Source organism: Pongo abelii, chromosome Y (genome assembly GCF_028885655.2).
Source record: "Pongo abelii isolate AG06213 chromosome Y, NHGRI_mPonAbe1-v2.0_pri, whole genome shotgun sequence".
In the NCBI taxonomy this organism is placed as follows: Eukaryota; Metazoa; Chordata; class Mammalia; order Primates; family Hominidae; genus Pongo; species Pongo abelii.
The window spans coordinates 11,816,593-11,960,771 of record NC_072009.2 but is presented as its reverse complement, the minus strand read 5'-3'; the positions used below and the strand labels follow the sequence as shown (position 1 = coordinate 11,960,771).

General features: G+C 41.4%; 1 long non-coding RNA gene, 1 other non-coding gene and 1 pseudogene across 6 annotated transcripts; 1 reads left to right on the top strand and 2 right to left on the bottom strand.

The window, feature by feature from the left end:
* Window positions 1-29,499: 29,499 nt before the first annotated feature.
* LOC134760967 (uncharacterized) lies at window positions 29,500-134,198 on the bottom strand. 5 transcript variants are annotated; one of them, XR_010139092.1, is made up of 4 exons: window positions 133,825-134,198; window positions 48,812-48,973; window positions 34,652-34,887; window positions 29,500-34,139 (listed from the first exon to the last, which is right to left on the bottom strand). It is a non-coding gene; the product is annotated as an uncharacterized LOC134760967 (long non-coding RNA). The 5 variants fall into 5 exon arrangements; XR_010139093.1 differs by lacking the exon at window positions 133,825-134,198 and adding an exon at window positions 71,475-71,535; XR_010139091.1 differs by lacking the exon at window positions 133,825-134,198 and adding an exon at window positions 71,184-71,420.
* On the top strand, window positions 77,333-78,385 carry LOC134760933 (cell division cycle protein 27 homolog; annotated as a pseudogene).
* On the bottom strand, window positions 95,348-100,262 carry LOC129053556 (28S ribosomal RNA). The gene has a single exon (XR_008518345.1). It is a non-coding gene; the product is annotated as a 28S ribosomal RNA (ribosomal RNA).
* Window positions 134,199-144,179: the final 9,981 nt, after the last annotated feature.

Below are 144,179 nucleotides of genomic sequence, written 5' to 3'. Positions count from 1 at the left end.
ACTACAAAAAAACACCAAAAATATCAAAACACCTAGCCCCATTATTTAATTATAGAATGGGTTCATTTATGTCTAATTTTCAGCATTTTTATGTCATCATTGCTGATTTCAAAAGCCATATCCAACGGATATGGCAAAATGACCTATGAATTGGGATATTTGTTTATTTCTCAGTTTGTGAAAATCTCGTTAAATTGTTGACATTGCAAACAAATTTAAACTCTATTATGCAAAAAACAGAAGACAATTTTCTTTGCGATTACTTTTACAGTTACGTTGCATACAAGGTATGTACTATCCATGAAAAAATACAAACTCAACTACAGGTCTTACACACTGAAAAGAGTTACCAGTTGATTATAATTTATTTTGTTATATCAATCTATTGTATTTATATACAATCCGTTGTATTTATATAGAATCTAGAAAGTTCACATCAATCAGCAGTTCTGCAGTTTCAGGTGAAATGGGAATTTAGGAATCTCTGTGGAACTGTAGGTGTAATGAAAATGTGTAGGTAACATATTTGCATGCTTTTGGAAGCATTTGTGAAGGGATGTCTCTCAAATTGACCTCAACAGTGTCTTTCTCATGAAAATGATCTGGGCCACTCCACAAGGGTTTCAGTGTTGCTGATGCTTGTACATGTTCTTCTTTTTACAAGAAATTCAGGACTCAGAAGATATCCATATGACATCATGGCATTAGAGCTTTCACAACCACTGCAGGTTTTCTCTTCTTCATCCACTATGGTTTTAAGTAATTTTGTTCTGATTTTCTGGGAGCTTGAAAAGTTTCTATTTAGCCCTACAGCCACTGCAGGCAGGTCCTAATGTAGCAGCACAGCCTCCACTCCAAGGATTTCCCCCACCCCTAGTTGCCTGACTCCATGTGTTCCAGGGCAGTTGGAGAAATTCTGGTCTGTTATTTTTTTAGAAATAAAATTGTCTGAATTTCATTTTCATATGGTTAATTTCTAGTGTATAGGGAAAGATTTTTTGTGTTGATATTTTGTTTTGTTACCTTTCTTAATTTGTTCACTAGATTTTATAATTTCCAGTTGGTTCATCCTGGTTTTCTGTGTATGAGTTCTGTGAGTAGTTTTACTTCTTTTTTAAACATACGAGTGGCTTTGTATATATTTTTCTTTTCAAATTGTTCTAGTGGAACTTCTAGTACAGTGTTGAATACAATGATGAAAGTGAGCATCAGTGTTGTTCCTCATCTTAAAGTTTTGGTTTCCAATAATTCAGATGATGACTGCTATAGGTTTTGCATAAAGATGTTTCATTATGTGAAAAAATTTGAAACACTGTTTATCGGATTTTGTTATCACTAAAATATTTTGATTATCTTTATATACTTTCTGTAACAGTTGACACAAATGTGATGTTTTTCCATCAGTTACTTTACATAGTATATCAAAAAGGGTTGGGTTTAGATTGGTGAGAAACCCTTGATTTGCTGAAAAAAGAACTTAATAATTGTGGTGTATAATGTTTTCACTATGTACCAAATTCCATGTGCTGTTATTTGGTTAAACATTATGATGTCTATAATTATCAAATTTATTGACATTTAGTTTTTTATCCTAGTGATACCATATATTTAATTCAATACACAATTGGGGTTAGAAAAAGATATGATTTGGTGTAATATGAGTATTAGTCATCAGAGGTTTGAGCTGTAGAGGATGTATTTAATATTTTTTGAGGCACGATGGGGAAATATTAAGGATAGGATAGAATTTCGGGATTAAGTTGGGCTTGGTGTCTCATGCCTGTAATCCCATCACCCTGGAAGGTCAAGGTGGGGTGTTCACGAGGTCAAGAGATCAAAACAATTTTGGCAAACATGGTGAAACCCCATCTCTACTCAAAATACAGGAAAAAGATTAGCTGGGATTGGTGACACGTGCCTGTATTCCCAGCTTCTCAGGAGGCTGAGACAGAAGAATCACTTGAACCCATGAGGCGGAGGTTGCAATAAGCTGAGGTCATGCCACAGCACTCCAGCTTGGCAACAGAGGGAGACTCTGTCTCAAAAAAAAAAAAAAAAAGAGAGAAGAAAGAAGAGGAGGAGGAGGAAGAAGAAGACGTGGGAGGAAGAGAAGAAGAAGAAAATTTCAAGAATTAGGGATAGGGGTTTACAATTGCAGAAGAAAGTTTAGAATTAGATTGTGTGGTAGGGCTGGGGTTTGGATAGGGGTTAGTACTGTGGTAGGATTTGATTTAGAGTTGGAGTTAGGATCAGGGTTAGGGGTTAGGGTTAGGTTTTAGAATAAGTGTTAGAGGTTAGTTTGGGATTGGGATTATGCTTAGGGTTAAGGTAAAAAGGTAGGCATACAGAAGGGGGTTAGGCATTAGAATCATGGCCTGGATTAGGGTTAGTGTTAAGCTTTATGTTGAGGGTAAGTGTTAGAGGGGTTGCGTTAGGATTAGTGTTTGGTTAAGCTTTAGGGTTAGAATTTACCATTAGGATTACTGTTTAGGGTTACATTTAGGTTTAGTTTTGGGGTTGAGGTTTGGGGCTTGAGGTTAGTGCTGGGGTTAGCATTTAGCATTTATGGTTATGGTTATGGTTAGGTGTAAGATTTACTGTTAGGAATATGGTTAGGGTTTTGGATTTAGGGCTGGCATGACTCTTAGGGCTGGGTTAGGGTTAAGGTTAGTTGTCATGGTTAGTTTTACAGTTAGGGTTGGGTTTAGAGTTTAGGAGTACGGTTAGGGATTTGTGGTTTAGGGTTAGTTTGGATTAGGGTGTTGGTCTAGGTTTTGGGGTAGGGGTTGGCTTAGGGGTTAGGGTAAAGATTACAGTTTGGGTTTAGTGTTCTGTGTAAGAGTTATGGTTTGGTTTTATTGCTAGGGTTAAGATTACGTTAGGATTATGTTAATATGAGTGTTAAGATTAGGGGTTTTGGGTCAGTATTAGTGTTAGGGTTATGGGAGGCGGTTAAAGTTATTTTTAGTGTTTTTGGGATTTTATATTTTACAGTTAGAATTAGAGTTAGGTTTAGGCATTAGAATTACATTTCGGATTAACGTTTTTTAATCTTACGTTTAGGATTCAGAATAATTATTATCGTTAGGATAAGCCTTAGGTTCAGTTTTAGGGTTGTGGTTAAGTGTTTGGTTTAGTATTAGGGTTTAGGATTAGGGTCAGGGGTTAGGATTAGAGTTGGGGTTTAGTATTATTGTTCAGGTTGGTTTTGGGTTTTTTTGTTGTTGTTCAGCTATTGTTAGGGTTGTGGTTATGGGTTAAGATTTGGGTTAGTGTTGGGGCTGGGGTAAGGCTTGTGTTTAATTTTTAATATTAGGGTTAAGGGTTAGGGTTTGTTTTATGATTAGGGTATTGCTTAGCATTAGTGTTATTATTAAGGTTAGGATATAGGCTTAAGTTCCTGTGTTTAAGGGAGGGTATGGTTTAGGTTTATGATTGGGGTTGGTGTTGGTGTATGGGTAGGGCTAAAATTAGAGTATCAGGGTTAGGATTGGGGTAAGGGTTATGTTTGGTGTTAGGGTTGGTGTTAGGCTTCCTGTCAGGGTTAAAGTTGAGGGTTAGTGTTAGGGTTGGGTTAAGGTTATGGGTTACAGTTAGTGTTGGGTTAAGGTGTAGGGTTAGGGTTAGGATTTAAGGTTGAAATTTAGGTTACAGATCAGAGTTATGTTTCATGATGAGCATTGGAGTTTAGGATTAGTGTGAGGGATTAGCATTTGTGATACAGTTAGTGTTAGGGGCTAGGGTTAGATTTAGTGTTTAGGATGAGGATTAAGAATTACAGTTAGCCATTATGGTTTAGGGTTAGGGTTATGGTTAGCTTTCAGACTTTAGGGTTTGGGTCATGCCTTAGGTTTAATTTTAGGGTTAGTTTTAGAGTTAGTTTAGTTTTAGTGTTAGGGTTCAATTTTTTTGGTTTTGCAGTTAGGGTTAGGGTTATTGTTTGGCATATGTGTTGGGGTCAGGGTAATGTTTAGTGTTTTAGGGTTTTATAGTTAGAGTTTCATTTAAGGATTATGGTTTTGTTTTGGGTTAGGGTTTCAAGGTTAGGATTAGGGTTAGGCATTAGGGTTAGTGTTTAGTGTAAGGGTTAGGATTAGGTTATTGGATATGGTAAGTTGTAGGTTTAGGGCTATTGTTAGGGTTAGACGGTTTCAGTTAACATTTAAGATTAGGGTTACTTCTAGGATTTAGGATTAGTCTCAGGGTTTAGTGTTAGGGTTAGGGCTTATTGTTAGTGTTTGGGTTTTTATTGAGTTTGGGGTTCTGGGTCTTAGTTTTATGGTGAGAGCCTGGGGTTGCGATTAGGGTTAAGTTTAGAATTACTGTATAAGATTATTGTTAGAGTTAGGGTGGTGGTGGGGTTAGGCTGTATGGTTTTGGTTATGGTTAGTGTTTAGGTTTAGGTTAAAGGGTTAAGGTTATGTTCAATAGTATGATTACAGTTAGGGTTAGGATTATTGGTTAGGGTTAGTTTTAGGTTTATGGTTAGTGTAGATATTTGGGTAACACATTAGTGTTAAAGTTATTGTTAGTTGTTAGGCTCAGGGCTAGGGGTTAGTTTTAGGTTTAGGTTTAAGGTTGGTATAAGGATTAGTGCTAGGATTATGGATTGGGTTTAGGTAACAGTGTTAAGTTTGGCTTTGGGGTTGTGGTTGGTGTAGGTGTAGGTTTAGGGTAATGGTTAGGGCTAGAATTAGAGTGTTAGGGTTAGCGTTAGAGGTTAGCATTAGTCTTAGGTTAGGGTTAGTGTCAGGTTCAGGATTCAGGTTTAGTAGCTAGGGTTAGAATTCGGTGTCAGGGTTTATGGTTAGTGTTAGGGGTAGGATTTAATACTAGTATTAGGTTTTAAGGGAGAATTGGTAGGGATGCTTTAGTTATTGTTTTATGGTCAGGGTTAGAGTTTTGGGGTTAGGGTTTGGGTTTTATGGTTGGGGTTTGGGTTCAGTTCATGGTATGTTTGGGTTGCTGTTGGGTTATGGTTATTATCAGGGTCAGGGTCAGGTTCAAGCATTAGCGTTAGGATTTAGGGTTGGGGTTGGGTTTTGGTTTTTGGTTTATGAGAGTGGTTAGGCATTAAGGTTAGACACAGTGTTGATGTTGGGGTTGAGGTTGGAATTTAGGCTTGCTCTTAGATTTAGGGTTTTCAGGTTAGGTTTAGGGGTAGGGGTTGGGTTAAGGTTAATGTTACAGTTAGGTTTAGGGTTAGGAGAGGTCCTGAGAAACTGCGTACTGCCTCTGGAATCCTGGAAAAGCTTTTGATATGGATGGTTGTGACAGTTCCTTTTCTCACAGAGGGAGGTTGAGACCCATGAATTGTTCACCTGGTTCATGTGGCCTGGGACCACTGGGCTGAATGCTGTGTCCACTTCTGTACTTTACAGTCTTGCTTTTAGCACATATGAGCTGTCCTTCTCCCTCCAGGCCAGTGTTTATTATGGGCCACCACAACCAGGTTCCCAGGGTATGGGTGTCTCCGTTGTGTACAAGCTGAGACCAGGTTGGCTCAAGTCAGGCTCCCAATAAGGACAGAATTATAGGAGACATATGATTTGAGGGGGAGCAGTCCATCAAATAGAAGAAGTAATGGTTTTCTCCATGGGAGTATTCCATCCACTGCAAGGCCACAACTTGATGAGGCTCATGAAAACATACTGTCCTCTGACCCATACTGATCTCTCCCTGGCCACCATTGGACCACAGATCTGCTTCAGTTACTAAAAATTAGCTGAATTTTATAGAGTTTCATGTAGATATGGTAAGTCTTTTGGTCTTTGTGTTTTATTCTGATCTGGCTCCTTTTATTCAGCACTGCTGCTTTGAGAGTCACCCTGTGGTGAGTGTATAAGCAATCTATTCCTTTGCATGCTGAGCCACATTCCAGGGTGTAGTTATGCCACAGCTTGTTCACCCTTCTCCTGTGGATGAGCATTTGGGGGCTCTTGGTTGGGACTAGTATACTTGGGGCTGCAATGAACATTTTTTATGTATATAGCCTGTGAACTTGTCTTCATTTCTCATGGTTCATTTTATGAGTACAGTGGCCACATCATGTCCTGGTAGGTATGAACTGACCTTAATAAGGAACCACTAATTATTTTCCTAAGTGTTTGATCTATTCCCTGCTTCCCCTCCTGCTTCTCCTACTTTAGCTGTAATAACCCCTTGTCTCCTTCACACTTCGGTGCAGTAATTTTTTAGCATACTGCCCTTTCTTTACATTTGGAATCACCAGCTTTTTCTCCATGTGCTGGCTCTGATGCCCTCTCTAAAGTTGCATTCTCTGACCTGTGTGTAACACAATCCCCTCCAAAAACCCTACATATGAGAGGGTTTTGGGAAAAGAGTCTGTTACTTAATGAGTATCAAATACCTACATTGGCTCTGGATGGGAGAAAGAAGACTTGGTGGGTCTTGTCATCCATTGTCCCAGAAGATAGAGCTCATCTTTGTTGATAAAAAGAAGTCTGGGTGTGTCCTGGACACATGTCCATGTGACTCACAAACTTTTTCTAGGTGACACCTGGAGACCTGGCTGTGGGCTGGAAACTGAGTATGAGGCCACTTAGAAGCTGTGTGATTGCATGTAAGTCACTCAGTCACCTGATCCTGGCTGTCCCTTTGAACATGGGACTACCCATTTCTTGCAGAGTTGCTGTTAGTTCACCTGAGCAAGACACCTGCATGTGGTGGTGCTCAGAAAAAGCTAATTTACCTTTGTTGAAGTGGGACAAACCATGGATATTATGTGCTGAGGTCTGGATTGCAGCAGAGCAAGATTCAGAAGACCTTTTAAACTCTGAGGCGGTATCATTGATCACTGGGTGTCTGTGAAGGCAGCAAAGGGAAAGTGACCTGGAGCTGGAAATGGCCAGTTAGTTGGTCTGTTACAGGTAGTTACACATGAATGAGTGGGCAGGAGAGGTTTCTCCCCTCCCACCCACCCACCAGGAATGTCAGGTCATTGGGTGATGGTTGGACAGTTTTCATATTGCTTCTCTAAAAATGATAATTTAGCAGCTGGAGCCAGAGAGATACAAGCTTCTGCTGATCCACAGCTGTTAACATTAAAGTGTTAATGAAATGCAGGCACCAGGGAGAAGTAAAAAGGGCTTCCAATAAAATCTCAGTTATTGGGCAAGTGAGCTCAGGCATGCACATTAAGAGACAAAGCCTCAGCATATGACCTTCAGAGATCACTTTTTAATAAATGTCCACTTCTGCTGTGAGACTTCCCTCAGTATCTTTGGCTACTTTATACCCCTCAGTCAAGTTCTTTCTTCTGAGAAGGCAAGAATTGCAGTTACTGCAGACCTGTATGGATTTGCCACCAGTAACTCAGATACCTTCCACTGTTAACAGGTCTAGGAGCTAGTGGACAGTGCGGCTGGAGGATGTGCCCAGAATGGGGTTGGCCAGGCTCCAGTCCATTATGGACTGTGGATGGACTTGAACCCCAGGGTGATGGCACCCCATGGAGAGAGCTCACCCTGGTTAGAGAATGCTGGGAATGGAATTTTGTCATTTTATTGAGGTAAAATTTCCATAAAATAATATTAACTTTCTAAATGAATAATTCAGCGACCTTTAGTACATGCACATTTCTGGGCAACTACCACCTCTTAGTTCCAATTTTTATTATCCCAAAAGGAAATCCCCTCCCTACTAAGGAGGTACTTCCCAATCTGTCCTTTTTTTCTGACCCCTAGGAACCAGTAATCCACTTTTTGCCTCTATCTACTTACTTATTCTGGATATTTACATAAATGAAATCATAGAGTATGTGAACTTTTGGGTTCAGCTTATTTAACCAAAATGGTTATGAAGTTCCTCCACATTGTAATATTAGAGTTGCAATACCTTTTACAGCTATTATGCCATTGTATGGGAATACTAAATTTTGTTTTCTTATTACTTGTTGGTAGACATTTAGTTTGTTTCCACTTTTAGTTATTGGGAGTAATGCTGCTATGAACATATGTGTACACGTGTTTATTTGAATACCCATTTTACGTTCTTTTGTGTATATATCTGGGAGTGGATTTGCTGGGTTCTATGGTAATTCTGTGTTTAGCTTTTTGCAGAACCACCAAACTATTTTCCACAGCAACTGCACAATTTTACGTTCACATTTCTCCATTTTCATGTCAACCCTTATTATCTTTTCTTTAATAATAGCAATTATAATGGATATGAAGTGATGTTTTCCTGTGGCTTTGACTTGTGTTTCCCTGAGGTGAGTGATGTTGAACATATTTTCATGTGCTGTTTGTGTATCTTTGGAGAAAAGTCCTTGCAAGTCCTCTCTCTTTCTCTTTTTTTTTTTTTTTTTTTGGTGGAGTCTTGTCCTGTCACACAGGCTGGAGTGTAATGGTGCAATCTCAGCTCACTGCAACCTCTGCCTTTTGGGTTCAAATGATACTCCTGCCAAAGCCTCCTGAAGAACTGGGACTACAGATGTGCACCACCACACCCAGCTAATTTTTGCATTTTTAGTAGAGAAAGGGTTTTATCATCTTGGTCAGGATTGTCTCCATCTCCTGGTCTTGTGACCCACCTGCGTATCTATTTTTTCTTTTTCTTCTGTTCATACAATCATTGTTTCTGCAAAACCAGAATCAATAAGCACATTAAAAGATACTCAATATCACTAGCCATAAGCTAAATTAATAAATAAACCACAATGAGATTACCACATTTTACCCACTGGAATGTCTATTCTTTTAAGGAAGAGTTGGAGAGTATGTGGAAAAAATAGAACTCTTGTGCATTGCTGGTGAGTAAGTGAAATGGTGGTGATGGTTGTAAAACTTGAGAAGTTAATTTCACTGAAATACTCACTCAAAATACTTGAAATGGTAAACTTTGTTATGCATGTTTTATCTCATGCAACAAAATCTTTCTCAGAACTGTCCCTAAGAGAGTTCTATGTGTTAACAAAGAAGACGCTCCACTCCTAGGATAAGTAGGAGCCTTTTTATTCATGCTAGTAGTACATACTCTTGGCTCTTCCACATTCCCAGCATGATTGCACCAGCCAGAGGAGTTGACTCCCACCTGGCCCATTTGTTCCTCTTTCCATCAGCCTGTTCTTCTATTCAGCTCACTACCTGCCACCTACAAACCACTGTAAATTACAGGTCAGTTTATCATCTCTGTACACATTTCTTCTCTATAATGCCATGGAAATGGGATCATACAATATGTGGTCTCTTCAGACTGGCTTTTTCTGCTTTGCTTTATATATGTATGATGCATTCATGGCTTTGCATGACCTCATGAATCATCCCCTTGTCTTGATGAATAGTATTCCATTTCATGGATTTACCTGGCTTGGTTATTATTTAAGGGTATCCTGATTCCTTAAAGTATTTGGCCATTATCAAGAGAACAGGTATACAAAATTGCATGTGGTTTTTGGTTAAATGCGAGTTTCCAAAGTTGTCTAAATACCTAAGTGTGCAAATGTTAGCCTATATAGAAAGACTATGTTTAGCTTTGGGAAAAAAAAAACTGCCAAAATTGTGGCAGAAGAAAAAAATATCTTTAAACTTCACTGTAAAATTATGCCTTCCACCAGCAAAGAATAAGAGTTACTTTCACCATTTTCATTGCATTTAAAAATTTTTTAGACATATTATAGACATTCAGTGTTCTCATTGTTAACTTGCTTTCCCCTGACAGCAAGTGATTTTTAGCATTATTTGGTTGCTATTGTTTGTTCATTATTCTATGATTGCTGACAAAAAGCATGCATGTGCTGTGTATTTAAAAAATACACACTCTAAGCTCTACCTAGTAAAAACTTAAAAAACAAAAAATCCTAGTACACATTGTCATTTATCCTGTTATTTGTTCTAATTTTATGGTTACAACAAGGAGATAGTGAACTCTAGCTAATGAGACAATGTGGTGAATTAGTGTGATGCATCATAATGTAGAGAACCCTTTCAGTCAAGTGATTATTTTACTGGTGTTAAGGGAGCAACAGGAATTTCTTTAGTACCAGTTGTTTGTGTGGGATTTTTATTCCCTCTCACCCAGGCTGGAATACAATGGTGCAATCTTGGCTCACTGCAACCTCTGCCTCCCGGGTTCAGGCAATTTTCTTATCTCAGCATCCTGAGTAGTTGAGATTACACAAGACTACCACCACACTCAGCTATTTTTTTAATTTTATTTTTAGTAGAGACACTATTTCCCCATATTGTCCAGTGTTGTCTCAAACAATTGATGGGTGATCCACCCTCCTCAGCTTTTCAAAGTGCTGGGATTACAGGCATGAGCCACTGTGCCCAGGTGAGCCAATTATTTTATCCCTTTATGGAGACAAGGGTGGGTTGAAAACCAACCTTCTAACACTTGTATGTGCCTCAAGGCTGTTAGGATAAAAATAAAACTTCCAACCTAAGGATAGCTGGCAGCCTCCAGAAATTTAAGAAAAGCTGAGAAATAAAACATCCAGCTTCCAGCTCATTTCAGGAGAGCATCACCTGTGCCTGGAGGACCCTTGGGCCCTGGAGAAAGGGCAGAGCTGGGGTATGTGGGGTTAGCCTTTGAAGCCATTGCTGCTCTGGCAGCCACTGCTGCTCTTTACGGGACAGCATGGAGCCTCAGCCTTCAGCAGAAACAGCAGGAGATCAGTGAGCAATGTTTTGTATGCCAGTTTTCCATCTCCATTATCTTCCTTAAGTGAGGTATCTATTCACGTCTTTTACTTTTAACTGTGTTATATTCTTCAGTTTTAGAGTTTCTTTGTATATTTTGCATGCAAGTCACTTTTCAGCCTGTGGCTTTTTGGTTATCTTTGGATCCTATTTCATTTCTTTATTTTTATTTTTTATTTTTTAGACAGACTCTTGCCCTGTCACCTTGGCTTGAGTGCAATGATGTGATCTCAGCCCACTGCAACCTCTGGCTCTCGGGTTCAAGGGATTCCCCCGCTTCAACCTCAAGAGTACGTGGAATGTCATGTGACTGCCACCATGTCCAGCTAATTTTATTGTATTTTAGGAGTGAAAATGTTTCACCATGTTGGCCATGCTGATCTGGAACTCCTGACTTCAGGTGATCTACCCACCTCAGCCTCCCAAAATGCTGGGGTTACAAATGTGAGCCACCATGCCTTACCTTAAAAATGTGTTTTACAGAGTAGATATTTCAAATTTTAATAAAGGCTACATTATCAATTTTGTTTCTTTCATAGACTGGAGAATAACTCATTACCAAATCCAAGGATATACAGATTTTCTTCTCTTACAAATTTGCCTTAGAACATTTCAATGTGTGAATATTTTTGAGTAATTTTTTTCAGGAAAACTATGAAGTTTGTGTCTATGTTTATTTTTTTCATGTAGTTTCCAATTGTTCTGTTGCCATCTGAGGAACAGATTTATCTTTTCCATTGAATACTCTTTGTGCCCTTGACAAAATCAGTTGAGTTGGGTCTGTTTGGGGGTTGCCAATTCTGTTCCACCTATCTACTTGTCTATTAAATCATCAATGTCACACTCTATTGCTCTAGCTTAGTGTAAGTATTCTGACCCAGACGTGTAAGTTTTTTAACTTTGTCCTTCTTCAGTCTTATTTCATTCAGCCTAATTTTAGGAACAGTTTGTTGATATCTTTGCCTGGATTTTGATTGGGTTTTGGCAGAAACAATAATTAGTGTACTGCTTCTATACAAGCATCTTCTTTCCATTTATTGAGACAGAGTCTCACTTTGTCACCCAAGTTGGAATGCAGTGGCAAGATCTCAGCTCACAGATTATCTGACCTAAGCACCCCAAGTTGCTGGGACCACAGGTGTGCACAACCACATTTGGCTTATTTTTTTTATTTTTGGTAGAGATGAGATTTTGTTGTGGAATGAGGAGGCCCAGAGAGGTCTTGGGGTACAGGAGGATTTTTACTGAGTGCACTCACACTCAGTGGACTCAACATCCAAAAAGCTGGGCCCAGAACAAAGACAGCAGTTGACTTATACACACTTCAAAAGGGGGTAGGCTAGCTTGAAGCAGGCTTACAGTTACAGTAGTAAAAAAGTAAGGTTACAGAGGTAGAACATTTTATCAAATTAAGACAGGTTCATAATTCAGGATTACACATGACCATTGCCAAGTAACCCAGATATCTATTATCTAGGTTTTGCTCTAAAGAGCTTTGCATTGGTTTATCTTATAACCTTCTCTATGATGCCTAGACAGCTGTAGTTTGGGTCTGCTCAGGCTTCTTGTGACCTTTACTGTACTTCTTTGATAAAACAGAATACTTGAAGTTACTAGCTACAGAGAACAAGAATCTACAAACTCACACACTAAAACTAAGCAAAATTTGTTTTTCTACTCCCTGTGTTGAGGGTGTGCTGGGAGAGTCTTCTCCAGAGCACATTGCTTTGTGTACAAGCATCTCAGATAGTGTTTACCAAGAATTTTCCTGAGTCTGAGCTGTGACTGTTGCTGCCTGTGGGACAGGTCAGCCTAATACAGGAATGTTTACTTCTTTTTCTTTTTAATTTTATTTTTCTTTATATCTTTAATTTCCCACCTCAGTTTCACCATGTATCCCAGTCAGGTCTCCAACTCATGGACTCAAGTGATCTGGCTGCAAAAGCCTCCCGAAGTATTGTAATTACAGTCGTGTGCCACCATGCTTGGCCTGTCTGCATTTATTTATATTTCTTGTGGTTTATCTCAATGGTGACTCATGGTTTTCTAAATGAATTTTGCATATTTTGTTACATTAATACTTAAAGAATGTGGTAGCAGTCCTCACCAGGTGCTGGGGTCTGACGTGCAGCCCATGACCCAGCAATGGATGAATCAAGTACCCTGACAGAAAACTATGCTGTTTTGTCAGTCAAGCTGAGTGTATGTGGCACTTACAGACTCCCTGGAGAGTACTGTAAACACTTGTGACTTCAGCCTCAATCAGTCAGTGAGACTTGCATTTGTTTGTTAAAGATTAATTGACAAAGGTAGGGAGTAAACACCACTAGAGGATAGCTGACACTTTGGACTTCCTGAGTAGAAAGCAATTAAGCACCCATGGTACATTAAAGGTTTGTTTTATCTGGGTAAACAACCTAGCCAGATAAACTACTCTGCCTTTCTTTGTACCCACTTTAAGCTGTTTACTCAAGGTAAGGATTAGATTGCCTTCAGCTGTAACCTTATCCAGAGACTTTTGTAAAAACTTTCAGACCTTCCAAGAAGGTTTGCATTTACTTATATAACTATGTTTAAAATATTTCCCACCAGACTGATTAAATTCCTACATCTCCCCCTTTTTCATTTTTTGCATCGTGTCCTTTTGATTGGAGAGTGTAGATGTGTGCAGGAACAGTTTTTTTCAGGTGAGGCAGCCATTGCTCTTATTCTGGCTTTGCATCCTGGAATTGGAAAATAACATAAAACAATCATGACTACAATTAGCAACATTCTTTTCCAGTCAAAGTGTGACCTGGTACTTCAGTTTAATGAGAGCTGTTACTAAGGAACCCCACTGGGAGTTTGTTAACTCCTTCCAGCCAAGCAGTTACGTAGTTAGAAGCTGGAAATGGAGTGTCTCCCCAGATGTCAGGGCTGTAAAGTGTCAGATTTAGAAGATGGGCTTGCTAGAGGGAAGCAGGTACAGGTAGTAGGCACAGTGAGAGAATAAAAAGAAATAAGCTAGCTGAAGTGAATGGTGTCTGTGTCCAGAGCAGGATTTGCTTAATCTTCTGTTTCTTCAGCATAATGACTGGGACCTGTGTCCTCTGCAGAAGCCACATCATCTGGGGCTGTGGGTCTTGCCTGGTTAATGCCTTCATTTCTGGTACCAGATTGAGTCCTAGCCTTGCCATGGAATGGTTTGATGCTTTGTATTGGAATTCAAAGAGAACCTGAGGGGGTGTGGACACAAGCATACCTTCTTCTCCATGTTAATAATTCACTTGGACCACATCATTCATTACTGTTTACATCCTTCTATAAAACTGCATCTTTTATGCCTTGAGAGGTTTTTGCAAAGTGCTTTTCTACAGCTGATGGTTAAATAAGGCTTTGCCAACAATGTTACAGGGTCTTTACAACTTCTGCCTTTTTTTTTGTTGTTTTTTGAGTACATTTTTAAAGGTGAAGTTGGCATGTTCTACTATTGCCTGTCCTTGGGGGTTATATGGGGTACCTGTGGAATGTTGGATATCCCATGTGTGACAAAATTGTAGAAATTGTGAGTTGGCATAAGCTGTACCATTATCAGTCTTAATTTTTGTGGGTCACTCTGTAAATGCAAAAGTTAAAGTAAGATGTTTAACAACATATCAAGTTGACTCTCCAGGCAGAGTATGTGGACTAATTAAATGAGTGTTGGTGTCAACTGATACATGTGTATATCTTATTTTTCCTAAATCAGGGATGTGTGTGCATCTGTTTGCAATAAGTTATTAGGCTGTAGTCCTGTAGGGTTAACACCTGTTGAAGGAGGGAACGTGTCTGTAACCTGGCAATCTGGGCATTGTAGGATAATGTGTTTAGCCAGTCTCTGGGTAAGTTTAAATTGTTTAGATAAGTTTCTCAAGTTTTGGCGGAAATACCGATGTGATTAGGTGACTTGGTCAAGCAGTGATGTCATAACTTGAAGGTCTGCTTGATTATTGCCATAAGACAATGGGCCAGGCAGAGAGCTGTATACTTAAATATGTGTGATAAAATAGGATGTGTACTTTGGTCTCACCATTGCTGAGTACAGAAAAAATAAGCACATAGGGCAGAGTGTAGAGTGGACTTACTTAGGGCTGTAAAAGCTTTTTAGAGCCAATATTAAGGTTTTAACTTTTGCTCTCTGATTGCTAGTAAACTCAGACTGAGTGAGTGAATTATGTGGTGTCTACTAGACTGCTGCCTTTCCATGTTGATCAGCACCAAGTGTAAACAGTGTTAAAGCATTAGGTTTGGGGGAGTGAACTATTTTGTCAGTAAAGCATTTACTAGACTTTTGGGAATCATGAAATTGGCTGAATATTAAGGGCTGTTAGAAGAATATTACAGATAAGATGAATAACTTTGCAATCAGGAAACTCTTTTCTACTGGGGAGGAATGTTCACTTGTAATTACTCCTTAACTAACCCATGGTCCTATTGTAATGTCTCTCCCTTTAGAGGTTACTTTTTTATTTAAATTGGATTTGGAGAGAATCATGTTAGGTGTAAAGACAGGTAAGAGTGGCCACAATTAGAAAGAGGTTTTTCAAATTCTTAAATTTTACTTAAATCTTAGTAGAGCATTATAATCTGGGATGTCACTTGTAATCAAGAAACAAGATATTTTGCTGTGGGTGTGTCACCTGTAGAGCTAGAGAGCTGACTAGGAGGGTCCCAGAGGGGTGGCTTCTTTGTACTTGTAAAGGTGCTGCTTTTTTCCTTTGCTGGCTTTTTGCTTTTGCCACTTCCTTCCTTCACCACTGGCCAGCTTTTGCCCACTACTGAGGGAAGAGGAAGTGATAAGGCAGGTGACATTCTCTCCTGCTTCCCCTTTTTAGACTCGTCTGTGTATAATGGAAACAAGGCTGCTCTAATTAAAGCCCATAATATTAAAGCTGTTACTGGGAACTGTTGCCTTTGCTTCTGATGTTGTTTATGATTTTTCCCCACTTGTTCCCAGAGTTCTATGTCTAGCGTTCCTTCTAGGAACCATGGGCTTTGGGTTACAACAGTTTGCATTATTTGGTCCCTTAATTGAGCCTGCAAAAGTGATGCTCTGCTAGCCTTAAGCAGTTGTTTCAACACTTTCATTTACTGTTTCTGTTCAGTTGATGACTGCTGTCTCATGATGAAACCTCAGCTTGAACATTCATCTCTGAACTTGGAAATCCCAAGTGGGCACCAATGACTTACTGATTACTCACTGACTTGACTGTGCAGTCCCTCTTCACCTTCATTTTTGGGGGATCCACCGCATTCCCTTCACAGTGTTCCTCACACAAGGGCACCAACTGTCATAGCGCTCGTCACACAGGAGCACCAGGTGCAGGGGTCTGACCTGCAGACCCTGACCTAGTGATGAATGAATGAAGTACATTGACGAACAGATATTCTGCTATGCCAGTCCAGCTGAGTGTCTGAACTGCTTACAAACTCCCTGGAGTGTACTGTAAACCCTTGCAACTTTGACTTTCATCAGTCAGTGAGACTCGCATTTATTATGTAAAGATGAATTGATAAAGATCCTTAGTAAACACTACTAGATGGTAATTGATACTGGGGACTTCCTGAGTAGAGTGCAATTAAGGACCCATGGTACATCAAACGTTAGTTTTAAGACCACATGAGTAAACAAGCTAGCTAGATAACCTACTCTACTTTTCTTTGTACTCACTTTAAGCTCTTTATCCAATGAAAGGATTAGGTTGCCTTCATCCATAACCTTATCCTGAGACTTTGGTAAAAACCTTCAGGCCTTCCAAGAAGGTTTGTGTATGCATCTATAACAATCGTTAAAATTTTTCCACCAGCTTGGTTGAATCCCTACAAATTGATTCAGTTTGGGAGGTACTATTGTAAATGATGTGTTCATGTTTCAAATTCCAATTATTCCTATCCATTATTGCTGACATAGAGAAAATCAATGGGGTTTGGTCTATTTGCCATCTTCTTTGCTTCTTTTTATCTTCATTCCTATCAAGGCACAGGAAGGTAGTCTCTATTTCACTTCCACTTCCTATGATTACTGGCTGGATTCATCCTCCTAGTATTTCAGAGATTCTTTATGGCCTCCACTGGGGGTTCATGGAGAAGATGCAAGGAGCCCATGCAACACACTGCAGGGCAGTGTCCTGGGGGCATCAAACAGGCCTTCCTTCTCCTCAGACACCACCCACGACATGACTTCAGTGCACTTGGGATACCTGGGTCTGCATCCATGATGAGGATGGCATCCCCTCTCCCTTGGAAAGGCCACAACATTGGGAAGTCTGGTTGCCAGGTGAGGAAAGCTGAGGAAAAGGTGTTCTGTCTGTGGCCCCCAGTACTGAGGAGGGATCACTGCCCTGGGCCTCACTTCCACACCCCTGGCCTCCAACTCTGACTTTACAAGATTATTTCTTGAGTGAGGCTGTGACTTTGCATTGTCACAGCCACCAACATGTGCTTCACCAATGATCAGGGCTTGTTTCTGGGGAGAAATCCTGGTAAAGAGAAAGGAGGGGTACTAAGCAGCTCCACTGTGACAGGTCAAGGCCAGGGACATGTCGCAACCTTTATCACCACTTTTACACATGCTTTCATGGTTCATTTTTCTTACAGTGCTAAAGTAGTTGAAACAAGATAGATTTTTTTATGAGACAGAGTCTTATTCTGTCCCCCAGGCTGGCAAGCAGTGGTATGATCTCCACTCATTGCAAGATCCACCTCCTGGGTTCATGCCATTCCCCTGCCTCAGCATCCTAAGTAGCTGGGACTGCAGGCACCCACCACCATGCCAGCTAATTTTGGGGTTTTTTATATATTTTTAGTACAGACATGGTTTTACCGAGTTAGCCAGGATGGTCTGGATCTCCTGACCTCGTGATCCACTCACCTTGGTCTCCAAAAGTTCTGGGATTACAGGTGTGAGCCACCGCGCCCAGCCAGAAAAAAATTTAAGTAGGTTTATTATAACTTAAATCATTATTTAAGTTTAAATATATGGTGTATACCTTGTTAGCAACCATTTCTCTTTTGTTCAGAGAGTCACAGTTTAATTGAGAATGCATTTGTTATGGTACTGAAAATGCGGTTTTATAAAGATTGACATCCTACTTTAGCTGACATACACTAACTCTATCAAACTTTGATATTATAGCATACTAATTAAATAAATTTGCTCTTCTGTTTTCTCAATCTTCACAATTTTAAATAAAATCAGAACCTATTAAAGGTCAGTTAGTACTCAACCATGAGCCTATATTGTTCAAATGTGACTTCCAGTGGAAGCCTCCGTAATATGAACAAATTTCTCAATTATGTCCTGGTAAAAGGTGAATAGATGTTTACTGAACTTTTACAAATAACTATGTTGTCATGAAAATAAGAACATTTTATGAGAGTTTCAGAATTCTGGAGGAATGGGCAGGGAGATGAAAGAGAAATGTGCTGATGACAACACTCAAATTCTGTAAAATATTTAAAAAGATTTATTCTCAGTCAAAAAAGAGTGACCAGTCACCCATGACACAACCCTTCTCAGAAGATTAAGAAAAACATGTGCCCAAGCTGTTATGGGAACAACCTAGTTTTATACATTTTAGGGAGACGTGAGACATCAATCAAATACATGTAAGATATATATTGGTTTGGTTCCCAAAAGTGCAACAACTTAAAATGGGTGGTAGTGCATTCTGATTAGCAGTTGGTTTAAAGAGTTAAGTTATCCAGAGACATGGAATCAATAGAAAGAACTATCTAGGTTACAATAAAAAACAAAGGGTGTGGAAACCAAAGTTTTAACATGAAGAGGAAGCTAGAGAAAAGATTATAAATATTTCTTATCAGACTTAAGGTCTGTGTTGATCTTAATGATGGTTAACTTTTTCTGAATTGCAAAAGGTAGGAGTGTATAATGAAGTGTGTCTGACCCTCCTTCCTCTTAGGGCCTGAACCAACTTTGGAATACCCTTAGCCAAAAAGAGGGATCCATTCAGATGGCTGGGACAGGTTGGGCTTAAAATTTCATTTTTGGTTTACAAATGTTGCAATTCTGTTTACAAAAGTATAATCTACTAAATTGTTATGAGTTATAGTTAATTTAACAAAAAAATTCTTAAATCCAGAGACAGAATATTAAAGAACCAGCAATCTTCCAAATCAAAAAAAGATGTAAAATTTCACACATTCTTCATCAGTTCATTCAGTGCAATGTAATCAATTCCCATATTGTTTAATCTTGGGTTAGCAGTGCCATGAACCCATCAGTTTGTCAACTAGAGTTCTAGATATTATTTCTCAGTCCTGTGTTATAATCTTAAAGTTAGTTAAACATTGACATCAGATTTTTATATACAGAGGACCAATCATGGTTGTTTCCATTGGTCTCAAGGAAGTTCTTTGTTGAAGACAAACATTCTGACCTATAGCCAATGAAGATGCAGAGCCTTTTGGGAAAACATGAGATTGAAATAATACCTACCTGTACATTACAAAAGGTGTACAATGGCCATGGTTGATACTGTAATGAAAGCTCATTATATCACAGTTAACCAGGAACTTGTCTGTTCTGTGGCATACAAAATTTAAAATAGCAACTAGAATTATGACTCATGATGTTATATTAGGACATATAATAGATAGGGAGTACATTTACAAATTTCCAGGAATTCCATACAGTTTCTGAAAAGATAACATTTTACCAATACAAATATAACAAAGAAAGTTTAAAAACCTTTTCTTGTTTATATATTTTGTATTCTGCTCATTTCATACTGTTTGTCAAATGCTAGCATTCCATAGTAGATTGACAATTTATAAATATGCCATCTCATAATTTCTAGAGACATATGTTTCCTTTATAATAACGAGGCAATGTCTCATTATTGCAGGAAATACTGTTTTTAAATAGATCAAAATATCTTCAGTCTCTGTAAAAAAAGAAGCTACAAGTATATATGGTTCAATTTATGTTTAATAATGAAAGGTTTAGCGTTTTATCTCATTTGTAAACATTCTAGAAATTTAATAAATATCTTTTACTTACCATAACTTTAAGGTAGCAAATCACTAGAAAGATTTTATACATTCTTATTAGATATACTGTAAAACATAATTATTATTACAATAATGTTGGTCATAAAAATGACAACTTATGCTGTGCAGAAGCTCTTTAGTTTAATTAGATCCCATTTGTCAATTTTGGTTTTCATTGCCATTGCTTTTGGTGTTTTAGACATGAAGTCCTTGCCCTTGCCTATGTCCTGAATGGTAATGTCTAGGATTTCTTCTAGGGTTTTTATGGTTTTAGGTATAACGTTTAAGTCTTTAATCCATCTTGAATTAATTTTTGTATAAGGTGTAAGGAAGGGATCCAGTTTCAGCTTTCTACATATGGCTAGCCAGTTTTTCCAGCACCATTTATTAAATAGGGAATCCTTTCCCCATTGCTTGTTTTTGTCAGGTTTGTCAAGGACCAGATAATTGTAGATATGTGACATTATTTCTGAGGGCTCTGTTCTGCTCCTTTGATCTATATCTCTGTTTTGGTACCAGTACCATGCTGTTTTGGTTACTGTAGCCTTGTAGTATAGTTTGAAGTCAGGTAGCATGATGCTTCCAGCTTTGTTCTTTTGGCTTAGGATTGACTTGGTGATCCGGACTCTTTTTTGGTTCCATATGAACTTTAAAGTAGTTTTTTTCCAATTCTATGAAGAAAGTCATTTGTAGCTTGATGGGGATGGCATTGAATCTATAAATTACCTTGGGCAGTATGGCCATTTTCATGATATTGATTCTTCCTACCCATGAGCATGGAATATTCTTCCATTTCTTTGTATAATCTTTGAGCTTCTGCACAGCAAAAGAAACTATCATCAGAGTGAACAGGCAACCTACAAAAAGGGAGAAAATTTTTGCAACATACTCAACTGACAAAGGGCTAACACCCAGAATCTACAATGAACTCAAACAAATTTACAAGAAAAAAACAAACAACCCCATCAAAAAGTGGGTGAAGGACATGAACAGACACTTCTCAAAAGAAGACATTTATGCAGCCAAAAAACACAAGAAAAAAGGCTCACCATCACTGGCCATCAGAGAAATGCAAATCAAAACCACAGTGAGATACCATCTCACACCAGTTAGAATGGCATTCATTAAAATGTCAGGAAACAACAGGTGCTGGAGAGGATGTGGAGAAATATAAACACTTTTACACTGTTGGTGGGACTGTAAACTAGTTCAACCCTTGTGGAAGCCAGTGTGGCAATTCCTCAGGGATCTAGAACTAGAAATACCATCTGACCCAGCCATCCCATTACTGGGTATATACCCAAAGGACTATAAATCATGCTGCTATAAAGACACATGCACACGTATGTTTATTGCAGCACTATTCACAATAGCAAAGACTTGGAACCAACCCAAATGTCCAACAATGATAGACTGGATTATGAAAATGTGGCACATATACACCATGGAATACTATGAAGTAATAAAAAATGATGAGTTCATGTCCTTTGTAGGGACGTGGATGAAATTGGAAATCATCATTCTCAGTAAATTATCACAAGAACAAAAAACCAAACACCACATATTCTCACTCATAGGTGGGAATTGAACAGTGAGAACATATGGACACAGGAAGGGGAACATCACACTCTGGGGACTGTCATGGGGTGGGGGGAGTGGGAAGGCATAGCTTTGGGAGATATACTTAATGCTAAATGATGAGTTAATGGTTGCAGCACACCAGCATGGTACATGTATGCATATGTAACTAACCTGCACATTGTGTACATGTACCTGAAAACTTAAAGTATAATAATAATAAAATTTAAAAAAAGACACCTTAATTAAAATCAAATACAACTTTAAAGATTTTAAATATCTACTGAACAAAATATTAGTTTGGTAACAAAACAGAGTAAAAATGTCTGTTTTATTATTTAATAGTGGAAATTCTGAAGACACACTAGTTTTAGTAAGTCAAAATTATTAAAATAGTGCAACTTACCTAAGGTTTATCAAAATAATCTGCATTTGAAAAACATTTGGATCAGCTTCTATACGTTCTGAGTGTTTTGTTAATATTTTACTTATATTTTTTTACTTTTTTGAAGCCAATTTAGAACAGACCACTTTCAAATGATTTTAGAAATTGTTTGCAATGCCATCCAGAGATTTGAAAATATCACCTATAGAAAACATTTGCAAATACACATACAGATAGAGCTAAACAGATATCTTATAGCTTTAGTTCTAAAATTTTTGCCACAAATCAGGCATAAAAATTGTGATTGTAAATTTTAGGTGTTCACTTTACAAGATTAAGTGATACACACATAGCTAGTTAAGTACCATTTCTGGGTATATTTGTGAGGGTGCTTCTGGAAGTGTTTAAGAAGATCCTCTGTTGATTTAGTCATCAGCAGTTCTAACAAATATAGGTGGGCCACACCATCTCATTGTTGTAATTTTTAGTCCCGTAATGATATATGAAATTGTACATGTTTCTGTTTGCTTGCCATCTGTGTATATTCATCAGTGATGTATCTGCTCAGCTCTTTACCATGTTAATCGAGTAGTGTATTTTATTGTTGAGCATCAAGATTTATTTGTATATTTTGTGTGAAAGTTACTACTTAGATCTGTATTTCTCAGATATTTCATCTTGGCTGTGGCTTGTCTATTTCCTGAACTAGATTTTTCACAGAGTACAAACTTTTGATATGACAAAGTCTATATTGCTAATTATTTTTTCTGTTATGAATCGACTTTGATGTCATATGTTAAAACTCATGACCAAACCCAAGGTCACATACCTTTCTTTGTGTGCTTTCTTTTAGAATTTGTATATTTTTACATTTTAAATCACAGGATCATCTTAAGGAAAACGTTATACAAGTTGGAAAGTTTGCAACTGTGTTCATTTTATTTCCTGTGGTTTCCAGTTAATTATTCTTTCATAATTAAAACACACACACACACACAAACGATAATAGGCCCCATTTCCATTTGAATTTCCAAAATGATGACACTGAACAATCTGAACTCTGCCTGTATTTGGTGCCACAGGTAAGCCAGGAGGGGGCGCATGTTTCCCGCACCATGACAACCACAGGAGGCAGGTGATGCCACCTTTTCTGCCCATGGAAGCTCCCACGTGTTCAACATCGGCTGCCTTAGAGGAGAAGACCTGTGTTCTACTCAACACACACTGAGCACCACCACTTCGCTGGGGGACAGCTGGAAGCAGAGGTAATTAAAAACCTTCTTCTGACTTATGAGCATCAGGGATCCAGTAGAAAGTCCTTGTGGGGAAAATGAGAAATAAAATATTCCATGGTTCTTAAGACAGTTTTCTTGTAGTAGAAAGCATACTATGAGAACAGTCTACAAAGCCCTAATTCTCTTTTTCTAACTTCTGCCTGCAAAAAAAATTTGAAATCAGTTTTTACTTAATGTTCAAACCTTATAGCACAACCTATATGGGATTTATTTCTCCATATATGTTCGTTCTATTAGCTGTTTGTACAAACCCGCTAGTCTCCTAAAACCTCTCTCTTCTTTGTTCCTTTTTTCAAAGTAAGGTCCCATCCCTCACTTACACACAGAAAAACTTCTTTTTCAATAACCAGGGGAAAAAAAAAAACCCGAGTGAAAAATTCAGGCCTAACTGTTGTCCCCATCAGAGGAAAGATAGTCATTTTATTTTTATGTTGTTAAGATAGTTTTTCTAAAATGAGTTACATTAGCATTTTAACAACAAAAGAAGAAATACATGGATAGTAGTCAATTGGTCTCATTATTTGGAAATCCATAGTTTTACTAGAGCCATAGCTACAGAAGGCAGAACTGGGTGTTAGAAACATTCTCTCCCGGGATTCTTGAACCGGGAAGGCAGATGGTGCAGTGAGGCGAGGCTGTGCCATTGCTCCCCTGCCTGGGCAACAAGGAAAAAACCCCATCATAAAAGAAGCAAGCAAACAAACAAACAAACAAGCAAAAACTCACCAGGATTTGCTATCAAGTTAACAAAAGTTAAAAGGTACTATTACAGTGTGTAATTGAGACTACTGAATAAAAATTAAATGCCAGGTGGGCTAGAAGAGTAAAATGTGTTTTTAGTAAAACAGTTATAGAAAAGAATGGAAAAAACATGTTTGCCTAGAGTTAAATAATTATTTTTCATTAAATAAAATGAAGCTACATGTTTACACAAGTTATAAAAAAACTGTAAAAATTAATCTTGCAAAAGAAAACTCTGAACATAGTAACAAAATTCATAAGGGTATTATTTTTTTCAATTAAGCATTGAAATGAAAGCACAACAGAAATTTTTTGAAATACTAATCTGCTCTTTAGTAAATTTTCAAAGGTTATTAAAAAGTTGCAGTAGGTTTATGAAAATTTCACTTCATTGTCAAACTTGCTGAGTTAAATAGAATTTTATAAAAAGTTTCATTAAACATAGGGTTAACATTAATAGTAGAATAATGCAAGGTAAAATTTGGCTTTCTTTCTGAAAGGTATTATTGTGTAATATTGAAGGCTAATAAAATGTTTCTGCCTTTTCAAATATTTTTACCTATTACATTTTGTCAAAACAAATGACTTAATGGAAATCTGGAATTCAATTTTGTAACATTAAGTGTCTTAAACCTCTAAAATATGTGGCAGGCTTCCCATACTAAAATTTCAATTTCAATAATGTATTTTCTGAATCCTCGATTTTACATGATCAGAGTGCTTGTGGGGCATAAAAGAAAAAAGTAAAATGGATTATTCTGAATTCTCCATTTTACATGATCAGAGTGCTTGTGGGGCATAAAAGAAAAAAGTAAAATGGATTACATAACATATATAAATACATGTGATTGTGAAGATAATATTTTATTCATTCAGAGCACATTTTAGTGAGTATTATTAACATAGACCTCTAAAGCACATGGGGTTTTCAGTGTTCTAATATGTGAACATTTGCTATCAATAAAAATTAAAATTATTATGCTAAGCTATTTGTAAACCAGAGAAATAACCAAATTTCTTTGTCAATTATGTTTCTTACTGTAATCACCCTAGACATTTTGTTATTTACAGACAATTGTTTTGTTTTATTTCTCCCAAAAAAAAGTTTGTAGTTAGCTGTAGAACTTTAACAGGTGCTCCCTTCTGCAGGTTTTTAATACCATAAAAATCTACAGAACTTCAGAATAGCTAAAATATGTCTAAATATAAAGCATGAAAAATGGCAAAATAGACTAAGCTAATGTAAGAATAAATCAAATCTCTTTTGTTTAAAATATTCCTGAATCTTGTTTTGTTTTTTAGAGTCAAGAACTCTTTCTTTCAAACTAGCTGCAGCTTCTAACAATATAGTTTCGTATACTCCTGCTAAAAAAATATTTTTTAATAAGCCTGCCATTTGGGCTGTGTAGGAAAAGCTTGTGCTAGTTATTATTTTTTCTTAGAATGAGCCCTAATTTTCTATTTCACTTTATGGTTAGTGATTTTGTTAATGCTGAAAAAGGGCATTTGTATATGAAAATGCTGTAATTTTAAAATCAGATTTTTTTACTCTATGATTGGCTAGGGTTTTTTTATTTATAATGCAGGCTCTTTCTGTCCTGGAAGTCAGTCCTGTTGAACTTCTTGTGTCTTTTTTGAACCTGCACCATCTGAGGAAGATATGGTTAACATCCTTATTTATCATAAGTTTTTATTTATGTATGTTTACTTTTGAATTGTTTTGTACATAAATGTCAGACCTCTTAAAAGGAAAAAAAGTAAAATGAGGAAAAATATTCTAGCTCTCTAAATATTCTGAAAGTTGCTTGAGTAGGAGGAGGAAAAGGCTGCAAAAGGTTTCAGAAATGAAAAAATGGCTATTCACCTATCTCGGGACCTCTATAATGAGATGCAGCATAGGTGCACAAGTCCTCTTGAGATTCAAATAGCAGGGTCCTGTCTGTTTATCATGCCTCTTGCAAGCTGCTAAGGCAGCATACCACAGCAGTGGTTAATAAAGAATAAATAGTTGCTGTTTTTCTATGCTATAAAATTGATAAAATTTAATTATTGTTTACTCTAAAAATCTTCTTTTGGAAGCTGTAAACCTTCAGTAGACTACAGAATGCCAAAATAATTGCATCATACTGATTCTGACCCTGAACCTATTGTATAGTTGAAGAGACAGATATATAGTGCTCTGTAGTCACTTGTCATGCTTTTCCCAGAACCTTGTATCATCTTACTTTTGGCCTCCATGTCTTTACACGTAAAGAAAGACTTTCAGATAAATCATATACATGAATTTTTATCTAAGGATGCATTTGTGCCAGTCTTTGGCTTTTTATGCAGGAACTCATATTTAAAGTTATTACAAGTAAAACATTACTTACTCTGAGATTTACTTATTTGTTTTCAAAATTTTTTATTTTATTTTATCCTTAATTCTCATTTGCTTATTTTTCAATGTGGTTTAGAAAAAAATTTGTATTTTTTATATTATAGTTAGTTATATTTGGGACTTCAATCACTATTGTAAATTTAAAATAGCCTACTTTTAATAACACTAACTTCTTTCAATAACCTAAAGTTTAATTTAAACAATATAAAAATGTGCTGCTTTTGTGCTTTTCCGCTTTTCCATTCTTTTTAATTTATATTATTATCTCTGATTACATGTGTAAACACTCAGTGTTCAGTAATAGAAAATTTTCCAGAGTTGTAATAGCAATAGCATTTTCTCTTTTAGAGAAGGATAGTCACAAATTCTTTTAGCTTTCCTTTATCTGGGCATTTTTGCTGTGTATCATTTTACCAGTTATAGATTTCAGGTTTGATAGCACTTTTTCTGTTAAAACTTTGATCTCCTACTACCTTATGACTTCCATGGTTTCTGCTGAACAATCATCTGTCAATTTTAATCAAGACTCCCATGAACATAACAAGTTGCTTATCACTTTCTGGTTTTACAATTTTCTTTGCCTTAGAACTTGACTGACTGTAATGTTTCTTGATGTGGCTATCATTAACTATATTCTGGTTGAAGATTTTGCCCTTCTTTAACTTTTAGATTCTGATTTTTAATTAAGTTTGAGAAATATTCAGTCATCTTTGCTTTCAGATTTTTTTTTTTACCTCTTCTTTTTCTGTATTTATGAGATTCCCATATTGTATGTATTGGTATAACTCATAGTGTTCTATTAACTTCTTAGTTTTTTTTCACTTAATTGTTTTATTTTAATTTCTCAGATTGGGTTATTTCAGTTTTCATTAATTAAAATTGACTGAATATTTTCCAGCTCCAGTCTGCTGTGAAACTCCTTTATTGTTGATTTTCTTTTGGTCATTGTATTGTTTATTTCAAATTTTTCATTTTTTTAAATGTTTTGCCTCACCAATGCTCTCATAGTTTTCTTTCATTGGTTCTGTCATTTTTCTTTTACCCAACTTAAAACTGTTATTTTAAATTCTTTGTCAATAAAATTTGGAATATTTTCAGTTTCTCTATTTACTTTACATTAGTCATATGTTTCTGTTGGTTTTTATGTTTTTGTTTTGCAGAAAACTACATTCAAAATGTCAAAATGTGCTAACTCTGAATTCTAGGTTTTCTTCATTCCTCCAACGTGTTTTCTTAGTTATTAAAACCTTAGCTTGCATTTCATTTGTGTTTTGAATAAGAGCAGTATTAAAACTATCACTTTAAAAAACTAGATCTGCATTAACATTAGCATTCTTCTTTAACTCTCAGGGGGATTGCTTATAAGTCTGTCTTAGCCTTCATTTTCTTCTCACATTGAAGCTATAGGTAAATTTGAGAATTAACACCTATTGTTTTACCTACTTTCTGAGAATGTTTTCTGTCATGAGCATGGGCATGATTTTCTAAATCTTTCAATACATTAAATTCTTTTTGAATATTCAGATTTTTGCAAATAAAGGTCTCTTCAAGTTTTGCTCCTTTTTACAGTTTGTCTATTGTATAAAAACTCTATTCTTTGTTCTCAGCAACTTAAAAGTTTAGACCAATTTCTCGCATTTTCAACCAAGAGTGAATTCTGAGTTAGGCAAAACAGAAATAAATGGGTTTCATTAATTCTCCACGTATCCCCTAGATAGACTAGAAAAAAACACAATAATTTTGCCTTTTTTAATTGTGTAAAAAATAGCCAGGTCCCTGTGGCTGGAGCAGTCTGTGGAAGGGAAACAATTATAGATGATGAGCTCATAGAAGTAACAGACAGTCCCTGTGATTGTCTAGAGATTTTACAGGTCAGTAGACTACACGTTAGATTTCATTCCAAGCCTGGCTTATGACTGGAAGTGGAATTGGTAAGCTTGTTACTAGCATCTAGTACTGAGAGTTTAGAAATGCTGCTAAATATCCTAAAACCTAGAGTCTCAGGTACCTTTGAAAAATTAACAGTGTTGAACAATCTCTCAAGAAAATTATTTTAAAAACACACATTTGAATTAGTTGATATCACATTTGAAGATTTCTTAACTCAATTATTGGTTTCTTATATCAGAAGTATTTTCAAAAGCTTATGTAATGTTTAGTTCATTCAAGTTATGGTAAGCATTAGTAAAGTGAAGTCAGTTTAGTTAATCAATAACTACAAACTAAATAATATATTTTCTTATTTTCCGCTTTTTTTCCCATTGCTTTTTCAACATTTCTGTAAACCACTAATATAGAAAATTAAAACTCTAGGCAGTCTCTATTTTGGGGGAACCAAGGAGGAAAATGCAATCAATGGCCATTGGGATAGAGCTAATTTTGACTAGAGCTTGAAGTTATACATAAAACACAGGCACACCAGTGCCTTGGCACACTATATTATGCATTCACATTGTGCATACACATTGTCTAAGATAATAAAAGATAAATACATTTACAAAAATGCATATTAGACAATAAGATAAAGATAAATGAATGAGGAAATTAATGTAAGAAGAAAAATATGTGAAAATATTAAGATAAATCAAAAAAGGAGGTGAATTCATACAACGTAAAATCTTTTAAGTTTGAATCATAAATTTGTTTCAGAACATTAGCAAGTAGCAATATGGTAGCAATCCACATTTACAATGCTCAAGTTGTTCTCATTTAGCACCTGACCTGTTGGCTATGTAACTGATGCTAGAGATTTCTCCACTAGGCAGAACCCCTACTCGTATAGAGCTTGCTTTTCCTCCAAAATTAATAAATTGCTATTCAATGTCTAAAAATAAAAAGACAAAATTTATCTTTTTGCCTAATATACTAATGGAGAGCTATGAAATTTAGACACATTCTTGGAAAAATGCCGACATTGAGAAATCAAGGCATTGGCCGATATTAAATAGTGTACACAAGCTGACATTATTTTTGGAAAAGAAGTTATTCAGGCTAACCTCATAGTGAAAGAGGTATATTTATTGAAGTCTGTGCTTTACTTACTAATTTTTCAAAGTGCTGGTACTGCTTTATTATTATTATTATTATTATTTGTAAAAGCTATTTCACTGAGGCAGTTAGGTTTATAGATTGCTTACTTTTATAACTGATTTAAACGGCTACATTTTACCATGATTACACAACCAGTATTTCCTAAATTTGTGTGAAAGTTTAAATTGTCATTTTCTAAGAAGACATATTATACATGTATTCTTAAAGAAATAAATAGTATGTACTAATTCCTAACTATTTATTAAGCAACTCCTCTGATGTAGATTCTAGAGCCTTGACAGTAACTAAATAGAAAAGTGAGTACCTTTGGAGTGTTTGTTTATAGAGATCATTATGGACCATTTAAACACAGACACACACAAGTATATATGTGAGTTTTTTGGTGTAGAATTAGTTTATTTTATGACACTCAAATCAGCTGACTTATTAAAACAAGATTTACAGTTTTAGTGTTTATTCAAAGAATGCTTTTTGAGAATACATACAAAAAACTGTATACATATATATATGATACACACACACACATACACACAAAGGGTGTAATATGTACATATATGGGAGGTTATGAAGTATTAACTTACATGATCACAATAGGCTGTTTGCTAGCTGAGGAACAAGGAGAAAAACTCCAAGTACCAAAACTGAAGTAGTTGGAGTCTGGCATCCGAGGGCAAGGAGCATCCAGCACAGGAGAAACATAGAGGCTTTGGAGGCTAAGCCCATCTCACCTTTTCTCATGTTTCTGTTGGCTTTCCATTCACTAGAAGCTGATTTGATTGTGTCCACCAGATTAAGGTGGATTTGTCTTCCCCAGCCCACTGACTCAAATGTTAATATATTTTTGGGAAATAATCAAGAGACACGCCCCAGATTAATACTTTGTATCCCTCAATCCAGTGAAATTGATACACAGTATTAACCATCACATGTTCACCCCTTGTCAACTTGAATCTACAGACATCTCCTGAGACAATACTCTTCAAATAAAGATAAAAATGAGGTTATAATTACACCTAACATAATACAAAAATGAGATATTTACACTTAACATAATAGAACTATCTTTCATACAAGCAGGAACACACAAATCCCCAACCTGAACACTATTATGTAAAGTTACCTATACTCAAATGACGATATGATATCAACATATCTTATGTCACATAATAAAAGGAAAGAAAAAATGAAGATATTTTCTTACTACATGTGTATATATGCACAAACTTTTTTTAGCAAAAGAAGGAGGAAATACTTAAGACAATTAAAATCCTCATATCTGCAGCTGGTCATGTGTTTTCAGGTGGTATGGATGACTGGCTTCTACTCCCCATTCTGTGTTTTCTTTGCCTTCAGTAAGCAATTCAGCAGGTCATTTTTTTTTCCTGGTTTGTGACCCAAACCTTAATTCCTGAAGGAGCTGAACCATTTGTAGTCCCATCAGGACTGGGCTCTTGTAGTTTCCTATTGACCTTAATCACAGGTCATGGTAATACTAACACACATCCTAATGTATCTTCTGTATTCCATGCATACTCTTTCTTACCTAAATTGTGGAGCAGTAGACTGATTTCCGCTTGATAGTTTGGGTCAATCACCTCAGTCAACACTGTACCTTCCTTCTTAGACTGTTGACTCAAAGGTAGGAGAGGGCCAAAGTGTTTAGGTGTCAATCTTAACTTCCAGTTTAATGGAATCATTGCTATGTCTTCTGGTGGCAGCATTCCTCCCTCTGGAACTAAGACCTCTAGGCCAGCAGAACATAATGTCTTGGAAACAGAAAGCAAAAAGGTTGCTAGTGGATCTCTTGGGGTGATGGTGAGTGGTGACATTTCTACTTACATCCCTTGATTTTTGGACCCACGAATTCTTGCTATGAGAGAAACAGTACCATATATTGGGTACTGATTCACAACATACATGGTGTTCTGGAGAACTTTGTCGCAGTCCCTTCAAAGTATTCTCTCATATTTGGCATTGTAATTGTAACTTCAAACGTCCATTTCACCATTCTATTTATCCAGCTGCTTCAAGATGATAAAAAGCATGGTAAGACCAGAGAATTTAATGAGGAGAAGCCCACTGCCACACTTCTTTAGCTTTAAAGTGAGTGCCTTGGTCAGAGGAAATTCTGTGTGGAATAACATGATGATGAACAGAGCATTTTGTGAATCCACTGATGGTAGTCTTGGCAGAAGCATTGCGTGCAGAATAGGCAAACCCATGAGAAATGTAAGTGTTTATTCCAGTGAGGACAAGCCTCTGCCCTTTCCATGATGGAAGAGGTCCAATATATTCAACCTGTCACCATGTAGCTGGTTGATCACCCTGAGAAACTGTCCCATAACAAGGTCTCAGTGTTGGTCTCTGCTGCTGGCAAACTAGGAACTCAGCAGAGGCCATAGCCAGGTCAGCCTTAGTGAGTAGAAGTCCATGTTGCTGAGTCCATGTGTAACCTCCATTCCTGCCAACATGGCCTTATTGTTCTTGGGCCCACTGGGCAATGCCAGGCTGGGGAAAGGGGCAGAACTGTGTCCACACAATGGGTAATTCTATCTGCTTGATTACTAAAGAGTTTCTCTGCTGAGGTCACTCATTGGTGAGCACTCACATAAAATACAAGTATCTTCATAGTTTTTCACCACTCAGAATGGCCCATCCACTTATCTTTTCCCCAAATTTCTTTGTCACCAATATTCTAATCATGCTTTTTCCAAATCAGACCTCCAGACAAACCATTGACTAAGGCCCATTAATCAGTATATAAACACATATTTGGCCATTTCTCCTTCAATGCAAAGTGCATAACCAGGTTCACCACTTGAAGTTTTCTCCCCTGGGAAGGTGTATTTTCACCACTGTCCTTCAGGGATGTCCTAGAAAGGAGCTGTAGTGCTTCAGCTGTCCACTTTCGGGTGGTGGCTGCATATTGTGCAGAACCACCTGTGAAACAGGACCAGTGTTATGTTCCTCTGTCAACGGATCATAAATAATTTCCCATGAGGCCATCAGTGCAGCCTGGAGGAGAGAAGGTGCCATGGCTGGAGTTGAGACCATGGGCATTTAAGCCACTTTCTCATGTAACTTTATTGTGCCTTACGATCTGCTCAAGCCTGGTCACGTGTATACCACTTCCATTTGAAAATGAAATGCTTCTGTCCACAACCCACTTTAAGGCTAGATGGGTTAGACAGCACACAGTTTATGATACGCAGTTCAGCTCACACAGTGACTTGATAACCCATAGTCAAACATTCAGTTTTCACCTAAGCCCAGTAATGGGCCAAGAGCTGTCTCTCTAAAGCAGAATATTTATCTACAGAAGATGGCAGGGCATTGTTGCAAAATCCTAGAGGCCTGAGCTGTGATTCACCTGTAGGAGCCTAGCAAGGGTTCCAATCAGCATTCCCATCTGCCACTGACACATCAAGCACCATTGGATATATGGGTCATATGGCCCAAGTGGTAGAAGAGCTTGCCCAGCAGCCTGTACCTGTTGCAGAGACTTCTCTAGTTCTGGATTCCACTGGAAGCTGGAAGCCTTTTGGGTCACTTGATAAGTGGACCAAAGTAACATATCCAAATGAAAAATATGTTGCATCCAAAATTCAAAAAGTCCTACTAAGCACTGTGCCTCTTTCTTGGTTGTAGGAGGTGCCTAATGAAGCAACTTATTATTTACCTTAGAAGGAATATTTTGATAGGCTCCACAGGACTGGACCCCTAGGAATATTACTGAGGTAGAAGGTCTCTGAATTTTAGTCAGATTCATTTCCCATCCTCTGGTACAAAAATGTCTCATCAATAAGTCCAGTGTTCTTTCTACTTCTTGCTCACTGGATCAAATAAGCATAATGTTATCAATGATATGGACCAGTGTGATATCTTACAGAAATGAAAAGCAATCAAGTTCTCTCTGAATAAGATTCTGACATGAAGACACAGAGCTGATATATGTCTGAGGTAGGACAGTAAATGTATATTGCTGGCCTTGTCAGCTGAAGGCAAATTTCTTCTGTTGGGACTTATAGATATGAATAAAGAAAAAGGCATTTTCCACATCAGTGGCTGCATAGCAGTTACGAGGAAATGTATTAATTTGCTCAAACAATAAAACTACATCTGGTAAAGCAGCTGGAATTTCAGTCATAACTTGGTTAAGTTTTGATAATCCACTGTCATTCTCCAAGATCCATCTGTCTTCTACACACTCCAAATGAAAGAGTTGAATTAAAAGGTGCTGGTAATTACCCTGCTGCATCTTTGAAGTCCTTGATGTTGGCACTAATCTTTGCTGTCCCCTCAGGAATGTGATTTTGTTTTTGATTTACCATTTTTTTATGTAGAGGCAGCTCTATTGGCTTCCACTTGAACTTTTCCAGTGTAGTAGCCCTCACCCTTCACATCAGGAAGCAAATGTGGGGTTCTGCCAGCTGCTAAGTATGTCTATGCCAATTATGCATTCTAGCACTGGGAAAATGACTCCAAGATGAGTTCTGGGACCCATAGGACACTCTGTATGTCCAACCTAAGCTAAAACTCCATTCATTACCTGACCTCCATAAGCTCCTACTTTAATTGTAGGACCATGACTATATTGTCAGTAATGTAGTGGGGTCCTTCCCCAAGGGAAACTGGCCTCTCCTTCTTTCAAGGGGTTCTTGGTCTTTAAACTGGCTCTAGTTTGGAAACTGATTGGGGAGGGGGCTGTAATTCTCTGCTTTTATAATTCAAAGTAATCTCTTTTTATTTGACCTAAAAGTTATCTCTTTGTTTAATTTAAGTATGAATGCAGTAGACTTTCTCTCAATTTCACTTCCAGGAACACCGTGATTAATTACTTAATGCTAGAGGTCCATAGGAGTCTCATTATTGTAATTGCCACTTTCCCTTGGTTACATCCACCTTGCCTTTTTGATGGTTGAGTACTGCTACTTGGCCCTTGCCACCTGGGGATCCAATTTTTCTCATCGTATTTAAATTTTGTGGTTGATTGATTGTGTTTCCCACAATTAAATCTGAAATACATAGAAGAGAAATTACAGGGCTATTCACAGATGCAAGTTCTTCCCTCACAAATCTATTTCACAAAGCATTGGTAAAGGGTATCTCTTCTGGATCCTCCAAAGTGGAAAGAGTAAAGTCTAAGGAGATGAGTCTATTCCACCATCCTAATTTCCCTCAGCCTCCAGATCTCTCTCTCTCTACATTAAACCAGTGGAGACCAGGCATTTCCAGCTCACTCACAGTGGGACATCTTTTAATCCATATTTCAGCTAACCAAGCAAATCAACTATTCGAATTTTTTAAACTACCCTAGTAGCAACATTAAAGGCAAAGTCCCTACTTAGTGGGCTCTACTCAATAAATTCAGTCTGATACAATTCCATATTCCCACTTCCCCCATTATCCCATACACGTAATATTTCCCAAGCCTGTCCTCCAGACTGCTGTTCAAATAAATGAGATAACTTTAACAGTTCTTTTTGAGTGTAGCACACCACTTCATGGGTCACACTGTCCAACTCACCTCTAGGAGCCCACCAGAACTTTAATCTAGTTATAGGTCTAGAAACAAACAGAGGTGTTGGGGATGGCTTCTGAAGAGAATCAATATTATCTTTTCTGGAAACTGCCTCAGGGGTGGAAACACTGTTGCCTCAGCCATTGCAGGGTTTCTGTCTTCAGACAGAGTTGGAAAGGCTGATGGAAGTATGGATCAGAAAGCGGATGTTGCCACTTCTCAAGATGAGGAAGCCATTCCTTCTGGCAAAAAAAAAAAAGTTCATCAGAGTTAACCACTCACTGTCTCCAGATTCATCAGGGTTCTGCTGCACATCTCTACTGTGATTTTCAGGGTCCCTTTCTTTTCCAATCAATGCTCTCACTATAACAGTAGACACCTGATGAGGCTGTGCATGCATCTTTTATTGCAGGTCAGCGACTCACATAATAAGAGCCTGTGTCTGTTTTTCCACAGTTTTAGCTCTTGCTCTACAAATGATAAGACTCTCACTCAGGGCAAAATTAGCAGATTTGAGGCTCAGTATCTGCTTCTGAAGTTGGGAGAGAGTATCCCTGAGTTCATCATTTTCTCTCATCATATTGTTCACTGAACTTAGGAGCTACCAAGAAGCTTCACTGTGTTCCTTTGTTCTCCACATATGGTCAAGGTGTTATGTATAGAATCACTAAACTCCTTGACTCTCACAATCAATGAATCAGGAGTGCCAAATTCATTTATTTCGCATAAATCTCTAAATGGTTTCCACCATGGACTATAGTGTTCTCCATATTATTAAAAGTAGAGTCCATAGAATTTTTGCATCAAATTGTATTAAACAGCCAAATTCAAAAATTCCAAAACCAATGAAAAAACATTATTTTTAATGTTCTGTTCCTCTAGAACCATTTCTGATACCAAAATCTCTATTAGTCAGGATTCTGTCACAGGGACAAAACTAGTATCTATAGAAGGGTTTATTGAGTATGAACTTACATGATCACAATGTTCCACAATAGACTGTCAGCAAGCTGAGAATCAACAAGAGCCAATCTATGTAAAGAGGTTGTACAACTTGGAGTCAGCCATGTGAGGGCAGACAGCATCCAGCACAGGAGAAAGATGTAGGCAAGAGGTTAGTCCATCTCACCTTTTCATGTTTTTTGCCTGTTTTATGTTTACTGGAAGCTGAATAGATTGTGCCCACCAGATTAAGGTTGAATCTGCTTTCTCCAGCCCACTGACTCAAATGTTAATCTCTTTTGGGCAACACTCACACAGACACACCCAGGATTAATACTCTGTATATCTCAGTCCAGTTAAGTTGACACTCAGTATTAACCATCACAGGCTCCTGGGCATAAATTTTCTGTGCTCCACTGAAGCTCCACCTTCAAGCCAGTGACATCCTGAACTCTGGGGTATAGGCTGATGGACAAGAATGGGAAATGATTTTACTTTTATTAAGTGCACCCATTGCTGCCCAATAATCCAATCAGAAAGCACTTTATTTTCTTTGAACGACATACAATTCCTGGACTCAGCCAGACTCAAACACTTGACAGACTACAAGCTGTGGAGCAGAGCAACCCACTGAAGGGCCTTCTCTCTGCTGAGAGCTAAGGAGGCATCAGAACTCTCAGCAGTACACTGGAGCTACCCACCACAGGCTTTGCTGAGAGATAGGGAGATAATGGAACAGCCAGATAGGGGATAAGCTACCTACTCCAAGGTCTGTTCTATGCTGAAGGCTTAGATGTTGGGACCACCAGATATGAAGAGGATTTCCCCACTCCAGGGCCTTCTCTCTGCACAGAGCTTAAAACTGGGCAAGATGACCAGCTGGATGGAGAAGCTACCCACTCCAGGGTCTTCTCTTTGCTGAGAGCTGGACGGTAATCACGGACACCCTGCCTTTAAAGAGGAGCTACCCACTCTATCTGCTGATAGCTGGACACTCATCAGGACATCTGGCCTGTGTGGAAGAGCTACCCAATTAGGGGCTTTTCTGTGTTCTCTGATTCAGTACAGCTTCTCTTTACATTGCACACTCTCTAATTGTCCATCTACATCTTTATTCCTGAATGCAGAACAATTATTTGAGATAAGCTGAATGGTGAAGCTGAAAGAGCTGTAACACGAACTCAGAAAAAAAAGATATCCCTTGCTCATCACATTGTGGAAGACAAAAATAAGAGGGGAGCTATGACCCTTCAGGGTGCACAGATGTAAGTGCTATCAAAGCCAGAGCTGTGCATCTTCTTTAGGGCTTTGAAATTTCTGGCATCTTCAAATTTCTGGGCACCACTCCATTTCTTGGTATAAGCTGTGGAAGCTGCTTGCAGCATGCATGATCCAGCTGCAGCTTCTCAGTGAGATGATGCTTCTGTTGGCACCTAAAAATTACTGCCCTGCCACAGCTGGCATGCCTGGCTGTGTGTAGTGGCTGATGCCCACACTTGCTTATACACCCCTTGCCACGCTATGCTACATTTGCCCTTGGCAAGTGTTAAATCCATGCCTATAATGCAAGGTGAAGGCAGCATCTCAGGCAGAGTGGGTTTAACAAGCTTAGCAGGCCTTAGCAAATCTGAGGTAAAGTCACCATTGGCCACAGGGGTTCCATCTGGCAAGGTGACTCCACCAAAATTCCATGACAAAAGAAGCATAGCTACTTGTGTTTAAGTGCCTTACATCTACTGGATCTTGAAATATTGATAATTGAGTGTCCTACAATTTGAGATATAGATACATAGATAGATAGATCAATAGGTAGGTAGATAGACAGATAGATAAATTGTGCGTGTATGTCTGTGTGTATGTGTGTGTGTGTCAGAGTCTCACTGTGTCACCCAGGCTGGTGTGCAGTGGTATGACCTCGGCTCACTGCAACTTCTGCCCCCGGGGTTCAAGTGATTCTCCTGCCTCAGCCTCCTAAGTAGCTGGGATTACAGGCATCTGCCACAGCACTTGGCTAATTTTTGTATTTTTAGTTGAGGTGGGATTTCATCATCTTGGTCAGACTGGTCTTAAACTCCTGACATCGTGATCCACCCACCTCAGCCTCTCAAAGTGCTGGGATTACAAACATAAACTACCTCATCTGGCCACAGTTTGATATCATTAAACCTTATTTGGAAATTATTGTATTTCAAATTTTTTAAGAAATTAAATTTGAAAGATTGGCATTTGCATTGTGTCACCTGATCTCTCTTACTTACACTCTCTTACTCTTTTTATTATATGAGAAATATATTTCTAAAATATATGGCATTGGGGTTCAGAATGGCATTTTTCTGGTAGATTATAAAGTTTACTGATGGACCAGTATTTCTTATTCCTGGTTTTGACATTTTGTACTCATGTAATTTCTTTTTGTGAGGAATTTTTGCTGCACCCTGTAGGATTATGAGTAGCATTTCTGGCCTCTTCCACTAAGTGAAATAGTAACCTTTTTTTCCATGGTAGAAAATACAGAAATATGTTTGTATCTTGTGGAAAAAAAACTGTTGAAATTTACTATTCTAGAGCTTTTTAAAGAAGAAATAAGAACTTGCTTTTAAAAATTTTGCACAAATTTTACGTGAGATCTCACTTTGTTCTAACTCTTTTCCATTCTAACATCCTGTAACTTTCTATCATTATCATGTAAGTTAAGCCTATAATACTTTTCCTTTTGCAGGATAGTGTTAAAAACACAGGTTAAATGGATGTTGAAGAGCTGATATAAGAGGCCACATTTGGGTAAGAAAAGAGTTATTGGTCTCTATCTCAAAAAGCTCACCATCATTAATTACTAGGGAAATGCACATCTAAACTGCAATGAGATACCATCTGAGGCCAGTCAAAATGGATTACTAAAAAGCCAAGAAACAACAGATGATAGTGAGGCAGTGCAAAGATAGGAATACTTTTATATTGTTGTTCAGAATGCAAATCCGTACACACTGTGAAAAAGTGTGTGATGATTCATCAATTATCAAGAACCAGAAATACCACTTTGCTCAGCAATTACATTACTGGATATATACCCTTCCAAAAACAAGCTATTCTATTAAAAGGATACATGCATGTGTATGTTTATTTACAGAACTATTCACAGTAACAAAAACATGGAATTAACCTAAATGCCTATCAATGACAGCCTGCATAAAGAAAGTGTGGTACATACACACAATGAAATTATATGCAGCCATAAAAAGGAATGAAATTATGTCCTGTGAAGGGGTACGGATGAAGCAGGAAACTGACATCCTCAGTAAGCTAACACAGAAATGAAACACACACAAAAAAGCAAACACTGTATGTTCTCACTCATGCTTGGGAACTGAACATGGAAGACACATAGACACAACACAGGGAGGGAAACTTGGGTCTGCCAAGGGGAAAAAAAGAGCTTCAGGGTAAATAACTAAATCATGCGGTGCTTACTACCTATGTTATTGGTTGATATGTGCAGTCAACAACCATGGCACATGGTTAATTGTGAAATAAACCTGCATGTCCTGCATGTGTACTATGGAATTTAATATAAAATAAAATTAAATAAAAATAAGAATGCATTTATTTTTGTAGAGGTTATAGTAACTTTGAAATATGTGCCACACTTTACTTAAGACTTTTTTTTTAAAGATGGCATCTCTCTCTGTTGCCAGACTGGAGTGAAGTGGTGCCATCTGGGCTCACTGCAATCTCTGCCCCGAGTTCAAGTGATTCTCCTGCCTCAGTTTCCTGAGCAGCTTGAATTACTGCTGCTTGGTTCCATGCAAAGCATTAAGAATTTTTTTAAATAATTACAAATCAGTTTTTGACAAACTGCATTGAAAAGTAAATAAATAGTGTATTTCAATTCTTAGTTTATTGCATTTCTTCCCTTTTATTTTTAGAATGATATTTCACACTGTCCCTTTTGCTGGAGTGCAGGGTGCAATCTTGGCACCCTGCAAACACCTGACTCACAGTTTCAAGTGATTAATCTTCCTCAGCCTCTTGATTAGCTGAGATTACCAGCGGACACCACAACAGCTGATGAGGTTTCATCATATTCTACAAAGTCTTCTCTAACTTCTGACCTCAAGTAGTTTGCCTACCTTATCGTCAGAACATGCTGGGACTACAGGTGTGAACCACCGTGCCTGGCACTTGACTGAATTTATAGTTGAGAAAAATATACATCCTGCAAAAATTTATTTTTATATCATATTTTTACGTGTTTATATATCTCATAATTAATGAAAAATAATAAAGCTTTGAAGCCTTTTTATATTGTAAATGAATTTTTTCCATTTTTACATAAATAAAAGAGTCAGTTAATTTAGAATGTTATTTTTCTTTTGGGTAAAGTTCTCAGGCTTTAGAAATTTCTTTAAAAATCTACTTTGGGAAACTAATTACATTTATTGATTTTACTTGGGTTTTTTTTAGGAATTGCTTATGTAAGAAAATTCAAATTTTTTTCAAGATACAGTGAGATGTTTAATTATGTCAAATAAACTTAAAAGTATTTTATTGAAAAGACTTTTTGTACCTATATTTTCTATTAATAATACTGTGATTATTTTTTCTGACTTACTAGAAATTGATTGTTTCATCTTCAATGCATAAAAAATTCACCTGTAATTTTTAAGAAGTAAACAACTGTCAGCTGAGCTGGCTGTTCCAGTCTGTTGCTCACAAAATACCATCAATTCTGGTTTTGAACTACTTGTAGCACCAGCTATTGGCTGCCGGGGCGACAGCAAGACTCCGTCAAAAAAAAAAAAAAAAAGATAGTAGACTGGCTGAAATATATTACACAGACAAAAAAATAGCTAGTGAGTATTTTAAATTATAAAGCTGTTTTTGTTCATTAATCATCGTTTTGTGTAAAATTCTATTTTCTCATTCAGACAAAATCAACTCATGGGTTTTTTCTTTTTTTTTTTGTCAACTATTTTAACATTCTATAGCCATCATGTATATAATTAATACAATTTTAGTCAGAAAGTACAATTTTTTAAATATCTATTTAATGCTCCCCTATAGTTGGCTTTGGTAACTTAATGCAGTAAGTTGTTTTAATCACATGTGAAAAAATACTGAAACTTTAGAGTAACAAGGAGCCAAATGTAATACTATAAAAAGTTTATATTTAAAATGTAGGCATTAAAAAGTTTTTCATAACCCATAAATTGAAGTTGCTTAATGTTATTTTAGTTAAATTCTAAGAAAGTTATGGTTTAAAAATCATGATATGGCAGAGAACCTTTGAGTGCATTTTATTGCTTCTAAATACCACATCAGTCCCACAAAAAGGATAGAAATGTTCAAATCTTACACAGAGCTAAAACAAGTTTCAGGTAATGTAAGTAAATTAACAAGTAATAACATAAAATTTAGTTTATTTCAAGAGAAAACTGAATGTTAAATATATAATTAACAGCAGCATTCAGTATAGACCTTTCATTAGTAAATGTGAAATTATATTTATATTTTGATCCATGGGAGTATATTTTCTAGCACATTGTAGGATTTTCTAGCTAAACTCACTGCTTAAAAGGTCAGATCTTTATTTGTATTGTGGGTTCTATGTAGAAGAAAGAGTTTACTTTTGAAAAACACCTTTTTCTTTATTTATTTAACTATTGTATTGACATAGTAAATTCATATTTTCAAAAGAACTTTGAAACAAACACTGCTGTTGTTAAACTATTTAGCTAACAGTTTTATGGGGTTAAAATATATTTCCAAATACATAAGAAGACATGTACTGCAAATTAGTAACTTGCCACCAATATTATATTTCTTGTCCAGAGATTATCTCTATATGTGCACTAATCCATGCATGTAGCTATTTGTTTATTTTTTACACAAATGAAAATATACAATATACAGTATTATTAACTTTGTTTTGTATTTAGTCAAACACCTGTCAGTATATGAAGATCTGTTTAATTCTGATTTGTAGCTACATAACTTGCAGTTCAATGTGCTTTAATTTATGCAATCCATCTCTAAAATAAATTGATGTGTAAGCTGTATTATGTTTTACACAAAGTAGTGAAGAACTTATCGTCCTTACAGTGATTTTAAATACACAAGACAAAAAAATTATTGCTATTTACTGAGGAATAAAGCAGATATTTATGTGAAGGTTATAGTTTTATGAGTCACAACTATAACTTTAAATGAAGTGCTCAATTAAAAGTGAGAAAACTCTAATGTTTTATTTATATAAAGTTCTGATGACAATTAATTAAATGCACTTATTTCAGGCCCAAAAGTTTTACAATAAGTAAACTTGTAATGATTAAGGCTAAGTCAATGACTAACACATGAAAATTTAATATCATACCATCTTATATAACTCTGAGAAAACATTTTTTCTTATCTCAGCTTGTAAAGAACTTCCTGAGTAGGAATATCAGCTCCTGCAAGACCAGGCACACCAAAAAGATTTGTGGGACTCAAAGAGGGTGCTGATACTTATCACATAAATTCTGTGACCCAGCAGCTATACCTGATCCCTGTCATCACCAGCAGTATTTTAACCATTGAAAAGACAGGTAGCAACATAGACAATGATTGTAGAGCTGTTAAAGGAGGGCCTCCATCTTCCAGACCCCAGAATAGTAGATTCACTGACAGCTTGAATTTTGTGCCTGGAAAAGCCACAGATACTCAGTGCTAGCTGGTGGAACAGTTGGGAGGAAGGCTGTACCCTGCAAAGCCTCATGGGTGGAGATGCACAACACCATGGGAACCCAGCTCTTGAACATCATTTTGGAGCTTTAAGATTGTATTGCCTCCTTGGATTTTAGACTTGCATGGGGCCTGTAGCCCCTTTATTCTGGTCAGTTTCTCACATTTGGAATGGCTGTACTTTCCCAATGCCTGTAGCCTACTGTATCTAAGAAGTAACTAACTTGCTATCAATTTTACAGGCTCATAGGGAGAAAGAACTTGCCTTGTCTCAGATGAGATATTAGACTTTGACTATTGAGTTACTGCTGAAATGAGTTAAGGCATTGTGGGACTATTGGAAAAGCATGACTGACTTTGAAATGTGAGGACGTGACATTTGGGAGGGGCCAGGGTTGGAATGATGTGGTTTGACTGTGTCCCCACCCCACTTGATATTTTACATGTGGTAGGAGGAATTAGATGGGGTGTAATTGAATCATGGGGGCAGGGGGTTTTTGTGCTGTTCTTGTGACAGTGAATAAGTCTCATCATATCTGATGACTTGAAACTTCAGTTTCCTGGCAGAAGCTCTCCCTTTGCCTGCTGCTGTCTGTGTAAGACATGATTTGCTCCTCTTTTCCTTCTACCATGATTCTGAGGCCTCCCCAGTCATGTGGAACTGTCAGTTCATTAAACCTCTCTTTCTTTTATAAATTGCCCCATCTAGCATATGTCTTTAGCTTGAAAATGGACTAATACAGTACAAATATCAGATTGACTGATAAAGCACTGTGACTTTAATTTCACAGTCAAGTCAAAGATGTAAGTAAAATACAATTATGTGTAAGTCTCTGAAAATTCATATCAACCTTTTTCTAGTTCAGTAACGTTTTCTTAACATATTTTAACATAATGCTGAAAGAGTTGTTAAATCAAGTTATAATGTACTCTATACTTTTATAATTATTGCTAAGCTAAGACTACAGTCATTTTAATCTTTTTTAAGAGACAAAGTCTCTATTGCTGCAGCTGGAATGAATGCAGTGGTGCAATTATAGCTAACTGCAACTTCTAACTCATGGGCTCATGTTATCCTGCTGTCTTAGCCTCCCAATGACCTAGGTCTAAAGGAAGAGGACAGTAGGCACAGCTGATTATTTAATTTGTTTATTTATTTTAATTTTTTTGTTAGAGACAGAATCTTGCTATGTTGCTAAGGCTGGGCTCAAACTCTAGGCTTAAGGTAATAGACCCACCTTGGCATCATAAAGTGCTAAGATTACCAGTGCGAGCCACCATATCTAGCTAATTTGTTAAAACTTTTTGTAAAGATGGTGCTTCACTATTTTGCCAAACCAGGTTACAAATACCTGTCCCCAAGGTTATTTTTGCCTTGGCCTTCAAAATTTTTGGAATTACAAATATAAGCCACAAAACCTGGTCTAAAAATGATCTACATTTTTAACTATAAGTTAAAATTTTATCTCGTAGAGATAAAGCTTCATATGTAATAATAAAGTAGAACATGCTGTGATACAAATTTATTGGTGTGTGAGCCAATTTTTAAATAATAAATGTGCATTTAGATTAGAGAAGTTTCAGTTTACTAAGAACTCTTTCACAATTACCACAAAAATTTTTATTGGTATTTAAAATTTCAGATAATATTTTTATGGTTAGGAAAATGTAAAGCAGTATAATAGAGAATCAAACCAATTGTAAGTACTCTATGAATGAAATACAAAGCCATGTATATGTCACTGGAAGGACCACAAACTATTTTTTGGTGTGAAATCCAGTGGTAATGTGGAATATACCAGCAATTTGTATACTAATCATAGTAATTTCTTGTGCTTTAGGCAGAAAAATAATTCTACTCTTCAAATAAAAATATATATGGTCAAAAACATTTGTATTTTCAAGCATTTTCTTAATAAAATTTTTGTTAGTTAACCTAATTCTTAGTGATTTACTTACCACTTCACTAACCCATATTGCAAACTAGTGCTTCAGTAAAAAGTAATAATTACTATTACAAATAATGCTCTCTTATATATATCTATATATTAAGAACAACTATTCTAATATACAGATATATCAAATTTTACATTTTAAACAACTAAACCAAAAAGGAAACACTTTCACATAAATTAAGGCTAATGATTCAATAAGAAAAGGTAAATGAAGCCAGAAGGAAAAAATTAAACACATGTTGATGCCTTGTAAAGAATCATACATCCAAACAAAAATTATTTTTTATTAGTAAGAAGTTAACCTAAAAGCTTACCTTGAGCACGATTTAAATAAACACCATTATGTGTAAATACTTTTATTCCATTATGGATAAATTTCACATTTTGTTTCCATACATTTCTCTCAATGGCTGGTGACATAATGATGTGATGCAGTATTTCAAGTTAGTCATAATATATATCTTACCATCTCATTACCTTCATCTATCATGTCCACCTGCTTATTAAAAGTATGTACACAAGCATTTCACCATCTTTTCTCTCGTCTCTATGACATGCACTTCAGCATGCAATCAAATACATTTGTGTATTCTCCACCAAAACACAGATTTTTAAATTTCTTTATCATCTTCTATTTTGAATTCTGTTACATCTCCATCATCAAATTTATACCAGTGATCTGAGTCATCAGCTACCATCCTTTGAATAATATAAGAATAATAGGCCAGGCACATAGCTCATGCCTATAATCCCAGTAATTTGGGAGGTTGAGGTGGGCAGATCAACAGGTTAGGAGATCCAGATCATCCTGGCTAACACGCTGAAACCCTCTCTCTACTAAAAATACAAAAAAATAGCAGGGCTTGGTGGCAGACACCTGTAGTCCCAGCTACTCTGGAGGCTGACACAGGTGAATGGCATGAACCTGGGAAGCAGAGCTTGCAGTGAGCTGAGATTGCACCACTGCACTCCAGCCTGGGCTATAGAGAGAGACTCTTGTCTCAAAATAAAGAAATAAATAAAATAAATAATAATAGGTGGAGCTAAGATGACCGAATAGAAAGAGCTCTGGTCTACAGCTCCTAGCGTGAGCGATGCAGAAGACAGGTGATTTCTGCATTTCCATCTGAGGTACTGAGTTCATCTCACTAGGGAGTGCCAGACAGTGGGCGCAGGACAGTGGGTGCAGTGCACCATGTGTGAGCCGAAGCAGGGCAAGGCATTGCCTCACTCAGGAAGCAGAAGGGGTCAGGGAGTTTCCTTTTGTAGTCAAAGAAAGGGGTGACAGACAGAACCTGGAAAATTGGGTCACTCCCACACTAATACTGTGCTTTTCCAATGAGCTTAAAAAATGGCATACCAAGAGATTATATCCTGCACCTGGCTCAGAGGGTCCTATGCCCACAGAGTCTCACAGATTGCTAGCACAGCAGTCTGAGATCAAACTGCAAGGTGGCAGTGAGGCTGGGGGAGGGGGGCCTGCAATTGCCCAGGATTGATAAGGTAATCAAAGCAGCCAGGAAGCTCGAACTGGGTGGAGCCCACCACAGCTCAAGGAGGCTTCCTTGCCTCTGTAGGCTCCACCTCTGGGGACAGGGCACAAACAAACAAAAAGACAACAGTAACCACTGCAGACTTAAATGTCCCTGTCTTGACAGCTTTGAAGAGAGTAGTGGTTCTCCCAGCACATAGCTGGAGATCTGAGAATGGGCAGACTGCCTCCTCAAGTGGGTCCCTGATCCCCGAGCAGCCTAACTGGGAGGCACCCCCCAGTAGAAGCAGACTGACACCTCACATGGCTGGATGCTCCTCTGAGACAAAGCTTCAAGAGGAATGATTAGGCAGCAGCATTTGCAGGTCACCTATATCTGCTGTTCTACAGCCAACGCTGTTCTGTCACCACCGCTGCTGATACCCAGGCAAACAGGGTCTGGAGTGGACTTCTAGCAAATGCCAACAGACCTGCAGCTGAGGGTCCTGTCTGTTAGAAGGAAAACTAAGAAACAGAAAGGACATCCACACCAAAAACCCTTCTGTACATCACCATCATCAAAGACCAAAAGTAGATAAACCACAAAGATGGGGAAAAAACAGAGCAGAAAAACTGGAAACTCTAAACATCAGAGCACCTATCCTCCTCCATAGGAATACAGCTCCTCACCAGCAATGGAACAAAGCTAGATGGAGAATGACTTTGATGAGTTGAGAGAAGAAGGCTTCAGGCAATCAAACTACTCTGAGCTACAGGAGGAAATTCAAACCGATGGCAAAGAAGTCAAAAACTTTGAAAAATAATCAGACAAATGGAAAACTGGAATAACCAATGCAGACAAGTCCTTAAAGGAGCTGATGGAGTTGAAAACCAAGGCTTGAGAATTACGTGAAGAATGCAGAAGCCTCAGGAGCCAATGCAATCAACTGGAAGAAAGGGTATCAGTGATGGAAGATGAAATGAATGAAATGAAGCAAGAAGGGAAGTGTAGACAGAAAAGAATAAAAAGAAACAAACAAAGCCTCCGAGAAATATGGTACTATGTGAATAGAACAAATCTACGTTGGATTGGTGTACCTGAAACTGATGAGGAGAATGGAACCAAGTTGGAAAACACTCTGCAGGATATTATCCAGGAGAACTTCCCCAATCTAGCAAGGAAGGCCAACATTAAGATTCAGGACATACAGAGAATGCCACAAAGGTAGTCTTCCAGAAAAGCAAATCCAAGACACATAATTGTCAGATTCACCAAAGTTGAAATGAAGGAAAAAATGTTAAGGGCAGCCAGAGAGAAAGGTCGGGTTACCCACAAAGGGAAGCCCATCAGACTAACATGTATCTCTCGGCAGAAACTCTACAAGCCAGAAGAGAGTGGGGGCCGATATTCAACATTCTTAAAGAAAAGAATTTTTAACCCAGAATTTCATATCCAGCCAAACTAAGCTTCATAAGTGAAGGAGAAATAACATACTTTACAGACAAGCAAATGCTGAGAGATTTTGTCACCTCAAGGCCTGCACTAAAAGAGCTCTTGAAGGAAGCACTAAACATGGAAAGGAACAACGGGTACCAGCCACTGCACAAACATGCCAAAATATAAAGGCTTTCAAGGCTAGGAAGAAACTGCATCAACTAACAATCAAAATAACCAGCTAACATCATAATGACAAGATCAAATTCACACATAACAATATTAACATTAAATGTAAATGGGCTAAATGCTCCAATTAAAAGACACACACTGGCAAATTGAATAAAGAGTCAAGACCCATCAGTGTGCTGTATTAAGGAGACCCATCTCACATGCAGAGACACACATAGGCTCAAAATAAAGGGATGGAGGAAGATCTACCAAGAAAATGGAAAGCAAGAAAAGGCAGGGGTTGCAATCCTAGTCTCTGATAAAACAGACTTTAAACCAACAAAGATCAAAAGAGACAAAGAAGGCCATTACATAATGATAAAGGGATCAATTCAACAAGAAGAACTATCTATCCTAAATAAATATGCACCCAACACAGGAGCATCTAGATTCATAAAGCAAGTCCCTAGTGAACAACAAAGAGACTCAGACTCCCACACAATAATAATGGGAGACTTTAACACCCCATTCTCAACACTAGACAGATCAATGAGACAGAAAGCTAATAAGGATACCCAGGAATGGAACTCAGCTCTGCACCAAGTGGACCTAATAGACATCTACAGAACTCTCCACCCCAAATCAACAGAATATACAGTTTTTTCAGCACAACACAACATTTATTCCAAAATTGACCAATAGCTGGAAATAAAGCTCTCCTCAGCAAATGTAAAAGAACACAAATTATAACAAACTGTCTCTCAGACCATAGTGAAATCAAACTAGAACTCAAGATTAAGAAACCCACTCAAAACCGCTCCACTACATGGAAACTGAACAACCTGCTCCTGAGTGACTACTGGGTACATAACGAAATGAAGGCAGAAATAAAGATGTTCTTTGAAACCAATGAGAATAAAGACACAACATACCAGAATCTCTGGGACATATTCAAAGCAGTATGTAGAGGGAAATTTATACCACTAAATGACCACAAAAGAAAGCAGGAAAGACCAAATTTGACACCTTAATACCACAATTAAAAGAACCAGAAAAGCAAGAGCAAACACATTCAAAAGCTAGCAGAAGGCAAGAAATCATTAAAATCAGAGCAGAACTGAAGGAAATAGAGACACAAAAAACTCTTCAAAACATTAATGAATCCAGGAGCTGGTTTTTTTAAAAGATTAACAAAATTGATAGACCGTTAGCAAAACTAATAAAGAAGAAAAGAGAGAAGAATCAAATAGACGCAATAAAAAATGATAAAGGGGATATCACCAACGATCCCGCAGAAATACAAACTACCATCAGAGAATACTACAAACACCTCTATGCAAATAAACTAGAAAATTGAGAAGAAATGGATAAATTTCTTGACACATACACCCACCCAAGACTCAACCAGGAAGAATTTGAATCTCTGAATAGACCAATAACAGGCTCTGAAATTGTGGCAATAATCAATAGCTTACCAACCAAAAAGAGTCCAGGACCAGATGGATTCACAGCCGAATTCTACCAGAGGTACAAGGAGGAGCTTGTATCATTCCTTCTGAAACTTTTCCAACCAATAGAAAAAGAAGGAATCCTCCATAACTCAGTTTATGCAGCCAGCATCATCCTGATAATAAAGCCTGGCAGAGACACAAGCAAAAAAGAGAATTTTAGATCAATATCATTGATGAACATTGATGCAAAAATCCTCAATAAAATACTGGCAAACAGAATCCAGCAGCACATCAAAAAGCTTATCCACCATGATCAAGTGGGCTTCATCCCTCAGATGCAAGGCTGGCTCAACATATGCAAATCAATAAACGTAATCCAGCATATAAACAGAACCAAAGACAAAAACCACATGATTATCTCAGTAGATGAAGAAAAGGCCTTGACAAAATTCAACAACCCTTCATGCTAAAAACTCTCAATAAATTAGGTATTGATGGGACGTATCTCAAAATAATAAGAGCTATCTATGACAAACCCACAGCCAATATCATACTGAATGGGCAAAAACTGGAAGCATTCCCTTTGAAAACTGGCGCAAGACAGGGATGCCCTCTCTCACCACTCCTATTCAACGTAGTGTTGGAAGATCTGGCCAGGGCAATTAGGCAGGAGAAGGAAATAAAGGGTATTCAATTAGGAAAAGAGGAAGTCAAATTGTCCCTGTTTGAAGATGACATGATTGCATATCTAGAAAACCCCATCATCTCAGCCCAAAATCTCCTTAAGCTGATAAGCAACTTCAGCAAAGTCTCAGGATACAAAATCAATGTACAAAAATCACAAGCATTCTTATACACCAATAACAGACAAACAGAAAGCCAAATCATGGTGAACTCCCATTCACAATGGCTTCAAAGAGAATAAAATACTTAGGAATCCAACTTACAAGGGATGTGAAGGACCTCTTCAAGGAGAACTACAAACCACTGCTCAATGAAATAAAAGAGGATACAAAGAAATAGAAGAACATTCCATGCTCATGGGTATGAAGAATCAATATCATGAAAATGGCCATACTGACCAAGGTAGTTTATAGATTCAATGGCAACCCCATCAAGCTACCAATTACTTTCTTCACAGAATTGGAAAAAAACTACTTTAAAGTTCATATGGAACCAAAAAAGAGCCCGCATCACCAAGTCAATCCTAAGCCAAAAGAACAAAGCTGGAGGCATCACGCTACCTGACTTCAAACTATACTACAAGGCTACAGTAACAAAAACAGCATGCTACTGGTACCAAAACAGAGATATAGATCAATGAAACAGAAAAGAGCCCTCAGAAATAATGCCACGTATCTACAACTATCTGATATTTGGCAAACCTGAGAAAAACAAGCAATGGGGAAAGGATTCCCTATTTAATAAATAGTGCTAGGAAAACTTGCTAGCCATATGTAGAAAGCTGAAACTGGATCCCTGCCTTACACCTTATACAAAAATTAATTCAAGATGGATTGAAGACTTACATATTAGACCTAAAACCTTAAAAACCCTAGAAGAAAACCTAGGCAATACCATTCAGGACATAGGCATGGGCAAGGCCCTCATGTCTAGAACACTAAAAGCAATGGCAACAAAAGGCAAAATTGGCAAATGGGATCTAATTAAACTAAAGAGCTTCTGCACAGAAAAAGAAACTACCATCAGAGTGAACAGGCAACCTACACAATGGGAGAAAATTTTTGCAACCTACTCATCTGACAAAAGGTTAATATCCAGAATCTACAAAGAACTCAAACAAATTTACAAGAAAAAAACAAACAATCCCATCAAAAAGTGGGTGAAGGACATGAACAGACACTTCTCAAAAGAAGACATTTATGCAGCCAAAAAACACATGAAAAAATGTTCATCATCACTGGCCATCAGAGAAACGCAAATCAAAACCACAATGAGATACTATCTCACACCAGTTAGAATGGCAATCATTAAAAAGTCAGGAAAAAACAGGTGCTGGAGAGGATGCGGAGAAATAGGAACAGTTTTACACTGTTGGTGGGACTGTGAACTAGTTCAAACATTGTGGAAGTCAGTGTGCCGATTCCTCAGTGATCTAGAACTAGAAATACCATTTGACCCAGGCATTCCATTACTGGGTATATACCCAAAGGATTATAAACCATGCTGCTATAAAGACACATGCACAGGTATGTTTATAGTGGCACTATTCACAATAGCAAAGACTTGGAGCCATCCCAAATGTCCAAAAATGATAGACTGGATTAAGAAAATGTGGCACATATACACCATGGAATACTATGCAGTCATAAAAAATGATGAGTTCATTTCCTTTGTAGGGACATGGATGAAATTGGAAACCATCATTCTCAGCAAACTATCACAAGGACAAAAAAGCAAACACTGCATTCCCACTCATAGGTGGGAATTGAACAATGAGAACACATGGACACAGGAAGGGGAACATCACACTCTGGGGATTGTTGTGGGGTGGGGGGAGGGGGGAGGGATAGCATTAGGAGATATACCTAATGCTAAATGACAAGTTAATGCGTGCAGCACACTAACATGATACATGTATACATATGTAACAAAGCTGCACATTGTGCACATGTACCCTAAAACTTAATGTATAATAACAATAAAATTCAAAAATAATAATAATATTTCCCACTACTTGCTTGATCAGCATTGCTACTGTGTAACATCCCATATCCAGGTCCCAGAGAAATTAAAAATAATCACTGAATGTAATTGTATATTTTCCAAGTCATATTAAAATTGTTTGAGTTGGCCGCAAAAACAAAAGGCAATATTTTAAATGGCAAGTGCTTTCCCGTGTTAACATACCATTAACAGATAATGTAAACAAATTTTCCCTTGTTACCTGAGCAAACATTAAAACAATGTAATAAGAATTTTAAAGTTTATAATCTTTCAAGCCAGGTGTGGTGGCTCATGCTGGTAATCTCAGTAATTCGGGATGCTAAGGCCGGCAGATCACGAGGTCAAGAAATTGAGGCCATCCTGGCCAACGTGGTGAGACCCTCGTCTCAACTTAAAAAAAAAAAAATACCATGGCACGGAGGCTCATACCTGTAATCCTAGATACTCTGGAGGCTGAGGCAGAATTGCTAGAATTGAGAGGCAGAGGTTTCAGTGAGCCAAAATTGTGCCACTGCACTGCAGCCTGTGCAACAGAGCAAGACTGCGTCTCAAAAAAAAATTATAATCTTTCTCAATTTGTTTACATACACGAGTAAATGTTAATTAACACCAGCAGGGTAATTATTTCATAACTAACTTAAGCAATGCTTACTTACCAAAGCTTAAAATATTTATATACAGTAATACGTTGGCATTTGTAGGGGACTGACTCCAGGATCCCCATGTCTGCTTAAGTTTCTAATGAACAGTGATGCGGTATGTAAATATATTGTACACGCATCATTCTGTATAGTTTACTTCATCTCTAAATAACTTAAATAATTAATAAAATGTAAATGTTATATAGACAATTATACTGTAATGGCTTTTAAATTTGTTAGTTTTTATTGTATTGTTATTTTTTGTTTTTGGACATTTTGATACATGTTTAGAGAAATCTGTTTGAAGAACCTGTGGATGTAAAAGGTCACTTATTTGTTGCAAATTGGAAAATATTACTGCACAGACCCTGATGGCAATGTGGTTCCATATAGCCACTACTATCTGTTTTATTCCTCTAATGTTTTCTTCTATGCTATTAATTAGAGTTTGGTGTGAGTAAACTGAAGATATATGATAAGCAATAATAATAGCAGCTAATAATTATAGCACTTAAAGTCCAGGTAATACACTAAGAGCTGCACACATATTGTAAATTTAATCCTCACTGTCTTTTTTTTTTTTTTTTGAGATGGAGTTTCACTGTTTTCACCTAGGCTGGAGTGCAATGGCAGGATCTCAGTTCACTGCAAGCTATGCCTCCAAGATTCAAGCGATTCACATTCCTCAGCCTCCCCAGTAGATAGTATTACAGGCATCTGCCACCATGCCTGGCTAATTTTCATATTTTTAAGTACAGATGGAGATTCTACCTGTTGGGCAGGTTGGTCTCACTAATTATAAAAAGGTAATACCTATATATAATTACTTTAAATGTGTGTATTTAGAGTGGCAGAAAGGGCAGGGCACATGGCTCACACCTGTAATCCCAGCACTTTGGGAGGCCGAGGCAAGCAGATCAGGAGGTAGGGAGATTGAGACCATCCTGGCTAAAGACCGTGTAACCGCCTCTCTACTGAAAATGCAAAAAATTAGCTGGGTGTGGGGGTGGGTGCCTGTAGTCCCATCAACTCAGGAGGCCAAGGCAGGAGAATGACATGAACCCAGGAGGCCAAGCTTGCAGTGGGCCGAGATCATGCCACAGCATTCTAACCTGGGTGACAGAGCAAGACTTTGTTTCAAAAAAAAGGAAAAGAAAGGAAAAGAAAAGAAAAAAGAGTGGCAGAAAGGGTAAAAATAAACTGTTCCAAGTCTCAGAGGTGTGAATAGAAGGGAAGGATGACTTTATAAACAAACCACAATCTAAATGGCAGCTAAATTCAAAACAATGCAGAAAGCTTGAGGTGAGAAGTTATGAAGGTCAAGAAAGACATACGTGTTACATAACATATAACATCTTCAAAGACATTTTACCATTTCATCTCCCAATCAATTTGCACAGAGATAAAATCAGCTGGTTAGGCCTGGAAATTAAAATCTGTTTGTGAAACTACAAGTGGGTGTTAAAATCTGTTGTAACCACATTAAATTAAGAAACTTTTTTTTACTTCTGAGGTATCTACAGTAGAAAAAAAAGTTTTACTCTATTAACTCCTCATGATTCAATCACTAAATTGCAATTTAATTTAGAGCAGAGATGAAAACAATTTTTGAGATCCTTTTATATCTAAAATTATTCACCTAATATGACTGATTTTTTTCTAGTCAGTGACTGTATTTTGTCAATATCCTTTCCCTTTAAACCCAGTTATCATCTTGACTACCTCTCTGATACCAGTAAAACAGAAAAGAGAAAAGCAGTGAAGAGAAAGCAGATGTTAATTTTGAGGATGAGCAGAAACAACTCTAATTCTTCCGATTCTGTTCAATGACACCATTATTTTTTTCAAAACTGAACAAACATACTTTATATCACATTTTACTATAATATATATTTGCACCTTCATTTGATATACTGTTCCAAAACATCAAAAAGATTTTTATGTTTGTTAATGTCCACATTCAAAGTTGTAAATGATTCCTCACATTTTACCAAAAGATATTATTAAAAAACAAATTTTAAAAATGTATTCTTTACATTATTTTCCCTATAGACAGTTTGTTTGCTTCTTTTTTGTTACCCAGGCTAGAGTGCATTGGCACAATTATAGTTCACTGTGATCTCAAACTCCTTGGCTTAAGGTAGGCGTCACCAAGCAGTACCCATCTGTGTCCTGTTAGGAACTGGGTCACACATCAGCAGGTGATTGGTGGGCAAGCATGGAAGCTTTATCTCTATTTAAACCATTATCCATGGTCCACCTTATCACCTGAATTCCACTTTCTGTAAGATCCTTGGTATCAATTAGATTTTTATGGAAGCTATGCCACTACTCTTCACTGTGCATGCGAGAAATCTAGGTTTTGCACTCTTTATAAGAATCTAAAGCCTTATCACCCATAACTGTCTCCCATCACCTCCACATAGAACCATCTAGCTGCAGGAAAGTAAGTTCAGGGCTCCTACTGATTCTACATGATGGTGAGTTGTATAATTATTTCATTAAATTTGATAGTGTAATAATAATAGAAATAAAGTGCATAATAAATGTAGGGCACTAGAGTCTTTCCCAAACTGTCTCTGCAACCACAGTTTTAAAAAATTATCCTTCACAAAAAGAGTTCCTGGTGCCAAATTTTTCCAAATGATCACACATAGATGCAAGCACACACAAATACTTGAGTAAAAATTTTGAAGACTAAACTCAAAGTGTTACAATAATTTGAAAAGCAAGAACAGAATGTGGACTAGATTGCAGAAAAAAATGTTTCAAGTAGAGAACGCTAATAAAAATAAATTGTTAACGTAATTGAAAAGAGGAGAAAGGCACATGTGAGGCTATAGAACTAAAATAGGTAAATAAGAACTATATATGCAAATTATACTTATAACCTAAAGCTTACAGTTTAGCTATGGAATCTAGAAAATTAAACTGAGAGATATTATGCGGAGTCAGTGCATATAGGTGCACTACAGACTTTTAAAAGAAATCTAAGTGATATGCTAATAAATAGAAAAGGAGGAGCTGTGAGTGAAACAGAAGGCAGCCCAGAAATCAGAATATCCCTTTTGCTTCCTACCTCTGATCTATCTAGTAATCACTTTTTTGAAAGAACAGTAAACTCTTATGAGGGGGTGCAGCTTTTTTTTTTTTTTTTTTTTTTTACAAACTAGAAAGAGCTATATACTACAGTATATGGTTAAAAGTTGTGTGACAGTCTTTATTATCATACATGCCACAAATTAGCCTTGATAAAATGAGTGAAACACAGAAAACAAAATCAAGATGTTATTAAGCTATGTGTTGGGGGTGGGGTGCAGTTTCTCTTCATTGCTCAGGATGAAGTGCAGCAGCACAATCACAGCTCAGGCAATGTTTTCACCTCATTGTCCCAGGTAGCTGGGACTACAGATGCAGACCATTACACTAGGCTAATTTTTTGCATCTTAATAGAGATGGGAGATCACCATGTTGCCCAGGCTGGATATGAACTCATATAATTCAGTAATCTGCCTACCTTGGCTTCACAAAGTGCCAAGACTACCAGTGTGAGTGATAGTGCCTGGCCTAAATGAGCTTTTACAATGTAAAAAAGGTCCAAAATGTTATTGGTCACTTTTGTAAGTGGCTCAAAAACTATATGATTACTTTACAAGCTTGCAAAGAAATGTATATTATATAAAGTTATATGTTGTATATTTATATATGTGTATTATATTTTTTTCTTACATGGCTAGGAAGGGGTAGTTTCCTGTCAGTGATGAAAATGCTCATTTGATAATAAAAATGTTTATTTGATATGAGTAATGTTGATCTTTGATGTGATTATTATACATAATATCAAGCATAAATATTACTCTAGAAGCTAAAAGACATAATTGATACACTAATCTAACTTTAAAACTATGATCTAACTTTAAAACTATGATAAAAGAAGTTTAAACAAATACCAACTAGTTAGTGAATAAAATGGCTTACCTTCCCAAGTACTTGAGACTACAGGCTCATGCCACCACAGCAGAATAATTCTTGTATTTTTTGTTGAGACAGTGTTTTGCCACGTTGCCCAAGATTATAAAATAGGTTTTATTATGTGTGATAACAGCACCATGGCCATCTTTTTAAATTTAAACTTTAGAGATGCATTAAAATATCTATACAAATAAAACAATATATTTGGCATTTGCTTTATTAGAGAACTGTTAAATCAAGGAGATGACTACATTTCAGTATTTTGCTTATATATAATTTATAATAATAAGTTAATTATATCATAAGATATAAAAAATACAGTCTTTGCTGTGAAAATTTTAACCTCTTTCAATTGGGATAATACTAATAAAAATGACCAAGAAAAACAGCTAGAATATCACTATTGTTTAAATACTAAACACCTAATAATTTATGTATTTTAAGATATACTTAAACATTTTAATTATTGTGCAGATCACTTTATCATATCTTACCCATAATTTACCTAAACTGTTTCCAAAACTTCTGGGTACAATATTGTAGTCAGAAAGGAGTTAAATGTAAAAGATGACCTGAAGTTGTCTTAGGAGATCAATATCTTCTGTCTTGTTTAATGCTGGTTTCTCTTCAAATTTATAATGATATCTAAACTCATCATCTTAGAGATGAGCATTACTCTAGAGACCAGAAAACATTAGTGATGCACTAATCTACCTTTAAATGTATAATGAAAGAAGTTAAAATAAACCCCAAAAGTTGGTTAATAAAATTTTATGCATTTTTTCATATTACTTTCAAAAAACTTAATATTTAGTTATTAGTTATTTTAATATTTAGCTATTAGTGCTTATTTCACAGATGGACCATCATAAAGAGTTCACAGAAAAGTTATCATTAGAAATAATAAAATAATAGCAATTATAACCTGCAGTTCATTCAAGATTAAAGACAAATCAGTGGTCTCTCATAAATAATTTATGAGGAATAAGTTCTCCAATAATTCAGTGTCTTCTTGTGAGTATAATTCATTTTTGCAGATTATATGACATAATTTATGTGATGTATTTAGAGTTATTACAACTCAATAAATATGGCTATTAAGAGTAGTTGTGGAAGAAACACATACACAGAAGCTCCAAAGGTAATAATTTTCTTGTAGCTACAGAGCAAAATACAGTTGTTTTACAGATGTCTAACATATTTCTGTATGCTTTGCTCTTCTGAGGTTTCTGATATGGAAATAAACAATATCCAGTTCATAGCCTGAGGAAGTTCATCCCATAGAAAAAGCAACTAGGCAGAACATCCATGCCACAGTAAAGTGCTGAGACAACATAAAGCAAGAGCAACCAACCAAGCACAAAGGTAGAGGACTTAATTTGAATTTTATCTATCTGCCTCATTCACTTCTTGTCAGTATAATTAGCAATCTCTATTTTAAATTCAGAACCAGAGGGGTGAAAGGGGCTTCAGTATCAGGACTTACATTCTACTTTTTTGTCCAATAATTTCTGTCAACCAAGTATTAACAAACATCCCATATGGAGATTCTAGTAAAACAAATGCCTTCCAGCTTGTAATTCCTGCATGGTGTAATCTATTCAATCTAGAAAGGCAGTGTTTTTTATAGTCTTCATAAATGATAAGCACTGAGATGTTGTTTGAAAGGCAAAATATTTCTAACCACTGAGGGAAAGAAATGTAATCATTTACTACAGCTTAATTATTCTAATTTCTCTATTTAATCCATCAATATCTATGGAAAAATATAAATGAATGGTAAACAACTTGAGTATAAACATTTCCAAAATTCAAGTTTTCTATATTCACCTATCTAATATCGATATCTTAAAAATGTGATCTGCCACTAAAACCTAACTTTTTTGCTGCTTTATTTTTATGTATTTATTTTATTTATTTATTTTTTTTTGAGACAAAGTCTCACTTTACTGCCCAGGCCGCAGTGCAGTGCAATGCAAGCTCCGCCTCCCAGGTTCACACCATTCTCTTCAGCCTCCTGAATAGCTAGAACTACAGGTGCCCATCACCACACCCAGCTAATTTTTTGTTGTTGTTGTTTCTTAGTACAGATTGAGTTTCACCCTGTCAGCTAGGATGGTCTCAATCTCCTGACCTCGTGATCCGCCCGCCTTGGCCTCCCAAAGTGCTGGGATTACAGGGAGAGCCACTGCACCTGGCATGCTGCTTTATTTTCAACAGATATTTTTTATTTTTAACCACATGCTCTTAATACTTTGGCAGACTAATTGTAATTGTTATATTGTTGCTAACAGGTCTACGTAGCATTATTAGAAAAACAAATTTTTTTCTGCAGCAGAAAACCCTAATTTTAGAAAAATATGCACAGAATCCCAAAAGTAAGTACAATTTATTTAACACAGATAAGAAAAAGTTAAAAAAAATAAATAGCATACTTAAAAAAAGATGAGTATGATTATTAAAAAAAATAAAGATTCCTAATTCTTCACATACTAAATTGCATTTACCATGTCACACATACATCCATGGTTATATTAACTGTGCTTTGATTATATTAACTGTGCTTTGAAAACAAACAAAAAAGGTGATAAATATTATCAACTATATTGTCAAGTTGTTAGACAATGAGAATGACAAACATGCCAGTGATGGTATTGCAGACATTCTAGCCATATCAAAATGCAGTTCTGACAAAATCTCATGAAAACACGGTAATCTCAGGAAGAACAACAGTATCATATTTTAAAAATAATCAATATTTACCTCATATCGTTTCTTGTCTTTGAACAATAATTGTATCAACCTGTGTTTTCAATTACAGAAATACTGTTTGTGATAAGGGTGAAAATGTATAGTTGCTAGTTCACAGAATTAATGTGACAGGTTGAATCGCACAAATCCTTTCAGTGGGTAGGGCCCAACAGGGGACACATATTCCTACACACTGATTCACAAGGTGAGATAAGAAAAAAATGCTGCTGGTACAAAAATAATGATTCTGTCCCCATTGTTCTTTTAATCAGGCTGGGAAAATTCATTCTATCAAGCTAAGACAGCAATTTTGAAAGCGTACTTTGAACTTTTACATCAGCAACAGGAGCCACTATACAGGCCCTTTACTACAGACTTGTTAAGTAAACATTTTTAATGACATTGCTTCTGTAACATCTTAGAATTAGATGGTATAATATTAAATTATGTGTTAAATGCAGACTTAGCTTTAATCATTATTTTACTTACTAAAAAACTTGTGCACTGTAAGTGTATCAAAACACTTTCACCAGAACTTTATACAAATAAAACATTAGCATTTTCTATTTTAATTGAGCACTTCACTTAAAATTATTGTTCACTTAAAATTATTGTTCTGACTCATGAAAACTATAATCTTCACATACATTTCTGCTTTCTTCAGCAAATGGTGAAAACTGCTTTGTCTATATTCACAGTTTTATTGTGAGATGAAGTCATTGAGATGGTATATTTAAAAAATCACTGTAAGTATATTTAAAAATCACTGTAAGAACTGTAAACGCACTTCTCTGTGTAAAACTGAATACAACTTACACATCAATCCACCTTACTTGTGGACTGCATATGCAGAAGCACATTGAACTGCAACTTGTAGCTACAAAACAAATGGATCTTCATATATTGATGGTAAGTATAAAATATTTTACATTGCATACTTCTTTAAAGAAGTGGAGAACTACATATACAGAAATAATCTGTGCCTCAGAAATATCGCTGGCAAGTCAGTAACTGTTAGTATATCTTCATTCATATATGTGTGTGTATGTGTGTGTGTATATATATAGTTTTTTGAGATGGAATCTTACTCTGTTTACCCCACGCTGGAGTGCAGTGGCATGATCTCGGCTCACTGCAAGCTCTGCCTCCCGGGTTCACGCTATTCTTTTTCAGTCTCCCTAGCAGTTGGCCCACGCCACCATTCCTGGCTGATTATGTGTATTGTTAGAGACGGCGTTTCACCGTGTTAGCCAGTCTCACTCTCCTCACCTCGTGATCCACCTGCTTCGGCCTCCCAATGTGCTGGGATTACAGGTGTGAGCCACCGCCACCAGCCCTCTTCTTGTACATTTTTAAATGTATGTTAAACACAAGAAAACATTGGCTAGTTTAACAACAGGAATGTTTAAGAAAAATTTTCTTAAGCACATATTATTTACGGTCGGGCTCTGTGGTTCATGCCTGTAATCCCAGCACTTTGGGTGGCCGAGGCATGGGAATCACAAGGTCAGGAGATGGAGACCATCCTGGCTAACACGGTGAAATCCCGTCTCTACTGAAAATACAAAAAATTAGCCGGGCGTCGTGACGGGCACCTGTAATCCCAGCTACTGGGGAAGCTGAGGCAGGAAATGGTGTGAACCCGGGAGGCAGAGTTTGCAGTGAGCCGAGATCGCGCAGCTGCACTCCAGCCTGGGCAAGAGTCAAACTCCATCTCAAAAAAAAAAAAAAAAAATTATATATATATACAGATACATATTATGTATGTGTACACACCGATACATATGTGTATGTATATGTATATATTCATTCATATATATGATTGTCAATGCAATTGTCATATAAATTAACAAGAAAGTTGTTTTCAAGTAGAAACTCTGCTGTCCGCATATGCCCCAAGACAAAGATGTCCTCTTAAGCAGTGAAAGCAGTGAGCTCAGCTGGAAACCACAGCAATGTGCCGGAAAATATACTCTGAGAAAAAAATAAACCAAAAAAAAATTTAACGTTTACCAAATTAAAAAGGAATGATGTTATTAATCCTATTTCTTAACTCTGTTTTCTCTTGAAATAAACTAAATTTTATGTTATTTGTTAACTTAATTCCATCCCTGATTTTGGAGTTCTACATATATTGAACATTGATGGTCACTTTGTTAGACTGATGTGAACATTTAGAAGTAATAAAGTGCAACCAAGGTTCTCTTCTCACATCACTTTTAAAGCCATACACCTCGTAGAATTTAAAATAACATTAAGCAACTTCAATGTTTGGATTTTGAAGTGGATTTTGAAGATCTTTTTAATGCATACACTTAATAACAAAATGTCTTAAATAATGTGACACACATTTCAAAGTGACTCTGACATCACCTGTACAAAAAGAAAACCTTTTATTTTTCGTTAACTTATTTTATTTTGCTTTTTAAATTTTATTATTGTTCCAAGGTACATACATACAGGACATGCTGGTTTATTTCACACCTAAACATGTTTCATTGTTCCTACACCTATCAACAGTCATTTAGGTATTATTCACAGCTAGTATTCAGCCCTTCAGCCCTCCATTAATTAACTATTATCCTAAAAGCTCTTTTCTTCCTGCCCCATAACATACCCACTGTGTGGAATTCCCTCCCTGTCTCTGTCTTCAAACTTCAGACCTCATATAAAGGTGAAAATGCAGTCTTTGTTTCTGTTACTCTACTGGCTTCCAGCTTCATTCATCTCCCTGCAAAGGACATGTTCTCCTTTCTTTTTATGGCTGCATATTATTTTATGATGTACATGTATCACCACCACACTTTCTTTATTCACCATTCAATCAATGGCATTTGAGTAAATTCCAAGTTTTTGCAATGGTAAAGCAATAACCGTACACATCAGGTTAGTCTTAAAATACAATGACTTCTTTTGTGGGTGCTACATACCAAAGTAATGAAATTGCTGAGTCCAGTAGTATCTCCCTGGATATTTGGTGAATTATCACATACTTTTCCCAATGTCTGTAACTGATTTATACTGTAAAAGCACTCCTACTAACTGCACTGCTTTACCCACCATCTATTGTTTCTTGGGTTTTTAGTAAACACAATTATTGGCCTCAGATAACCTCATTGCAATTTTGATTTACATTTTCCCTAGTATGAGAAAAATGAGATCTCATAAAATTTCTGCAAAATTTCATTTTTTGAGATGCGTTTTTGCTCTTTTTATATCCATGCTGAAGTGCAGCAGTGCAATTTCAAGCTCACTTTTACCTAGGATCAAGCAATTCTCTCCTGCCTCAGCCTCCCAAGTATCTGTGATTTCAGGCACCTCACCAACACACCTGGCTAATTTTTGTAATGTTAGTAGAGACAGGATTTCACTGTTAACCATGTTAGCCAGGGTGGTCTCGATCTCCTGACCAGGGTGGTCTCGATCTCCTGACCTCATGATCTACCTCCTCACAGCCTCCCAAAGTGCTGGGATTACAGGCATGAGCCACTGCACCCAGCCACAACTGGAATTATATGAACCATGCCAAGTGTTAAGGGAGGCTAAGACGTACCAGGCACCAGGTGACTTGGGGTCCATGGACTTTACTTGGCATCTGGAATATTCCACCCTCCCCACTGGCCCAAATCATAGGGGAAAGAGCCATGGCTATAAAACTGTTTGTTGCTATGATGGAAGAAGACATTAGTTAGACTGCCCTGCAAGAGACTAGGGGCTGAAGTCTAAGATGCTATAATTGCCTAACCAGAGGCTATGGGCTTGTTTCCTGTGACAGACCTCCAGCTAAAGTGGAATCATTACTTTCCTGGCTTTGTTATCTAGCACAGGAAGGAATGTTTCAGAAAGTGGCATTGATTGCATTGCCTGGATTGAGGCTTCCTGCAGCCAAGAATGTTAAGGCATTTCCTCTGCCATCATGAAGCTGCATTTGTTTTCGGGCAGGTACACACTGTTAGAGCCTTTATAGTATACCCACAGTGGAAGGATAGTGGAGTGATGTAGTATTATTTGGCACCTTAGTCCAATGTGTGCCATTATTGAGGGGCACCATGGGGGAAAAATCTATCCCTTCTAGCCAAGCAGACATATTATTTGGCTGTAAAGGAAGTCTGCCCAGGCGATGATTTAAAAAAAAAAAAAAGGCTGGTCTCAGATATGAGCTCAAAAGTTTAGTAGGTGCATTTTGCACAGTGAGCATGAGAATACCCTAAGTGATATGCAATGCACAACACAAGCACAGCCAAGAAACAAATTATTTGGAGTAAATGGTTTCTATCTGCAGGAGGATTTGTTCAGCCTCCTCAGTTGTCCTCTCTTCAGCAACCCCCAGGGAACATCCAGCACTTGTCATTATGTTAACTTCATTGTCCAGGGCTGTAGATCTTTCAGGATTCACTCATTCATTCCTGATACTGGGTTGGGTCAGGTCTAGCTATACCCTGGTATGGGGTTTAGTGTGTCATCCCTCAGTCGCTACTCATGGAATCCTGGTTAGTTTCTTTTCCTCCACTGACAAACATGCTTAAAATTCAACGGGTCGCCACGTTTGATCTGAGGTCACGTCTGGGAGGGGAACAGGGCAAACAGGCGGGGCAGACGGACAGAACGCGCCAGCCTACCAGACACTCCGTTAGGAGACAGGCCCAGTTAGGGGAGAAGAGAGAGACAGAGACCCGCGGCCGAGGGCACCCCCGCCACGCTGCCACAGCAAGACGACGGGAGAGGAGAACAGGCAAGGGGCGGGACACACACCGCACACCCCGACCCATCCCCATGCCTCGGAGGTGGGGGGACAGATCCAAAGACACGGCGGCGGCATCACCCCACCCCGACACGGAAGCTCGGGACGGGGCCCTGGCACTGCGGGACGGGGCCCTGGCACTGCGCCACGGCCGCCAACCAGAGGCGGGCGCGCGACAGTGGGCGACACCGGGTCGTCCTGTGGATCACCGACAGCGGCACGCGAACCCCGGGACCGCAGCCACAAGGGCAGCTGGGCGGGTCGCAGGGCGTGGTTCTCGCCACAGACGCGCCGCAAAGCGAGCCGGGCGGGCGGGCGAGGACAATCCTGGAAGGAGGGGCGGCGGGGAGGGGAGCGGGAGCGGCGGTCAGCCGGACGCCAGGCCACCACCAAGGGCGAGCGGCAAACCACAGCGACCAGGACAAGCTCCCCCCCCACCGGACCCGCCTTCCTCCCCCCACACGCAACAGCCCCCAACGCCAAAGACGTCCATTGACGAACAGCAGCACGGGACCTTCCACCCCGCTGGGGCCAGCAAACCCCGAACCCCAAGCCGCGTGCAGCCCAAGGGGGCCCCCAAGGGAGGAACCTGGACCGCGGTGGCAGCCACGGGAACTCGGCCCCAGCCAGCTGTCTCCCCTCTTCTCTCCATCTCCCGGCTGGGGCACCCCCCTCCCCCCACCACCCGACGCGTGACCACACAGCGCCCACAGTAGGAAGGGGAAGGGACACGCACAGCGGGAAAGGGGTACACAACACCGCATCTGCACTTCGGGGGATGGCCACACACCCCAAGGACCCCAGAGACACCCCCAGCGGCGATTCATCGGCAAGCAACGCTTAGGCACAGCCCTGGTAGGAACCCGGTGCCGCAACTGCGTAATGCTCAATGTGTCCTACAATTCACATCAATTCTTGCAGCTAGCTGCGTTCAAGGGTCGATGGATCAACGTGTCCTGCAATTCACATTAATTCTAGCAGCTACCTGCATTCATCGATGCACGAGCCAAGTGATCCACCACTAACAGTCATACAACCTCAATTGGGCAAGGGTGCGCCCACCACTGAGAAGCCCTCCTGGTGCTGCACGTCCCCCCGGAGGGGTTTGCCTCAGGCCAGCCAGCCAGACACCAAACGTGACCAGACTCCAGAGAGTGGACAGGTTTCACACCACAGGGAGGCACGCACCGCCCACACGGGAGCAAGCACAGACACCACCCCACAAGTTCCCACCCCCATGGCAAGCATACAACGGCACAACAGCCACCGGGTAAAGCCCCCACCCAACATCCACCACGACTGCAGCGTCGGCGGAGTCCACAGTGGAGGTGGGGGAGGGGCCGGGCCCCATGGGCCCACCACCCCCAACCCATGGGTGTACAGGCAAATCCCCCAAAGGGTCTTTAAACCTCCATGCCAGAATGCACTAGGTACCTGAACAGCCAGGGATGGACAAGGAGGGGGGAACAGCATCCAGCCCCCAACCCTCAAGATGCCCTAGCAGGAAGGCCAGTGAGAGCGAGTGGGCCAGGCCCAGTGGCATGGCACAGCAGAGGCGACGGCTGCAGCAACGGGAACCTGGCCGGCCCCAACAGGAGCCAGCAGAGCGGGGCCAGACAATAGGACCAGCAGGGAGGTGCACCAAGACCCCCAACACCACCATGACACCACCAAGAACCACCCCCACACCCACTGACACACATCAGGGCTGCACCCAGGGACCACTCCCCACCAGCCCAGCCAGCCATCCAGCCCACACCACAACAAGCACACACAATCTCTCTCCTCTCCCTCTCAACGTTCTCTGGCTCTCACGGCTGGTTGACAAGCGCACACAAGGCACAGGCCCCGTCCACACACACACCACATAGGGAACACATTTGGCCAACAAGGCAGGACACCACGGCACCACCACAGCCTGGCTCTTCACTCCGTTAATGAAAGTTCAACCGTCTTCTCAGGGCTCTGCCAGGGCCGTGGGCTGACCTGACCCCAGGAGGGCCAATCCAAGGGCCTCACTACACCATCCAATCTGTAGTAGCACCGGGCGGTGCATACAAAGGGCAGGGACTTAACGCAAGCTTATGACCCACACTTACTGGCAATTCCTCATTCATGGGGAATAATAGCAATCCCTGATCCCATCACAAATGAGGTTAAATGGGTTACCTATGCTTGCAAGCATAAGGTAGGCACACACTGAGCCAGTCAGTGTAGCACACGTGCAGCCCCAGACATCTAAGGGCATCACAGACCTGTTATTGCTCAATCTCAGGTGGCTGAACACCACTTGTACCTCTAAGTTGGAGGACACCTACCACTCAGGGGTCACGTAACTAGTTAGCAGGCCAGAGTCTCGTTTATTATTGGAATTAGACAAATCACTCCACCAAGAACAGCCATGCACCACCACCCACGGAATTGCGAAAGCTATCAGTCAATCCTCTCCATGTCTGGGCCAGGTGAGGTTTCCCGTGTTGAACCAAATTAAGCCACAGGCTCCACTCCTGGTGGTGCCCTTCCATCAGTTCAAGTTTCAGCTTTGCAACCATACTCCCCCTGGAACCCAAAGACTTTGGTTTCTCAGAAGCTGCCTGGCGGGTCATGGGAACACCCCCACATTGCCAGCTGGCATCATTTATGTTCGGAACTATGACAGTACCTGATCATCTTTCAAACTTCCAACTTTCGTTCTTGATTAATGAAAACGTTCTTGGCACGCTCTGGTATGTCTTGTGCCCCTTCAAGAATTTCACCTCTAGCAGTGCAATGCACCCAGCCCTCCCTCTTAATCATGGCCTCAGTTTCAAAAACCAACAAAATAGAACCATGGTCCTAATTCCATTATTCCTAGCTGAAGTATCCAGGAGGCCCAAGGCCTGCTTTGAACACTCTAATTTTCTCACAGTAAACACTTCAGGCTCCACAGGACACTCAGGTAAGAGCAACAATTGGTCACAACAAGGCAAGGGGCGGGGACAGGCAATGACTAGTCACCTCAGGGCAGACCACCCACTCCCAAGATCCAACTAGGAGCTTTTTAAGTGCAGCAACTTTAATACACGCTATTGGAGCTGGAATTACCACAGCTGCTGGCACCAACCGGACTTGCCCTCCAAGGGATTCTCGTTAAAGGATTTGAAGTGGACTCATTCCAATTACATGGTCTCACAAGAGTCCTGTAATATTTTTTATCACTACCTCCCTGGGGCGGGAGTGGGTAATTTGCACACCTGCTGCCATTCTTGGATGTGTTAGCAATTTCTCAGGCTCCCTCTGCAGAATCAAACCCTGATTCCCCATCACCCACGGTCACCATGATAGGCATGGCGACTACCATCAAAAGCTGATAAGGCGGCCGTTCAAATGGATCTTCACAACCCCAAAGGGCGTGCGATCTGCTCGAGGTTATCTACAGTCACCAAAGCCGACGGCGCCCGAGAGGGGCTAACCGGGTTGCTTTTGATCTGATAAATGCATGCACCCCCCCCAACAAAGGGGGTCAGTGCCCATCAGCATATATTAGCTGTAGAATTACGTCAGGTCCAAGTAGGAGCCACCGACCAAAGGAACCATAACTGTTTTAATGAGCCATTCACAGTTTATCTGTACCGGCCATGTGTACTTAGACACGCATGGCTTAATGTTTGCAACAAGCATATGCTACCGGCAAGATCAACCAGGTACGGTAGAGTCCGGCGAGGACCCGACGACGAGGCCAAGGCCTTAGGAGAATGGGCCCAGCACCCCGGAAAAGAGGGTGGACGGTCTGCAGCCGGGCGTGGGGCCGGGGGTCATGGGAAGGATGGAGCAAGCGGGTGCGGGGCAACACGGTTGGGCAGGGTGGGGTTTGGCGAACCAGTCGCCCCACCTAACCACACGCGACACGACAGCCGCCCCCCAACGGGCTCACACCACACACACCCACGGACCCTTCACACGAGGGGAGTACTACCCGACCCGTGCCCGGCAGCTGCGAGGGACCGGTGGCCACGCACGCGCGGCGTGGACAGCGCTCCACCTGCCCCCCGGGGCGGCGAGCGGGAGGCGGACCGCCATGCCCGGCCCAAGGACAGTCGCGCCACGCGGCCGCAGCTCCCGCGCACCGGTTGAGAGCCCGGGCCTGGCTGAAGCCTGGCTCCGAGCCCCACTGGCGGGCACGGGTGCAGGGGTGGCACATGCCACACGACGGCCAAGGGAGGGAGCCCGTAGCCGGCGGACGTGCCCGCCGCCTCCCGGGAAGAGAGACCCCGACTAGGGCCGAGGCCCCAGACTGGGCCCCACCCCCCGACCCGGGGAAAGGGGCGAGGGACGGCGAGGTGCAGGTCGACCCACGCCACACATCACACCAACGCCTGTTCGGGAGGGACTACCGGGCCACGCTCAGGCGTACGCGCGCGCCGAACAAGGCAACGCAACGCGGGGAGGACAGGCTCTCCCCGGCGCCCACGCCCGGGACTGGCGCCTTGGGGAAGGGCCGCAGCAGGCCCAGGAAGCGAGGCACACCCGGAGGCACACCAACCCGATTCGAAAGCGCGTACGGGAAGACGAGACACCCCCAAAGCGAGGCCGAAACGAAGGGAATGCGTGACAAAAGCGGCCAGGGGGGAAGGGGACACCGCGGGACCCCTCGAGCGCAGCCGACCCACCAGTGCACACACGTGGGCCTCACCGCCGGCAGCCTCCGAGCGCGAAGGCGGCCCCCGCGCAGCACCTGCAGCGACCAACTTGGCCTTCGGCGAGCCGCACAGCTCCCCAAACCGCTGTCACAGTCGCGGACGGATCCCAAAATCCCGTCTCCCGCACGCGCTGCAAGCCAACCCCCAAAACCTCTCCGCGCGCCCTACGGGCCCCACACGGGGGGGCCACCGACACGGTCCCAAAGGCATGCACTGGGGGACGCGGACACCGAGCCAACCGGTTGACGGCGGTGGCGCCCCACAAGGCGCTGCCAGGTTAGGACCCAGACGGGGCCACCACCGACCTAAAGCCGGCGAGCCGCTCAGGGAGGAGAGACGATCGACGGCACAGACAAGCAAAGGCCGGCAACCACTAGGACAGGAGCCCCCAGAGACGATCAAGGAAAAACTTCAGGCACAGCTAGGCCACCAGAAAAACACGGCCACGGGATCCCCCCGCCACAAACACAAGGCTGGTCCAATGGCGCCCCGCCTGGGATGCCGGACAGCTCTCCGCACCCGCTGAGACCCACCTCAGGAGCCCCAGGTCCCACCACCAGGGCCCCAAAGCGACCACAGCCACACCACCACCAGGGCCCCATTGCTCGTCATTCTCGTCGATCCTCCGACCCGGTCCCGCTCCAAGAGACCGGCGCACCCCCACCGTGGGACGCTTTCCCAGAGTCATGCAGCCCAACCCTGTGCCACGCAAATGCGGTCGTCAGCACCGCTTCCAACTCCGCACGGGAGCGGGCGTAGAGCCGACTCACGGCCGAGGCGGGTCACGCGCCGTACGGAAAGCCGTGCACACCCACCACTCACGGCAGCCGCGTCCCAACCCGACAGTACGCCGGGCCCGGCCTGGCGGGATCCTACCCGACCCGGAAGGGGTAGGCACAGACCACAATAGGCAACGAGCCACGCTCGGCCACCACCGCGGTGGCCGGCAGAACCCGCTCTACCCCAAGCCCGTCGATGTGGTAGCGGAGGAGGATCCTCTGCAAGCGACTGGCTACAACAGCACTACCATAACGCAGAGAGACAGTAGCGGCAGGTTGGGGACCCGGTATCCCAAAGGAACAACCTCTCACATCACTAGAGAAAGCTTTCTCACCGAGAGTGGGTCACACTCCCAACCCGCCAGGAGCCCTTCATCGGGCCCACAGAAGTGCTCACGGACGCCTGGGGAAGGAAAGGGGCCTGCGGTACGAGGAAACACCTGTGTGCGGCAACCTACAGCGTTCACGGTCAGGGCGGGGGCCTGGTAAGCCCACAAGGACCCCCACGGTCCCCTGTCTACCTACCTCCTTGCTTCTTAAGTGAAGCACTTCCTAGTAAAGCCACACACGACCGATCGGGAGCAGAATGGTAACCCCTCGGTGGCCGGCCGGCACACGCATCACCGGCCGCAGGCCACCGCAATCTCTCACACGGCCGGCGCGCACCTTCCAGAGGGAAACACGGGACATGCGCTCGCCGGAGCAGGCGGCACTTTTTCCCGCGTGGGAGGCGCGTTTCTCGTCTCACTCAACCGCTTGGAACCCCATACCGGCAAGCTCTCCCAGGACCCACACACGCTGACGCCATGGCAGCAAGCTAAGAAAGGGGCGCTCAGAGTGTGAAAGACACACCACCGCTTGGCCTCACGGACCTGAGGGACAATCTGGAGCGCTCCAGGAACACCGAAAAGGCCCAGGCGAAACCAACGCTCACGCGAAATCCCAAGAGGATACCACAATGGGCCGGCGAGAGAGCACCCCCACCACCACGGCGAGAGACCGCCTACAAGTCAACCACGGGAGGCGAGAAGGAGGAGTACCTGCCGCACCAGAGGACCCCGCCGACCCACCGCGCCTGATAGAAAGTAGAAGCGGGACAGGGAGGTCAGGTTGGGTTCCGCATTCCATGCCTTCCCAACGCACGCCAGCAGGCGGGGAGAAAAGAGACAAGGGGCCCCCGTGGGTGGGGCGAGAAAAACTGTCTCATACACTACGAACGTCCGCCCCTCGCCCGTCGCAGCTCGGACCCGGCTCGGGAGAGCATGATGTCACATCGATCTCGGAGAGCCCCCGGAAGCGAGGATCGGCCAACCAGCGACCCGATTAGCCTCAGCCATTTTCTGCTGCGGGGAAACAATGGTGGACATCTCAGTGGAGACGAGAGCACCTGATACACACGGCACGGCGCCAACGAAGTGGGGTTGTCACGGCCACCCCGGGTGCCCAGCAGAGAGTACACAAGAGCAAGGTAGGCCTCACCGCCTTCCCCTCAACCCCCAGGTGGGTCAGAGACCCGGACCCGGGCCGGCACCGGGAGCCGGAAGGTTCGGACGCCCGGAAAAAGCAGCAGACCCACGGGCCCCAACACGCGGTTCAAACAAAAGCAGCGTTTTTTAACCAGGTCCCTAGCAAACCAACGTCCCCCACGCATACGGAAGCCCAGCTTTTTCAGCCACTGATCGCCACACAACAGCGTGTCAGCAATAAGCCGTTGGCCCAAAATGCCACCTTCGAGTGAAAGATATACCCCACGGGGGGCCGGAGGCCCAATCCCTGACCACGCCAACGGCCCAAGAAACTCACACACGGACATCTTCCCCCAAAAACGCCATCATCGCAGCCAGACACGGAGCACCCGGGGCCCTATGGCCGACCCCAGGACACACGCGGGAGCAGCGCCGGGCCAGAGAGGCCCTCCCGGCCGCCCATGCCGTACGCAGGGGCCAGCCCCTGTCTCCGAAGCGAGACACGGAAGCATTTTCGCCCGGCCCCTCGTATGACCAGGACACACGAGAGACCGAAAGCCGTCCAGCTGTGATCTTTCGGGGCGCATGCGCGCTCAGGGAGAGCTCTCTGACTCCGCACGGAGACTTGCTAAAAAAGATCACAGTAGAAAGACCCCGGCCCGGCCCCGGGACCGCTCACCGGCAACCGTGGGACGGGGGCAGGACGGTCCCCCGGCTCCCCACGGGGACTCGGAAACCCAATCGGTCGCCGCCTCAGAAAGCCAAAATGCGCGCAGGCCCGCTACCGGGCTGGGAAAGGCATCCCCAGCCTCCCGTGCCACACGCGGTGGGTCCCCGCGGGTCGCGGCTCGGGCCTCGGGAGATGCAACGCGCTGGTCGACCGGCCCAGGCAGCGCCACGACCTATTCGCCCAGACGCTCAGCGACAGCCTCTACTCCACATAAACCTGCATGCTTGAACTCTGACTCACAAGTGAGACGCCACAGCTCTGGCGCCACCGGGCCAGCCGAGCTGACGACAGCGGGCTTTCCGGAGCTCTGCCTAGCTCACAGCGGGGACGGTCCCCTCCCTCGGCAGCTGCCACCGAAGCTCCGGAAGCCAAGAGCACGATCTAAAAGCGGCCGCCAGATGGAGGCCGACAACCGTCGCGAACGTCAGCAAGACCGATCGGGATGGCAGGGCGGCCAGTGGACCGCAAAAGCGAAACCGTGAGTCGAGAAGCCCTTCCCCAGGCCGAAAACGCAGCCCCTCTCCCCCAACCCCACAGAAACGCTCCCCAAAACGTGTCTCTGCATCGACCGCGAGAGTCAGAAGACAACCCGCGGCGTCTGAGTGTTTGGAGATGCATCACGGAGGAACGGAGGGAAGGAGAAAGAACAAACAAGGAAGGACTCGGTCGCGAGTCTCTGCGGACACAGGGAGAGGCAGAATGCGTAGGCTCTTCCAGAATCCACACAGAGACAGACAGAGGGAGAGAAAGACGGAGGGAGGGAGGGAGAGAGGGAATGGAGAAAAGAGACAGATGGTGAAAGGTAAGGAGGGAGGGAAGGGAACAGGGAGGGAGAGAGGGAGGGAGGGAGGACGAAAATGGAGAAAAGAGAGACCATTTAAAGAACATAGATACGGAAAGAAAACTTTTTAAACGTTCCATTTTTAAAAGACAGGTGGAAAGGAAAGAAACACGAAAAAGAGAGAAAGAATGAGGAAAGAAATTAAGGAAAGAGGAAAAAAGAAACAGGAAAGAAAAAAGGAAAGACAGGGAATGAAAGAGAAATAAGGCACGAAAGAGAAAAGAACAGAAAGAGAGAAAGAAGGAAAAGAAGAGAGGAAGAAAAACGTAAAGAAGGAGAGAAAGGAAGAAAGGAAGGAAGAAACACATCAAGGAGAGAAAGAAAATGGAGATAAATATACTCGTTTACTTATAAATACAAATACAACACTTTCTATACATAAGCACAAATGTATTTATCTACAATCGTTCCTTTATGTAGCAATACATATTTATTTGTGTTTAATAAATATATAGAAGCGTATTTGTACACATTTATTTTATAGAAGTATACTATATAACAAATATGTTTGTCATATGTAAATATACTTACCTGTATTTTAATGTAAACATTTATAGTTATATATAAATGTATAAAAATATTTAAATTTCTAAATAAAAGTAAGTACATAGAAATGAAAGAAATAAAACATACAATCAACTAAGTAAACAGACAGGGCACGGTGGCTCACGCCTGTCATCCTAGCACTTTGAGAGGCCGAGGCGGGCGCATCACCTGAGGTCGGGAGTCGGAGACCAGCCCGGACAACATGGTGAAATCCCGTCTCTACTAAAGATACAAAAATCAGCCAGACGTGGAGGTGCATCCCTGTAATCCCAGCTACTCAGGAGGCTGAGGCAGGAGAATCGCTTGAAACTGGGAGGTGGAGGGTGCGGTGAGCCAAGATCGTGCCATCGCACTCCAGCCTGGGAAACAAGAGGGAAACTCTGTCTCAAAAAGACGAAAGAGAAAGAGAGAAAGAGAGAGAGAAAGAAAAAGAAAGAAAGAAAAAGAGCAAAAGAAGAAAGAGAAGGAAGGAAGGAAGGAAGGAAGGAAGGAAGAAAAAGAAAGAAAGAAAGAAAGAAAGAAAGAAAGAAAGAAAGAAAGAAAGAAAGAAGAAAGAAAGAAAGAGAAAGAAAGAAAGAAAGAAAGAAAGAAAGAAAGAAAGAAAGAAAGAAAGAAAGAAAGAAAGAAAGAAAGAAAGAAAGAAGAAAGAAAGAAGAAAGAAAGAGAGAGAGGCTGGGCGCGGTGGCTCACGCCTGTCATCCCAGCACTTTGGGAGGCCAAGGTAGGCAGATCACCTGAGGTTGGGAGACTGAGACCATCCTGACCAACATGGCGAAACCGCGTCTCTACAAAAAATACAAAATTAGCCAGGCATGGTGGCACATACTTGTAATCCCAGCTACTAGGGAGGCTAAGGCAGGAGAATCGTTTGAACCTGGGAGTCGGAGGTTGCAGTGAGCCGAGATCGTGCCATCGCCCTCTGGCCTGGGCAACAAGAGTGAAACTCTGTCTCAAAAAAAAAAAAAAAAAAAAGAAGAAAGAGAAAGAAAGAAAGAAAAGACAAGGCAAGGCAAAGCAAGGCAAATCTACCTGCTTTCACTACATCTGGGGAGAATCAGGAAAGTCCCCACCAACAACAAGGCCTAAAGTGCAGCTGCCATCTGTGAAACCCGAGCAGAAGAGTCCACGAGGGTTAAAGACACCAAGAAAGACAGGAAACCACTGACCAAGAAGAACAATCTGGCCCAGCCAGGATCTGTCTCCTGAGGTTGTCTGGGCAACCAGGGAACTGGACGGAGGGAGGGCTGGCCTCCGAAACTCCCTCTCGAAAAATAAATCCTGATAATAAAATAAAATTCAGTTAAAAAAAGAAATTACGCATCATTCCTAACGTGTTTGATGCCTCGAAAGGCGAGAGGTGTATGTGTATGTCACCGTAAGTTTTTTTTCTTTTTTCCTGGAAACTCACTTTTTAATTATTTCCTTTCATTTCATTTTTATTCTCATTTTTCTGAGACGGAGTCTCGCTCTGTCGCCCAGGCTGGGGTGCAGTGGCGCGATCTCGGCTCACTGCAACCTCCGCCTCCCAGGTTCAAGCGATTCCCCTGCCTCAGCTCGGCCTCCCGAGTAGCTGGGATTACAGACAGTACAGCACCGCGCCCGGCTAATTTTGTGTATTGTGAGTAGAGATGGGGTTTCACCATACTGGCCCTGCTAGTCTGACCGCCTCGTGATCCACCGGCCTTGGCCTCCCAAAGTACTGGGGACGACAGGCTTGAACCACCGCGCAGGGCCTATGTATTTATTTTTATTTTATTTTATTTATTTGTTTTAATTTATATGTTCATTTATTTTATTTTATTTTTCTGAGACGGAGTTTCGCTCTTGTTGCTCAGACTGGGGTGCGATGGCGCAATCTCGGCTGACCGCAACCTCCGCTTCCCAGGTTCAAGCGATTCTCCTGCCTCAGCCTTCCTAGCAGCTGGGATTATAGGCATGCGCCACCACACCCGGCTAATTTTGTATTTTCAATTGAGACGGGATTTCCCCATGTTGGTCAGGCTTGTCTCTGACTCCCGACTTCAAGTGATGCGTCCACCTCGGCCTCCCAAAGTGATGGGATGACAGGCATGAGCCACCGCGCCCGGCCTATGGTATTGTATTGTATTGTATTGTATTGCATTCCATTGCATTGTTTTGTATTGTATTGTAATGCATTGTATTGACTTATTTTACTTAGTTATTTTTGTGTTATTTTATTTATTTATTTGTTTGTTTGTTTTTGCCTGATCAAAGGTCAATCAGACCCAGTCGTCAAAGTGGCAATTTCGTAGGCAACAAGGGAGGGAGGAACTTGGAGGTGGGGGCGGGGGCGGTGGAGAAGACACAGTTGCCCCAGGCTGTGCGCAGGCGGCCTGGTGCTTCCTTCCTCTGTGAGGCCTCCGTTTTCAGAGTAACTGTGGCCGCTAGGTGATGCCCGACGTCTGCCAATGAGAGTGTCAGCCCGGAGTGAATTGGGATCCCCATGCGGAGGGGGGCGGGGAAGGATGGAGGCCCCCACAGCACAGTGGGTCACCGCGCCCTCCCAGGCGATTCCCCACAACTAATCGACCAGGGCCCCTGGGGGGACACAGCCTAAGTCCCCACCCTTCGGATCATCTGGAACTTCCGTCCAGAGACGAGAGACGGACTGGGAATTCTCTCAGTCAAGGTCCAAACCGAAAAGAATCACTGGCACAGACACCAGGACCAAGGCAATTTCTAAAAGACTGATTTCTGTGTTTTGGGTGAATCCATGTATTTCTGTATCACAAAATTACTTATTTCAAACGTTACGATTTTTCTCCTCCTTATGTGTACCGTCCTGTGATAGACAGACCAGGGGACTCCTCAGTTCACAGTCCATGAGGCCAGAAGATGACGTCCCAAATTTCTATTTAGAATGAATTTAAGCAGGCCAGCCAAACACTCTGCCGTGAAACTATCGGGAAGACAAGCGGCGAGGGGGGGCAGGCATCTGGGCGCGGTAGGCTCGCGCCTGTCATCCCCGCACTTTTGGGAGGCCGAGGGCAGGTGGATCCTTCGATCCAAGCCTTGGCAACATGGTGAGACCTCGTCTGAAAAAAAATACAAAAACTAACTGCTTCCATAACCTGGACTCAAAGTTAATAAATAGATAAATAGGCCGGGTGCGGTGGCTCACGCCTGTCATCCCAGCACTTTGGGAGGCCGAGGCGGACAGATCACGGGGTCAGGAGATCGAGACCATCCTGGCTACCACAGTGAAAACCCATCTCTATTCAAAATACAAAAAATTAGCCACGTATGGTGACGCGCGCCTGTAGTCCCAGCTACTTGGGAGGCTGAGGCAGGAGAATGGTGTGAACCCGGGAGGCAGAGCTTGCAGTGAGCCGAGATCGCGCGGCTGCACTCCAGCCTGGGCAACAGAGCGAGAGTCTGTCGCGAAAATAAATAAATAAATAAATAATAGTAAATAAATAAGTGAATGAATAAATAAATAAATAAATAATAGTAAATAAATAGATTTAAATTGAAAACTAAAAAAAAGAAAAAAAAATGTAGCCAGCCGGGCGCGATGGCTCACGCCTGTCATCCCAGCACTTTCGGAGGCGGAGGTGGGCAGATCACCTGGGGTCGCCAGTTCGAGACCAGCCTGACCCACATGGAGAAATGCCGTCTGTACTAACAATACAAAACCAGCCGGGTGTGGTGGCCCATGCCTGTAATCCCAGCTACTCTCAGGAGGCTGAGGCAGGAGAATCATTTGAACACGGGAGGTGGAGGTTGCAGTGAGCCGAGATGGTGTCACTGCACTCCAGCGTGGGCACCAAGAGTGAAACTCCGTCCCAAGAAAAAAAAAATTAAGTGCTGTATTCTGTTATTTTTGCTTCCTACCCTGAGAAGAACATAATACAACTGTTGCCTGCCTGCCTGCCTGTGACAGGGCCCCACTCTGTCTTTCGCCCAGACTGGAGCGCAGTGACACCATTATGGCTTGCTCACTGCAGCCTCAATCTCCCCAGGGTTAGGAGATTCATCAAGGGATCCTATGGCCTCAGCCTCCCAAAGCGTTGAAGTTACAGGCGTGAGCCACCAGCACCTGGCTTGAGTGAATACATCTGGTCTCACTACGTCTTAACCACACACCCATGAAGAACTCAAGTCAAGAGAGAGTTGGCAAGAGACTCTCTGCATTCTCTCCTGAAAGCACATGTGTCCTGAGCTCCTGTGGTTTCAGGTGGCCGCACATAGAGGAGAGATCTCCAATGTTTCCAGAGAGGTGTGAGCCACAGTCATTCAAGGCATCTGAGCATGAGATGGGGTTTCTGACAGTGACTTAAGGGCCAGGAAGGGCCAGAATCTGCCAAGGCCCGTGTTCCAGGGTGGGGCCGATGGAACCCAAGGTAGACGGAGTCAGCGGTCTGCACGGAGAGAGCTCCAGCCCTAGGCCCCACTGTGCAGACTGAATCAGAAGGAAGAGAGTCCTTTGTCCTACATGCCACATCCCTCACATCCCCCCACTGAACTTGGGAGCGGATCCGTGTTCCAAACACGAAGTGACTCTCGGTTTGCAATGGATTACAAGGGGCTGGGCTTTCCAGAGTCGGCAGGATAGAGAAGTCATTCTGGCTCAGCCTCCCCCATCCCCCGGGAACGGTCGCTGGTGACTTTAAATGAGCTGGGGCTGGCCGGGCCATAGCCGCTCAGGCAGAAGGGGAGGGTGGCGATGGGGTGCAGGGATGCCTGAGGCACTGCAGAAAGTGGGCCTGAGCCTGGAGGATGACGGTGCTGCAGGAACCCGTCCAGGCTGCTACATGGCAAGTGCTAAACCACTATGCTTACTGAGATGCGGTTTTCCTCGCAGAATGCCTTTATGCAGAAGTACACTCAGAAGAAGCCTTGTTTTTACTGGTGACCTGTTCTTACCCCTCAGGAAAGGCCTATAAAGCATATAGACTCTCGAAAGGACACAGTGGTACTACACCGCAATGCAAATACCTGCTTGCAAAATATTGTGTTGATCTCAGCAAGCTTGCAGAAAGGGAACAAATCTTATCGGGTGGAGTATTTCATAAGCAGAAAGCCATGATGATATTTTTACCGAGTTTCGTGATTCAGCTTGCTTTACTCTTTCATTGCCGGGACATGCATATTGCAAGACAGATCAGCTTGCCAAAGGATCAGAATGTGACCAACAGGGCCTTAGTTTAAATCCTTTCCTCTGGTATCCCTTTGAATCATTATGTGAAATAGGTGAAAAGCAAGATCCTGACCAAACACTTAAATTCACATCTTTACAGAACTTTAGCAACTGTCTGTCCAAGTGTTGCACCACACAAGTACCTCGTCCTAGCTTATGTCACAGACAGCCTGAGACCTTTCTTATGGAAACACCCCAGGACACCATTGAATTAAACAGATGGAGTTTAGAATCTTCCAATTCAAAGTACTCCTTGAATACAGATTCCCCAGTGTCTTCTATGGATTCAGCTGTAATTTCACCTGATAATGTCCCACTGGGAATGGGAATTTCCATATTATCTAAACAGGTTCAAAATAAACCAAACAGTGGTTGAAGTTTATTAGGAGGACCAGCAGCTGTTAGTCCATTAACCCCAAGTGTTGGGATTTTGCCAGTAGAAACCTCGAGTGCCGGAGATGGATCCTATTTACAAAACTACACCAGTATTAGACACCTTCTGTAATTGATGTGCCATCCATCAGAGCCCCTTCAAAAAAGTCTGTTGCCAGAATCGGCCAAACTGGAACACAGTCTGTTTTCTCGCAGAGGGGAATTAGCTGAAAGTTAACTCCAATTCTTGCAAAAACACAAAGTTCTGGTCCACAAACAAGTGGAACACCTCAGGTATTGAGCCCCACTATGGCATCTCCCCCAAATGCACGGCCTCGAAGAAATTCATGACTCTTGATTAGTGACAGCTCCACAACCAAGGAGAATAGGAAAAAATTTAAAATGAAGTTTCCACCTAAAATCCCAAACAGAAAAACAAAAAGTAAAACTAATAAAGGAGGAATACCACAACCTAACATAAATGATAGCCTGGAAATGACAAAACTGGACTCTTCCATCATTTCAGAAGGGAAAAGAGCCGCAATCACACCTCAGATTCAGGCTTTTAATCTACAAAAAGCAGCAGCAGAAGGCTTGATGAGCCTTCTTCATGAAAGGGGGAAAGGTTATTTAGCTTTGTGTTCTTACCACTGCAAAGAAGCTATCTATATTTTGAGCCATCTACCTTCTCACCACTACAATACCGGTTGGGTGCTGTGCCAAATTGGAAGGGCCTGTTTTAAACTTTCAGAGTCCATGCAAGCTGAAAGAATATTCTCAGAGGTTAGAAGGATGGAGAATTATAGATTCGAAGCCATGGAGATCTACTCTACAACACTTTGGCATCCTCCAAAAGATGCTGCTCTTTCAGTTCTGTCAAAAGACTTCACAGACATGGATAAAAATTAGCCAGCCAGAGGCCTGGTGTGCTGCAGGGAACCGTTTCAGTCTACAACGGGAACAGGATATTGCCATTAAATTCTTCCAGAGAACTATCGAAGTGGATCCAAATGATGCTTATGCCTATACTGTATTATGGCGTGAGTTTGTCTTCACTGAAGAATTGGACAAAGCCTTAGCTTGTTTTTGAAATGCTATTAGAGTCAGTCCTAGACATTGTAATGCATGGTAAGTGGTCATGAAGTGTAAAGACAAAGTCTTATGGATGGTGCCGGTACTCGCTAATTTTTCTTGTTAGATAGCTTTTTATTGTCATGAATTTGGTTATGAATACTTAGGGATGGTACAAAGTGGTCAATAACTTCTAACTAAGATGTTTTCTTATGAAATGTATGTCTTGAACAAACTCTTAAATGAACTCATGATAATAAAATACCAGATCCTTATACTCAACAGTTTCAGTTTTCTACCACACTTTTGCAGATACTGTAGTTGTCTTTGGTTTGTGCGTGTGTGTGTTTCTTTAGTTTTGTTACTTGATTTTTTACTTTTTATTCCAGCACCGCAGTGGTGATGGGGACAAAAAGTGCTTGGGAGATTGGAAAGGAATAGCATCATTCACTTATTGGATAATAGAAAAAAATATGGAAACAATTCACTAGCTGCTGCTTTTTGACAGTGTTCCAGTCTATGGAGTTACTATTAAGAACTGAGCATACCCTTTTATTTAGCAGTCTCTCTGTTTTACTGTTTTGTACTTGTGTATCAGTAGACACATAGGAAATTACTACCTAGGTCATATGGTTATCAACTGAATAACATTTGAAAAAGTGTGGTCCTACTTCTGCCTCAACACCATACTTACTGTTGACATTTATTGTATTTTTCTGGACTGACTTAATAGTTTAAACATCAAGAGAAGGCCGGGCACGGTGGCTCACACCTGTCATCCCAGCACTCTCGGAGGCCAAGGTGGGCGGGTCACAAGGTCAAGAGATTGAGACCATCCCAGCCAACATGGTGAAACCTCGCCTCTATTAAAAGTAGAAAAATTAGCTGGGCATGGTGGTGGGCGCCTGTAGTTCCAGCTACTCAGGAGGCTGAGGCAGGAGAATCTCTTGAACCCGGAGAGGTGGAGGTTGCAGTGAGCCGAGATCACGCCATTGCGCTCCACCCTGGGCGACAGAGTGAGACGCCATCTCAAGAAAAGAAAATTAAAAAAATAAATAAATACATAAATGAATATCAAGAGAAAGTATAATTCTGAAGTCATAAGCCTGTGGTAGATTTTTTGTCAGATACGGTTATCTTTGGGGTTAATTGTTACAGCAATTTTTTCATTTGATTTGCTTCTAAATCTGAAGCATTATACTACCAAAACATTTTTTGATTTGTGAATATGTTGTTTAGTGGGTGATATCTCATTCTGCTATAGTAGTTACATTTCCTGAAAGATGGCCAAAAACATAATGCTAGCTATCGCTGACCAATGTAACCATCAACTTGCCAATTCTGCCTTCTCTTCCGATGGCTGTGTTCTCCGTAACATTTTAAGAACTTAGTTCTTCATAAGACTTTTGTTTTTTTTTATTTTTTCCCAAGTCTGGTTGATCCTTGTGTTGTTTGTTTTTTAAATGTGTATTGTCTGTTCAGCTATTTTGCAGGAGTCGCATTCTTAAAAAAACCTAACCATATCAAAAATTGTGTTTAAAGGAGGATTATTCAGATCGGCAAGCTTTTACTAGGAAGAGTTTAAATGCTGACATATTTAGATAGCTCTAAATACTGAGCAACTTTATTCTAACTACAAAATAGATAGCTCTTCTTTTGTTTTCACTTTCACTATCACTAGCACAGTGTTTAGTACCTTTTCTTCATCTATAACACAATTATAATGATATATGAAGCCACTCAAATAAAGCAGATATGTTGTGCTTTAAAAAAAAAAAAAAGTCTTTCTGTGGCACAAAATGAGGAGGTGTGGCTCGAATCTAGAATCTGCAGTGAAAACCAATGAAAGAGGGCGAAACCCCATGTCTATTAAAAAGAAAAAAATGAGCCGGCCACGGTGGCACTGAGGCAGGAGAATGACTTGAACCCAGGAGGCAAAGTTTGCAGTGAGCTCAGATCACGCCACTGCACTCCAGCCTGGGGGACAGAGCAAGACTCCATCTCAGAAACAAACAAACACACAAAGCCAATAAAGGTGTTTAATTCAACCCATCAGGCTCAGGTCTCTTGACAGGATACATCCAGCCCCCGGGGGAAATGTTGAGAGGTGGGGTGGAATCTATTTTGTGGCCTCAAGGGAGGGTGTGAGAGGTAGTCCCGCAAGCGATGATGGCCTAAGGAAGCCCCTCCACCCAAGAAGCGATATTCTTTTCTAGCCTGTAAGCCACCCAAGAGGGAGAATCGGGCTCTCTGCAGACTCCGCAACCCCTACCCCACCCCCACTCCCACCCCCTCCACCCCCACTCCCACCCCCTCCACCCCCACTCCCACCCCCTCACCCCCACCCCGCCACCTCGTGAAATGAGCTCTTGCTCCGTCAGGCTCTATTCACACCGTGTGGTTTTGTAACTTCCAGCGTGTGTGCGTGGGTGGCTTGGTGGGGTGCGGCCGGCTGTGGACAGAGGAGGGGATAAAGCGGTGGTGTCCCGTGGGTGCCCGGGACCTGGGATGTAAGACGTGGGACGTGGGTGGGTTGGCCAGAGCCTAGGGAACTCATCGCCTGTCAGGACATCTCCCCTCCTGGTCCCCTCTCTGACCTACGCTCCACATCTTCGCAGTTCAGTGGGGACCTTGTGGGTGGAGTCACCATCCCTTTGGACTGTAGCTGACGAAAGCCGGGCTCCCAAGAGTGTCCCCGGAGTCGGGGCCTTGACCAGGCTCACAAGGATGCTGATGGTGACCGTTGGTGATGGTGATGTACATTGGAGGCCTCGGGCCAACGCAGAGGTATCCATTTGACCTCGGTGGGACAGGTCAGCTTTGCGGAGTCCCGTGCGTCCTTCCAGAGACTCATCCAGCACCAGCAAGCATGGTCCCGAGGATCCCAGCTCCCAGCAGAGGCACTTTTGTTCACACAGGATCCTGGGCAGGAAAGTTCTCAGCAGGCTTAGGCCTCCTAGCCAAAAAGCCAAAACCACTTCTGGGATTTTTTTCAAAGACCCAGTGGTTCCACAAGGGGCCGTGGGTAGTTGTGGAAATGGAGAGAATTGTTTGCAGATACATATTTGAGACACAATGGGCAGGGCTCGGTCACAGGTCATACAGTACACGGGCAGATGCACATTGAGAAAGCCATCCCGTCATCCTAGGTGAACAGAGGTATGATTTTTCGAAACAGTCGAGGGAGAAGCAACCCCAGATTTTAGGGTTGGATCTTTATTCATATGTAGTATCTATGAGGTACCCAAGTCCAGAAATCAACTCACCAGTTCTGTACAGCATTCTGTAGGGAGATCAAATCTGGGATTTCAGAAGTTAAGAACTCAGGCCTTGGTAACGGATTAGATTGGATGTACTTGAGCTTATTTTGCAAAAAAAAGAGAGGGTGGGAGATAGCGAGAGCCAGAGACCGAGACAGACAGAGAGAGAGAGAGAGACAGACTGACAGAGAGAGACAGAGACAGAGAGAGACAGACAGAGAGAGACAATGATACAGAAAGAGAGAAAGACAGAAAGAGAGAGACAGATAAAGAGACAGACAGAGAAAGACAGAGATGGACAGAGACAGAGAGAAACAGAAAGAGAAGAAACAGAGACAGGAAGGGAGAGAGACAGAGAGAGAGAGACAGACAGACAGGCAGACAGACATACAGGCAGAGAAAGAGAGTAAGACAGAAGGCAGACACACACACACACACAGAGACAGAGACAGAGAGAAAGAGAGAGAGAAAGACAGACAGAGAGAAACAGACAGAAAGAGAGAGACAGACAGAGACAGAGAGAGAGAGAGACAGACAGACAGACAGGGAGAGATAGAGAGACAGACAGAGAGAGACAGTCAGACAGCCAGCCAGACAGAGAGGCAGAGAAAGACAATAAGACAGAAGACAGACAGAGAGAGAGAGAGAGAGACAGAGAGACAGAGAGAGAAATAGACAGTCAGAGAGAGAGAGAGAGAAACAGACGGAGAGAGACTAAGACAGAAGACAGACACAGTGAGAGAGAGACAGACAGAGACAGAGAGACAGAGAGAGAAACAGACAGTCAGAGAGAGAGAGAGAGAAACAGACGGAGAGAGACTAAGACAGAAGACAGACACAGTGAGAGAGAGACAGACAGAGACAGAGAGACAGAGAGAAAGAAAGAGACAGACAGACAAAGACACAGACAGAGAAAGACAGAGACAGACAGAGAGAGACGGAGAGAAACAGACAGACAGACAGGGAGAGAGAGACAGAGAGAGAGACAGACCAACAGACAGACAGGCAGAGAAAGGGAGTAAGACAGAAGACAGACACAGTGAGAGAGACAGGTAACGAGAGGGAGAGAGAGAGAAACAGACAGGAAGAGAGAGAGAGAGACAGGCAGCGAGAGAGAGAGACAGAGAGAGAGAAACAGGCAGAGAGAGAGAGAGAAACAGGCAGAGAGAGAGACAGAGAGAGAAACAGACAGGCAGAGAGAGAGAGAGACAGAGAGACAGGCAGCGAGAGAGAGAGACAGAGAGAGAGAAACAGACAGGCAGAGAGAGAGAGAGAGAGACAGAGAGAGAGAAAAGACAGCAGAGAAAGAGAGAAACAGAGACAGACAGAGAGACAGAGAGGGGGAGGAAGGGCGTGCTCGAGAAATAATTACACATATTTTATAATGCTTTTGATCCCATAAACGGTGGCCAGGGTATAATTTGAAAACAACAACAACAACAACAGCAACAAGAGCAGCAGCCCCAGCAAGAGCAGCAGCAGCATTCACCTACGGATTTCTAGAAAATAAGATGTTATGAAGTATAGTAAACATCAACCGGCTCTCACTGCACGTGGAGAGATTCAGAAAAGCGCTAGTTAACAACAGGAGAAAACAGCAGCTAACATGTCTTGGGGAAAATAGACGTCTTCCTGAAAACTAGGGATTTCTACTTCACCTGAAAAGAAATACATACGCAAAAGGAAAAACACGAACAAAAACAAAACAAGCCAACAAACACGGGCCAAGGCACCATCCCTGGAAATCTTAAGTGAGCAAAGTATTAGTTTTCAGAAAGCGTTTCTGTTTTGGGCAAATACTAAGAAGGCCCAGACTAGACCTGTGATGCCCTTCCCATTGTGAAACTATGCTGGCTGGAGGGCGGAGAAACTAAAACATCATGATAAAAGGTGATTGAGACCCAGCCAGGGTGAAGCTTTCCTAGGGAGGGAGGGAGGGAGGCCTGAGGAGGGAAGCAGGGGGAAAAACCCCCACAACTGCAGACCCGCCCGCTTGCCCACGCGGGTCAAGGGCTATGCCATCGGCCCAAGCTGCCTCTGGGGAAGTGGGACCGTGCCGCCCTCATCTTCAAAAACGGTGGCCACTGAGTGAGGCCTGAGGCCCACCGATGCAAATGTCAGCCTGGAAAGAATGAGATCATCGCCGGCAAGGGGTGGGGGAAGGGGCGAGAAGACGGAGGCACACTGGGGTGGCTCTGGAAGGTTTCCAAGCAGGGTGTTGGGAGGCGGGGTGTGGGGGTTTTGGGGGGAACCCACCTCACCGACTCACTAAATTAAGGTAAAGGGACGTAGGTAGTGGGGGGAGCCGGGAGGCAACTTGAAAATTAAACTGACCCTTCCTAAGCCCAAGTAGAAGAGTCTACGCGCCGTAAAGAAACCAAAACACAAAGAAAACTAAAGCGCTGATCAAAGAACAATAGGGCCCCCGCCAGGGCGGAGGTTCCCTAGGCAACGAGGGAGAGAGAGAGGGGCCTCCAGAAGGGAGAGAGAGAAACCAGTTGCCCCAGGCTCGGTGAAGTCGGCAAGACCTCCCTCCGTGTCTCCCCGACTGTCAATAACAGTGGCCGCTAGGTGATGCCCGAAGACAACCGATGCCTGCAAATGTCAGTCAGCACGGAAAAGAATTTATTTATTTATTTATTTATTTATTTATTTATTTATTTATTCATTCATTTATTCATTTATTCATTTATTTAGAGACAGAGTCTCACTCTACAGCCTGGGCTGTAGTGCAGTGGCGCGACCTCGGCTCCCTGCAGCGTCCGCCTCCCAGGTTCAAGCGATTCTCCCACCTCAGCCTCCCGAGGAGCTGACATTAAAGGCGCCCACCCCACTGCTCCCGACTAAGTTTTGTATTTTTAGTAGAGATGGGGTTTCGCCATGTTGGCAAGGTTGGTCTCGAACTCCCAACCTCAGGTGATCCACCCGCCTCGGCCTCCCAAAGTGCTGGGATGACAAACGTGAGCCACTGCGCCTGGCCTTAACCGTTTATTTTTAAGTCGAGTTTATCAGGGAACTATGAGAAGTACGGACGCCACACGTGACAGAGAGAAAAGTCTGAAAATGCCACTTGCATCTAAGTGGGGACCCGGCCTCGACCTCCCGAAATCATACACTGAGTGGGGAAGCCCAGCAAGGCCCATCTGTCTAGATTCCTCTCGGCCTCTCTAAGCACCTAAGCACGTGCTTCTCACTTTCCTGGAAAGGGCAGGGCCCTCCCCGGCACGGGGGGCATCTGATGGACTGACAGAGAAAGAGACAGGCATAGAAAGACAGAGACGGACAGGAGAGAGATAGAGAGAAACAGATAGAAAGAGAGAGAGACAGAGACAGAAACAGAGAGAGAGAGAGAGATAGAAACAGACAGGGAGGGAGAGAGAGAGAGAGACAGACAGAGACAGAGAGAAGCAGAAAGAGAGAGACAGAGAGTGAGAGAGAGAGAAACAGAAAGGGAGGGAGATAGACAGATAGGCAGAGAAAGAGAGTAAGACAGAAGACAGACAGTGAAAGAGACAGGCAGAGAGAGACAGAGAGAGAGAGAGAGAGACAGACAGATAGGGAGAGACAGAGAAAGAAAGAGAGAGAAAGACAGAGATGGACAGAGAGAGACAGAAAGAGAGAGAGACAGAGAGAGAGAAACAGACAGGGAGGGAGGGATACAGACAGAGAGAGAGAGACAGAGAGACAGACAGGCAGAGAAAGAGAGTAAGACAGAAGATAGGCACAGACAGAGAGACAGGCACAGAGAGAGAGACAGTGAGAGAGAGAAAGAGAAAGAGAGAGACAGACAGAGAGAGAGAGACAGAAAGAGAGAGACAGAGACAGAGACAGAGAGAAACAGAAAGACAGGGAGGGAGACAGACAGACAGCCAGAGAGAGACAGAGAGAAACAGACAGAAAGAGAGAGAGAGACAGAGAGAGAGAGAGACATGGAGGGAGAGAGACAGAGAGGCAGACAGGCAGGCAGAGAAAGACAGTAAGACAGAAGACAGACACAGTGAGAGAGACAGACAGAGAGAGAGAGACAGAGACAGAGAGAAAGAGACAGAGAAAGAGACAGACAGGGATGGACAGAGAGAGACAGACAGAGAGAGAAACAGACAGGCAGAGAAAGACAGTAAGACAGAGGATAGGCACAGAGAGAGAGAGAGACAGAGAGACACAGAAAAAGAGAGAGAGAGGCAGACAGACAGAGAAAGAGACAGACAAAGACAGAGACAGACAGAGAGAGAGAGAAACAGACAGAAAGAGAGAGAGACAGAGAGTGAGAGAGAGAGAGAGAAACAGAAAGGGAGGGAGAGAGACAGAGAGGGAGACAGACAGACAGACAGAGAAAGACAGTAAGACAGAAGATAGGCACAGAAAGAGAGACACAGAAAAAGAAAGAGAGAGGCAGACAGACAGAGAAAGAGAAAGAGAAAGACAGAGATAGAGAGAGAGAGAGGAACAGACAGAAAGAGAGAGAGAGAGAGAGACAGAAAGAGAGGGAGAGAGAGACAGACAGACGGACAGGAAGAGAAGGAGATTAAGACAGAAGACAGACACAGTGAGAGACAGGCAGAGAGAGAGAGAGACAGAGACAGAGACAGAGAGAAAGAAGGAGACAGACAGAGAAAGACAGAGATGGACAGAGAGAGACAGTGAGAAACAGAAAGAGAGAGAGATGGAGAGAAACAGAGAGGGAGTGTGACAGAGAGAGACAAACAGAAAGCGAGGGAGAGACAGAGAGAGAGACAGACAGACAGGCAGAGAAAGAGTAAGACAGAAGATAGGCACAGAGAGAGAGAGAGACAGAGAGACATGGAAAAAGAAAGAGAGAGGCAGACAGACAGAGAAAGAGACAGAGAAAAACAGAGATGGACAGGGAGAGACAGAGAGAAACAGAAAGAGAGAGAGAGAAACAGATAGGGAGGGGGAGAGAGAGACAGACAGGCAGAGAAAGAGAGTAAAACAGAAGACAAACACAGTGAGACAGGCAGAGAGAGAGAGAGACATAGACTGACAGAAAGAAAGACAGACAGAGGAGACACAGAGAGAAACACAGAGATGAACAGAGACAGGGAGAAACAGATAGGAAGAGAGAAGGTTCTAACCCAGTAGCGATACAGTGCCTTTCTTTAATTTTCTCTTTCTTTTCTGTTCTTTTCTTTTATTTATTTATTTATTTATTTATTTATTTATTTATTTATTTGGAGACCGAGTCTCACTCTGTCGCTCAGGCTGTAGTGCAGTGGAGCTATCTTGGGTCACTGCAACCTCCGCCTGCCAGGTTCAAGCGACTCTTCCGCCTCAGCCTCCCGAGTAGCTGGGATTACAGGTGTCTGCCCCACTGTGCCCGATTCCATTTCGTATTATCCGTAAAGATGGGGTTTCACCATGTTGGACAGGCTGGTCTCGAGCTCCCGACCTCGGGAGGACAGACGTGAGCCACTGCGTTCAGTGTACAGTGCCATTTCTTAGAAATCGCTCAGGGGAACACACACTTCTAGGTGATGTGTAGAGATTTTATTTATTTATTTATTTATTTATTTATTTATTTATTTATTTATTTATATATTGCGCGGGGAGGTGGGGGGACGGAGTTTCGCTCTTGCTGCCCAGGCTAGAGTGCAATGGCATAGGGGACTCAAGGAGTCAACCTGTGGCAGAGAGGACACGTCATTCTGAGCGTAAGGGCCGCAGCTAAAGGTGGCAGGGCCCACGCTTTTAAAGGCTGAAATCCCGGCGGCTCAGGCCTGTCGTCCCAGCACTTTGGGAGGCCCAGGAAGGCGGATCAGTTGAGGTCAGGAGTTCAGTACCAGCGTGGCCAACACGGAGAAACCCCGTCTCTTCTAAAAATAGAAATATTAGCCACCTGTGGTGGTGTGCGCCTGTAATCCCAGCTACCAAAGAAGAATCACTGGAACCCGGGAAGCAGAGGTTTCAGTGAGCCGAGAGAGCGCCACTGCACCGCAGCCTGGGTGACAGAGCGAGAGAGACTCAGTCCGAAAAAAAGAAAAGAAGAAGAAGAAAAAAGAACAGGCCGAAATACTGCATTGTCACTGAAAGTTAGTGTTTCGGTGTTTCGTTTTACTTCTCTCTCTCTCTGTCTCTGTCTCTCTCTGCCTCCTCTCTCCCCTCTTTTATTTCTTGTTCAAGCATACACGTGCCAGATTGTTACATAGGTAAACTTGTGACTTGTTGGGGGGGGGGGGTCAGTGTGCAGGTGATTTCATCACCAGGATACTCAGATACTCAGGGCTGTGTCCAGCAGTTTTCGTGTTTTGTTTTCTCCTGAAGCTGTCTCTCCTTCCAACCCTCGTCCCTCAAGTAGGCTCCGGTGTCTCTGATCCCCCTCGTTCTGCCCATGCAAGAACTCTCATCTATGAGTTCCCACTTATAGATGAGAACAGGAGGTATTTAGCCGATCGTTGCTTTCATCTTCGGTGGTGGTGGCGGTGAAAGAGGTATGACACTAAATGGACCCTTAGGATGCTCCCTTCCGTCCCCACCCCGCACCCCCTCCCCACACGCACCCTCATTCCTGCACCCCCTCCTCAAACGCAAGAAAGGAAGAAAGACAGAAATTAAAGTAAGAGGTCAGCCTGCAAGGTGGTGGAAGCTGGGGATCTCAAAGGGTGAGCAAGCGATGGGGGCCGGGGGATGTCTTGGCTGAGCTATCAAAAATAGGGGACCCACTTTCCAGCCCCACCACACCCCCTAATCCTCAGCCACAGCCAGCCTCTGGGTGGGGTTGCCACTGTCAAAGCTTCTGAATGGAGAGAAGCCCAAGGCTACGGAAGGCATCAGCTCCAACTCCAGGAAGGGAATAGGGCTTTGTGCATATGAATGGGGCTTTAGAATGCGGTGCCGCGGCTTCCAAAGCGATGCACCTCGCCTCGCCTCGCCTAGCCTCGCCCAGAGAGAGACCACGTCTGAAAATAAATACACAGATAAATAATAAAATAATTCATCCATCCATAAATAAGAAAGAAAGAAAGAAAGAATCAGTACAGCGGTCGTGGTCGTGAATCATTCCCCGGAGTCCAGGCGCAGTGGCTCACGCCCGTCACGCCAGCACTTTGAGACGCCGGGTCAGGAGGGTTGCAACAAAACGATGAGACCCTGTCTGTGGGAAAACATTGAAAAATGAAGGCCGGGCATGGTGGCTCACGCCTGCCATCCCAGCACTCTGGGAGGCCGGGGAGGGCGGATCACCCGAGGTCGGGGGAGTTCGAGTTCAGCCTGACCAACACGGAGAAGCCCCGTCTCCACTAAAAATACAACATCAGCCAGACGTGGTGGCGCATGCCTGCAATCCCAGCTACTCGGGAGGCTGATGAAGAAGAATCGCTTGAACCCGGGAGGCAGAAGTTGCGGTGAGCCAAGATCACACCACCGCACTGCAGTCTAGGCAACCAGAGCGAAATTCTGTCTCGGGGGGAAAAAAAAAAATTAAAATGGTCTGGGCACAGTGGCGCGTGCCTGTGGTCCCAGGTACTGTACTCTGGAGGCTGAGGTGGAAAGATCGCTCAGGTCCAGGAGCATCCACGTTGCAGTGAGTGAGTTATGATGGCACCACTGCCGGGGTGACAGAGTGAGATGCCGTCTCTAAATCAGTCCATCAGATCACTGGAAGGCGCTCTCCGTGTCTTACTTTCAAAGGGTGTCCCTTTAGGCCAAGCAGGCACGGTGCCTCATGCCAGTCATCCCAGCACTTTGGGAGGCCGAGGAGGGAGGAAAGAAGGAAGGGAGGAAGGGAGGAAGGGAGGAAAGAAGAAAGGCAGGAAGACAGGAAGACATGAAAGAAAGAGGGGAAGAAAGAAAGGAAAAAGGAAAAAAGAAGATAGAAAGAAAGAAAGAAAGAAAGAAAGAAAGAAAGAAAGAAAGAAAGAAAGAAAGAAAGAAAGAAAGAAAGAAAGAGAAAGAAAGAAAAAAGAAAGAGAAGAAAACAGAAGGGAAGAAAAGAAAGGAAAACAGGGAGGGGGCATATCTCCTTGACTGGTGCCTGCTCAGGATACAGTGGGTCACGGCTGACCGAAGCCTCGACCTGTGGGGCCTCAAGTGATCTTCTCCTTATCACAGCCTCTCAGCTGCGACTACAGGCGGCCATCACCACGCACAAGTTATCTTCTAATAATATTATGATTCTATTGAGACAAGGTCTCGCTCTGTCATCCAGGCTGGATTGCCGTGGCATGATCTCATCTCATTGCAATGTTGGCATCCCCGGTTGGAGCAACTCGCCCACCCCAGTCTCCCGAGCAGTTGTGATTCCAAGCCCACGCCACCAGGCCTGGCTAATTGTTCTATTTTTCAGAGAGACGGGGTTTCGCCATGTTGGCCAGCCCTGTCTCGAACTCCTGGCCTCAAGCGATCCACCCACCTCGGCCTCCCAAAGTGCCGAAGTGACAGACGTGAGCTACCGTGCCCGGCCCAGATCATCTTGATCATAAATTGTAGAGAAGGGGTTTCGCCAGCCGACTGGTGGAGGATGGGGTGGGTTTTACTCAGCCTAAGTACTGTGAAAAGGGTGAGTGTGCTTTGTGAACTAGATATGGAAATTGTGTGTGTGTGTGTGTGTGAGAGAGAGAGAGAGAGAGACCAACCAATCCCACCATGAGGACCCGGAAATGGTGTTTGATTTGGGTCCCTGTGTAGTCACCTGTCTGGGTGTAGGTGACTGAGGATTCCACAAATGAAGGTCAGCAGTATCTATTGAGCTGTTTCTCCCTCTCATGCGTCTCATCTGTGTGGTGGAGAAAGGGAAGAAAAGAGGTTCTGTCGGGAAGTTGTCTTCATGCCTGAGGAAGCTGAAGGCAGGCTGACGGGAAGGAGAGCATCCTATGTGACATTTCCATACCCACGCACTCTTTACAATGCCGGGGCTGCCAGTCCACCGTGTATGTCAACCCACCCCCAAGAACAGCACGGTCTGGAGTGGTCCAGTCTCATCCCATCCGGCCCACCTGTGGCATCTGGTGGAAGTGTTCGCCGGAGGGTTCGAAAGCAGCGTTCACGCAGTTCCCCTGGGGTCGCCCAGCAAAGGCCAGCTGGGGGAGGGTAGCGGGACGTGATGGGGGTGGGGGGCATCCGCCTCAGAGCTCCCTGGAAGGTGGCAGGTAGCCGGTGGGGGACCCTGAGCCAGAGACGTCTGGCAGGATATACACCTGGAAGCCGCGTCAGTCCTCTTCCATACCTCTCCTATGGAAAATGTCACGGCGGCGGTGGGAGCCTTGGCTGGCGGAGAAGCGGGGACAAGGCGGAGAGGGAAGGAGGCCCTCGGGAGGATTTAGCAATGAAAACCCACTCAGCCAAGCTCCCTCCATCTTTTCGGGTCCAAGGTACACCCTGGGAGAAGTCAAGAGAAACGTTCACTCCGTGCTCTTCGTCTCTGTCTTTATTTTTTTCATCTTTTCCATTTTACAAGAGGTGCTCATTTCAACAACCAGACGGTGGGCGTGATGGGAGAAGCGTCAAGGGCAGGAGTTTGAGACCAGCATGAGCAACTGAGCAACACAAGTAGGAAAGCCCAGCTGAAAGAGATTAAAAAGGAGGAGGAGGAGGACACGGGGAGTGGGTGGGGGGAAGGAGAAGGAAAGAAAAGAAAGAAAAGAAAAGAAAAGAAAAGAAAAGAAAAGAAAAGAAAGAAAAAGAAAAACAACCATCAAGAAAGTTAAAATTCTCCAATGGTCGGAAGTTCAAGACCAGCCTGACCAAGATGGAGAAACCCCATCTGTACTAAAAGTAGAAAATTTAGCCGGGCATGATGGTGCATTGCTGTCATTCCAGCTCCTCAGGAAGGCTAAGGCAGGAGAATCACTTGAACCTGGGAGGCGGAGGTCGCAGTGAGCCGAGATCGCACCATCGTACTCCACCTTGTGCGACAAGAGTGAAACTCCGTCTAAAGAAAAAAAAAAAAAGTGCAGATCGGTGAGACGCGTGTCAAAATTTTGTTTGCATTCCCCGTACTAAAAAGGGAAAGGACCGACCCATGAGAAATATGACCAGAGCGTAGCGTGCCCACGCGTGTCATCACAGCACTCTGGGAGGCTGATGTGGGAGGATCGCTGGAGCCTAGACGTTTAAGATCACCTCGACATGTGAGATGACACCTGCCATAATAATAATCATAGTAGTTTAAAAAGAGATTATGTGTGCCCAGAGTGTGGACAACAAAGTGAGAGCACATCCGTACTAAAACGAAGACGATTGATAGACAGACAGGCAGGCAAGCAAATATAGAATCAGCCAGGTGCAGCGTCTCACGCCTGTAATAGCAGCAGTGTGGGCGGCTGAGGCAGGCAGGTGGATTGCTTGAGAACAGGAGTTCGAGACCAGCCTGGGCAACATAATTGAACCCCGAACCCCATCTCACTCACATACACACATACACACATACCTACCTACCTAGGAAAAACATGAGAAACAACATAAAAGTCAACCGGTGTGGTGGTGCATGCCTGTAGTCCCAGGTAATGGGGATGGGAGGGATCAGAGGCAGGACTACCGCTTGGTTGGTCCAAAGCGTTGAGGCTGGGGTGATCCTGGGCGACAGAGACAGAGGAATACCCTGCCCGGAAGGAAGGAAGGAAGGAAGGAAGGAAGGAAGGAAGGAAGGAAGGAAGGAAGGAAGGAAGGAAGGAAGGAAGGAAGGAAGGAAGGAAGGAAGGAAGGAAGGAAGGAAGGAAGGAAGGAAGGAAGGAAGGAAGGAAGGAAGGAAGGAAGGAAGGGAAGGAAAGAAATAAATGAAGCAAGCAAGCAAACAAGCAAACGATGAACATGACAATGACATAGAATAACCCATGAGAATAAAGAAGCAAAGAAGAGGGTATGAATAAAGCTAAAAGGTAATTAAGATCACAATCAATTGTTTTCTCTCCACCCCAGCCCACTCCAGGTGGAGTGGAGGTGCGCGATCACAGCCCACGTTAGCCTCTGCCTCCTGGGCTTAAGAGATCCCTGTAGTCCCAGCTACTTGGGAGCCTGAGTTCACCAGAGCCCAGAGTGAGAAGACCAGGCAGGCCCAAAAAGAAAAGAAAATAAATAAAAGAAAATTGTTAATAAATAATAAATGAAAGAAGGAAGGAAGGAAGAAAGGATATACATATACAGGTTTATGTAAATGAAATGGGTTTTTATGTAATACATGTTCATACATTAAAATTAACATCTATAATATAAACGTATTAATTATGGAAATATTTACATAGTTTTATCACTATATATTTATGTTTGTGTATGTATGTATGTGTCTGTGTGTACATATCTATCTATCTATAGATACATGTATGTTCATACACAGCAGCGTGCAGAAAAGAAGACTGAAAAAAAAGAAGGAATTGGCCAGGCGCGGTGACTGACGCCTGTACTCCTGGCGCGCTTTGGGAGGCCGAGGCGGAGGGGATCGCTAGGTCAGGAGTTCGAAACCAGCCCGGCCAATATGGTGAAATTCCATCTTTACTCAAAATACTAAAATTGCTGTTCGCTTGAGCCCCGGAGGCAGCTGCAGCGGCAGTGGCAGCGGCAGCGGCGAGCCAAGAAGGACCACTGCGCTCCAGCTCCAGATCCAGCTCCAGCCTGGGCGACAGAGCGAGACTCCATCTCCAGAAAAAACGAAGAAGGGAAGAATGGGGGCGGGGGGGGGGGGGGAACAACACAAAAGACAAGACAAAACCAAAAAAAAAAAAAAAAAAGGAGGAAGCATTACTGACCCCCTCCTAAAAGTCCCGAGGAAGCAAACTCCAAGTGGCGCTGAAAAAACGTAGGAGAGGGAGTTCCGCGTGGTCCTAGCTCCACCGAAGGCCGAGGCTGGTGAAGGCCACCCGCGCGTGAATGGGGATTGGCGCCTTCGCTGCCTACACCGGGACCGCCACCTCCCACGTCCCAGTCGACCCAGGACACAGTGAGTGAGCCGCCAGCCAAGTCCGGAGTCCGCGGGCGGCTGCTGGTCGACCCCGGAGGTTCCGACCAAGAGGCGGACGCTCCGCATCCGACTCGTCCTGGCGGGCACTCCCGGACACTGCTGGGTCGAGAAGGCCCGCCGGTCGATCTGGGACACAGCGAACCGCCGGCTAAGTCTCACGCCCGCGGGCGGCCGCTGGTCGACCCCGGAGGTTCCGCCCGAGAGGCTGACGCGCCGGATCTGGCTCGTCCCGATGGGCACTCCTGGACACCGCTTGGTCGAGAAGGCCTGCAGGTCGACCCAGGACACAGTGATCCGCCAGCCAAGTGCGGAGCTAGCAGGCGGCGGCTGGTCGACCCCGGAGGTTCCGACAGAGAGGCGACGCTCCGCATCTGGCTCGTCCTAGCGGGCACTACCAGACACTGCTCGGTCAAGAAGGCCTGCTGGTCAACCCGGGACGCAGCGAGACGCCGGCCAAGTCTCACGCCCGTGGGCGGCCGCTGGTCGACCCCGGAGGCCCGAAAGAGGAGAGGTCGCCAACTGGGATCAGCTGGGTGTGGGGACGCTCCGGGCCTTGCCACCCACACTCTGCTGGTCGACCCACGCGGAGGAGAGAAAAGGAAGGACGCGTGAGGGCCGGGATCCCGGGTGGCCGACCCCCGGGCCCACGCGGCCACCCCTGGTACAGGGGCCAGCCGGCCACGGACCCGGCTTGGGGCGGCTGCCTCCGCGGTTCCCCCCCACGCTCCCCTGGCCCCGTCCCAGCCCGGAGCGGACAAGCCACCCCGGCAGTGAAACAGCGAGGAGGCGGGAAACGAAGAAATGGGGCGCGCCGACTGGGGATGCGCGCCCCCCGACCCTGCCACGCCCGTGGTCGGAGGGAGGACGGGAGGGAGGAAGACCGAGAGATGGACGGACAGCGCCGGACACGCATACCCCGCCAGGCCCCCACGCGCATGCAGGCAGGCACGCCTGCGGACAAACCCTTGTGTCGAGGGCTGACTTTCAATAGATCGCAGCGAGGGAGCTGCTCTGCTAAGTGGGAAACCCCAACCCGGAAGCAGGTCTTCTATGAATGGTTTAGTGCCAGGTTCCCCATGAACTTGCGGTGCATGACAGGCGACGGGGCGGCCGCCTTTCCGGCCGCACCCCGTTTCCCAGGACAAAGGGCACTCTGCACCGGACCCGTCCTGGCGCGCGGTGGGGTGTGCCTCGCACAGGCTGGGGTGGCCCACCAGCAGGGAGAGGCAGGGAACCGGCTATCCCAGGCCAACCGAGGCTCCACGTGGCTGCCCTATCATTCTGCCTGGGCAGGATTCTGACTTAGAGACGTTAAGTCATAATCCCACAGATGGTAGCTTCACCCCACTGGCTCCTCAGCCAAGCACATACACCAAATGTCTGAACCTGCGGTTCCTCTCCTACTGAGCAGGATTACCATGGCAACAACATATCATCAGTAGGGTAAAACTAACCTGTCTCAAGAGGGTCTAAACTCAGCTCACGCTCCCTATTAGTGGGTGAACAATCCAATGCTTGGTGAATTCTGCTTCACAATGATAGGAAGAGCCGACATCGAAGGATGAAAAAGTGACGCCCCTATGAACTCTTGGCTGACACAAGACAGTTATCCCTGTGGTAACTTTTCGGACACCTCCTGCTTAAAACCCAAAAGGTCAGAAGGAACGTGAGGCCCCGCTTTCACGTCTGTATTCTTACTGAAAATCAAGATCAAGTGAGATTTTGCCCTTCTGCTCCATGGGAGTTTTCTGTCCTCTCTGAGCTTGCCTTAGGACACCTGCGTTACCGTTTGACAGGTGTACCACTCCAGTCAAACTCCCCACCTGGCACTGTCCCTGGAGTGGGTCACCCCAGGCCAGGCGCGCGGCCGGGCGCTTGGCGCCAGAAGCGAGAGCCCCTTGGGGCTTGCCACCCCCCCCCCACCCCCCGCCTCACGGGGTCAGTGAAAAAATGATCAGAGTAATGGTATTTCACCAGCGGCCCGCAAGGCCAGTGGACCCCGCCCCGCCCCCTCGCGGGGATGGGGGGCACTGGGGGCCTCCCACTTATTCTACACTTCTCATGTCTCTTCACCATGGCAGACTAGAGTCAAGCTCAACAGGGTCTTCTTTCCCTGCTGATTCCGCCAAGCCTGTTCCTTTGGCTGTGGTTTCGCTGGATAGTAGGTAGGGACGGTGGGAATCTCCTTCATCCATTCATGTGCGTCACTAATTAGATGACGAGGCATTTGGCTACCTTAAGAGAGTCATAGTTACTCCCGTGGTTTACCTGTGCTTCATTGAATTTCTTCACTTTGACATTCAGAGCACTGGGCAGAAATCACATAGCGTCAACACCCACCGCGGGCCTTTGCAATACTTTGTTTTAATTAAACAGTCGGATTGCCCCAGTCCGCACCAGTTCTAAGTCAGCTTCTAGGCGCTGGCGGAGGCAAAGCGCTGGGCGGAACCGGGGCCCTGGGGGTGGACCTGGCGGGGTGGACCGGCGCCGCTGCCGCTGTCGCTGTGGCGAGGAGAGGGGGGAACGGAGGGGGCGGATGGGGCCGTGGGGGGAGGTGGGGGAAGGAACTGCCCCGTCCCGCCGCCCGCCCACAGGCGCCGCCCGACCGCTCCCAGACCCCGCAGTAGCGCGCGACATCGCGGAGCGACGAGGAGACGGGCGCGCCAGTGCCCGTCGGTCTCCCTGGGGGTAGCTGCGACGCCCGCCGCAGCTGGGGCGATCCACGGGAAGGGCCCGGCTCACGTCCAGAGTCGCCGCAGCAGCCAGCCCCACTGGTGCCCGGGCCCCCCTCACGGGGGACCGTGCCCCCGCCGCCGAGGCCCCCGCCGCAGCCGCCCCTCTGCCCGCCCCTTCCACCCACCACGCGGCACTCCCCCGGGGAGGGGGGAGGACGGGGAGAGGGAGGGCGCGGGGGACGGAGCGAACAGAGCGTGGGGTGAGGCGGGGGAGGGCTGCGAGGGGCGTGCCCCGGGCGTGGGGGGGCGGCGACGCCTCGTCCAGCTGCTGCACGCAGCCAGCCCCCCTTAGCGCCCCAGCCCGACCAACCCAGTCCTTAGAGCCAATCCTTATCCCGAAGTTAGGGATCCGGCTTGCTGACTTCCCTTACCTACATTGTTCTAATCTGCCAGAGGCTGTTCACCCTGGAGACCTGCTGCAGATATGGATACCACCCGGTGCGAGATTTACACCCTCTTCCCCGGATTTGCAAGGGCCAGCGAGAGCTCACCGGAGGCCGCCAGAACCACGACGCTTTCCAAGGCTCAGGCCCCTCTCGGGGTGAACCCATTCCAGGACGCCCTGCCCTTCACAAAGAAAAGAGAACTCTCCCTGGGGCTCCTGCTGGCTTCTCCGGGATTGGTCGCGTTACTGCACTGGACACCTCGCGGCGCCCATCTCTGCCCCTCCAGATTCAGGGATCTGAACCCGACTCCCTTTCGATCGGCTGAGGGCAACGGAGGCCATCCCCTATCCCTTCCGAATGGCACTTGCCCATCTCTCAGGACCGACTGACCCATGTTCAACTGCTGTTCACATGGAACCCTTCTCCACTTAGGCCTTCAAAGTTCTCGTTTGAATATTTGCTACTACCACCAAGATCTGCACCTGTGGCGGCTCCACCCTGGCCCACACCCTAGGCTTCAAGGGTCACAGCAGCGGCCCTCCTACTTGTCAGGGCATAGCGCCCGCGGGGCTCCAGGGGTGGGAGGGGAGGAGGAGGTGGGAGGACCCCCCTCCCACCCCATGCTGCACTCACACATGTGAGCCACCCCTGCCGCTCGGTCCACTCTCCACTGCCTGCGACAGCCGGGTATGGGCCCGATGCTCCAGCACCATCCATTTTCAGGGCTAGTTGATTTGACAGGTGAGTTGTTACACACTCCTTAGCAGATTCCGAATTCCATGGCCATCATCCTGCTGTCTATATCAACCAACACCTTTTCTGGGGTCTGATGAGTGTCAGCATGGGGCGCCTTAACCCGGCATTGGGTACATCCTGCAGCGCGAGTTCTGCTTACCAAAAGTGGCTCACTAGGCACTTGCATTCCACGCCCGCCTCCCCGCCGGTGAGCCAGGCTTCTTACCCATTTAAAGTTTGAGAATAGGTTGAGATAGTTTCAGCCCCAAGACCTCTAATCATTTGCTTTACCAGATAAAACTGCGTGGGGTGGTTGGGTCTGGGAGAGCGCCAGCTATCCTGAGGGAAACTTCGGAGAGAACCAGCTACTATATGGTTCGATTAGTCTTTCACCCCTATACCCAGGTTGGAAGACCAATTTGCAAGTCAGGACCGCTACGGAAATCCACCAGAGTTTCCTCTGGCTTCCCCTGCCCAGGAATAGTTCACCATCTTTCGGGTCCTAACACGTGCGCTCCTGCTCCACCTCCCCGGTGCGGCAGGCGAGATAGGCTGGTGGTGCGCTCTGGGTGGACTGGAGAGGCCTCTGGATCCTACCTCTGCTGGGGAGCGCGCTGGCCTTCACTTTCACTGGGCCACGGCGGCTTTCATGAGGGCCCCCAACTCCCGCACGTGTCAGACTCCTTGGTCCGTGTTTCAAGACGGGTAGGGTGGGTGGTCGACATCGCCGCCAACCCTGTGCCCTCGCTCCACCGTCCCCTTCTTTGAGGGACGCGCGGGTGGCCCGCAGAGAACCTCCCCCGGGCCCGATGGCGTGACCCACGCGGGGTGCACTGGGGACAGTCCGCCCCACCCCCCCACCCATGCGGACCCCCGTCGCCGGGGGTGCGGGAAGGGGAGGTGGTAGAGCGGTCGTGCCATGGGAGGGGTGGCCCAGCCCCCGACACGAGGAGATGCCACGGCGTCCCCGCGGTGGAGGGGACCCCCTCGCCGGTGACCCCTGCTGGGGTGGGCGCTGGTATGGGGGAGAGCGCAGCAATGGGTCTCGCTCCCTCGGTCCCAGGATTCAGCGAGTGCTGCTGCCGGGGGGCTGTCACACTTGGGGGTGGAGGGGTTCGGTCCCACCGCCGGCCGCCGCCGCTGCCGCCACCGCCGCTGCCCCCGACCCACGCGTCCTCCCGAGGGAGGATGCGGGGCCGGGGGAAGATGAGGGAGGAGGACGGACGGATGGGGCCCCCAGAGCCACCTTCCCCACCAGGCCTTCCCAGCCGTCCTGGAGCCGGTCACGGCGCACCGCCGCAGTGGAAATGAGCCCGGCAGTGGCCGGTCGCCGGTGGGGGGATGGTCCCCCACTGACCCCACCCTCGGCCCCGCCCACCGGAGCCCGCCCCCTCCGGGGAGGAGGAGGAGGGGCAGTGGGGGAGGAGGGGCAGTGGGGGAGGAGGGGCAGTGGGGGAGGAGGGGCAGTGGGGGAGGGAGGGCGGGTGGAGCTCTCAGGAGGAATAGGGGGCGAGAAAGATCCCCCCGGCGGCCGACACCACCGGACCGCCGCTGGGTTGAATCCTCCGGGCGGACTGCGCGGACCCCACCTGTTTACCTCTTAAGGGTTTCACGACCTCTTGAACTCTCTCTTCAAAGTTCTTTTCAACTTTCCCTTACAGTACTTGTTGACTATCAGTCTTGTGCCAGTATTTAGCCTTAGATGGAGTTTACCACCCGCTTTGGGCTGCATTCGCAAGCAACCCGACTCTGGGAAGACCCAGGCCCGGCGTGCCAGGGCCACTACTGGCCTCACACCATCCATGGGCTGGGCCTCGATCAGAAGGACTTGGGCTCTCCAAGAGCGGTGCCGGGGAGTGGGTCTTCTGTAGGCCACATTGGGATTCCGAGCTGGGCTCTTCCCTATTCACTCAAATCCAAAGAGGACCTGAGGGGTTGTGGACACAAGCATGCCTTCTTCCCCACGTTAATAATTCGCTAAGACTGCACCATGCATTACCGTTTACATCTTTCCATAAAACTGTAGGTTTTATGCCAATAGTGTTACAGGGTCTTTACCCATACTCCCCCCACCCTTTTATTTGAGCATATTTTTAAGGGAGGAGTGAGCATGTTTTACTATTTCTTGTCTTTGGAGTTATATAGAATGCCTGTGGAATATTGGATGCTCCACGTGTGACAAAATTGTTGAAATTGTGAGCTGACATAAACTGGAGCATTATCAGTGTTAATTTTTGTGGGTCAGCCCATAAATGCAAAAGTTAAAAGAAGATGTTTAATGACATATTGAGTTGACTCTCCAGGCAGAGCATGTGCACTAATTAAATGAGTGTTGGTCTCAATGGATACATGTACATATCTTAGTTTTCCAAATTCAGGGATGTGTGTAACATCTGTTTGCCATAACTGATTAGGTTCTAGTCCTCTAGGGTTAACACTTGTTGAAGGAGGGGACGTGCCTGTGATCTGACAATCTGTGCATTGTAGGATAATTTTTTACCACTCTGTAAGTTGAAATTATTTAGATAAGTTTCTCCAATTTGGGTGGCAAAGTAGATGCAATTGGGTGGCTTGGTGAAGCAGTAATATCATAACCTGAAAGTTTGCTTCATTATTGCAATAAGTCAATGAACCAGGTAGTAAGCTGTAGACTCGAATATTTGTAATAAAAATAGGATGTGTATGTTGATCAAGCAATTGCTAAAGTTGAAGAACAAGAGCACACAGGGCTGGCTCCAGAGTGGACTTAATTAAGGTCTCTCAAGGTTTTGTAGTAAATAGAATATGCACAGTCATGTACACTACTTATAGGCTGAGTGGAAAAACTTTCCAACGCCAGCATCAGAGTGCCGATCCAAGCTCTCTGAGTGCTAGTAAACCCAGATCAAGTGATTGAATTGTGTGGTCTCCACCAGATTGCTGCTTTTCCATGTTTACCAGACCCATCAGTAAACTGTTAAAGCATTAGATATGGTGATTGACCTCTTTCTGTGGGCAAAATTACCAGCATATGAAATAAAAAATGAAGGAGTTTCTCAGAAGGAAGGATGTGCTCTATTTGTCCTGTGTAATTGAGAAGGCTATTTGCAGATCTATCAATAATGGCAATACTGCTTATTACTTAAAGAAATCCTTATGACATCAGGATCATAACCTAGCAACTGATGGCATCATTCGCAGCCTGAATAGATGACTTTAGTAATTAACTATATATAGGGAGATAGTGTTTTAGTCCCATTATGTGAGCAAAAATTCCATTCTAGGAAGCATAGCCCAGGGACCATTTGTCTTACTAATCCTTTAGGGGAGTGTTTGCTGGGAAAGATAACCAGCATGTACGGAAAAGCTTCAGAATATGTGATCTAGCTGCCTCTGAGAGACAGCTAGTTCTATTTCCTTGATTTCTCTTTTTGATGCAGTTCTAGTTCTAGTTCCTTGATTTGTCTTTTTGCTGCAGGGGTTAAATATCTGGGATAAACTAGGGCTGGATTGCCCTTTAAGATAAGATATAGGTTTTGTAGTTTATCAGTAGAAATCTTCACACTGGGGTGGTGCAAATTAATGTCTCTCAGAAATTTTTGATAATGATTTAAGGTATGTAACTTGCTAGTATTTAATTTAATCTTTTGAGGTCTTACTGACAGGAAAGTTGGTATGTACCCAAGAAATTTCAAGGAGAAGACATCTGTCTTTTCTCAGGTGGAAAGATTAAATCTCTTAACTGTGTATTCTTTATGACACAAGAACATAAATTTAAAAGTATTGTCTCCATTGGAGCTGCAAGTAGAATATCATCCATAAAAAAATTAATCTTGCAATTGGAAAGCTCTTTTCCACTGGGGAGCAAAGCTTGATTTACATGACACTGACACAAGGTAGGACTGTTTAGCATTCCTTGAGGAAGCACTTTCCAGTGAAATTAACAAGCTGGCTTTTCATTATTGATAGCTGATATTGTAAACACAATTTTTTCTCTGTCCTGGAGAAATTGTATAAAAAAGAATATTTTCAGTCAATAATGATTACAAGCAAATCTTGAGGAATCAAAGTGGAGAAAGGGGGGCCCTGTTGAAGGGGCCCAATAGGTTGTAAATTAGCATTAATAGCATGTAAGTCATGTAAAATTATCCATTTCCCAGGCTTTTTGGGAATGATGAAAATGGGGGAATTTCAGGGGCTGTAAGATAATTTGATATGCCCAGCCTCCAATTGCTCTCTGACTAATTCATGAGCCTTCTGTAGTTTCTCTCACTTCAGAGGCCACTATTCTTCCCAAATCAGATCTTGAGAGACAATGTCAGGGTAGAGGAGGAGTAACAACAGTGGCCATTGTCAGAAAGGAGTATGCAGAGCGACCTCCCTGCACAGGCCCTGTCCCCAAAGATTAACAGGGATGGACATGATAACAGGTTGTAAAACTGTTGTTCTTACTTCTGAATTGCAGCATGTTAGGGGGAGCATGCTCTGCCAGGCTGTGTGCACTTTGTTGATGCAGAAATTTTCTGTTTCTGAGTGATCCAAGGCCAAGTTTCTGGCCAGTTCTTTTCACTAATGATTAAAATATTCACCCCTGTGTCCAATAAGCCAGTAAAATTCTTATTTCCAGTTTTTAAAGTAATCATGGGTCTCTGATCAGTGATTAATTGATTCCAATATACTCCCATGGCTCCTGTGCTTCCAAAGCTTCCCTTTCCCCTGTCCTTTCCATGGGCATTAAGGACCCAGTATGGTAAAATCAGTAACTGAGCTATCTTTGATCCAGGGGGAGGAATATGCAGACCTTTACATTCCATCATCATCAATATCTCACTCTGATAATCACTATCAGTTACCCCGTTGGGGACATTAATTCCTTGACTGGGTAGGCTAGAGTGCTCTAGGACTAATCCCACTGTTCCCAGAGGCACCAGGCCCCAGATTCCAATTGCAACACTTTTAGAGTCTTCTTTTAGCACGAATTCACTGGGGCAGAGTAAGTCCAGTCCTGTGTTCCCAGTGGTGGCCACTCTGAGAGAGAGGACTATGGGCTTCCCATTTGACCAGGGAAAGCTGCTGGCATTGCCCCAGTTGGGAGTGGTGCCTATAGCTGACCCCTCATGAAGTTTCTGACTGGTTTCTTATGGGGTTGCTGTTTTTATCAAATTTAGACCTTCATTGATCTGCCCAATGCTTCCCCTTCCTAATTTAGGGACATATAGAAGTGGATTCTCTCCCTTAGTTACCTTGATCTTTACTATGGGGACATTCCGTTGTCATATGACCTGGCTCTCCTCATACAATACAATTTTGATCTCTCTCCCTTTTCACTTTAGGAGGCCTTAATGCTATAGCCAATATTTTGTGTTTGTGTATCTCAGTTCCTGCCAGGTGAAATGCTGATATTAGCTCCCCAACAGTGGTGGTCTTTCCTCTGATTGCCTGCATTGGCTGCTGGCAATCCACATTAGCATTTTCAAAAACCAATTGCAATGATAAGATATCAGCTTTCAGGGCATGTCTAATTTGTCTCTTAATTGCCTGGGTTAAGTGATTGATTAACTCAACAAATGGCTTCTGAGGCCCTTGTCAAACATTTACAAAAGATTCCTGCTGGATTCCGCTTTTGGGAATTTGGTCCCAAGCCCTGAGAGCACACAGAGACATCAGCATAAGCCTGGGCATCAAAATTTAGTTTTTATTGTACATTAGCTTGAGGACCCCTTCCCTGGAGCATATTAGCTGTTATATTTTGCCTGGCCACTTGATTCACCACCAGCAGAGGCAATAAGGCAGGTGACATTTTCTCCTTCTTCCCCTTTTTAGGCTCTTCTGTGTGTAATGAGACTAAAACCATCCTTACAAGGGCCCATAGTGTTAAAGATGATACTGGGACCCATTGCCTTTGTACATCATGCTGTTTAAGATTTCTCCCCACCTGTTACCAGAATTCTACCTCTAGCATTCCTTCTTCTGGGAACCATGGATTATGTGATACAGCAGTCTGCATTAGTTCTCTTAAGTGAGGCCATGAAGCTGACACTCAGGTAGCATTAAGCAACTATTACAACATTTTATATACTGTTTCTGTTGAGCTTGTAAATGTTGTCCCATGATGAAACCTCAGCCTGACCAATACCCCCCAAACCTGAAAAACCCCAAGTGGGCACAAATGACTTCCTGTTTTACTGACTTGACCACACAGTCTTCTTCAACCTTGTTTTCAGGGGGTCCATCACACCTCCTTTGCCATGTTCTTCACATGGGGGTGCTGGGTATGGGGGTCTGTCTTGCAGACCCTGATTCAATGATGGATGAATAAAGTACACTGACAAACAAATATTCACTTTGCCAGTTCGACTAAGCATCTGGGCCACTTAGAGAATACACATAGAATGCACTAAACAGTTGCAACTGCAGCCTCAATCAGCCAGTGAGACTTGCATTTGTACAGTAAGATTGACAAAGATCTGAGTAAATACCACTAGAGGGTAATTGACATTGCAGACTTCCCAAGTAGAAAGCAATTAAGCACCTGCAGTAGATCAAAGGTTAGTCTTAGGACCACATGAGTAAAGAAGCTAGTTAGATGAACTAATCTACCTTCCTTTTTATGCAATTTAACCTATCTACTCAAGGTAAGGATTAGGTTGCCTTCAGCCATAACCTTATCCTGAGACTTTTACAAAATCCTTCAGGCTTTGCAAGAATGTTTGTGACTTATAATTTTCCCCACCATCCTGACTGAGCTCCTGCAAAGTTCTGGTGGGCTCCTAGAGGTGAGATTGAGAATGTGACCTCTGAGGAGGTGTGGTACACACAAAAAGAACTGTTTGAGTTTTGAAACGTACATAAAAAGGAGTCTGAAGAACAGGCATGGGAATGGATAGTATAGGTATGAGAAAATAGTGGGAAAAAAACAGAATTGTATCAGGTTGAATTTATTGATCAGGGCTCATTACATTTAGTGACTAGGCTCTCTGCATTTAAAGCTGCAGCTCAAGGAGTTTAAAACAAGTTCTAATAATTTATTTGCTTGATTAGCTGAAACATAAATAAAAAGATGGCCAACTATGAGTGGGCTACAAAAGTCTGCTCTTTATTGGTTTAATGTAAAGGAAGACATCCAAAGGCCTAGGGAGATTTGAATGGTGGAGTGAATTTGTCACTTTAGACATACTCACCCCAGTTGGGAGGGTTCAAAAATACACCCTTGATCAGTGCCTTGTGAAATAGATTTGTGAGATCAGCACCTGTATCTTTGAAGAGCCCTGTAATTTTTCTTCTCTGTATATCAGATCTAAGGGTGGAAACTACAGTAAACTACCAAATTTAAACACAATGGGAATAATTGCATCTTGATGTGGAAAGGGAAATGATCAGAATTTTCAGGGACTGCTGGACACAGTCTATGAGCTGATGTTGATTCCAGGGGACAAAAAAATCACTGTCCTTCAATTAAAGTAGGACCTTATGAAGGTCAGGTAATTAATAAAGTTTTAGCTTCAGTCAGACTCATAAGGGGTTCACTGGGTCCCTAGACTGATTCTGTGGTCCTTTTTTCCAGTGCCAGAATGCATAATTGGCATAGACATACTTAGCAGCTGGCAGAATCCACCATTTGCTCCCTGACTTATAGGATAGAGTTACTATAATGGGAAAGGTCAAATGGAGGCCAGTAGAGCTGCCTATGCCTAGAAAAACAGTAAATCAAAAACAATATCAATTTTCTGGGGAGATTGTGAAGGTTAGTGGTACCATCAAGGACTTGAAAGGTGCAGGAGTGGTAATTAGCAACACATCCTCCTACAACTCTCCCATTTGTCTGATGCAGAAGACAGATGGATTTTGGAGAATGATAGTGGATTATCATAAGCTTAACTGCATGGTGACTCCAGTTGTAGCTGCTGTACCAGATGTGGTTTTATTGTTTGAGCAAATTAATACATCTCCTGGTACCTGGTATGCAATAATTCACTTGGAAAATACCATTTTCTTCATTCCTGTCTGTAGGGCTTACCAGAAAGAATTTGCCTTCAGCTATCAAGGCCAGTAATATGTCTTTATTGCCCTAACACAGGGGTATATCAACTCTCTCTCTGTATGTCATAATCTTATTTAGAGAGCCCTTGATTGCTTTTGGCTTCTGCAAGATAGTACACTGGTCCATTACATTGATGACATTATGCAGATTTTACCCAGTGAACAGAAGTAGAAAACATACTGGACTTATTTATGAGACATTTTTGTACCAGAGAATGGGAAATAAATCTGACTAAAATTCAGGGACATTTTATCTCAGTAAAATTTCCAGGGGTTCTAAGGTAAATAACAAGTTGCTGCATTAGGTGCCTCCTACAACCAAGAAAGAGGCAAAATGTCTAGGGAAACTATTTGGATATTGGAGGCAACACATTTCTCATTTGAGTGTCTTACTCTGGCCCATTTATTTAGTGACCTGAAAGCCTGCCAGTATTGAGTAGTGTCCAGAACAGGAGGAAGATCTGCTGCAGTTCTAGGATGCTGTGCTAGCTTCTCTGCCACTTGGGCCATATGACCCAGCAGATCTAATGGTGCTTGAGGCATCATTGGTACATAAGGTTGCTGTTTGGAGGCCTTGCTACCTCCCACAGGTGAATCACAGCATTGGTCTCTAGTGTTTTGAAGAAAAGCTCCACCATCTTCTACAAATAACTACTCTCCTTTTGAGAGACAGCTCTTGGCCTCTTACTGGACTTTGTTGGAAACTGAACGTTTGACTATGGGTCATCAAGTCACCATATGAACTAAATGTCCTATCATGAACGGCTTGATTTCTTCACCATCTAGTCACAAAATGGGTTGTGCACAGCAGCATTTCATCATCAAATGGAAGTGGCATATATGTGACCATGCTCGAGCAGGTCCTGAAAGGACAAGTAAGTTATATAAGTGTCTACGATGGCAGGGATGGAGGTTATGCAAGGTTCAGAAAATGAACTTTTACTTACCAAGGGTGACCTGGCTATGGCCATTGATGAATTCCCAATTTGCCAGCAGCATAAACCAACACTGAGCTGTCAATATGGCACCATTTTTGTGGGGTAATCAGCGAGCGATGTGATGGAAGTTGGATTACATTTGATCTCTTCCATTATGAAAAGGAAAGAGGTTAGTCCTCAAAGAAATATACGTTTACTCTGGATATGGATTTGCCTATCCTGCATGCAATGCTTCTGCCAAGGCTACCATCCATGAACTAATAAAATGCTTTATCTGCCATCATGTTACTCCACACAGCACTGCCTCTGAGCAAGGCACTCACTTTATGGCTAAAGAAGTGTGGCAGTGGTCTACTGATTATGGATTCACTGATCCTACCATGTTTCCCATCATCCTGAATGGGATCCATTGAATGATTCCATTAAATTAGAAGTTAAGATTTCCCCCTTAGCACTTTGGGTTCCTCCTACGTTTCAGTCATCAGGCTAATAAAGGGGTTACAGTTTTTGCTGTGGTAATTGACCTAAACTATCAGATGAAATCAGTCTACTACTCTGCAATGGAGGTAAGGAAGAGTAAGCATGTAATACAGGAAATCCATCAGGGTGCCTGTTAATATTAACATGCCCTGTAATTAATGTCAGTGGATAACTACAGCGGTCTAATTCTGGCAGGAATACAAATAGTCCAGACTCTTCAAGAATTAAGCCTTGGGTCACTCCACCAGAAGAAAAAGAACAAACAGCACCTGCTGAGGTGCTTACTGAAGGCAAAAGAAATATAGAAAATTTGGTAGAATAAGTTAGTCATCAGTATCAGCTATGACAACACGACCAGTGGCAGAAATGAGGACTTTGAAGGTCCTAAATACTTCTTCCTTTTGTTAAAAAAAGTTTGGCTGGGTGCGGTGGCTCACGCCTATAATCTCAGCACTTTGGGAGGCCAAGGCAGGTAGATCATGAGGTCAGGAGATCAAGAGCATCTTGGCTAACCCAGTGAAGCCCGTCTCTACTAAAAATACAAAAACAAAATTAGCCAGTTGTGGTGGTGGGTGCCTGTAGTCTCAGCTACAGGCTGAGGAGGGAGAATGGTGTGAATTTAGGAGGTGGAGCTTGCACTGAGCTGAGATTCTGCCACTGCACTCCAGCCTCAGTGACAGTGAGAGAGTCAGACTCCAAAAAAAGCTTGTGCATGTATACACATAGAAATATCTTTATGTTTTTTCTTTTTCTTTATCATGTGACATAAGATTTATTGACCTCATATTAGTATTTGAGCATACTTAACTTTACATAATAGTATTGGGTTTAGGGATTGATATGTTCCTGGTTGTACAAAGGATAGTTGTATTAGGCTAGTTGTACTTATGACCACATTATTGTCTTCATTTGAAGATTATGTATGCTCTTATAAGATTTGTATGGGTTCAACTTGACAAGAAGTGGAGTTGTGATGGTTAATACTGATTGTGGACTTCATTGGATTGGGGGTTACAGAGTATTAATCTTGGGTGTATCTATTGGGTGTTTCCCCCCACAAAAAAATTAACATTTTGAGTAAGTGGGTGGAAGAAGGCAGATCCACCTTAATCTAGTGGGCACAATCTAATCAACATATAATGAAAATGTAGCAGACAGAAAAATGTGAAAATCAGACATGAACCTAGCTCCAAGCCTACATAATTCTACCGTGCTGGATGCTTCCTCCCCTTTTACATTGAGGCCCAAGATCTTCAGTTTTGGGACTCAAAATGGCTCTCCTTTCTCCTCAGCTTGCAGGTGGACTATTGTGATCATGTGAGAGTTAATACTTAATAAATTCCTCATACATTTTATGCTCCATATACAACTAATTGAGCATTATACATGTGGTTAATTACCATGTTGCTGACAGCTGCTAAGGTTCTGAAACAAATTTTTATTCAAACAGGAAAGATTTTACATTGTATGAATAAACCTTCTTTTTGGATTTATCTTAGTATATATTTTTTCATGTTCCACATTTTTTATATTACAGCAATTTTCTCATTCATTTGTTTTATTTTCTCTTGTTTTCTAATATAAATTTTTCTGAAAGTATTTATTTTGAGTTATTTTACAATAAGGCAGAGCATAAGTAATTGTGATCAAAGATGCCCACTATACAATCTTCTATCAAGTAATTTATTAAACAGTAGAAGATACTTAAGTATTAAGTCTCTTCAACAACTTTAGCAAAAGCAAGATTTCTCTAACACTGGCAATAATCTTTGAAATCTTAATATTCATTTGGCTTGCTTATTGTAATATCTTAGCAACTTTCATGTAATAAGACACATTTAATATTTGTCTTATGACAAATATGCACAATGTGTATGCATAGGAGTGTGCCAGTGCACATGTGTGCATGTGCACTATGTATGTCTTCCAGCTGTAGTCAAGATTAGTTCTATCCTAAAAGCCGCTGATTGAGTTTTCTCCCTTGGTTCCCCAAAAGAGACATGGCCTAGGGTTTTATTTTGCTATATTAGCATTTTACGGAAATATTTAAAAAGTAATGGGAAAAAAAGGGAAAAAAAGGAAATATATGCTTTAGTTTCTAACCATCGATTAACTGAACAGACTTCACTTTACTAACACTTACTGTAACTTGAATCAACTGAACTTTAAAAATGCTTCCTAAAATCCTTCTTATTTACAGAAAGCAAAGATTGAGTTAAGAAATCTTGAAAATATAAAATCAAAGTGTTCTGAAAGTGTGTTTATTTTTTTACAATTTTCTGGAGAGATGTTTCAACACAGTTAATATCTCAAAGATGCCTAAGACTCTAGATTTTAAGATATTTAGCAGCATTTCCAGCCTTTCAGCACCAGATGCTAGTAACGACCTTACCAATTCCACTTCCAGTCATCAACCAGGCATAAAGTACAACTAAAGTTAAATCTACTGACCTATGGAAACCATGGACAATCACCCTGGACTGTCTGTTATCTCTATGGTCTTACAATTTATAATCATTCCCCTTCCACAGTACCTGCTCCAACCACAGTGACCTCGCTGTATTGCAAACAATCTAAGCAGGCCTCTGCCAGAAATCATCATGCTTGTGGATCTTGCTGCATACTTACATGATTATTCTCTTATTATTTTATTTAGATATGTACTTGCAAGTCACTTTTGAAACAAATTACTGTACACTTGCTTTACATAACACCAAAATGCACTTTATAACAGAGAATCTTGGCTCATGCATTGTATATGGAATTGATAAACTCAATTAATAAAATGCAAACAAAAACTTTACACCATAACCACTAAAACAAAACCAAAACATCTAGGATCCCAAATTAGAGGTGTAATATTCAATGTAACTATTTTAAATAACATTTTTATCGGACAAAAATATAGATCTCCTAAATAAAAATAAACTCTGAGATTAGAAAACAATCAGTGCTTTACAAATAAAAATGAAAGCAAAACTACAAGGAAGACAGCTTCAAACCATTCAAAGAAATATCAAACTAATAAAAAAGTGTTTGGACCCTGGAAATCAATGGTTGCTAACAACTAAGCAAACAATCAAGGGAGACAATTTTAAAATTATAAATTTATTTTTGGATTGCCATACTGCCTCCCTGGCACAGATGAAGCCTTCTAATCTGAAATTTATATTTTTAATTTGAGGCCCAGATTCCTGATTCAGGGAGGAGTAAAGAAGCTTTTATGTGCTCATTTACTGTGTTTTTTCTAGTCTTCCTAGGAGATACATGACGAATTGATAAAACACATTTCTTTCTGTTTTGCCTAACAAAGAACTTATCCTGGTTGAAAATGCCAAGAATTGGTCACAAACCTTTATGATATTGAGAGAAAACAGTAGAGTTATCTCATACAATAGACAATCAGTTAATACAGATTCTGTTTTTATGTTAGTTTTCATATTGGTCTTATTAAAAATGCTAATGGAACGCATGCTAAGCTTTCAATAACTAAGAAAACACCTTGGAGATATGAATAAAATATATAACTTGAAAAATAATATGCAAGCAAAAAATGCCTAAATAAAAGCTAAAGGAATGTATAACTAACCCTTCTGTAAGGAAAATAGTATTACTATTACGACACTGGCAAAGTCAGCTAATACTATTATACTTCTGTTAGGCAATTATTGCATTCAAAAATACAGATCTATTTTAATGGGCACTCAATGCGTACAGAAAAAAGCTGAAACAATAATATAAATTGAGAAGGTCAGAAAAGCCCAAGAGCAGCTATTTTTATATTGTTAAAATTAAATTTTAGATAATTCAATTGAGTTAATATTCTTAAAAGTAGGCAATTTTATTTGTAGAATATTACATGAAGTCCCAAACACAACTAATTATAATATAAAAATACTGAAAATAATAAATTAAAAAATAACCATATTTTTGAAATGATCAATGAGGATCAAATATGATACAGAAAATAGGTAAAACAAGTAAGTAAACATTAGAGTATGCCTTTTTTACTTGTAATAACTTTAAATATGAGCTCTTGCATAGAAAGGGCAAAGAATGGCAAAAAAGCATGTTTAAAGGAGGATTTACTTATACAATTTCTACAAAAGTACTACTTTAAATGCAAAAACATGGAGATTCAAAGTAAAATGACACAAGTTCTGGGAAAAGCATGACTGGACTATAGAGCACTATATATCTGTTTCTTCAAGTGGCAGAATTGGTATGATGCAATTAGTTTGGAACTCCAGAGTCTGTCTGAATGTATAGTTTCCAAAACAAGATTTGTACAGTAAACAACAATTAAATTTGATCATTTTTATAGCATAGATCACCAGCAGCTATTTATTTTTCATCAACTACTGCAGTGGTGTGCTACCTTGAAAATACTTCTGCAGCAGCTGGCAAGAGCCAGAATAAACAAAAAGAACTCAGTCCTCCAAATCTCAGGAGGACTTGGGCACCAATTGCTGCTTATGATTATGTCAGTCCTGACACAGAGAAAAAGTCATGATTTCATTCCCCAAAACTTTTGCAGGCTTTTCCTTCTCCTGCTCAAATAACTTCCAGAAGATTTAAAGAGCCAGATCATTTCTATTCTAATTTTTCTTTTTTTTCCCTTAAGAGACCAGATAATTATGGACAAAAACATTAAAAAGAAAACATCTGTACATGAAACTTTAGAATAAAATTTGTTGTTAACCACATGTGCCCCCAAATGGTGCAGGCTCAAGAAAGACCCAAGAATAAGTTGAGTAAGACTGACTGCCAGGACAGAAATAACTGACATGAGGAATAAAAAAACCCTAGTAAATCACAGAGGGAGAAAATCTGATTTTCAAAGTTTCAGCATTTTAAAATTTGAATGCCTCTTTTCAACACCAACAAAATCACAAAGCATAAAGTGAAATAAGAAAGTATGGCTCATCCTAAGGAAAAAAAAAAAATCACTAACAGAAGCTTTTCCTAGAAAGCTTAAATGGCAGTCTTACTAAAAAATAAATTTAAAAATTAATGTCCTGAGGAAGCTACCAGAATAAACCAAAGGATTCTCCTGCCTAAACTTTCCAAACCAAAGAAATTCATGAACAAAAAATGTTAATAAAGAGAGAGTAAACTTATTTTTAAAACTAAGAAAAAACTCTGGACCTGAAAAGGAAAACAAATGAGATAGAAATTTTCTACATACATTTAAAAGGAGACTTGAGCAGATAAAAGAAGAAAATATTGGCAAACCTAGAAAAAGGGCAGTTGAAATTATTAGGTTGGAAAGAGAAAAAGAAATAAAGAAATGTGAACACAACCTAGATCCAGTAGGACACCATCAAGAAGACCTACTTATGCATTTTGAAAGTTCAAAGAGAGACACAAAGAAACAGGGAGACTAAAAATACAGCGGTCAAGAATATAACAAATTTGAGGAAGTAAACACTTAGGAAGCTCAACAAACTCTAATTAAGATAAACTCAAAGAAACACACTCAAACTTAACATGTAAATTATACTGTCTAAAACAAAGACAAAGAGAATCTTGAAAGCAGCAGGAGAAGTGACTAGTCATGCAAAATGGACCCTCAAAAATAATCAGCAGTTTTCTTATCTAAAAACTCAGAGGCCAGAAAGCAGTAGACAAATATTTTCCAAGTGATGTAAGAAAAGACTTTCAAACAGAAATCTTACGTCCAAATAAAGTCCATCAAATGTGAGGGAGAAATTATGACATTCCTAGATATAAGCTGAGGTCTTTTTAGATAACCCTTTAAGAAATGCTTTATGGAATATTTCATGACAAAATGACACTAAACGGCAGTATAAATAAATAAAGATTATGGTAAAGATAAATACATGAACAATTATAAAAGAGAAAAAATTAACAATATGAATCTCCGTAATTTGCTCTCCACATAATTGACAATATAATTTTATTTTTTAAAAAAAGCCAATTTTTTTTTTTTTTTTAGACGGAGTCTCGCTCTGTCGCCCAGGCTGGAGAGCAGTGGCACCATCTCAGCTCACTGCAAGTTCCACCTCCCGTGTTCATGCCATTCTCCTGCGTCAGCCTTCGGAGCAGCTGGGACTAGAAGCGCCCACCACAATGCCCGACTAATTTTTTGTACTTTTAGTAGAGACAGGGTTTCACCGTGTTAGCCAGGTTCCTGTCTATCTTCTGACCTCATGATCCACCCACCTCAGCCTCCCGAAGTGCTGGGATTATAGGCACGAGCCACCGCGCCTGGCTCATTTTTGTTTTTTTTGTTTTTTTGTTTTTTTTGAGATGGAGTCTCGCTCTGTCGCCCAGGCTGGAGTGCAGTGGCGAGATCTAAACTGACTGAAAGTTCTGCCTACTGGGTTCACACCATTCTTCTGCCTCAGCCTCCTGAGTAGTTGGACTACCAGCTTAGCCATGACACCCTACGATTTTTTTTGTATTTTTAGTAGAGACAGGGTTTTACCATGTTAGCCAGAATGGTCTGGATCTCCTGACCTCGCAATCCACCCTCTTCAGCCTCCCGAAGTGCTCGGATTACAAGAGTGAGCCACCACCCTTGGCCTATTTTTTTTTCTTTTTTTTTTGAGATGGACTTTTGCTCTTGGTGCCCAGGCTGGAGTGCACTGGTGCAATCCTGGCTCATCGCAATGTCTGCCTTCTGGGTTCAAGCGATTCTCCTGCCTGAAAACCTTCCCAAGCAGTTGGGATATCAGGCATGCACCACCACACCTGGCTAATTTTGTATTTTTTAGTAGAGATGGGGTTTATCCACATTGGTCAGTCTGGACGGGAACTTCCGGCCTCTGGTGATCCGTCCACCTCCCCTCTCAAACTCCTGAGATTCTAGGTGTGAGCCACTATGCCTGGCCTGGTTTGTGTTTTTGATATACAATACATAAAGGTATAATTTTGAGAAATCAGCAAGTGAAATAATGGGGGCTATGCTATAAATGAGTAGGGGTTTCGTATGTTACTGAAAGTAAACTAACGTGACTTTGAACGTGTTATAACTTTAGAATGTTCAATATAATCATCACAGCAACCACAAAGAAAAGAGTAATGGCTGGTAGAAAGCTTTCTGCACTACATCCGAGAGAAGGAGCTGTGGATTTAACTGCTCTTACCAGTGGCTACCTATCCAGCCCTCTCGGCACCCTGAACAGAAACCTCAGCTGTCCCACCGTGGAGTAAATGTGGACAGCCTGAGGCACATAGCATAACTGCTTCTTCGCACAACTTTTACCATGCCAGTGGCCATGAAGCGGAAGAGACTCATCCATACCCAGGGCCTGGTGAAGCACTGGAGGCAGAAAGCAGGGACTATGTGGAGACTGAACTGAAACAAAGTTGACACAGCAACTGCCTCAACCTGTCTCTTTCTTCATGGCTACCCATGAGGTTGAAGTTTGAACTATTATTGACAAAAGACAAGACATAAAAGGGAAGATACAGTATTTGGTTCAATGAAAAGGCTGACAATTGGGAACCAGAGAAGCACCTTGTAAACTGTGGTAAATGTATTTATGACTACAAGAGATGACTAAAAATCAGAAAAAAAGCATACTGACCAGAACAGGTAGAACTTTTTCAAACAATGTCAGAAAAGGAACTCCTAGATCTACCAACACCAACTTTTCTAAGAACTCTCCTAAAAAAATGACAGGCAAACATCACAAATCCAAAAATAGCTAGACGTTTGCTGCCAGCCAGAACTTTAGAAAAATGCAGCTTCACCTCTCTCCAACCCAAAAATATGGAGCTAGTAAATTCAACCATCAAGACATTTGCAATTCTGAGACTGTTAACAGCAAAAACACAGTGAATGGCTTTCAAGAACCTGAGAAACTGGATCCTGTGGCACCAGATTAGCAGGATATGTTGGTGCACAAGGTGGCATCAGAGAAGCCCATCAGATCTTTATCAGATCTTGGTGCAAAACACGCTGGAAGAGGGAAGTGGCCCCAATACATCCATTCATATCTCAGCTGTCTGGCTCAATTACTACTTCCATGGCCACAGGCTCAGGTAATAAGGAAGGTACATTGGAATTAATGGATCCGTTAATGGCCAATGGAACAAAAAACATGTATATATCTGTTCCAAGTGTGATAGGTGGGCAAAGAAAGATTGTTGATGATGAAAAAGATCAGCCTTTTATCAAAAGGATGTATTTCCCCGTAAGGCTAACAGAAAGTGCCAGCAGGTTTAGAGACATTGTGGTGAGGAAAGAGGTTGGCTTTACTAGATATTGCTATCAACTATATCAACAGAGAAAAACTCACTAAATAAAGAAGTAATGAAAGAAATTGAGAATGCTCTGAATATGGCCACTGGGAATGACAGCAAGTTTGTGCTTCTCTGTGTAGTTAGCAGTGCCTTTTGCTGTGGTCTTCATTTTGTGTGCATTTAAGAAATGACAGAAACAGAACAAGCATTGAAATGTTGGACACCATCAAGAACTTTGTGAATACTTTCACTCTGTTTAAGAAGCCTATTGTACCAGCCAGTGGCCCAGGCATTCAACTAGGTTCTCCTATAATGCTTTTTGTGATTTGGTTTCAGGTAAAGAAAAGGCTTGGTTTCAAACCACTTGTGCAACCTTTAGACAGAGTCCAGGTGGCTATTCTACCATCACATTTCCCAAGATGATGGGTGGAGCATCTTCCAATTAAACGTTGATTGGTTGGTGAAAGCCGACAGCATGAAAGGCATGTGCCAAAGGCTTGGTTTCTCAGGTGTCTTGGGCTGCAACTTTCACCCAAGAGGTTAGGATCCCTATTAAGGAGCTTGCCTCATGTAATCCAGTTGTGCTAAAAGAAGGTAACACTCTTGTTCACTGTAACGTTATGATGGAAATGAAACAGGCCAACGTGAGAGTATGTGAAGTGATGAAGAAAATCTGGGGCTCAGCACAAGGGATAGAATCCATGTTAAAGTATGTGCCAGTTTGTCTGCTCAGGACACAAGAATTGAGCTGAGCAGAATACATAACTAGCTCCAAGATGCCCTAATCCATCTTCATAGCCCAAAATAATATTACCCATAGCTAAGTCTTGAAATGAGAACTGGAAATGTACAAGCTATTTATTTAATATGATCAAGGCATTTTACACACTCTACCTTTAAAATAAATAATAAAATAGCTTCTTGGCCCAAGTGTTATTGTTTTATACCCATATCAGCCCTAATATAAAAGCAGACTGGTAAGTACTAGACTGTTCTTTCAAGCTCTAATTTTTATTTGTGGCTACTACTATATAAAAGATCCGACTTGTCTTTTATTAGGTTTAGATGACACAAAAGCCTATAAGAATGTTTGCTTTTCTGATGTTTATATTGTAGGATGCATATCCTAATGCTTTATGAGGCACTCTCTCCTCCCCTCCCCCAAATAGAGACACAGAAACATCTGAGACAGTGTCTTGACTTTACAAAATCACACATACCTCAGAGAGACAAAGTTCTAAACTGAACATATGGTTAGAATTCATGTTGAGATATCAATTTATTTTGTTTTCTTTCATAAGTATCTAGTTCTAACCCAGTTAACATGAAGAAACCACTATATCTCTAAAAAAACTTCTGTAGTATTAGTGAATCATAGAAACATTTAGGTGGAAATATTTAAGTTTTTATGTTTATAATGTGTAGTTTTTAGGCTAACTTGGAATAGGTAATATTTAATAAGTTAAAATTCTGAACATATAGTCAAATGCTGAAACTTCTTTCAAAATAAAGGAGAAACACCTACATTATCATTGACATTTAAAATTATTAGTGTCTGCTTTTATGTGCTCACAATTTTCTAGAAAACTTTTCAAGTTTAGCTATCCAGAGCTCTCTGAAGCCTGTCCTCTTGGATTTTTATTGCGGCTTCATTACATAGGCATGATTGAATAATCTACTGGCCACAGGTGAACAATCTTACTTTTGTCACAGTATCTCTAGGCTGTTGCTTCACCAGCCAAAAATCTTTGTGGATGGTGGCAGCATTGCCCAATTTTCTCTTGGGGCTACTGAGCTAATTTTACTGACTCAGCTTGATAGGATGTGCTCAGCTCAAATTATCAGCTCAGATTCTATTACTGCTATGGGTGAGCCAGTCACAGAGTAGAGAGAGGTACCTGAGTGGCTGTTGAGTCCAGCCACTGCACACAGCTAAACAAATTGGCTGTGATAAGGTGAGCTGATACAAGTGCTAGAAGAGGTGCCAAAACCCTGCAAGTCTTTGGCTGAATCAGGCATACCACAGGCTGTTTCCTCCACAGGCACTGGAGAATGCAGTGGCATCTGAAAGCTTAGAAATGCCAGAAACTGGAGAGCCCCAGTGATGGTGTCACAGTTCTGACTTGGAACATGTTTTGATCTTGGCTTCTCTAAGGGTTGAAGCCCTTCTATTCCTTTTTTTAAAAAAAATTCTGCTAACAATGTGGCAAGTGTGGGTTCAAGTGTTTCAATCCTGTTTCTCTTACCATACTTTTAGTTGTACCGTTCAGTGGGTCATGAGTTCTTGTCCCATGTCCAGAAAGAATGACGTATGTGGGAAAATGGAGAGTAACCAAGGTAAATAAATGCTTTATTGAGTGAAGATACAGATCTCAGTAGACACAAAGTGGGTAACTCCATTTTACAAAGAGGATATACCTGCATCTGTGCAACACTCAGTAAATAAGAGACACAGAGTGACAAATTTCAGTAGACAGACAGTTTGTGTAAACATCTCTGAAGCCCTTAGTGTAGGAGAGATTCACAGTGGTTAGCTTCTATCAGCAGGAAGGTTGTTGAGATGCCTCTGCAGCCCTTAGTTAGGAGGAGACCTATCTATCTGCAGGCATGCAATCTCAGTAAGTGTATAAGTCTCAGTGAGAGGAGGCCCACAGTTGGTAGCTTCACCATGAAGACAAGTTATTTCAAAATCTGAATAAGTCTGAAGTCCATATGGGCTTCGGAGGACAGAAAGAGTGTGATGACTGGTACATTGGAGAACACAAGTGAGACAGAAAAAGACATCTAATCCAAATCCTAACCACTAACACCAATGATAAGACCCTAAAAATAACCCTAAAACACTAACTATAACCCTAATCTTAACCCCAACCAAAACCATAACCTAGCCATATCCCTAAACTTAAATGTAGCCCTACACCTCTCCCCATTCCTAAACCTACCCCTAGCCCTAAAAATACCCAAAACCCGACTTTTAACCCAAACCCTAACCCTAAACTGAACTCAATCCGAACCCTAAACCTAAAACTAAAAACCTAACCCTAAAATTGTAATACTAACACCTAACACATAATCCTAACTCCTACTTCTACCCCAACACTAACCCTAACCCTACCCTACCCCTACCTTAAAACTGTGACACAGACACTACCCATATATTGAATGACATCAACTGCAAATCCAACCCTATCCCCAACCCTAACCCCAAACCCAAATCAAATCTGGACCCTTCATTGTAACCCTAAAACTAACTCTAACACATAATCCTGAAACTGAGCATGACACTGACACTAAACAGGACCCTAAGCCAACCTTAATGCAAACTTAAATATAAACCTGAAGCTAACACTGAAACCCTAACACTAATTCTAAACACTAACCCTAACATTACTACTAACCCTAAACCAAATCCTAAAGCTAACACTCACATTATAATCCGAACTCTAACCCTGTAACACTAACCCTAACATGAACATAACCCAAACATATAAACTCTAATCTGAACCTAACCATAAACAATAACACTAACCCTAAAACTACCTCAATCCTACAACAACCCCAACCTCAAATCACCCCTTTAATTATAACCCTAATGCTAAAACACTAACCCTAACTTTAACCCTAAAACCCTATTCCTACCCAACTGCAATGCCAACCATAACTATAAATGCAGAAACCAAACCCCATCACTAACCCAAATCAAACCCTAATCAATAGTCCCTAGTCCTAAACCTAAACATAGCACTTAACAAAACCATAACACCAACTAAACCCTGAGATCTAACCCTCACCCATACTCTAACTGTAACCCCAAAACCAACCACAAATTGACCATCAACCCTAACCATAAAACACTAAGCCTAACAAAAATTGTAACAACTAGACAAAACAATATACCCTAGTTCTAAATTTTAACCCCTAATGCCAAACCAATGCCTTTATCAAAACACTAACCAAAGGTGAACACTAGACTTAAGCCTAAGCCCTAACTCAAAATCTAAGGCTGAACCTTAACCCTAACCCCCTAACCATTAACACTATGCCCTAAATCCTAAACTTCAAACAATAATCCTAACAAGTAATGAAAACCCTAACCCATAACTTTAACACTAATCCTAACCCTATCTCTACTCCAAACCCAACTCCAACACTAAACCTAACACAAACTCTAACCAAGACCAAAACCCCAAACAAGAAACCTAAACATAAACCTAACCATAATTGTAACATAATCACAACCATAATGCTAAAATTAAAAGCAAGCCCTATGCTAACACAAAACACTTCATCAACCCTAACCATACACTTTGAACCCTAGATGTAACCCTAACAATTAATAAAAACCCTAACAATAATCTTCTAACGTTTTAAACCTAAACCTAAACTTATTCCAAAATACTAAACGCTACCTTAATCCTAAGAATTCACCCTAGTCATAGAACAGAGCTAAGACTAAAACATAAATCTGAGGCTAAACTTAATTGTAACCCCTAACACAAACCCTAATCCAAACACTCAACCCTAATTGTAAACCTAAAAATAAACCCTGACCGTAAGCCTAAACATAAACAATAACCCCTAATTCTAACAGAATTTAACCCTAACCGTAAGCATAAACACTAAGTAGAAATCAAAATGCTAAACCCAGACTTAACGCTAATCCTATACTGTAACCCTAAACCTAACCCAAACCTAACATTGAGCCTCACCATAACCCTTTATCCTAACCCTAGAGCAACCTTAACCCTAACCCTAAATGCTATACAATAACCCTAAATCTAACCCTAAACCCTAAACACTAACCCTAAACTCTAAACATTAACCCTAACCCTAACACTAACTTGAAACCCTAATCAGAACCCAAATCCTAAAACCTAAACTGAATTCTTATCCTTAGCCTAGCCCTAACTCTAAGCCCTAACCCTAACAGTAACACACTAACACTATTACCCTCACCATCACCCTTGCCTTAACTCTAACTCATAACACTAACCATAACCCTGGCCATGACCCTAACCCAGAACCTAACCCTACCTGCCCTAGCTCCTAACCTGTAAGTATAAGCCTATTTTTTAACCTAAACCTAAGCATAACCCAACCCCAAACCTAACCTAACCTAAACTAAAGTCTAAACCTGATTCTAACTCTAGCCCTGAACTTAACACTAACCTTGACCACTGACCCTAATCCTAATTCCAACCCTAACCCTAGTCCTACCACAACACTAGCTCCTAAACCAACCACAGCCAAAAACCTCAATCTAACACTAACATTTGTTCTGCAATTGTAAACCCCTATCCCTAAATCCCAACTTCTACCATGTCTTTAATATTACCCCATCATCCTTCAAAAAAATTTAAATATATCCTCTATGACTATCCTCTATGCCCTAATGCCCATAAGAGTACACCAAGCAATATTTCTTTGTAATTCTAATTGAGTATTGAATTAACATATGATATCACTGGGACAAAAAGCTAAATGTTAATAAATCTGATAATTATAGACATCATAATGTTTAAACAAATAATAGTACATAGAATTAGGTACATAGTGAAGACATTACACACCAGAATGACTAAGTTCTTTTTTCAGAAAATCAATGGTTTTTCAACATTGTAAAGCCATCCCTTTTCAAGATATCATGTAAATTAAATGACGAAAAAACACTACATGTTTATCTCAACTGTTACAGAAAGTACTTAAATATAGTCAACAAATTTAATAATACAAACATCCAAAAAATGGTTTCAAATTCTTTTATATGATAAAACATCTTTATGCAAAGCACATAACAATCATCATCTGAGTTGTTGGGAACCAAAACTTTAAGATTAGGAATGCAGCATTGATGCCCACTTTCATCACTGTATTCAACACTGTTCTAGAAGTTCCATCCAGAACAATTAGAAAAGACAAATATATACCAACACATTCATATGTGAAAGAAAAAAGTAAAACTATCTACTCATAGATCTTATAAACTCATATACAGAAAATCATAAGGAACCAACAATAAATTATGAAATAATATTGTTTACAAGAGTAAACAAATTAAAACTTACAGGACTGGAATTACTCCAACTGCTCTAAAACCCACAGGGGCAGGTAGATGGGTGTGGAAGGTGGCATTGGAGCAGAGGCCGTGTTGCTACATTGGGTCCTGGGCTGCAGTGGCTGTGGGCTAACAAAAACTACTCAAGTTCCTGGGGATTCAAGTAGAATTAAAAACACAATGGATGAAGAAGAGAAAATCTACAATGGTTGTGAAAGCCCTAATGCCATGATATCAAATAGATATCTTCTGTGTCATAAATTTGTTGTAAAAGGAGAACATGCACAAACCTCAACAACAGTGAAACCCATTTGAGTGACCCAGGTCATTTTTCTGAGGAGGAAAGCATTGAGGTTAATTTGAGAGACATCTCTTCACAAGTGCAGCCAAAAGCATGCACGTATTTTACTTAAATATTTCACTAAATGTACAGTTCCATAGAGATTCCTAAATTCCCATTTTACCTGAAGCTGCACTAGAACTGCTGATGGCTGTGAACTTTCTAGATTGCTTGTAAATAAAATTCACTGTATATAAATTAAATGACTTGATATAATAAAATAAATTATAATAAGCTGTCAACACTTTTTTTTTTTTTTTGAGTTGGAGTCTCGTTCTGTCACCCAGGCTGGAGTGCAGCAACATGATCTTGGCTAACTACAAGCTCAGCCTCCTGGGTCCACGCAATTCTGCCTCAGCCTCCTGAGTAGCTGGGACTACAGGCACCTGCCACCACATCTGGCTAATTTTTTGCATTTTTAGTAAATACAAGCTTTCCCCATGTTAGCCAGGATGGTCTCCATCTCTTGACCTCATGATCCACCCACCTTGGCCTCCCAAAGTGCTGGGATTACAGATGTGAGCCACTGAGCCTGGCCAGCTGTTAACTCTTTTTAGTGTTTAAGACCTGTAGTTGAGATACTATTTTTCTTCTAGACAGTGCATTCCCTGTATGCAATGTAACTATAAAATTAATTGTAAATAAAGTTGTCTTTTGTTATTTGCATAGCAGAGTTGAAATGTGTTTGCAATGTGAACTAAGGACATTTTTACAAACTGTGAAACAAATATGCAAACTCATAGGTGGTTTTGCCTTATGCTTTGTATATGACTGTTAAAAAGAGAAATGATAACATAAAAATACTGAAAATTAGGCATAAATGAATAACTGCATTATAAAAATGTTCATAGCTTAGCCAAAATATTGATTTTTATCTAACCCTAACATGTTAAATGTTTTATCAGTGCCAATAATCCCAGCACTTTGGAAGGCCAAGTGGGGACTCTACAAAAGATACAAAAGAAATCAACCAGGTATGGTGGCTGAGGCTAAGGAGGAAGGATTAATTGACCCTGGGAGTTAGAGGTTGCTGAGAGCCATAATGGCACCTCTGCACTTTAGCCTGGGCAACAGAGAGACCCTGTCTCAACAAAAGGAATAAGATTTGATATTTCTTATATTCTTTTAAATAAAATTCAGTATTCCTTAAAAAGTGTCTGCTGAGAGCAGTGGCTTAGGCTTGTAATCCCAGCATTTTGGGAGGCCAAGGTGGGTGGATCACTTGAGGTGAGGAATTGGATACCAGCCTGGCCAACATGATGAAACCTCATCTCTACTAAAAGTACAAAAATTAGCCAGGCAGGATGGCAGGTGCCTGTAATCCCAGCTACTTGGGAGGCTGAGGCAGGGAAATTGCTTGAACCTTGGAGACAGAAGTTGCGGTGAGCCAAGGTCATGCCACTGCACTACAGCCTGAGTGACAGAGCAAGATACCATCTCAATAATAACAGTAATAATAATATAAAATAAAAATGTCTAGTCTTGACATTTTGTTTATTGCTACAATTAAAGAACTTTAAAAAAATAATTTTGGAAGGTTACTAGTTAAAATTTTTGAAGAAGTAACTGAAATATATCCAGAGGGTCAACAAGTCAATTATATGACTTAAGACATCTTGTACATTATACCTTTTGGGCAATTCAAAGTACTGTATTTTTATTGACTGTAAGGCAACACATCTTTGGCAACATTCAAAACAGAAAAAAAAAGGCTAAGAGTGGTGTGGTGGCTTATGCCTGTTATTCCAGTTCTTTGGGAGGAAAAGGTGTAGGGATGGCTAGAGTTAAAGAATTTGAAGCTGCAGTGAGCTAGGATTGTACCACCACACTCCCACCTGGGCCAGAAACAGACCCTTCCTCAAACAACAACAAAATCAGTGGTAATAATATTTTAAGCATAAATTTAACCATGGTGCAAGACTTAGACATGAAAAATTATAAAATATTGCTGAAATAAATTCCAGAAACCCTAAATAGATGTAAAGACACTCTCCATGTTTCTGGATTAAAAGGTGATATTTTGTATGATAGCAATAATACACAAAGCAACCTACAAATTCACTGTGATTCCTATGAAACACCAAAATTCTTTTGGCAGAAATGGGCAAGCCAGTCATAACATTCATATACATTTCAAGGGATTCTGAGTAGCCAAATATTCTGGAAAACAAAAACCAACTTAGATCTCAATTTCAAATATTATTACAAAGGAATTGTAATAAAAAGACTATAATATTAGCATAAGGACAAACATATAGATCAATGGAACTGAATGTTGAGTCTAAGAATACCTCCCTAGTCAATTGATTGTTGACATGTAGCAAAGACCATTAAATTCAACAAATGCTATTAGACAACTGACAACTCAAATTCAGACAAAGAAATTGTACTTTATCCTCATTACATGTAGAGAAATTAATTCAAAATGCTTCAAAAGCCTCAAAAGTTAACTCAAAATGGTTCAAAAAGTTTAATATGTAAACATATTAGAGATAAAAATGTAAACTCTAGAAGAAAACATAGCGATAAATGCTCATAACCTTGGATTTAGCAGTAATTTCTTAGGTGTGATAGTAAAATCACAGGCAAATAAAGAAATAATTTCCTCAAATTAAAAACTTTTGTGCAACAAAAGACACTGACAAGAAAGTGAAAAGACATGTCACAGAAAGAAAGATTTGCACATTATATATGTGACAACAGTCTGTTATCCACAATATATAAAGAAATTGTATAACTCAACAACATAAAAGAAATAATCCAATTACAAAATGAAGAAATAGTTGAATACACACTTCACCAAAAACACACATATGGAAAACAAGCACATAAAAATATGAACAGTAAAATATGTAAGTTCTATTCCATCAAATGTTTAATATATTAGCTTTTCTCATAATCATATGATTCTGTGTGGTAAAATTACCACTTTTTATCTCTATCTGAGGAACAGACAAGGTAACAATACTGCTTGGGGGTAAGTTTCCTTGGATGAAAAAATAATACATAGCAAAAATGACATTCTGAAATGAAGACTTTCCTGATGAACTAGAGTTTCGAATAAATGTTACCATTTGTATCTCAGCCTCCAGAGGTCAAGAATTTGGGAGACTTTTTCTCTCAGCTGAAGCCAGTGTTAAAGTGAAATGGAACTGTGATTGCACTTTCATGTAGAAATAATGTATTTCCTGATATGGTAGTTATGTAGTGGTAACCTGAGAGAGTGTTCCTGCTTTAGATAAAACACACTGGGATATTTTGCACGAAGCTGCAAATCTGTCACAGCACTAACTGCTGGGAAATCTGGAAAAAAGATGAAGTATACTAACTGCTACTGCAAGTTCCTTAGAAGTATGAAATTATTTGGAAGTAAACTACTTTTAAATGAAAACAACCATGTCAATACCATGAAACTAAAACAGAGAAAATAACCTCAAATTTCATTACAGAGGCTAAATCCAATGCAAATGCAGATCACTGGAAGTTGTAAAACTAAGGGCCCTGGTAAGAGTAGAAACCTTATGTATTACATGTGTTACATCTGCATGATGAGTGTTACAAAAGTAATTATGGGTGTTATATTAGTGTTATGGTTGTTCTATTTGTATTACAAATGTTATATGAGTATCATGAGTGTTATTTTAGTATTACAGGTGTTACATCAGTATTATAGTCAATACATCAAAATTACAGTTGTTACATTTGAATTGTGCATGGTATTTTGGTATCATGAATGTTACAGTTGTATTAGAGGTGTCAGGACAGCATTACAGGTGTTACATCAGTATTATCAATGTTTTATTTGTATTGCAGATCATGTATCATTATTATGAGTGTTACAATTTTATCATGAGTGTTAGATTAGCATTATGGTTGTTATATTTTTATTGTGGATGGTACATTGGTATTATGAGTGTTTCATTACTGTTATGAGCATTACACTTGTCGTATGAGTGTTATATGAGTATTACAGGTGTTACATTTGTAGTACTGATATTACATCTGTATTATAGGGGCTGTGTTAGTTTACTGATGTTATGTTTGTATTACAGATGATATAATTTTATGAAGAATGTTATATTTGTGTCACAAGTCCATGACGTTGACTTTGCATTGTGGCCACCATGCCTTAAGTGTGGGGATGGACCTTGGGGAGCACTAAAAAACATATGACTTTTTATTTCTAATGTTCCACACAAAGCCATTTTACTAGGCCCTTGATGCTCAACAGTCATAGGAAGGTTTTTATTTATCTCTGCCTCTGGCTGTCCCTGAGGGAGGCAGAATTGCTAGGGTGCGTGCTGAGGTGAATGCAGCTCTTGTCCTCTGCTGCTGCAAGAGGTGAACAGTCGAGCACTCCCAGGGTCTGAAAAGGGTGCTCGCGCACCCCAGTGCAGGTGGATGATGGAACTGCAGGACCCACGTGGTCACAGTGCCGCAGGAGCCAGTGGGCTCCCTCCTGGCTGGCCTGTGGCATCAAGTAACGGCAGAGTTCAGATTGTTCTGCACCATCATTTTGACAATTCAAACTGAAATGGAGCCTATTATCCTGTTTTTTTTTCCTTCTAAAAATAATGAAGGAACCAATAACTGGAAACCACAGAAAATAACATGAATGCAGATGCAAACTTTACTTCTTATACAAAAATGCCCTCAACATAGTCCTGAGACTTAAAATGTGAAAAAAAAAATGCTTTCTCATATTAAAAGTTCGAACTTTGTGAAAAATGTTGTTCAGTAATAGACAAGCCACAGATTGAGAAGAAATATCTTCAAAATAGAGATTTAAGCAAGAACTTGCACTCAAAATACACCAAGAAAGTTTGAAACTCAAAAATAGAATAGACTTTCCAAATAAAAATGGATCAAGAGCTGAGCAGATAACTCACCAATGAATATATACAAACAGCAAGGAAACAAAAAGACATTCAATCTCATATATCATTGCAGGACTGAAAATCACAAGGATGAGAGAGCATGCCCATCTATATTTGCTAGTACTGCTAAACTGTTTTTAAAATGACAAGCGATTTTCTGGAGGATAAACAGGGATTCCTTCATTTCAGGTGGAATGCAAGATGGTGGGATATCAGAATACATTACCACAAAATTTGCATCTTTGGTATAAGGCTTATTTTAAACTCATTATTTTCAGAAAATGCAGACACAGGGGAAGTTCTGAAAGCAGAGAAGAAGTTACCCTTTTGTAAGGGAAATTTATGTCTAATAAGGAAATCTCCATTTTAATGAGGCTTTCTTTCCCTTCCTTCCTCCCTCTTCCTTCCCTCCCTCCCTCTCTCTCTCTCTTTCTCTCTCTCTTTATTTCTTTCTTTCCTCTTTTCTTTCCAACAGAGTCTCACTCTGTTGCCCAGGCTGTAGTGCAATGGCATAATTTCAGCTCAACACAAACTCCACCTCCCGGGTTTAGGAGATTCTCCTGCTTCAGCCTGAGGAGAAGCTAGGACTTTAGGCATGTGCCATCATACCTGGCTAATTTTTTAGTATTTTTAGTAGAGACAGGGTTTCACTCTGTTTGACAGGATGGTCTCCAAATCCTGACCTCATGATTCACTCAACTTGGCCTCCCAAAATGTAGGGATTACAGTGTGGGAAGAAACCCCAGCCAAGACTCCCTTTCAATACTAATAAGAGAAAGATGATTAAATCAATAGAGGTTCTTATTAAGAGACTTCCAGAAACACCCTAAAAAATATATACAGAAATGGTACTTTACCAGCTATGTGAGTATTCCCTAATTATGTCAAGCGAACACCTAAAAATAGCCATTACAATATTTATGCTGGATTTTGACTACAATTTTAGAATGAATTCTATAAAATTTATATTTAGATATGTCTTGTGTATGTTTGTATTTTTATATATGTGATATTTTCACGTCTCTGAATGTCAACGCAAAATTAATTTCTAAAATTATTTTAAAGTGCTGTGTTCTAAATTGGCTTGGAAAAAAATTAGCACTTATTGGTTAAATATTTCTAAAACATGCAGAAAATATAGGAACTAATCTAAATGTTTTTCAAGTGCAGATTATTTGGAAAAATCTTTGGTAAGTAAAACTAATCTAATATTTTTTGCTTAGTAAAACAAATATGTATTTGGAGTTGTCACTGTTCAACATAAAACAGACATACATTTTTATTCTATTTACTTACCAAAAAAATTGATATTATATTCACTCAATATTTTAAATCTTAAAACTTATAGTTTCATTCAAATTAAGTTGCCATTCCTATGACCAACATTATTGTGATAATAATTATGTGTTATAGTAAATCTGCCTAATACTAATTTATAAAATCTTTCTGGTAATTTGTAACTTTAAAGTTATGATAAACAAAATATGTTTATAAAATATCTAGATCATTTATAAATAAAATAAAAAAGTAATTACAAAACATAAATTGAAGCTTATGTACTGTAGCTTCTTTTTTCTTTTTTATTTTTTTGAGATGGAATTTCCTCTTGTTGCCCAGGTTGGAGTGGAATGGCATAATCTCAGCTCACTGCAACCCTGCCTACCAGATTCAGGTGATTCTCCTGCCTCAACCTCCCTAGTAGCTAAGATTATAGGCACACACAGCTAATTTTCTTGTACCTTTAATGGAAACAGGGTTTCAGGATGTTAGCCATGTTTGTCTCAAACTCCTGACCTCAGGTGGCCCACCCACTTCAGCCTCCCAAAGTGCTGGGATTACAGACATGAGCCACCAATCCTGGTGCTCTAGCTTCTTACTTTGAGAGATATTAAAGATATTTTGATCTGCTTAAAAACATCCTTTCTACAATAATGAGACATTATACTATGAGAAAATATATGCCTCTAAAAATTAAGATATAGTTTGTTCATAAATTATGTAACCTACTCTGGAATGCTAATATATGACAAACAGATTTTTTGGGAACAAGCCCCATAAAATCCAGCCATAAACTGGCCCCAAAACTGGCCATAAACAAAATATCCTGCACTGTGACATGTTCATGATGACCATAACACTGGAAGATTGTGGGTTTACTGGAAGGAGGGCAAGGAACACCTAGCCCCACCACCCAGGGTAGAAAACAACTTAAAGACATACTTAAGCCACAAATAATAGCATAAGTGATCTGTGCCTTAAGGACATGCTCCTGCTGCAGTTATCAAGCCCAACCTATTCCTTTAATTAGGCCCATCCCTTTGTTTCCCTTAGCAGATACTTTTAGTTAATTTAATGTCTATAGAAACAATGCCAATGACTGGCTTGCTGTTAATAGATATGTTAGTAAATCTCTGTTTGAGGCTGTCAGCTCTGAAGGCTGTGAGACCCCTGATTTCCCAAATCACACCTCTACATTTGTTTGTGTTGTCCTTAATTCCTCTAGTACCACTGGGTTAGGGTTTCCCTCACTGAGCTGGTCTTGGCAAATGGTGTCCATTGTGGGGGCTTGAATCCAGGTTGAAGGGTCACCAGAGTAATCATTTGAGAAGGTGGAACTAGCTGGAGGACACCTGAGTACTCTTAAAAGAATCCCCATGGTGAGTAAGAAGGGGAGCTCAGAAGCATCAGGGTAACAATGGGAGAAGTGTGAGGTGTGGTTCATTCCACCTTGGAAATTTTTTATACTGATGATGAGGAGGAAGGAGAATATAGGCAAGTAAGAGAAGAGGTTACAGAGAATGTTTATTTGCCAGCTAAAGCTAAAGTGGCAAAGGAAGGAGAGGTTCATCCCTACCCTTCTGCATGCCCTCATTATTAGTTTGAAGAAAAATACCCTCCAGATCTTTCTTTTCTGAAGGACACTGGGTGAAAAGTAGTTGTCCAGTGACTGTTTGAGCAGTGCCTTGAGTGACTGCTCTTAGTTCTATTCAGGCAGGAATTCAACAAGCTAGATGAGGGGGTGACTTAGAGGTTTGGCAGTTGCCTGTTAGAACACACCCTTGAGATCAACAGGAAATGTTATGGCTACATTTGAACCTTTTCATTTTAAATTACTCAAAGAATTTAATCAGCTATAAATCAGTATGGACCAGGTTCTCCTTTTGTAATGGGACTGTTAAAGAATGTTGCTGTTTCCAGTTGGATGATTCCTACTGAATGAGACACTCTTACTCAAGCTTGTCTAACTCCTGCTACGTTCTTACAATTTGAAGCTTGGTTGGCAGATGAAGCTTCCATTCAGGCTGCTAGCAATGCCCAGGCCCAACCTCAAATTAATATAACTGCAGACCAACTTTGGGTGTTGGCGGCTGGGCTGGTTAAGATGCACAATTGGTCATGAAGGATGATGCCACAGAACAGCTTAGAGGTGTGTGCATTAGAGCTTGGGAAAAAATAACTTCAGGTGGAGAACAATATCCTTTCTTTAGTGCTATAAAACAGGGACCCAAAGAACCCATACACTGATTTCATAGCTCAGTTACAGGAGTCTTTTAAAAAGATGACTGCAGGTTTGGCTGCTCAGGATGTAGTGTTGCAGTTATTAGCTTTCAGCAATGCTAATCCCAATTGCCAGGCTGCTCTGTGACCTATCAGAGGGAAAGCACATTTAGTTGATTATATCAAGGCCTATGATGGTAACGGAGGCAATCTGCATAAAGCTACTTTGTTTGCACAGGTAATGGCAGGACTGAGAATGGATAAAAGAAATACTCCATTTCCTGGAGCTTGTTTTAACTGTGGGAAGCATGGTGATACTAAAACAGAATGTAGAAAAAATCAGCGAGTCAGGCCACCAGATAGGGGAAAAAGAAAACTGCTGAGCATGAAATATGTGCAAAATGTATAAAAGGAAAACATTGGACTAATCAGTGTCACTCTAAGTTTGATAAAGAAGGGAACCTGATTTTGGGAAATGCCATGAGGTTCCCATCCCAGGCGCTGTTCTAAACTGGGGCTTTTCCAGCTCAGGCTCTTCCTTCACCCCTGTACAATGTCTGTCCACCGCCACAGCTGGTAGTGCCCCAGTAGATTTATGTTGCACAAAAGCTGTGAGCCTTGTGCCTGGGGAACCCACACAAAAGGTCCCAACAGAAGTCTGTGGACCCTTGCCAAGGGGGACAATAGGATTACTTCTAGGCAGGTCTAGTTTAAGTTTAAAAGGGGTATAAATACATACAGGGGTCATTGATTCAGATTATAATGGGGAAATTAAAATTGTTTTATCTCCTGTTCCCTGGAAAGCAGAGCCAGGAGAGTGTATAACACAGCTCCTGATTGTGCTATATGTGGGAATGGGAAAATGTGAAATTAAACAAACAGGAGGACTTGGAAGCACAAATAAACAAGACAAAGCAGCTTACTGGGTAAATCAAATTACTGATAAGCATCCTACCTGTGAAATAACTATTGAGGGAAAGAAATTTAAAGGTTTGGCAGATACAGTAGTGGACATTTCAATCATTTCTCTACAGCACTGTCTATCTTGATGGCCAATTCAACTTGCTCAATTTAACATAGTTGGAGTTTGTAAAGCACCTGAAGTATATCAAAGTAGTTCTATTTTGCATTGTGAAGGGCCTGATGGACAACCTGGGACTATTCAACCAATTATAACTTCTGTGTCTATAAATTTATGGGAAGAGATTTATTAAAACAATGGGGAGCACAAGTTCTAATTACAGAACAATTATATGGCCCTCAAAGTCCACATATGATGTATGAAATGGGGTATGTCCCTGGTATAAGGCTATAAAAAAACTGCAAAGATTGAAACAAAATCTTCAAGTGGAAAGATGAAGTTCTCACCAAAGATTAGAAAACAATTTTTCATGGCGACCATTGTTAAGCCTCCAGAAACTATATCTCTAAAATGGATAAGAGATAATCCAATTTGGATAGAAAAGTGACTGCTAAGTAAAGAGAAACTGGAGGCTCTAGAGAAATTAGTTACTGAACAATTAGAAAATGGGCATATAGCTCCAATATTTTCCCCTTGGAATTCTCCAGTTTTCATAATGAAGAAAAAATCAGGTAAGTGGAGAATGTTAACTGACTTAAGAGCTATCAATTCAGTTATACAATCTATGGGAGCATTGAAGCCAGGATTGCCTTCTCCTGCTATAATTCCAAAAAAAAATTGGCTTTTGATAGTCATAGATTTAAAATACTGTTTCTTTACTATCACTCTAGCTGAGCATGACTGTGAATGGTTTGCATTTACAATTCCTGCAGTAAACAACCTGCAGCCTGCTACATGTTTTCATTGTTTTACAGATGGGTTTAGTAATGGTAAACTTCTTATTCTCAGTCAAAAAGTGAAGTTTTTTCAGACTCCCTATACTTCTGCTCAAAAAGCAAAGCTTGTTTCTGTAATTGAAGTATTTACTGCTTCTGATATGCTTATTAATGTGGTTTCTGATTCTTCATAGGTGTTTCATTCCACACAGTTAATTGAAAAGGCTCAGTTATGATTTCATACAGATGAATAACTGATACCTTTATTTACCCAATTGCAAACAGCAGTTAGAAGTAGAATGCACACATTCTACATCACTCATGTTAGGGCTCATATACCTCTTACAGGACCTTTGACTGAAGGGAATCAAATGGCTGATCACCTAGTTGCTAATGCAATATATAATGCTACATACTTTCACATTTTAACCCATGTTAATGCCTCTGGTCTCAAATGCAGATACAGCATTACCTGGAAAGAAGCTAAAGCTATTATCCAGTGATGTCCAAGTTGCCAAATGGTACATTCCTCATTTTTTATAAGAGGAGTTAATCTTCAAAGATTGGATGCTAATTCTCTTTGGCAAATATATGTCACACATGTTTCCTCATTTGGGAGAATGTACATGTATGTGTGGACACCTTTTCTCACTTTGTCTGGGCTACTTGCCCATCAGGAAAGTCTTCTGCCTGTGTCAAACATCACCTTTTGCAGTGTTTTGCAGTGATGGGCATTCCAGCTTCTATTAAAACAGATAATGTACCAGGCTGTACTAGCAAAGTTCCAGCTACATTTTTCTCTATGTGGAATATTAAACACATCACTGTATCCCATACAATTCTCATGGACAAGCCATAGTGGAAAGAATGAATGTTTCCCTAAAAGAGCAGTTGCAAAAGCAGAAAGGGGGAAATAGAGGATATGGAACCCCACAGATGCAACTGAATCTAGCATTATTAACTTTAAACTTTTTGAGCCTCTCCAAAGACCAAATGTTATCAGCAGATGAACAGCATCTCCAGCTGCTGATAAAACAGCCAAGGAAAATAGATTCAGAAAACAGAGAGCCAAGTAAAGAAACAACAGAAAAATGAACAATTTTGCAGTATATTGGAAATCTCTCCTGTCTTAGAAGCTTCATTAGAGAAACAAAGCTTCAGTATTCCCATGGAAAGATAGAATGGACCACTTGTGAAAGATACATTTTTCAGCCCTCTAAATATTTATAACTAAACTATGAGCCTCCAGTCAGTGAAATGATTTTAATGTCCTCCACCAAGTTTTGACTTAAAAAACAACAACAACAAAGAAAAACTACTGAAAAGAGTCAAACAGATTCTTAATACTTTTGAAGCCTACCTTAAAAGTAATCTTCTCAGGCCAGGTGCAGTGGCTCATGCCTGTAATCCCAGCACTTTAGGAAGACAAGGTGGGAAGATCACAAAGGCAGGAGATTGAGACCATTCTGGTTAACACAGTGAAAACCCATGTCTACTAAAAATACAAAAAAAAAAAAAAAAAAAAGCTGGGCATGGTAGTATGTGCCTGTAGTCCCAGTTATTCAGGAGGCTGAGACAGGAGAATTGCTTGAACCCAGGAGGCAGGAGTTGCAGTGAGCCCAGTTTGCACCACTGCACTCCAGCCTGGTGACAAAGCATGACTCCATCTCAAAAATAATAATAATCTCAAAAGACAGTTGCTATCCCTGCAGCTTAATACATGAAAAGCTATCTAGGGAAAGACTGAGAGAAGAACTTCATTTATATGACAAATAAAGGGGGCATTTACTACCTCCTGGAATGTATTAAAAACCCACAAAATATTCCAGACATGTGGTGAGTAAAGAATGTCACTTGTTAACAGGCCCAGGATTTTCATGTTTTTTGGACCTCAAGAAGAGTAAAGTTTACCCAACTCATAGGTATTTGAAAGTAAAAGCCATAGTTGTTCTTGGCTTTAAGAGTTTTTATCAGAGGTTCTTCCTGAAGAAGAGTTTCATAAAAGTCAATTTAGAGAGACTATTTAAAAATAATTATTTTTGCTGCACTTTAAACAAATACTTAGGCTAAATATAAAATTATAGTTCATTTTACTATTTTCAACTCAGGCCTAACATTCTTTGTTTATTTACAGTAATAAATGAAGAGAGAAAAAATGTGTTTCAAATCTTTTCTTTCTTTTTTTTTTTTTTTTGAGATGAAGTTTCACTCTTGTTTACCAGGCTGGAGGGCCAGTGGCACTATCTCGGCTCACCACAACCTCTGCCTCCTGAGTTCATGTGATTCTCATGACTCAGCCTCCCAAGTAGCTGGGATTACAGGCATGTGACACCATGCCTGGATAATTTTGTATTTTTAATAGAGGCAGTGTTTCTACCTGTTGGTTAAGCTGATTTTGAACTCCCAATCTCAGGTGATCTTCTCACCTTGGCCTCCTGATGTGCTGGGATTATAGGTGTGAGCTACCTCAACTAGCCTATATGTTTCAAATCTTATCACATATTTGCCATTATATTCTCATTAGTTGTCTTTAGTATTTGCCTATATGTTAGACTAACCCTGTTGATTCCTGTAAGCCAGCCAGAAATCTCTAGCTGCAGCTAGGTTGAAAATATAAAAAGATTAATATTGCAAAATATGTAACAATATATTTGTTGTGGGCAATTACTCTACAAATCTTGCCAGGTAATAAGGGTACATAGTGGACTCATAATTGAGGGGTATTTGTGTTTTTGGGGATAAGACCAAGGAAGCTAAGCCAAGTCAAGCCCCATGCACCAAAAACTTGTCAAGCATATCTATAGCTATTAGTTATAAGGGCATGTCAGCAGCCTCAGAATATTTAAGCTATCCTTTTCCTCAACTTGTCTCATTTTAACACTTTATATTTTGATAACCCAAATTGTTTCTTCTCACATAGAGGCAATCAAACAAATTGTACTGCAAATGAAACCACTTATGTAAACACCATGGTTTTGAAAAACCTTACCCTAACCTCAGTGTGAGCTACAGCTGTTGTATTTCCTTACATGGCAACACTTCCTAGCAAAAAGTAGCTAGAAAGATCAATGCTCAATCTTCCTAACAGCAATTAGTGTTTTCACATCTGCAGGGGACAATGAGAGAGGAAACTTAGTTAGGAGGTGTCCTTGGTAAAACTTCTTTAAACAGAGATGTAGCCTACAAAAATAGGCTACAGGCACAGGTTAGTAAACTTGCACACACATTCACTCCACTCATATGAAGAAGCGAGGCCTAAGATAGACATATCTTGTTCCTTGTGCAGAAACATATACCCACAATAAAACTGATTAAGAAAAAAGACCCAGTATCAAAAGACCTTTGCCTTTTGTTTTTGTATTCTTTTTTGTTGACAGTTTTCTTCTTTGATTTGCTATAGGGCACATACTATTTGTCTTTGAATCTCTATGTTGCCTGTGGGGCTTCCTGTTTCTCAGCAGTACTTAAGATTTGGCTGAGGGATGACATAACATCTCGCCATGAAAGAACAAACACTTGGGTAAGAGTTTGGAAAGCGTCTGTACACTCATCACGGTTATCAGAATATTTTTCTAGGTGCCATTCTATTTGTTTAAGGTCTGGTAATAAGAAGAGAAGCTGGAGTTTAGTGGCAGTATGTTCATGGGCATTTTCCTTAGGGGTAAGAGTGGAATGGGGCATTGGTTCACCCAACTGAAAGAGCTGAGAATTATAATGTGATTAGAGGAGTCACTGGATATGTGAAACAAGAAAAGCTGGGATATCTCGGAGTTTCTTCTGAGGGTTTCCTAGGGTTTGTTTCTCTGAATTTTGAGAATTGTCTACTATAGACTTGTCTGATATTCTAAGAGGGTATGTTCAAATTTCCAATGTTGACAAAGATCTGGGTTGCTTTTAGGGCAAAACAAACTGGCACATAGGTGACATCAGAATATACGCCCTCTCACTTGCAGAAAATATCTTGTCTTTGGATAGTACTGGGAGAGAAATGTTAGGTAGTTAGGGTGGATTCCCAGTAAAAGCACTTTAAACAAAGAAACAGTCTAAAAATCAGGGTGAAGGCAGACTAAAAAGAAAAACCTTCACAAACCTACAGTCCACTCATAAAAAGAAACAAAGCCTAATAAAGAATTTTTTTTATTTTCCCCAAAACGTGCTCATTGATAATCTGAGAATAGACAAAGACCCTGCATAAAAACACCTTTGTTTTTTATACAAGGCACATAATTCCAGAAAATCTTCTCTCTTCTTTTTACTCAGGGGGCTTCAGGCAGATAAAAAATAAATAAAAATAAAAACTTACACAAACCTACAATCCACTCACATAATGAAACAAAGCCTGAAAAAGAATTTTGTTCTAATTAATGCTTTTTTTTTTTTTCTGACATACCCAGAAAAGATTGTAAGCTGAGCCTCTATAAATTTTCTTTTCATCTACTGATTAGGCCTAGGTCAAGGTTCTGAGCAAAGCCAACTAGTACTTTCTTCAAGACTAATAAGAAGACAGTTTTCTTAGTTCATAAAAACATCAGAACCTGCCTCATAGTGAGTAACCCACTCTGTCCCCTGTCTCTGTTGTAAAGTTTCTCTTTTATTCTTATAACATTTTTACTCAATTTCACCCTTTGCATCTACAGTTATTGTTATTATTTTTATCATCATTGTAGTGAAAAAATAAATTCTGCATGATACCTCACAAAAAAGAGACTGATATATATAGCCGCACATTCATGAGGCTGCAACATATATATATTTGGTTCCTGGCCGGAGAAAGCAATTTCTTTGAAGAGAGAGTAGGAGCGTAGAAGCACTCCTTCAAACTCTTTGCTTTGCTTTCATTTTGGAGACTTCTTGTCCCTTTTTAAAAAAGCTGAATAGCAAACAGAACACTGAACAAGTGTCCATCAGTTAAAATCAATAGGGTGGCTTCCAAGCTTATGAGACTCAGGTGACAGGCCTGCTAAAGAGAGCTTTGACAATCCCCATTCATCCTCAGGTTACAAAACTGTTGGCTCTGCTCCAATCCAGTTTTTTCTTCACAAAGCAGCTAGTCCATGCATGGGGCTTAAAAGAGGTCATGAGGCAATTAAAATTTTTCTGGCCAAGGCTACACCTCAGTGTAGACTTCTCAACTAAGGCCAGTGCATAACAGCCCATTAGGGTGACAGCATGAGGGATTTCAGATGATTCTATTGCATTTTCCTGCTTTTGTTTTCATGGCTATTATGTCTCTTATTTCTTTGTATGCAATTTTGAACCTGTGGATATAATCTTATTGTGTGAAGCCAGGTGGTGTTTTAGTAGTCAGGAACTTTATTGAAAAAGCTGCTGTTTTTGTGATATATTGGAAACAAAGGAAATTCAAGATTTTAGTCTAAATATTAACCTCATAAAAGCCTTTATTTGCTCCCAATGATACATATTGATAATGCCATATGGAAAGTTATTTTACAACAAATGAATACTCTCTTCTCCATTTTTTTCCTTCTTCATGAAAGAGTTCAGCACTGCCCTATTAATGTAAGAGGCATAATGTGGTGGAAAGTCTATCAAGCCCTAACCCTCCTTTTTAGACTTTTGATGGAAAAGTCTTTGGAATCAGAGTTTTCATGTAAAATTTCAGATTTTACACCGCCACCTAGTAAGATGGGATTTTTCTCTGTGTGGAGCTTTGTCAGCACTTTGTCCCATACGTCTAGTTTCTCACTTTCTCTTCCTCCCACGTTGATCTAATAGTGATAAGATGATGTCCCATCTGTAAGCAGAAAAATCTCCATTTTTAACAGTCAAAAGGAAGCTGCCTTTGAAAGTCAAATTCTAACGTCACTGTTGTTTTCATAGAAGAAGGAAGGCCATTAAATATTTATATCATTTCAGCCACCTGTTTTGTATCCAGCTACTTTGGCGTTAAACAAGTAGAAAATGTTATGTTTCAAAGTCAATTGGTCTTATTTACTAGGATGTCAATGTTTTGCTAGGGCCATAGTAAAAGAAGCCAGGGACATTATAGAGACAAAAGCTCTATTAACAGGTCTTGCTTGAATCCAACTACTGCAAAAACTCTCCCTGGCTTCTAGGGTACCTGGAAATATTTTGGATTGAATGGGCTTAGGAGACAAACAGAGAATCACCAGTGGAGAGCTAGGGTTTTGCACAGGTAAACAGGACTACTCCTGCCAGCCAGCTTCTCTGAAACCATAGGTGAAGGTTATGCTGGCATCACTGAGAGGACCCTGTGTTAGTCAATCTCCAAAGAGGAGATGTGAGGTAAGAAATAATGAGGAATATCCTTTCTATCTTTTTCTTCACCCAAGATCACTTTGATAAAAATAAATAAATAAATAAATAAATAAATAAACAAACAAATAAATGGACTTTTTATCTTTCTAATTTTCTAGTTAGGTAAGAAACTATCTTCAGTCTGTACTTCTCTTGAGTGCATTTGGAAATACTGAAATTTCTTTGCCCTGAGACTCTTAGAAAAAAAAAGCTTATATTATGCTGCACAAAGGCATGGAAATTATACTAGCTCAAAAACAGACATACCTGGCCATATGAGAGAAATGTTCATTTTAATAGTATCTAATTGTTAGATCTTTTCTTAACATGGGAGAGCCAATAATTTGTGTTTCCAATATGCAAGCTTCCTTTGCCTTGGTAGATAACCCAGATCTTTGTAAACATTCAAAGATCTTTGTAAAACTGTCTCTGAGCTTTGGCCATCATATAAAGCAGGCCTAAAGAAGATAATGTCCCAAAGTAAGAGACACAAACACGTGGTAAACCCTTAAATGTTACTTCTAAATGCCCTACCTGCACCTCTTTTCCAGGCTTTCTAATGCCAATATCATCAGTTTCTCTACTGTTCCACCCACTAAACCATCAATTTCAATGTGGGCCCTGTAGAAAAGGCTGAAAAACATGGTACTGCTAGATTCCAAGTTCTCTTTTCATTGCAGGGCCTTAGAAAAATAAATTTAAATCTAGTCAAGTTTTCTGATGACTCTAATAGATATATAGAGGCATTCCAAAATCTAACACAGGTGTTTCATATTATGTGGAGAGACACTACATTACTCCTAAACCAAAGCTGCAGAATATTTGGCCAAATGTAAGGTGAACAGATAACATAAACTTTATTCCCAACAGGAAAAAAAGACAGTGCTCTTTGAAAACTTAATAAGAATCCCTGTCATTTGATAGAGGAGTGGAAAAGAATAACACTTTAGAATGCAGGTACAGGTACACTAGTAAAAGAACAGTGCCAAACCTCTTAATTACACTAAGATAAACATAATACATCAAAACTTGATGAGAATCCCTCAGTCCTTACGGAAAGGCTGAGAGAGGGTGAGTAAAACACACTGCTGTATTTTCTGACTCAGTTGAGAGTGAGTTAATCTTAAGAAATAAGTTTATTTTTCAGGCCGTCCTGATTTAAAAAAAAAAGCTACAAAGCAGGTCACATGTCCAGATAATGATCTAGTTTTACCAGTGCAGCAAGATGTAACAATCCTTTTTTGTTTTAGATGTTGCTCAGAGCAGCATATACACACATGTACTACTTAGTATATGTATGTGTATATATAGAGTCTGGTTTGTGTATATAGATATATGTATAAATACACATACTATATACCTGTACATATATACATATGTACACACACACACACACATATATACACACACACACCCCTACACAGACACACAATTTAGAAGATTAAGGAGCATGAACACAAGGGTAAAGTTTGAGCAAAACTTTAATATGCAAAAGAAGGGACCATTTCACTAGCAGAGATATGGGCCTACATGAGTTGCAAACTATAAGGTGAGTGTTTAAAATTTTTATAAACTGAAAATAGAAAGGGATGTTCTTAATTTGTCAGCTATCTTATAGAATGTGTTTTAGCCTTGGTCTTGGACCAATAAGAAAGCGTAGCCTAAGACCTTGGTCTGGGACCAATCAGAGGCTGAAGTGATAATTCATAGAGACTGCTCAGGATAGTCCAAGAAGACTTAAAAACTCAAATGAAAGACTGGATTATAAATTTGGCACAGGATCAGTCAGGAGCTTAAGTGATAATTCTTAGAAGCTGAACTTACTGTCTCAACAACAACAACAAATAGAGCCAACAAGAACCCACTGAAGCTCGCTTAATTTATGCCTATGAAAGGAGTATACCACACCTCTTTCTCTTGTCTGTGTAAGTCTGAGTTTTGTGCAAGTGTTTTTTTTTGTTGTTGTTGTTGTTTTTTCCAGAATGGACTGGAGGTTCTTCTGTCTGTGCGGCTGCAGGAATATGTTCAGACAGTGGCTACTGTGTTAGTTCCTGTATCAGTGGCTTCAGCTTAATTTCTTTTAAGGCTGATTTTTGGGTTATGTTTGGTTGAGGCACTGACCTGTGTGCTTGAGTCTCTCTGGAAACCCTTGCCTTGCTTTTTACTTAAGGGAAGCTAGCTAACTTTTCTCAGTCTCCACTCAGAAATAAAGAACCTAACTGCTTTAGGGAGATTAAGTGTTGATCTTTCTGGCTACTTTCTGCTGCAGAGGAGTGTTTGTAAAAACAGCAGTTAGAATTTATTTCAGGCATTGTTTCAGAGTCCTTAGAAGACAGGTGATTTTATGTGTGGTCTTACTTGCATTACTATTTGGTGTTCATAACCCCAAGGAAAAAAAAATTGAGTTGCTAAAGGATATGTATTGAAACAAGACAAGATGGGTAAGGACAGCTTAAGTGTCCCAAGCCTGGTGACACACCCTTATAAGTGAGGGCTACAGTTATGCCTGCTAAGAGTCAGGTATGTGTAACTCAGCTTTAATAAGAAAAAAATATAAACAAACCCCTTACATTATGGGAATCATATTTATTTTCATCAACTGGCAGGATTTGTAGGATTTTTGCCAAGAATTATAATATTGTAACAAATATTTAAATTATCAATTACTTTCTGTTTACTTTGATCTAAAGTCAAAGATTATTGGTTGGCTCATGGGAATCAGCAGGGTTAGTTTAAAATCCAGGCAACAGCTTAAAACAACTTAGGAGAACTTATGAGACTGCCTGTTAATGATAGAAGTACAATAAGTTTTGAAACATATTATTTCTCTTCAGATCATATTTTTGTAAAAAAAATTCATGATAGAACTAAGTTGTTTGGAAAATAGATTTCAGTCTTCCACTTGGCCTAGTTTTATAAAGTGCAGCCAATAATAATTACATTTACATGTTTTGTTTTTTTTCAATTGGCTTATTTGGAACTCTGTTCTGCAAGGAATCTCAGAAGGTTTTAACACTGAGACCAGCCATGAGTTTGTACCCTTAAATACCTGAGTTGGGTAAACTCCTCTCTTATTGAGTTACCAAAAGCATGGAGTGTTTTGGGGCTTTTGAAAAAGTGACATTCTCTATATATCACAGGCTTAGAACCCTGAATGGGAACTGTGTAGACAAGGTTTAAAGCCAATTTTTTTTTTCCCTAAGTGACTTATGTTGTTTATTGAAATTAAGCTTTATTCTTTTTTTTTTCTTTTTCAGAGGAAGTCTTGCTTTTGTCACCTAGGCTGGAGTGCAATGGCATGGTGCGATCTCAGCTCACTGCAACCTCTGCCTCTCAGTTTCAAGCAATTCTCCTGCTTCAGCATCCCAAGTAGCTGGGGTTACATGTTCCCACCACCACACCAGGCTAATTTTTTTGTGTGTGTATTTTTAGTAGAGATGGGATTTCACCATGTTGGCCAGCCTGGTCTCGAACTCCTGACCTCAGGCAATCCACTCCCACCTTGGCTTCCCAAAGTGCTGGGATTACAGGTGTGAGCCACTGCACCCTTCGTCAAGCTTTATTCTTTAAAGAGAAACATACACTTTCAGTCAAAACCTCAGTAAAACAACCAGTTTTTTTCCAGTTTTGTTTTGTTAAAACAAATATAATTTTTTTTTGCACCAATGCAAACAACTATATTGCTGTAAGTTAAGAAAAGCAAAAATTAGTTACCAAATATTAGAGAAAACAGGGAGAGAATAATAAAATATTTTTATTTTTTACAATACTATGCTTTAGTCAGTTGTTGAACACTGTTGCTTGCACAAAAGAAAGTTTCCTTAACTCTGAAAAATAAAATATACAGAAATATTTGAAGTCAATGTTGAAAAAATGGCTTCAGTATTTTTAGTCCATTTTCTTAAGCTTTTCATGAGTTTTCTTTATATCTAATCAGAAATCTGCATTTGAGAGCAGCTGTTTGTCCTGCAGCTAATTATAAACCACTTTTAGAAAAGGATTAAAACAAGACAATTTTCTGTAAATGAAAGAATGCCTATAGTGGTTACAGACACTTGTTGACAAAAAAATAGCTATTTTTTTTTGTTTTTGTTTTTTCTTTTATTATGATTATTATTATTATACTTTAGGTTTTATGGTACATGTGCGCAATGTGCAGGTAAGTTAATATGTATACATGTGCCATGCTGGTGCGCTGCACCCACCAACTCGTCATCTAGCATTAGGTATATCTCCCAATGCTATCCCTCCCCCCTCCCCCCACCCCACAACAGTCCCCGAAGTGTGATGTTCTCCTTCCTGTGTCCATGTGTTCTCATTATTCAATTCCCACCTATGAGTGAGAATATGCGGTGTTTGGTTTTTTGTTCTTGCGATAGTTTACTGAGAATGATGATTTCCAATTTCATCCATGTCCGTACAAAGGACATGAACTCATCATTTTTTATGGCTGCATAGTATTCCATGGTGTATATGTGCCACATTTTCTTAATCCAGTCTATCATTGTTGGACATTTGGGTTGGTTCCAAGTCTTTGCTATTGTGAATAATGCCGCAATAAACATACATGTGCATGTGTCTTTATAGCAGCATGATTTATAGTCCTTTGGGTATATACCCAGTAATGGGATGGCTGGGTCGAATGGAATTTCTAGTTCTAGATCCCTGAGGAATCGCCACACTGACTTCCACAAGGGTTGAACTAGTTTCCAGTCCCACCAACAGTGTAAAAGTGTTCCTATTTCTCCACATCCTCTCCAGCACCTGTTGTTTCCTGACTTTTTAATGATTGCCATTCTAACTGGTGTGAGATGGTATCTCATTGTGGTTTTGATTTGCAAAAAATAGCTATTTTTATGGTTCACAATGGCTAAACATAATAATTTTGATTAAGCTAGATAGGCCGTATTTAGACATTAGAACATTTGACACCCCACATGGCTATAGAACATATGTTAATATTATTTACTAATATATCACCTGAAGAAAATTAAAATTACCCTGGAAACCACATGTATTTAAACAACTTAAATGCATGAGGTTGTTAAATACCTTTAAAAATACATGTTAAAAACATGTTTGAAACAGGGGCCCTTTGTAGCATTTAAAATCAAAGACTCAGAAAGGACAGCTCTGTAACAAAAATTTGATTTTGAAATGCCTGCCAAATAGGTAAGAAATTTAAAACATTTACTGTTATAAAATATAAAGATTACCATAAGTCATTTGTTTTACCAAAATAAATTAAATTTGAAGTGACAAAAATCTACTGTTATTAGTCCTTATATTACATGACAATCTTGTTCTAGAGTGGAAACAGATTTTATCATTGCATTAGTCTACTATTAAATTTACCACTATTCTTTTTTTTTTTCTTTGTTTGTTTGAGATGGAGTTTTGCTTCATTGCCCAACCTGGAGTGGCTGGATCTCAGCT